General features: G+C 46.8%; 1 protein-coding gene across 1 annotated transcript; it reads right to left on the reverse strand.

Moving 5' to 3' along the window:
• Positions 1 to 8,746: 8,746 nt before the first annotated feature.
• On the reverse strand, positions 8,747 to 120,665 carry LOC144688370 (angiopoietin-1-like). The gene is made up of 9 exons (XM_078554840.1): positions 120,351 to 120,665; positions 76,482 to 76,637; positions 62,184 to 62,305; positions 53,759 to 53,991; positions 36,576 to 36,691; positions 28,618 to 28,719; positions 20,343 to 20,509; positions 16,572 to 16,702; positions 8,747 to 9,005 (listed from the first exon to the last, which is right to left on the reverse strand). Exons 1-9 carry the CDS (start codon positions 120,642 to 120,644, stop codon positions 8,845 to 8,847), a joined length of 1,482 nt encoding a protein of 493 aa, XP_078410966.1. The 5' UTR covers positions 120,645 to 120,665; the 3' UTR covers positions 8,747 to 8,844.
• Between the last annotated feature and the right edge of the window lie 23,514 nt (positions 120,666 to 144,179).

Raw genomic sequence — 144,179 nt, forward strand, 5'->3', positions numbered from 1 at the left:
TCGATGAGGGTAATGCTGTCGATGAGGGTCATGCTGTCGATGAGGGTAATGCTGCCAATGAGGGTAATGCTGTCGTTGAGGGTAATGCTGTCGATGAGGGTAATGCTGCCGATGAGGGAAATGCTGTCGATGAGGGTAATGCTGTCGATGTGGGTAATGCTGTCATGTGGGTAATGCTGTCGATGTGGGTAATGCTGTCGATGAGGGTAATGCTGTCGATGAGGGTAATGATTTACATGTGGATAATGCTGTCGATGAGGGTAATGCTGTCGATGTGGCTAATGCTGTCGATGAGGGTAATGCTGTCGATGAGGGTAATGCTGTCGATGAGGGTAATGCTGTCGATGTGGGTAATGCTGTACATGTGGGTAATGCCGTACATGTGCGTAATGCTGTCGATGTGGGTAGTCGATGTGGGTAATGCTGTCGATGTGGGTAATGCTGTCGATGTGGGTAATGCTGTCGATGAGGGTAATGCTGTCGATGTGGGTAATGCTGTCAATGTGGGTAATGCTGTCGATGTGGGTAGTTGATGTGGGTAATGCTGTTGATGTGGGTAATGCTGTCGATGAGGGTAATGCTGTCGATGTGGGTAGTCGATGTGGCTAATGCTGTCGATGTGGGTAATGCTGTCGATGAGAGTAATGCTGTCGATGTGGGTAATGCTGTCGATGTGGGTAATGCTGTCAATGTAGGTAATGCTGTACATGTGTGTAATGCTGTCGAAGTGGGTAATGCGGTCGATGAGGGTAATGCTGTCGATGGGGGTAATGCTGTCGATGTGAGTAACGCTGTCGATGTGGGTAACGCTGTCGATGTGGGTAATGCTGTCGATGTGGGTAATGCTGTCGATGAGGGTAATGCAGTCGATGTGGGTAATGCTGTCGATGTGGCTAATGCTGTCGATGAGGGTGATGCTGTCGATGAGGGTAATGCTGTCGATGTGGGTAATGCTGTCGATGAGGGTAATGCTGTCGATGAGGGTCATGCTGTCGATGAGGGTAATGCTGTCGATGAGGGTAATGCTGTCGATGTGGGTGATGCTGTCGATGTGGGTAATGCTGTCGATGAGGGTAATGCAGTCGATGAGGGTAATGCTGTCGATGTGGGTGATGCTGTCGATGAGGGTAATGCTGTTGATGTGGGTAGTTGATGTGGGTAATGCTGTCGATGTGGGTAATGCTGTCGATGAGGGTAATGCTGTCGATGTGGGTAATGCTATCGATGTGGGTAATGCTGTCGATGAGAGTAATGCTGTCGATGTGGGTAATTCTGTCAATGTGGGTAATGCTGTCGATGAGGGTGATGCTGTCGATGTGGGTGATGCTGTCGATGAGGGTAATGCTGTCGATGAGGGTAATGCTGTCGATGAGGGTAATGCTGTCGATGTGGATAATGCTGTCGATGTGGGTAATGCTGTCGATGAGGGTAATGCTGTCGATGAGGGTAATGCTGTCGATGTGGGTGATGCTGTCGATGAGGGTAATGCTGTCGATGTGGGTAGTTGATGTGGGTAATGCTGTCGATGTGGGTAATGCTGTCGATGAGGGTAATGCTGTACATGTGGGTAATGCTATCGATGAGAGTAATGCTGTCGATGTGGGTAATGCTGTCGATGTGGGTAATGCTGTCGATGTGGGTAATGCTGTCGATGAGAGTAATGCTGTCGATGTGGGTAATGCTGTCGATGTGAGTAATGCTGTCCATGAGGGTAATGCTGTCGATGAGGGTAATGCTGTCTATGTGGGTAATGCTGTCTACGTGGGTAATGCTGTCGATGTGGGTAATGCTGTCCATGAGGGTAATGCTGTCGATGAGGGTAGTGTTGTCGATGTGGGTAATGCTGTCGATGTGGGTAATGCTGTACATGTGGGTAATGCTGTCGATGTGGGTAATGCTGTCGATGTGGGTAATGCTGTCCATGAGGGTAATGCTGTCGATGAGGGTAATGCTGTCTATGTAGGTAATGCTGTCGATGTGGGTAATGCTGTCCATGAGGGTAATGCTGTCGATGAGGGTAATGCTGTCGATGTGGGTAGTGTTGTCGATGTGGGTAATGCTGTCGATGTGGGTAATGCTGTCGATGAGGGTAATGCTGTCCATGAGGGTAATCCTGCCGATGAGGGTAATGTTGTCGATGTGGGTAATGCTGTCGAAGTGGGTAATGCTGTCGATGAGGGTAATGCTGTCGATGAGGGTAATGCTGTCGATGTGAGTAACGCTGTCGATGTGGGTAACGCTGTCGATGTGGGTAATGCTGTCGATGTGGGTAATGCTGTCGATGAGGGTAATGCAGTCGATGTGGGTAATGCTGTCGATGTGGCTAATGCTGTTGATGAGGGTGATGCTGTCGATGAGGGTAATGCTGTCGATGAGGGTAATGCTGTCGTTGAGGGTAATGCTGTCGATGTGGGTGATGCTGTCGATGAGGGTAATGCTGTCGATGTGGGTAGTTGATGTGGGTAATGCTGTCGATGTGGGTAATGCTGTCGATGAGGGTAATGCTGTCGATGTGGGTAATGCTATCGATGTGGGTAATGCTGTCGATGAGAGTAATGCTGTCGATGTGGGTAATGCTGTCGATGTGGGTAATGCTGTCCATGAGGGTAATGCTGTCGATGTGGGTAATGCTGTCGATGTGGGTAATGCTGTCCATGAGGGTAATGCTGTCGATGAGGGTAATGCTGCCTATGTGGGTAATGCTGTCGATGTGGGTAATGCTGTCGATGTGGGTAATGCTGTACATGTGGGTAATGCTGTCGATGTGGGTAATGCTGTCTATGTGGGTAATGCTGTCGATGTGGGTAATGCTGTCCATGAGGGTAATGCTGTCGATGAGGGTAATGCTGTCGATGAGAGTAATGCTGTCGATGTGGGTAATGCTGTACATGAGGGTAATGCTGTCGATGTGGGTAATGCTGTCGATGTGGGTAATGCTGTACATGTTGGTAATGCTGTCGATGTGGGTAATGCTGTCGATGTGGGTAATGCTGTTGATGTGGGTAATGCTGTCGATGAGGGTAATGGTGTCGATGTGGCTAATGCTGTCGATGAGGGTAATGCTGTCGATGAGGGTAATGCTGTCGATGAGGGTAATGCTGTCGATGTGGGTAATGCTGTATATGTGGGTAATGCTGTACATGTGTGTAATGCTGTCGATGTGGGTAGTCGGTGTGGGTAATGCTATCGATGTGGGTAATGCTGTCGATGTGGGTAATGCTGTCGATGAGGGTAATGCTGTCGATGTGGGTAATGCTGTCAATGTGGGTAATGCTGTCGATGTGGGTAGTTGATGTGGGTAATGCTGTTGATGTGGGTAATGCTGTCGATGAGGGTAATGCTGTCGATGTGGGTAATGCTGTCGATGAGAGTAATGCTGTCGATGTGGGTAATGCTGTACATGTGTGTAATGCTGTCGAAGTGGGTAATGCTGTCGATGAGGGTAATGCTGTCGATGAGGGTAATGCTGTCGATGTGAGTAACGCTGTCGATGTGGGTAATGCTGTCGATGTGGGTAATGCTGTCGATGTGGGTAATGCTGTCGATGAGGGTAATGCAGTCGATGTGGGTAATGCTGTCGATGAGGGTAATGCTGTCGATGTGGATAATGCTGTCGATGTGGGTAATGCTGTCGATGAGGGTAATGCTGTCGATGAGGGTAATGCTGTCGATGTGGGTGATGCTGTCGATGAGGGTAATGCTGTCGATGTGGGTAGTTGATGTGGGTAATGCTGTCGATGTGGGTAATGCTGTCGATGAGGGTAATGCTGTCGATGTGGGTAATGCTATCGATGTGGGTAATGCTGTCCCTGAGGGTAATGCTGTCGATGAGGGTAATGCTGTTGATGTGGGTAGTGTTGTCGATGTGGGTAATGCTGTCGATGAGAGTAATGCTGTCGATGTGGGTAATGCTGTCGATGTGGGTAATGCTGTCCATGAGGGTAATGCTGTCGATGAGGGTAATGCTGTCTATGTGGGTAATGCTGTCTATGTGGGTAATGCTGTCGATGTGGGTAATGCTGTCCATGAGGGTAATGCTGTCCATGAGGGTAATGCTGTCGATGTGGGTAGTGTTGTCGATGTGGGTAATGCTGTCGATGTGGGTAATGCTGTACATGTGGGTAATGCTGTCGATGTGGGTAATGCTGTCGATGTGGGTAATGCTGTCCATGAGGGTAATGCTGTCGATGAGGGTAATGCTGTCTATGTAGGTAATGCTGTCGATGTGGGTAATGCTGTCCATGAGGGTAATGCTGTCCATGAGGGTAATGCTGTCGATGTGGGTAGTGTTGTCGATGTGGGTAATGCTGTCGATGTGGGTAATGCTGTCGATGTGGGTAATGCTGTCGATGAGGGTAATGCTGTCGATGTGGGTAGTGTTGTCGATGTGGGTAATACTGTCGATGTGGGTAATGCTGTCGATGTGGGTAATGCTGTCCATGAGGGTAATGCTGTCGATGTTGGTGATGCTGTCGATGTGGGTGATGCTGTCGATGAGGGTAATGCTGTCGATGTGGGTAATGCTGTCGATGTGGGTAATGCTGTCGATGTGGGTAGTTGATGTGGGTGATGCTGTCCATGAGGGTAATGCTGTCCATGAGGGTAATGCTGTCGATGTGGGTAGTGTTGTCGATGTGGGTAATGCTGTCGATGTGGGTAATGCTGTCCATGAGGGTAATGCTGTCGATGAGGGTAATGCTGTCTATGTGGGTAGTTGATGTGGGTAATGCTGTTGATGTGGGTAATGCTGTCGATGAGGGTAATGCTGTCCATGAGGGTAATGCTGCCGATGTGGGTAGTGTTGTCGATGTGGGTAATGCTCTCGATGTGGGTAATGCTGTCGATGAGGGTAATGCTGTCGATGTGGGTAATGCTGTCGATGTGGGTAATGCTGTCGATGTGGGTAATGCTGTTGATGTGGGTAATGCTGTCCATGAGGGTAATGCTGTCGATGAGGGTAATGCTGTCTATGTAGGTAATGCTGTCGATGTGGGTAATGCTGTCCATGAGGGTAATGCTGTCGATGAGGGTAATGCTGTTGATGTGGGTAGTGTTGTCGATGTGGGTAATGCTGTCGATGTGGGTGATGCTGTCGATGTGGGTAGTTGATGTGGGTAATGCTGTCAATGTGGGTAATGCTGTCGAAGAGGGTAATGCTGTCGATGAGACTAATGCTGTTGATGAGGGTAATGCTGTCGATGAGAGCAATGCTGTCGATGTGGGTAATGCTGTCGATGAGAGTAATGCTGTCGATGTGGGTAATGCTGTCGATGTGGGTAATGCTGTCCATGAGGGTAATGCTGTCGATGAGGGTAATGCTGTCTATGTCGGTAATGCTGTCGATGTGGGTAATGCTGTCCATGAGGGTAATGCTGTTGATGAGGGTAATGCTGTCGATGAGAGTAATGCTTTCGATGTGGGTAATGCTGTCGATGTGGGTAATGCTGTACATATGGGTAATGCTGTCGATGTGGGTAATGCTGTCTATGTGGGTAATGCTGTCGATGTGGGTAATGCTGTCCATGAGGGTAATACTGTCGATGAGGGTAATGCTGTCGATGAGAGTAATGCTGTCGATGTGGGTAATGCTGTACATGAGGGTAACGCTGTCGATGTGGGTAATGATGTCGATGTGGGTAATGCTGTACATGTGGGTAACGCTGTCGATGTGGGTAATGATGTCGATGTGGGTAATGCTGTACATGTGGGTTATGCCGTACATGTGGGTAATGCTATACATGTGGGTAATGCTTTCGATGTGGATAATGCTATCCATGTGGGTAATGCTGTCAATGAGGGTAGTGCTGTCGATGTGTGTAGTTGATGTGGGTAATGCTGTCGATGTGGGTAATGCTGTCGATGTGGGTAGTTGATGTGGGTAGTGCTGTACATGGACCTTCCAAAAGGCTTTGGAGAAAATGGACAGAAGCAACATGGATACAAAATTGGCTGAGTGACTGGAAACAAGAAGTTGTGGTTAATGGTTGCTTTTTAGACAGGAGGAATGTTTATAGTTAAGTTCCCCAGTCAGTGTTAGGACCTCTGCTCTTCCTGTGCAAGCAAGTTATATTAAATTGGTATAAAACTCTGATTTGACCTTGTCTGGTATATTGCATCTAGTTCTGGGCACCACCCTTTAGGAAATATGTGAAGGCATTAGAGAGAATGTAGAAAAGATTCACAGGAATGGTTTCAGGAATGAGGAACTTCAGTTATGAAGATAGATTGGAGAAGTTGGGACTGTTTTCCTTGGAGAAGAGAAGGTTGAGAGGAGATTTGATAGAGGTGTTCAAAATCATGAGGGGTCTGGACAGAGTGGATAGAGAGAGACACTGTTCCCAATCGTGGAAGGATCGAGAACCAGAGGGCACAGATTTAAGGTAATTCGCAAAAGAAACAACGGTGACATGAGGAGAAACATTTTCACACAGCGAGTGGTTGGGATCTGGAATGTGCTGCCTGACAATGTGGTGGAGGCAGGTTTCAACTCAGGCATTTAGGAGGGAAATGGATTATTATCTGAAGAGGAAGATGTGTCAGGCTATGGGAGAAGTCAGGGGGACGGGAACTAGGTGAATTTCTCCTTTTAAGAACCAGTACATACATGACAACTAAGTGGTCTCCTTCTGTGCTGTACCCATTCTGTGAATCTGTGAAAACTGAATAGGACACCTTACACAGAGGTTACTGCACTGGACACAGGCCATTCCACCCATCCAGTCCATCCCTGTCAGTGTTTACCCTCCACCCAAGGGAATAGTCCTAACTGAGTTTACCCAACACTTCTCCATTTCCCTTCAATCTCCATTTCCTTCAACTTCCTGTTCAATCTGAATTAAACAGAAAATAGAACCAGCTTTAATTCAGAATCATCAGTGACTGTTCAGAATATTGGTGGGGGCGGGAGGGCGGTGGGGAGGGTGGGTGGTTGTGGAGAGAGAGAGAGACCTCTTAATACTCAACATATACGTTTTACACACACACACTCTCATACACACATATGCACTCATGCACTCATTCACTCACTCACACACTCTTTTGCTCAGTCTCACACTCATTCACTCACACATTCATTGGCTCACACACTCATCCACACACACTCACTCACACACACACTCATTTACTCACACTCATTCACTCACACATTCATTGGCTCACACACTCATCCACACACACTCACTCACACACACACACATTCACTCACACTCATTCACTCACACACTCATTCACTCACACACTCATTCAATCACCTACTCCTTCATTCATTCACTCACTCACACGCTCATTCACTCACATGCTCATTCACTCACACGCTCATTCACTCACTCACTCATTCACTCACACTCATTCATTCACTCACATGCTCATTCACTCACACGCTCATTCACTCACTCACTCACACTCACTCACTTACACTCACTCAGTCACTCACTCATTCACTTGCAGACTCATTCACTTACACACTCTCACTCAGTTTTAAACAGCGGGGAACTCGCACAGTTTTTCACATATTGAGAGAAGCACAGGATCACAAACTGCACTGGGGGGTGGGGTAGGGGTGGGGGTGGGAGGGGGCAAAGAGAATCAGCATGAGGGATTGCGACAGTTCACAAAGCAGTAATTGTTTGCTGAGTAACTTTGTGCACGTTATGACAGTATCAGTGACAGATCCAGGACCTTGAGAGGTGATGCACAGTCAGGGAGAGAGAGTCCAGCTCTATGACTGCCAGAGTTTGCATTTGTGACATGTGTTGGTAGGTTTATATTCCTTCGTGTATGGAAGATTAAGGGGTGATGGAATTCAGATGTTTATTATTATTAAAGGATTTTATAGGGTAGATCAGAATGAAATTATTTCGACTGTGGGGGAGCGTCTGGAACAAGGGAACATAACTTAGAATGAAATCTTGGCCATTCAGGAGATGATATCAGGAAGCAGTTCCTCACACAGAGGGTCGTGGAAACCTGGATCTTTCTCCCCAGAAAACTGTTGAAGCCGGGGGTCGATTGGAAATTTCAAAACTGAGATTGTTAGATTGTTGTTAGATAAGGGTATTAAGGGATAAGGAGCCCAGGCAAGTTAACAGAGTTAAGGTACGCATCAGCCGTGATGATGGTGAAAAAGGCTTGAGGAGATAAATGGCCTCCTCCCGTTCCCAGAATCGGGACTAAGGTGTTGTGACCCACATTCCCTGAAAGCACAGCATTCCCTGTGTGCCCTGGGAAATCACGGAATTTAACCAGCTGCGTTCTGGAGAGAGGAGGGGAAGAGGGAGATGGTGAGAAATGGTGATCTCACAAGGGGCCGATTTACTAATCTTGACCTCTCTCAAAGGCTCCTTGTACAGGTAACTGTGGGCCAGAAGTCTGAGCCAATAGGAACTCACTGTTACTTCCAGCCATTCCACTTCACGATCTAAATTATAGTTGACATTTTAAATTAAAAAGGGATGTAACCGTTCCTAATATCTTATACACATTTACACTGCTTAAATGTATTTAAAAAGAAGCATGCCCATTAGTATTCAGAACTAGTCATTAACGATCTTTGCAGAAGTGGTTCAGAAGTTTCTGAAGTGAATTAGTTCTCAGCAGGGGATCCTCTGCAGCTGATTATCAAAACCTCTTAGCCCTCATAATTTTTTGGCCAACCTATGTAAATTCCTTACACCAAAGATTCCCCTCTCAGCCTCCTCCGCAGCACAACAATGCCAAACTCTTCGCTTGCTCAGCTTAGGCCCTGGTCTGTGCCAGTTTCCTCCCCCACCTCCCCAAAAGAAAGGGCTTGTGTCACAGCTCGTCCGAGCTCCCCAACGAGCATCGCCCTCCACCCGCTGGCTCTTGTCAGAAGTCCAAGGGCCTGATCATCATGCTGGTCGCCCGCAGGGAGTAGCTGGGGCCCCTGAAGTAATGCCACTTGATGCCGTTGAGTTTCCGTATGTTGTTGCCGGCTGTGTAGTACATCCCGTTCAGGTTGGACAGTCCGCAGGCATCAAACCACCATCCTGCAAGGAGAGAGTGGGGGGAAAAAAAAATCAGTGGCGACTGGAGCAATTCCACACTAAATAAAGACGACAGGGCCCTCTTAACAAGAGCCAAACATTTTATGAATCAGTTTCTGCACATGTTAGGAAGAATTTGCATGTTGTAGCCCCTTTACCATATTTAAATGCCCCCAAGACATGTCACAAGAGCGGTTATCAGAAAAAAAAATAGATGCCAGGCCACGTCAGGAGCTAGGACAGGTGACCAAGATCTTGGTCAAAGAGGTTTAAGGAGTGTGTTTATGCAAGAGAAAGAGGCAGAGAGGTTTAGGGAGAGAATTCCGGAGCTTAGGATTCAGGCAGCTGAAGGCACAGCGCCAATGGTAGCGTGATGAAAACCTGAGATGTGCAAGATGCCAGAATTGAAGGAGTGCAGAAACCTCAGAGGCTTGCAGGTCTCAGATGGATTTGAACTCAAGGTTGAAAATACACAAGAACACACGAAATACAAGCAGTGGAAAACCATAAGGCCTATTGAGGCTGCTCCACCACTCAACACGCTCATAAGAACATAAGAAATAGGAGAAGGTGTAGGTCATTCGGCCCCTCAAGCCATTCAATAAGATTATGGCTGATCTTCTTGTGTTTTGATTTCCACATTCCCATCCAACCCCGATAGCCTTTGATTCCCTTGCCTGATGACCGATCTTGACTGATCTTGGGATTCAATTTCACTTTCCAACCCACTCCCCTGTCGCTTGATTCCCTAAGAGACCAAAACTCTTGTCTATCCGATTCTTAAATGTATTCAACGATGGAGCATCCATGAATGTTAATGTTTTGGGGGTAAATGGGGGCATAGGTGGTAATGTTATTGGACTAGTAAAGCAGAGACCCAGGTTAACGCTCTGAAGAAGAGTCATACAGACTCAAAACGTTAACTCTGTTTCTCTCTCCACAGATGCTGTCAGACCTGCTGCGTTTCTCCTGCGTTTCCTGCCTTTGTTTCAGATTTCCAGCATCCGCAGTATTTTGCTTATACCCGGGTAAAACCCCTGGAGATATGGGTTCAAATCCCACCTTGGTAGCTGGTGGAATTTAAATTCAATTAATTAATTTAAAAAAAACCTGGAATTGAAAGCTAGTCTCAGTAATGATGCTAATGAAGCTACCATCAATTGCTGTAAAAACCCACCTGGTTCAGCAATGTCCTTTAGGGAAGGAAATCTGCCGTCCTTACCCGATCTGGCCTACATGTGACTCCAGACCCACAGCAATGGGGTCGACTCTTAACTGTGCCTCTGAAATGGCCGAGCAAAGCCACTCAGTTCAGGGGCAATTAGGGATGGGCAACAAATGCTGGCTTTGCCGGTGGCACCCACATCCCCTTAAAGAATAAAAAAAATCAAGGCATTGACGATCAGGAGCCAGTGTGGATCAGGGAGAACTTCTGGTAAACGTTTGGGCTGGCACCAGGAAAATGACCATGGAAGCTGCCTGAACTTGTACAAACCACTGGTTCAACAGTGCCCTTTAAGGGAGGGAACCCATTACCCTGACTCAGGCTGGCCTACGTGTGATATAATCTCAATCGATCTAGTGGACTCCCCATTCCCTTTCGAGTGTCTCTCTTTTATATAAATACCACTGCAGCAGCAACATTGTCATCGTGATGCAGCAGTTCGAGAAAAAGATACACCACCCCCCTGCCCCACCACCTCCCCCCTGCCCCACCACCTCCCCCACCACCTCCCCCCGCCCCACCACCTCCCCCCTCCCCCACCACCTCCCCCCTCCCCCACCACCTCCCCCCTGCCCCACCACCTCCCCCCTGCCCCACCATCTCCCCCCTGCCCCACCACCTCCCCCCTGCCCCACCACCTCCACCCTCCCCCACCACCTACCCCCTGCCCCACCACCTCCCCCCTGCCCCACCACCTCCCCCCTGCCCCACCACCTCCCCCCTCCCCCACCACCTCCCCCCTGCCCCACCACCTCCCCCCTGCCCCACCACCTCTCCCCTCCCCCACCACCTCCCCCCTGCCCCACCACCTCCCCCCTGCCCCACCATCTCCCCCCTGCCCCACCACCTCCCCCCTGCCCCACCACCTCCCCCCTGCCCCACCACCTCCCCCCTCCCCCACCACCTCCCCCTTGCCCCACCACCTCCCCCCTGCCCCACCACCTCTCCCCTCCCCCACCACCTCCCCCCTGCCCCACCACACCACACCAACACTTTTCAGGGTAATTCTGTTGCCAACATTGTCCACATATTCTGCAAGGAGAGTGAAGAGAAGCACGTCAGTGTTACCTCTAAATGCCTGTAAACACTCAGACGTGACACAACAAGGCCAAACCTGTCACCTCCACCACCTAGAAGGGTAAGGGTGGAAGGTGAATGGGAACACCGCCATCTGCAAGTTCTCCTCCTTGAGTATCGCTGAAAAAAGACAATTTGTTGAAGCTTTTTGTCTTGCACTCATCAGGACAATCGCAAGAATACCAATGTCAGGGGAAGCAACAACTTTATACTGGATGAGAAGAGAGTGCTGATTGGTTGGCAAGTGGACTCTGATTGGTAGAGGCGTTGCCATGGAGGATGCACCAGTTAATGGTGACTGACAGTTAACTGCCAAGACATTAGTATTCTTGCGATTGTCCTGATGAGTGCAAGATGAAAAGCTTGGACAAAAAGTCTTTTTTCGGCGATACTCAAGTTCTGTAGAACCAAACGACTACCTATGAATATATCGCCGCTGCTTATCATTGCACTTGGGGGTCAAAACCCTGGAACTCTCTTAATAGAGACTGTGGGAGCACCTACACCGCACAGACTGCTGTGGTTCAAAAATGTAACTCGTTTGAACGCAGAATCTAAGCAGGCACACCCAGTGACAGCAGGGAGGGGCTGCTGGACTCACAGAGGTGCCATTTCTCTGAGGAGACATTAAACTGAGGCCCCAGCTGCCCTTTCAGCTGGATGCAAAGGATCCCATGGCACTGTACCGAAGGAGAGCAGAGGAGCAAGGCGGTGTCCAGGCCAATATTTATCCTTCAGCCAACTTCACTGTAACGGATTATTCGGTCATGCATCTCATTGCTGCTTGAGGGGCCTTGCTGTGTGCTAATTGGCTGCCATGATTCCTACATTACTCCAATTGGTTGCAAAGCGCTTTGGTCTGTTCTAAGGTTGTGGGTGGCGCTATATGAATGCAAACCCTTCCTTCCTTCTTTCTCAAAGGCACCAGGGACAGGCAATAAATACCAGCCTAGTCAGAGACACTCATGCCCCAAATAAAGTAATAGGCAGCTCAGCGCAGGACCCCAGTAGGAGACACGAGGGCCAGCACACACCCCTCTGCGCCGGCAAGGGAGAGATTTGAAGCAAAGTAACAGACGGATTTGAAGTGATGACGATTTGGACACAGCTGCAATGAATATTTTACAGGGGCGAATGTTCCAAATGTTTAGCCTGTTAGTCTGGCTGGTGAAAGCTGTCAAACTGACTAACTCTGCTGTCTGCACTCATTAAACACTGCAAACACGATGAAATATTAGCTCTCCTGTGGTGAAATTTGCCACTCTATTCCCTTTACTCTTGACCTTTGCTCTCCGTTCATCCATTTTGCATGGAATCTTTCCCACATTTCAAATAAAGTTCCCTGGTGAAGTTTCCAGCCTCTCACAGCAAACCCAGCTGTACATTTACCGTGTGCAAGGAGCTGGATGGACTCCGATTGGGAAGCTGTGAGGTTGTGAGGTTGTGAGGGAAAAGGAAGAATTCTATGCATGACATGTGGGAATAGAAAACAAGAGAAGGGTTTACATAGTATTTACAGTGCAGACATTGGGTCTATCAGGCCATGTTGGACTTCCATTTATATAGCACCTTTCACATTCCCAGCTCATCCCAAAGTGCTTTGTAGCCAACAAATTACTTTTGAAGCACAGTCCTCATTGTAACTTTAGAAAAAAAATGGCATCCAATTTGCACACAGCAAGATCCCACAAACAGCAATGCGGTAATGACCGGGTGACCTGTTTTATTGATGTTAGTTGAGGAATAGACATTGGCCAGGACACCGGGAATAACTACCCTGTTCTCCTTTGAAATAATGCCAGGGAATCTTTTACGTCCACCGGAAAGGGATGACAGAGCCTCGATTTAACACCTCATCCAAAAAGGTGACCCCTCCGACCGGGCAGCCCTCCCACGGCACTAGCGCTGGAATGTCAAGCCGGGTTACGTGCTGAAGTCCAGGGAGTGGGGCTTGGCATTTTCAATGGAGGTGAGAGCGTCAACATTATGTCAAGGATGTCAAGATATGAGGAAAGTGGAACATTGAGGTGTGAGGGATCTGAAGGGTCCAAAGGATTACGTAGAATTTACAGCACAGGAATAGGTCATGCAGATCAATCAGTGAGTGCCGACATTTATACTCCGTTGGAGAAATGAGGTGGTTATTGAAGAAAACTGGGTTTATGAGATCCAGTGGAGATCTGGGTATCCGCCAAGTGATGGGGACAGCAGGATGTGAGGGATTCAGTGATCTGGGGATATGAGGGAGTTATTGGGGAAGATAAGAAGCTCATAATGATTTTAGGGTGTGTAGATTCTGGAGATTTCTGGGTATGAGATGATGCTTAGATGACGTGGGCATTATGTGGAATGTCTAGGGCAGAATTTTCTGCCTGTCAGGCGGGCGGGCCCGATCCAATCTCCGGCGGGCAGGGAGTGCCAGAGAAGTGGGCCCCACTGCCATTTTACGTGGGCGGGCCAATTAAGGCCCACCCAGCGTGACGTCCGGTGGGAGCGCTATGCACTCCCTGTGTGGGTGGAGGGGGGGGGTGAGATCCCTGAAATTGAGAGTGCGCTCTTTCACACATGCGCACAAAAGAGCGCACATCTCCCTGAGGCTAAGTGCAGCCTCAGGGAGATCGCGTCGAGTTTTAAAATTATTAAAAATAGAGAAAAGAAAATTCCCTTACATGTCCCCCTCATGTGACAATGCCACATGAGTTGAGACATGTTCATAATTTACAGAACAACTTTATTACAGTTTTTAAAACCCTGCATGAAACCTCATCCTGCCAGTGGATGAGGTTTCATGTTTTTTCTAGTTCCCGCCAGGGCTCCTGGCCGACCTGCCAGCCTTAAGGTTGGACGGGCTGGTCCTTTATTGTTTAAACGATCCTGTCAATAGCCTCAATTGGCCATTGACTGGTCGGCGGGCCCACAGCTGATTGGCTGCGTCCCCGCCTTCCTGAAAATTTAAAGGGGGCGGGATGACATCAGGGGTTCCACCCGACATCCTCCCGCGTCATTTTACACATCAGCGAGCGGACCCCACCCCCTCTGCTCACCGACGGCAAAATTCTGCCCCTAGTCACCAAAGCAGCAAAATCCGCACCTTCGAGATTGTGACATTATCGTTCAGGTATTTCCTGGATGAGCCACCTGATTGGCCAGTGTAACTTTGGCGGAATGCCCGTTTGCAAGTGGAGGCAGGATTCTGCTCCCAAGTTACAGCTGAGAAACTCCCAGTCCCGATTGCAGAGGAATCTTACAACAATAAGACCGATCAAGGGACAAACGCCTCCTAAACCTCAAGGAACGATTAATAAGGAACAGAATTTTTAAATGAATGAACCAATATCCCGATAGTCACATGGTCTCACTGCAACAAAAGCACAGAACAACAGGTAACATCGTTCAGGGTAACTGCAGGAGAATCGGGAGAGTTTTAATAACCTGGAGCATTATTTCGATTGGTTTGCAGCCTCTCGTTCTGGACATTTCTCTCCCGCTGTATATTGTTCAATCTGTCCAATTTATTTAGTGATGAATAGATATTAATAATGTCAAATAGAGTGGTCACATTCCCCTTGTTAGCCATATAAATACTGTGGTTACAAGAGCAGGTGAGAGGCTGGGAATCCTGTGGTGAGTAACTCATCTCCTGACTCCCCAAAGCCTGTCCACCACCGACAAGGCACAAGCCAGGAGTGTGATGGAATACTCCCCACTCGCCATGAGCACAGCTCCAACAACACTGGAGAAGCCATCCAGGGCAAAGCAGCCCGCTTGATTGACACCCCATTCACAAATATTCACTCCCTCCACCTCCACACAGCGGCAGTAGTGTGAAATATATACAACATAGGAAACAGGAGCAGGAGTAGGTCATTTGACTCCTTGAGCTTGCTCTGGCTGATCTTTATCCTCTTCGCCATTTTCCTTTGCTATCCCCATATCCCTTCATATCTTTAATATCTAGAAATCAATCGATCTCTGATCTTGAGCATACTCACTGACTGAGCCTCCATTATCCTCTGGGTAGAGAATTCCAAAGAATCACCCACCTTCTGAGTGAAGAAATTCCTCCTCATCTCAGTTCTAAATGGCCTACCCCTTATTCTAAGACTGTGTCCCTGGTTCTAGACCCCCCCACAGCCAGGGGCAACATCCTTCCTGCATCTACTCTGTCAAGCACTGTAGGAATTCTGTATGCTTCATTGAAATCACCCCTCATTCTTCTAAACTCTAGAGAACACAGGCCCAGTCTCCTCAATCCCTTCTCATGAGACAATCCCGCCATCCCAGGGATTAGTCTGGTGCAAGATGCACTGCAGTAACTTGCCAAGCCTCCTTCGACAGCACTTTCCAAACCTGTGATATCTACCACCTAAAAGGACAAGGACAAGGGCAGCAGATAGATGGGAACAGCACCACCTGGAAGTTCCCCTCCAAACCACTCACCATCCTGACTTGGAAATATATCGCCGTTCCTTCACTGTCGCTGGGTCAAAATCCTGGAACTCCCTCCCTAACAGCACTGTGGGTGTACCTACACCACATGGACTGCAACAGTTCAAGAAGGCAGCTCATCGCCAACTTCTCAAGGGTAATTACGGATGGGCAATAAATGCTGGCCCAGCCAGCGACACCCACAACACGTGAAAGAGTTAAAAAAGAATCCTAGGAGTTAGGGACAGGGGGAAATGGAAAAAGGACCTTACGAGGAGGGGGCATGGTGGGTACAGTGGCTGTACCTTTCAGGATGTGACTCACATGCATTAAAGGACAGAAATAAAGGTTGAGAATTTCCTTGTGACGTTGGAACTTCACTGGAAGTGGGGTGACTTGTCCTAGGATATTCATAAGAACAAGAAGAGGCCATTCAGCCCTTTCACCAGCTCATGGCCGATCTGTGCTCCACACCACCTTTACCTGCCTTTGCTCTGGATCTCTTCAGTCCTGAGGCAAAAACTTATAAAGGTAGGATAATCCAGGTGTTCCACCTGCTCAGTTGGTTGAGCCAGGAATTCTCTGGGACGGACACGGTGATGAAATTTTGGGGGAAACCCTGTTTCTGTAGTTTATCCAGGAGTTTTTCTCTGTTGTGACGGTGGACAATCTGGAGCGTGTGTCACTTTCTTCCCCCAAAGGACATTCCTGGTGCCTATGGAAGATTGAAGGGCTTCCTAAAATCTCTCAGCTCCGATCTTAAACATGCAACCTAAACGTGGAGTGTTGTCATCAATGGTAAAGGGCGCATTAGCAACAACTGCCCCCTCTCCTCATACCTCCGGTTAACATCAGCGCACACTTGCAGTGACAGTTGTCATTGTCTGCATCCCTTGTGCTGAAACTTGCTCCGTGGACAGACAGGCTGCTCTGACGTCCCGCTGTTCCGCTGTATCCTTTCAGGAAAAGCCTGTTGGAGAGAAGGCAGAATTATAAGCCGCTGTAGCCATTCTTCTTGTGCCGTTGTGCTTTGGCCATTCAGGCATGGGGAGTATTACTACGGAGGGTGCTTCTATCTCCACCGGACACAGACTCTAATCGAGCTATCTGCATCCTGACAGAAGGGCAGGCGTTTTAAAAAGACTCAAGCTATAATTCTGCAGGAGGGTTCATTCATCAAGATAACCAGAAACTTTACAAACACAATCTGTAAAAACAGTTGTTTGGTATTACAGAATATTGCTGAAAATAGAGACATGTTGCTGAAGCTTTTTTTGCCTTGCACTCATCCGGACAAATGCAAGAATGCCAAATTTCAAACGATCACAACAATTTATACTACAGGAGAAAAGAGTGCTGATTGGTTGGTAAGTAGACTCTGATTGGCCGAGGCGTTGCCACGGAGAAAACAAAGGAGAACTATAGGCTCCCAAAGCTCCTGGGTAATTTAGAAAAGGAGCAAGGCATGAAAGTATTTCTTTAGTCTGCCCAAAACTCAACCGCACTCAGCCAGTCCGCACTTGCAAAACTCAAAATATAACATCCGTGTTAATGTGATCCTGTGATTGGGCAGCACTTGCTGAACAATCCTAAGTGTGTTAATAGCTTCACTAACAACCAATGTAAGATAACCAGTCAAACTCGTTATGTGGCTCATTTATGCTTGCTAGGAGCAGCATACATTTGTACGCAGGGACCCATTCTCTGCAAGCATAAAGGATATGTTCAAGCCTTGTGCTTTTTCTGACTTACCCAGGAGCTTGGGGAGTCTATTGTTCCCTGTTGCTCTATCAATGGCAATGCCTTAGCCAATCAGATTCGACTTGCCAACCAATCAGCACCCTTTTCTCCTGTAGTATAAATTGTTGTGATTGTTTGAAATTAGGCATTCTTGTATTTGTCCTGATAAGTGTAAGGGAGAAAGCTTCAGCAACATGCCTCTCTTTTTAGCAATTATTTAAAAAAACTGGCACCAACTTTTCTAACTAACAAAAGCTGGTTTCTTTTCCAGTTCCTAGTCCCTCAGTTGTATCAATGTTGTTCTGACTCGTACTTCACCAGCAGAGGGGCAAGTAAAAATAAATCAGTTAAGGACCATCCAACCAGGCAATGAGGAGCCTCTTTGCTTTCCAATTGTTGGGGGAAGATCTTAAGCCTCAAGGTTTTAGACAACCAAAGGCAGGAGCGTGGGGGCAGGGCAGTCAGAGGGAGAAGGTCACGTGATGAAACCTTCAGGAATCCATCCAATCAGAGCTTGCAAGCTGAGCTGTCAGCTTAATGGATGGGACTAGAAGAGAGGGCGGGTGGGTGGGGGTGGGGGTTTGGACAGGGCTGGAAGAGGTTTAGTGCTGATAATGCTGCAGCCTCTAGGGCATAGGGAATAGAAGCTGGAGTAACCATTTGATCCCTTGTCCTGTTCTGCCATCCAATAAGATCATAGCCGATCTTCTACCTCAACTCCGGCTGCCTGCACTGTCCCCGTATCCCTTAATGCCCTTAGTAATGAAAAATCTATCGACCACTGTCTTAAATAAGCTGCACCCCTGAGCATCCTCAGCTCTCTGGAGTAGAGAATTCCGAAGATTGACAACTCTCTGAGTAAAGACATTTCCTCCCATCTCAGTCCTAAATGACCTTATTCTGGAGACCCTGACCCTTTGTTCTAGATTCCCCACAGGGGAAACATTTTCTCAGCATCCACCCTGTCAAAGCCCCTTGAGGAGTTTTGTAAGTTTCAATCAGATCACCTCCCATTCTCCTAAACTCCCCGGAATATAGTCTCCTCAATCTCTCCCCACGGGACAATCCCCTCATCTCAGGGCACTTGCAACACTTGATATGGTTTGTGAGATCATTGTACCCTGTGTGGTGCCCAAGTGAACATCTAGAGGGAGAGAGAGAGGGCGAGAATGTTCTGTACTTTGAGATTTTGCCAAAACTACATATGAAAAAGCGGCTGGGAAGAATCACGATGTGACAGAGCGAGTGACATGACTGAGTGTGAGCTAGTGAAAAAACTGTTATCCAGAGAGTTTTATTGCATTGGATAAACAGTCAGTTTGACAAGAGACCGATCTAGTTACATTCTTTCAGGTTAATACACTGACTGAAGTACAGAATTGTGAACAGTCTGTCCCATTAGAAACCATCTTAGAAAAACACACGACTGTTTGCATTGGCAACAAGATTTATTCCATCTCATTTGTGAAAATTCAATCTCTGATCTTATTACCATTTCAGACTTTTTGTGCTTCTGGATGGGTCTCTTGTCTGTCTCTCTTTCACACCTCTGTCTCCAGTGGGAATCTCTCTCTCTCTCTCTGTGTCCCTCTTTCTCTCAGTGTTTTTCAATTTCTATCTGTTCCTCTATCTCTCATTGTCTCTTTCTCGCTTTCTATCTGCCTCACTCTGTTTGTCCTCTCCCACTGCGGGTGGTGGGGGTGGGGGGTGCTGGCGGGGAGGGGGGTGGGTGTGTGGTAGGGGTCGATTTTATGGGGCTTCCAAAGGCGGGAAATGTGTTGGTGACTTAATTAGATGGGAGCTGAAACTTCACCCAGGGTACATTCTGTACCTGTGCCACCCAGCTGGAGTTCAGGATCAGCTGAGGGGTGGTGGTGTGGTGGGGGTTGCCGGGCAGTGGGGTGAGTGGGGGGGGTGACAATGGTACGTGGTCATCAGCAGGAGGTTTCCTTGCCCATGTTTGACTTGATGCCATGAGACTTCATGGGGTCCGGAGTCGATGTTGAGGACTCCCAGGGCAACTCCCTCCCGACTGTATACCACTGTGCTGCCACCTCTGCTGGGTCTGTCCTGCTGGTGGGACAGGACATACCCAGGGATGGTGATGGCAGTGTCTGGGACATTATCTGTAAGCTATGATTCCGTGAGGATGACTATGTTGCTTGACTAGTCTGTGAGACAGCTCTCCCAGTTGGGCACTAGCCCCCAGGTATTATGAAGGAGGACTTTGCAGGGTTGGGTGTGCCATTGTTGTCCCTGGTGTGTGGGTCAATGGTGGGAGATCTGTCCTTTTAGACTTCATAGCGGTTTGATACAAGTGAGTGGCTTGCTGAAGTCACAGGTAGGCCAGACTGGGTAAGAATGACAGATTTCCATTCCATTTACAATGATCATTTCATGGTCACTATGACTGAGACTAGCTTTTAATTCCAGCTTTATTATTTGAATTTAAATTCCAGTGAAGTCACGTCCCTCTGGAATACTTGCCCTGTGTCATTACCAGGGCACCACCACCTCCCTCGATTGTCCTTGGCAGGATTTATTTTCCAGTTTTCCCACACAGCACTCCGGGACGTTATTTGACAATGAATAGGTGCAAGTAAGTTCTGATCATTTACTAACTATCCATTTGACAGAGTTTTTGAAATTAATTATTATCAAAACAATAACTTTATCTGTGCGATCTGTCTTATACTGCACACACTTGCAATGCAATAAAATCTTGTGTGCCAAGTTCAATGACTTCATGAGCCTCGGGAGTTCTGCAAAGTTTGGAGAGTGATATTTTAGTTTGGAAATCATTCATTTTACTGTGGGTGACTTTTATTAGTCTCCCAGTGACTGTTTTCAAACAAAAATAAACCCCATACCTGTAATTCTGCTTCTCGCTGCTCAAGTGGAATTTCTCATACAAGGAATAGACCTGGTTTCCATCCCAGTCCCTCAGCTCAATCCGGAGCGAATAGACCCGTTGACTGGTCAGCAGGTAAATGGCCTCATTGCCCAGCCAGTACTCACCCGCCCCGTCTCCAAAACCCTGTCAGAGAAACGCAGAGATGGGTGAGACAGGCAGCCCCAGGGCCACACTCCACTGGAGACCAGAGGAAAGGGCAAATTTGAATTTCTATAGCACCTTTCACATCACAGAATCACAGAACCACACCGTGCAGAAGAGGCCCTTCGGCCCATCGAGTCTGCGCCGACACGTGAGAAACACCTGACCTACCTACCTAATCCCATTTACCAGCACTTGGCCCATAGCCTTGAATGTTATGAAGTGCCAAGTGCTCATCCAGGTACTTTTTAAAGGATGTGATGCAACCCGCCTCCACCACCCTCCCAGGCAGCGCATTCCAGACCGTCACCACCCTCTGGGTAAAAAAGTTTTTCCTCACATCCCCCCCTGAACCTCCTGCCCCTCACCTTTAACTTATGCCCCTTTGTGACTGACCCTTCAACTAAGGGAACAGCTGCTCCCTATCCACCCTGTCCATGCCCCTCATCATCTTGTCAGGACGCTGCGAAGCATTTCAAGAGCAATTTGTACTTTATGTAAGAAAATTGTAGAAAATTCCTTCAGACTTTCCGTGATTTGCAAACATATTTTATTTTAAAAACAGTCGGGAAGTGATTCAATGCTTAGCCTGCGTCCTGCATGTGCTATTCTTTATTTAGTTATTGTTTCAGCAGTGACCACTCCTCCCACTGCACGTTTCTCCAAGATTCACCCACACAACTGAGAAACTAACTTAACACTCAAACTCTCAGTCAGATCACAGCGCACACCATCGCCTGCCAAACGACACTGTGCAGCGCCACCAGCATCTAAACAAGGTGCCGGATAATTTCCGTAAGGTTCGGGGGCTGATCGAAGGAGAAACGGAACAGCAATCAGCTCCAGTCCTGCCCTTAAAATCATAGGGGGTGTTGACAAGAGCTAGAGGGACAGCGGAGGGAGGGAGAGGAAGCAGGTGGCGGGGGGGAAGACGAAGAGGCAGCAAGAGATGACAGGTTTGAAAATGAGCTTGAATAACACTTCAGTAAAACATGCAGGTGGTGGCAAAAATAATATTCGCACAAAATGCCAGGATGAACTGTACCATAATGACACAGTGGATGGAATGTTCTGTTGCCGTTGGCGACCGGCCTGTTTGGCGGTTCGATCGGACAATGCGGCAAGAAAGCCAAAGATTGGTTTTATGCCGTTGCGAAACCAGTTTGCAATCGTCCGCTCCTCCCATCAATGGCGAGTCACGTTCCTGCTTCCGCACATCAGGAACCTCATTTCAATACTTTAGCTCTTCATTTTAAGCCCAGCTCACCAAAACCATCCCCACACGCTGGACCAGCAAGGTCCATCGGCGTGACCGCACACAGACGTGTTTCACAACCGTACATAAGCCGCATGCACCTGGCCGGCTGCTCTTCACTCGGGACTTTGAGGTTTGTTTTGCCTCCCTTGCTTCAGGCAGCACTCACAGTCATCAGCGCCAGGATTCACAGGCAGCACCATATCACTGTTAGGGGGGTTGACGGGCAGGTCTCTATCTACCAGACCAGGTGTAAGGCGGAGGTGGCTTTCCAATGGCTGCAGGGCTAGGGCTTGCTTGGGGAAGGGGGATATCCCAGGGCGTGTGTGGGGGGCACATGTTGATCTGTGCAAGTGACCTCAAGATGGTGAGGGCTGAGGAGGCAGCCTCCAGAGGAGATGAGGCCAGATGGAGGTGTGAGGGTATGAGTGTGAGAGAGTGAGTGGTGATGTCCCTTGAGCTGGCAGTGAGTGAGGTGCCAGTGAATGTGTGATGGGTTTGTGAGTGTGAGAGTTTAGAGTGAGGAGGTGGTTGCCTTACCCTGGCAGCACGGATGAGATCATTCATCCCCTTTCTGCACTGGATAACCAGCCTCTTCTGTGCAGTGTTGGCACTGATCACCGCTGCCATCACCTCCCAAGCCAGAGTGGTGATATTGCTGGACCTCCTGCGGCCAGAGCTGGGGTGAAGGATATCACGGTGGGCCTCCCAAAGGCATTCCAGTGACAGGTCACTGAACTCCTCTCAGCTTTCAGGGCCGTGTCTTCACTGGAGCAGACCTGGGCTGCAAACATTGAGAACTGTGTGTGTGGCTGCAGTTTAGATATGGCCCCCGGGGTGAGGAAACAGTGAGGTAACGGTGTGGTGGGCGATTCAGAGACCGCCCACCAGCGATACAGCGAGTTTCCTGTGGCTGCATATTTAATGAGGTGGGAAGCAGACGATAAGGCTCGAAAACCCACCATTGTGGGCAGCGGGTAAAACATCGTTTTTCATGCCCATTACTGCAGTTAGTGCAATTCTGGGACAATTCTGCCCTTTGACTCTAATAAGAAACAAAAAAAAAACTCACGGCCAATTAACCTGCGCAGTCATTTGGAGGAACAGGACTACAGAACTGGGAGAAGGAGTTTGGAACAGGAGTGACTCATGTTGTGAAGACCATGCATACCTCACAGCTAAAAACCAACACCAAGGATATCATACCTGACAACAGGCTTGACACAAACATGACTCAGGTAGGAAGTGTGACGAACAGAAATATATTTTAGATTCAAGTCTTTTGGTATGTTATATATGTTTCTACTAATACTTCCTCTATATGTTGCTCTTGTCCACCTGCAGTAACTTTCCCATCCTCCTTGTTAACCAAAACTAGCACGGCTGAACCTTTAGGTTGACTACTTTGTACTTTCATTTATCATATCAATGGTTCAGTTGGTAGCACTTTTGTTCCTGAGTCAGAAGGCTGTAGACTCAGACTTAGGATCATTGAATGTTACAGCTCAGAGGACGGCTATTCAGAGCACCAGCGCCTGTGCCAGATCTTCAGTGAAGTTGTAAAATTAGTCCTATTCCACAACTCTTTCGAAAGTTCCCATTGAATCTGCTTCCACCATCCTTTCAGGCAGTGTGTTCCAGATCCCAACAACTCGCTGTGTTAAAAAAAAAGCTTGTTCACATTTACCTCTGGTTCTTTTGCCCATTACCTTAAATCTGTGTCCTGTGGTTTTTGCCGCCAGAAAATGTTTCTCCTTATTTACTCTATCAAAGCCAATCATGATTATGAACGCCTTAATTAAATCTCCCCTTAACCTCTTCCATGCTATGAAAAATAATCCCAGCTTGTCCAGTCTCTCCGAGTATCAGAAGCTCCACAACCCTGGCACCATTCCGGTTAATCTCCTCTGGATCCTCACCACAGCCTGGACACCCTTCCTGAAGTGTGGTGTCCAGGACTGGACTCGATACTTCAACTGAGGCCTAGCCCCCGTTGAGCACCTAATATAGGCTGACACTCCCAGTTCAGTACTGAGAGAGTGCTGCACTATTGGATGTGCCGCTGAGACATTCATTCATGAATCAGATCCCTCTCAGGTGGGGTGTAAAAAATCCCACTGCCTCATTATGCAGAAGAGCAGGCGAGTTCTTCCCGATGCCATCTTGGTACCAGGTCAATCTCCTCTGCACCCTCTCCGCAGCCAATGTTTATTCCTCAGCCAACATCATTAATACAGGTATCTGGTCATTAGCACAGTGCTGTTTGTGGGAACTTGCTGCATGTAAATTGGCTGCTGTGTTTCCTACACCACAACATTCTCTCCCCTCATCTGCCAAACCGGAAGCCCCAGCATCTGAGGGTTTAGTAGCCCACAACACAAAATGAATGATATAATTAGATAGTGAGCAAACGCAAGGGTTGTAAATATGGCTGAAAAATAGAGATGGGGGGGGTGCAGAGGGGAAGGAGGATGGGTGAGGAACATAAATAGGGGGATAAAGACAGAGAGAGAGAGGCAAGGAGTTAGAGAGTGGCTGACATGTAGAGAAACAGTTACAGGCAGATGGAGAGATTTCTTTTCCCTGCAGACACATGAAGTTGGAGCGGGAGTAGGATGTCGACTGTGATCCAGCTTGATCCAGATTGGGTCAGCTTCAGAAATGGATTGACAGGCTCCTGTAAGATGACGTTTTGCTGTGTGTAGAGGCAGTTTTCCCAGCTTGTGAGCCGTTTTTGTTTTCGGTCCATAAGGCTTTCTGCCAATTACATTTTTTTGTTTCGGAATGTTAACAATATTGGCACAATGAGCTGCCTCATGGGAAATCGCTTGTCTTTCTTTAAGGGAAGAAGATAAGGACGCTATGGTCAGCCAGGCCCTCCATACCACAGCAAGGAGATCAAAGCATCGGGGGAAAAGTTGCAAAAGGAGACTTAGAAAGACAAAACCGATTCTGAGAGGTTACAGCTACCAAGAATAACTGAACAGGCCGGGGTTCTTTTCTCTGGTAAGAAAAAGGCTGAAGGTGGCAGAATGAAGGTCTTTAAAATTATGAAAGCGTTTGAGGATATAGGCATCGTAGAGAAGATGTTTCCACTTGTGGGAGAGGAGAAAACTAGGGGCCATAAATATAAAAGAGTCACTAATAAATCCAACAGAGGATTCAGATCCAACTTCTTTACCTAAAGAGGGACATCATTTCCCTCTATGTTCAGTTACTTCCATTCCCTTAACTCACCAAGGGAGCAATTCTCAAAGGGTTACATACTTAATGTTTCGTTCTGACAGTGCTCACTGCATTCAATAAAACTCTGAGTTCAATGCTATTTTTAAACTCATTCTTGTGGGCCTTTGGCTTTGCGTGTAATCGGAGATCTTTCCCACACAATCAGCATTTTTAAAACCAGGCTGGTCACTCTAGGCCAGAAGCACAGAGGGCTCCGGGTCTAGAATGGAAAACTCCAATTTAAAGAGACATTGAACCAAGCTTTCACGTCGGTCAGCACTAGTTCTCCAGCAGCAAACCCCAGCTTTTGAGAGGCCAAAACAGTCGTCGGCTTCAAACTCCACAAAAGCAAATCCTCATCTCGTTTTATGATGGATGATCTTTGCATCTTTCCTCCCGACTTTCTCTGCTACTTTCCCGAAGGGATTGACTCCTCCAGGAGCGCAGTGTCGTGGGAGCCCATCGCTCTTCAGGCTTCGGCCTAGTGTGCTTGGACTGCAAGGGCTGAACTTTCCTCCTGAGATATTGGGTGGAATGACATCAGAAAAGGGGAAAAATCAGTCTCTTTATCTCCTCTCAGCAGCTGTCTATTGAATTCTTTGGTGGTCAAGGGTGGTAAATATGAGATAGACACGAATAAATCCAATAGGGAATTGAGGAGAAACTTCCTACCCAGGGAGTGATTAAATTGTGGAACCCGCTACCACAGGGGGTAGCTGACACGAAGAGTTCAGATACATTTAAGGGGATGTTAGATAAACACACGAGAGAGGCAGGAATAGAGGGATATTCTGATAGGGTGAGATGAAGTAGGATGGCAGGCAGTTCATGTGGGGCATGGACCAGTTGGGTTGCACCCTGTGCTGTAAACTCCAGGAAATTGGGTGGGATGATAGTTGAAAAGGGAGCAGCAGATTGGATGGGTCTCTGCCCCCTCATCTTCTCCCTCTTTCCCCTCCCCTGCTTGGAAACTTAATAGAGATTCAAAGGCTCTGAGATTGAAAAGCACTGACAATGTGTAGAGCAAAAAACTGTTTCCTTTGTTTCAGCCTCAGTGACAAGAGCTAATCAATTGAAAACTGATAGGTAGGGCTGCATTTTGTGGAGCCTGTTGGAGCGAGCAAGATGACGGGGTGGAGTCTGAGGTAAGAAGTGACTAAACCTAAAGTGTTGGTTCCGAAAGTTTAAGGGGCAGCGCAGAGCCAAGGAGCAGAGGGCCCACTCATGAAGGAGGTATTACATATCTGAGTGCCTGAGGGGAGGCACTTCAGAGGCTGCCTTGAAAGAAAGAGAGAGGGTGTTGCACAATGAGAATCATTCACCCTGTACTCCTTCATCCTCGAGTGCTGGAGGGGATCAGTGCAGCACAGGAACCAGTGCAGACAGCCCAGCAGCAGCAACAGCAGGCAGAATAAAGACCTTTCAAATTATGAAAGCATTTGAGGATAGGCATCATAGAGAAGATGTTTCCACTTGTGGGAGAGAACAAAAAGTAGGGGCCATAAGTCTAAGGCTGTCACTAATAAATCCAACAGAGGATTCAGATGCAACTTCTTTACCTAAAGAGGGACATCATTTCTCTGTATGTTCAGTTACTTCCATTCCCTTAACTCACCAAGAGGGCAATTCTCAAAGGGTTATATACAACAGGAGGCCAGGCAGCAAGGCAGAGGCCCCAGGCTCCTACAGGGCCTGGATGACGCACCTACAAACATTGGACAGAGAGTGCCTGAGGAGACTACACCTCTCTGTGGAGACCAGCACAGAGCTATGAGCCCTATTGCAGGACAACCTGTGTCCAAAGTGATACAGTGGGCACCCTGTGGCTATGGAATTGGAGGTCACTGGAGCTCTTAATTTCCATACGAGGGATTCCTTCGAGCATTCCTAAGGTGGCATCTGCGGCATCTTCCAAGCGGCTATTCACCGCTGCATCCAGGAGGTGACAAATGCACTGTACAAGAGGGCTGGAGAATTCATAATATTCTGGGAAGATGAGGACAGTCAGGCGGAGAGGGCAATGGGATTCACAGCCATGGCCGGCTTACCAGGTGTTCAATAGGCTGCACCCATGTTGCCATCAAGGTACCATCTGCCTCTGCCAGTGGATGAATCTCCAGCACTCCACCCCCGGTCTTGGATCGCTCCCTGGCAATGTGGGCCCTATTGTCCTGCAAGCACGAGGGGAGGTTTGCAGTCACGCGGAGGAGATTCCCTCACTGATGGATTTCCTCCTGGTCCCATCATCTATCAGGGTTGCCCAGCTATCCTTCCAATCCTCACATTCTCAGGGAATCTCGGAGGCAATTCATTTGCAAAAGTCCCCAGATTCTGAGAAAGCCCCATCGGATTGGAAAATAGCAAATGTGACTCCTCTACTTAAAGAAGGAGGGAGATGGAAAGCAGGAAACTACAGGCCAGTTAGTCTAACATCTGTCATAGGGAAAATGCTGGAATCTATTATTAAGGAGGTTATGGGGGGCATTTAGAAAAGTTTAAGGCAGTCAGGCAGAGGGAACATGGTTTTATGAAAGGGAAGTCGTGTTGGACAGTATGAAACTCAAGCTCACCCTTGCAGTGCAGAGGAGTTCATTCACCCTCTATCGGCACCGGACCCTTCCCCTCAGACGGAGCTCAGGGCCATTCACCTCTGAGGTGACCGACATCCACGCTGCTTTGGTCATTTCTGATGTCCTATTGCAAACATCAGCTGGAAAGGGAATATCTCTGTGTTCCCGAATGGCTCGGACGAGGTCAGGCAGACAGCTCTTGCCGAACTGGGAGCTGATGCGCTGGTGGATTGTGACACCTCCGGACACGGCTGGATCCATTGATGATGCCGAACATTTACCACGTTGGAGATTTCTTTTGCCTGGACCCCTAAAGGTTTTCTGTCGTTGTATTTATACAACTGACAGCGCTGACCAGTCCAATTGCTGTCCTCCCCCAGAAAGACTGTATGTGGAATTTCAGGGTTTAAACTGGGCTTTCTGCCCTTTCAATTCGGCACCTTCTCCTGCAAAGCGATCAGGTGACACAGGTTTCCCGACATCAGAGCCCACCCCACCATGTGACCCCACATTAAACAAATTCAGGAGCTTTCCGGCATACGATTGGGTTCAGGTGCCTGCACCACATTCCCGATTTCTTCCAGGTCCTCCGGCAGACTCAGTGATTGTCAGGCAGAATCCAGCCCGAAGGGTGTGAGAAAGGTGTCAGGAGAAACTCCCTTCACACAGAGAGTGTTGAATGCATGGCTTGGAGGGAATGCTGCATTGTTGAAGGTACCCTCTTTAAACTGACCACCCCGCCCGCCCTCTCAGGCGCATGAAGACGATCCGGAGCAGAAGGAGGGCAGGAGAGTTCTCCCCGGAATCCTGGCCCAATATGTATCCCTCAACCAACTTCTCTAAAACAGATTACCTGTAAATTTATCTCATTGCTGTTTATGGGATCTTGCTGTGTTAATCTGGCTACCTTGCTTCCTACATTACAGCAGTGACTGCACTTCACAAAAATACATTCATTGGTTGTAAGCCGCTTTGGATTGTCCTGAGGTTGTGAAAGGCGTTATATAAATGCAAATACTTTCTTTTTTCGTTTGACTCACCATTTTATATTCCCTCCAATTCCTCTGGAAGTCGGTGCTGCCATTAACTCTCCTCTGTATAACAGTCCAGCCCCCACCACTGCTCTCCATGTCACAGTAAACCTGCAGAGTAAAGGAGGCAAGACAGATGCTAACTGAAGCCATAATGGTGCAAAGTTCAACAATATTGGAATACCCGCTATCAAAATGGAGGGCTGATAAAGTTATCGACAGGTATGACCAGTTTGACAGGTATGATCAATGAATACTCGATGGTGTGGCAACAAAATGGGTTATTTTCTTTCAAACACTCCGGCACATTCTTCCATTGTGATATAATGGACGATGTAAGAGTGGACCCCACAGTGTCATTTCTGCAATGCGTTTGCGCTCCATCAGAGGACATGTGGTATTTGATTAACTGTGTCCATTGGAGCTCAGAAGAATGAGAGGTGATCTTATTGAAACATTTATGACCCCGAGGGTACTTGACCAGGTGGATGCTGAGAGGATGTTTCCCCCTGTGGGAATCTAGAACTAGGGGACAGGGTTTAAAAATAAGGGGTCACCCATTTAGGACGGAGACGAAGAAAAATTTATTCTCTCAGAGGTTCGTTCATCTGTAGAATTCATTTCCCCAAAAGAAAGTCGAGGCAGGGTGTTGTAGGGTGGCCGAGTTGTGCTATTAATGATCGAGTTGATCTGCAGACACTTCTTGGGTGGGAATAATAAGTTTATTTACAATATACTCAGCAGCAACTACACGTGTGCTTTCAACTCTAACTCTATCTCTACACTGACTGCTGAGGTAACCTGCGCTACTCTCCTATTGGTTACTACATGTGATCTTGTCTAACAAGTATTATTTTTACAGGTACATTACACATTAAATAAAACCATAATTACCACATTCCTCCCCCTTTAACTCAGCTATACATATTATATTTACAAGTGCATATTTTTCAAGACAACATAATATTTACACAGGGTAAGGAATTTAAAGGTTCAGTCTTTCAGGTGGTTTCCTGGTACGTGTGGAATGTCGCAGCTCCACAACTTCCGATTCTTTGTCAGGAACCTCCTCTTCGGGAGTTGCCTGAACATCAGGTGCTTCGGTGGGCACTTGCAGCTCTGTATCCTCAACTCTTACAGGAACATCAGACATATCAATCCTGTGCTGAGTATCCTCAACAGGAAACGCTGACCCGGTCATGATCACTGGTGGAACCAAATCTTGGTAATTTGTCCCTCTCTTCCTTAAATGGTCCACATGTTTCCAGATGATCCGGCCTTCCACCTCCATGTGGTAAGATAGAGGTCCAGTCACCGCACTTATTTCGCCCGGTAATCACCTTGGCCCTTCCCCGAAGTTCATCACATATACCGTCTCTCCCACGGTAGACTTCCTCTCATGACTATGCCAGTTGTATCTAGCTTTCTGGCTTCCCTGACTCCTTTCCACCTCCCCCTCTAAATTCGGCATTATTAACCTCAATTTCATAGAATCACAGATTCACGCAGTGCAGAAGAGGCCCTTTGACCCATTGAGTCTACACCGACACGTGAGAAACACCTGACCTACCTACCTAATCCTATTTACCAACACTTGGCCCATAGCCTTGAATGTTATGACGTGCCAAGTGCTCATCCAGGTACTTTTTTAAAGGATGTGAGGCAACTCCACCACCCTCCCAGGCAGCGCATTCCAGACCATCACCACCCTCTGGGTAAAAAAGTTTTCCCTCACATCCCCCCTAAACCTCCTGCCCCTTACCTTGAACTTGTGTCCCTCATGACTGACCTTTCAACTAAGGGGAACAGCTGCTCCCTATCCACCCTGTCCATGCCCCTCATAATCTTGTACATCTCGATCAGGTCACCCCTCAGTCTTCTCTGCTCCAACGAAAACAACCCAAGTCTATCCAGCCTCTCCTCATAACTTAAATGTTTCATCCTAGGCAACATCCTGGTGAATCTCATCCTTCCTATAATGTGGCGACCAGAACTGCACACAGTACTCCAGCTGTGGCCTCACCAAGGTTCTATACAATTCCAGCATGACCTCCCTACTTTTGTAATCTATGCCTCGATTGATAAAGGCAAGTGTCCCATATGCCTTTTTCACCACCGCACTAACATACCCCTCCACCTTCAGAGATCTATGGACACACACGCCAAGGTCCCTTTGTTCCTCAGAACTTCCTAGTGTCATGCCATTCATTGAATACTTCCTTGTCAAATTACTCCTTCCAAAGTGTCCTGAGACGGCGTTTCAACAATTACTCCGCAGGTGTGAGACTTGTTGCTGTATGAGGGGTAGTCCTGTAATGGAAACAAAAGCGTGCTAGCTTAGTTGCCAAGGAATCACCAGTTAGCTTTTTCATGCCTGCCTCCCTTTCGGCCAGTCCATTTGAGGAAGGGTGGTACGGTGCAGTTTTCAAATGAGTGATACTGTTGAGGCTGATAAACCGCTGAAACTCAGCATTCGTAAATGCTGTGCTGTTATCGGAAATGACTGCTTCTGGTAGACCATGAATAGCAAAACCCTGATGTAGTTTCTCAATTGTAGTGGCCGACGTCGGTGACTTCACCTCATATACGTCCAACCATTTTGAATGGGCATCGACAATGAGCAGAAACATTGTTCCCAGGAAAGGTCCAACGTCGTCAATGTGTAACCGCACCCAGGGTCCACCTGGCCACTCCTGTGGGTGTAATGGAGCTGTCACTGGCAACTTTTGCAATTGCTGACATTGCACATAGTGCTTTATTAAACTCTCTATTTCGCCATCCATCCCAGGCCACCATAGATAGCTGTGTGCTATGGTCTTCATTCGGGATATTCCTGGATGGGCTCTGTGTAGTTCAATTAAAAGTGGCTCCCTTCCCTTTGGAGGAACTATCACTCGTGCTCCCCTCAATAAGATGCCATCCTGACTGGTTACTTCATGTCTTCTGTTGAAATACGGTTTCATTACATCAGATAAGGGCTCCTGTAACCAACCTTGTAGCACTAGTTCTTGAACCTGAGATAGGACTGGGTCCTGACTTGTCCAGTCTCTGATCTGTCGAGCACATACCGGCAAGGAATCTAAGAAATTTAACAATAAAACAAGTTCCTGTGGAATTGGGACATGCTCATAAATTTCTTGTAAAGACAAACGACTAAGTGCATCGGCGTTTGCGATTTGACTGCTAGGCCGTTGTACAAAAGTATACTCGTGTGCTGCCAAGCTTAAAGCCCTATTATTATTTCAGTATCTTCTTTCTATGTGTCTTTGTCTTTCTCGCACAGACTTTAATCTCGGCCTCCTTTTTGACTTCACTGTTGGCCAGACTGCTCTCAGGTGTAAGCTCAACTGGTCTGAGCTCAGTGGCTGAACCTCCCAAAATTTTACCATTTGTCTGCTTCTTGGGAAATTCTGCAACTTTTGCTTCCAAAACCCTTTTGGCCTCACTTAGCTGCTTCTTCAGCTCTTCCGTCTCTTTTGTATTTGTTTGCTGCCTCCTGGAAAATTGAACATTGTTGTGTCTTCTCTGCCAACTCATCCTTCAGTTTATTCAGAGAAGTGCTGAATTCTTTCTGTTTCTTTTCATACTTTTCCAGAGGTACAAACCTTAACCTGTGGGAATCTTTTAGTGTGTGAAACTCTTTTAACAAGTTTTCTTTTTCCCTGTGAAGGTTGCTCACCTCGAATCGAACTCTGTCACCAAGCAGGGTCTCTTCGAGTTCCTTCTGCTGTTCTTCCAGGTTTGGCTTAAGACAGCCTGCGTTTCTCCAGGTTGTTGAATCTTTACACATTCCTTTCCCAAAGCAGAAACGCTTCCTGTTTCCTTTTGGAATTTCAGTGGCCACCCAAGGTTGATTTCCCTTAGCCAATTTCACCCTAACAGGCTTGGTCCTCTGCCTCTCAATACCAACACTGGTAGCTTTACCAATTGGCTTCCATAATGGACAGTTACTCTACTTATGCCTTTGACTTCAATGTCTTCACCCGTGTATGTTTTTAGTTTGGCAGCTGTTTGTTCTAAATTTAATTGATGTTTCCCCATTATTCAGATATCTGAAGGTATGTTCCCCAATTAGTGTAATGGGAGCTCCTGTGTCCACTTCCTTTCTAACAGGTTTGCCATTTACCTTCACTGTGACAAATGTTGGTTCTGTCTTTCCGACTTTCAGATTAAACAATGAGTAAATGTCAGAATTTGTTCTTTCAGGCTCTTCTACACTGTAGATTTCATTGGGCTTCTTCGTTTATTTACAAGCCTGCTCGAATCTTTCCTTGCACTGCCTCATCATATGTTCATTTCTATGACAATAGTAGCATTCGATTTTTTTAAACTGCCAATTGCTAAATTGGTTTCGCTGATTGTTTCCACCTCTATTAAAATTATTCTTCACTTTCACTGCTAAGTTATTTCTCATTATTCCTCGGCTAGCGGGGGCTGTTTCCCGCTTCTCAACAGAGCCTCACTTTTATGCACCTCTTTCAGCTGAGGTTTCCTGTCCAATGTGGAGGACGGCGCCATTTTGCACACCCTGTATTGCTTTTGAATCTCTTACTGCGCTTTCCATGGCCAGTGCTATCTGTAGTGTCTTCTTGAAATCCAGACTCACTTCGGACAATAATCTTTTCTGAATAGTGTCCTCTTTCACACCACACACTAAACCATCTCTGAGCATGTCGTTCAGAGTCATACCGAACTCACAATGTTCCATTAGCTACTTCAAATTTGCCGCGTAGCATGCACTTGTCTCACCCGGGGCTCTATTTCGCGAATTAAACCTGGAACTGCATCGTGACTGAGGGCTTGGGTTGATAGTGACCCTTCACGAGGTTCACCAACTCATTGAAATTCATCCAATCTGGGGCACTGGGTGCCATCAAACTTCGAATCAAGCTGTAGGTTTTGATCCCACAAGTACTCAAGAGGATCGCTCACCTCTTCTCTTCCCCTGTAATCTCATTCGCTTGAAAAAAGAATGTGAGGCGTTCCATGTATCGAGTCCAATCACCTGTGGCAGGTTCAAAAGGATCAATTCTCCCAAATTGAGGCATTTTGAGGTCCATTGAGATCTAACAATTCTAATGGAGCTTGCTACTTACAATCACTGGGCGAGGTACAGTGCCAATTGCTTTTTAACTTGATTTCTTCTGTTCAATCCTATCCCATCCTTGTCACCAGTTTGTTGTCGGGTGGCCGAGTTGTGCTATTAATGATAGAGTTGATCTGCAGACACCTCGTGGGTGGAAACAATAAGTTCATTTCCAATATACTCAGCAGCAACTACACGTGTGCTTTCAACTCCAACTCTATCTCTACACTGATTCCTGAGGCAACCTGTGCTACTCTCCTATTGGTTAATACAGATCATGTGATCTTGCCTAACAAGTATTATTCTTAAAGGTACATTACACACTAAATAAAACCATAATTACTACACATGGTCATTGAATATTTTTAAGGTTAGTGTTCAATTAACAGGAAGCAAGTACCAAACACATCAACTTTTGGATCTATTGTTGCCAACATTCTCTCCTTCCAGACAAACGTGAAGTAAAACATTCGGAATAGCAAGCAGGCAGGTGTAGTTGATCCAGACATTCTGAGATTGATAGAATGCTTCATCTTACAGAATAACGGAGAACCTTGCCTTCATGAGAGGGAAACACAGAAAGTTCCATTTCTTTCCTCTATTTCGCCCCATGAACCAACATTTTAAAGCCATTTCCAATGAACTGTATTTTTTATTCATTCACAGGACCTAGGTATCACTGGCAAGGCCAGCATTTATTGTCTTTGAGAAGGTGATGGTGAGCCACCTTCTTCAATAAACCTGAGAAGCTTGCTGGGCTATTTCAGGGTCAGCCAGGTTTCTGTGGATCTGAAGGCCACACATGAGCTAGACCAGGATGGATGATTTCCTTCCTAAAGGGAACCAGCTGGGTTTATAGTAGTAGTTTCATGGAGCTGGATTTAATGCTCCCCTGCCGATGTGTTTGAAGATGAAGGGGTTTGTAAAATGTAGCACAAGTCCAGCTTATTGCCTTCCCAGCCATCCTGGACCTATCTTCCATTATACAGGGGTCACTGGAGGCGTTCAACAGCCAGCTCACCCTTGGGCCTATTGATTAATTAATGGCCACTTTAAGAGCCTCTTCCTACCCATTCGCCACCATTTTACCCGCAGCAGGTGGAGGCCCAGGCTAAATGGGTAGCCCTGCAGCTTTCTGTGGGTGAGCTGGTGTCGGACAGTGGGGTTTGAGACCTCCTTTAGGGCAGTCTCCTGGTGCCTATTGGAAGCATTCCCCTACTGCCTCCACAAGGTCATGCCCCCCTATAACCCAGCCCTCTTGGCCTCTCAAAGCCAGCTCCCATCTCCCTCACTGACCCCACCCTCCACCCCCTCTCTCTGAGGCCTGGCTCTGCCCATACCCTGGGACTTGCCAACAGTTCGGCCTCCGCAACCTCCTCATCTTTGGGGACTGGCTGAAGTCGTAGCCTCTCGAATCTGGCACTGCTGGGGATACAGAGTTGCTGACCAATCAGATTGGGGCGGGAGTATCGCCCTGAGCCAATTAACAGCCCCGGTCTGAGCAGCCAGCTTTTTCCTGGGTTCCCGACCGACCTTTTAATCAGTGGGGGGGTCGGGGTGGGTGGTGGGGCAGACAACATGGGGCCCTGTAAAATCCAGCCCATGGTCACCGTTTGTGATACTGGTTTTTTATTCCAGATTTACTCAACAGGTTGAATAGCCTCCTTCTGTGCTGTAAGCAAGCCATTCTATTTATTTAATAATAACTTCGTCAGATGCCATTATGGGATTTCAACTCAAATCACTGAGATCATCAGTCCAGACCTCAGAAACATAACCACCATGCTGCTGTACCGCCAAATTAATCCCCTGGTGTACTTTTATTGACATATGTTTTACAGTCTCTTGTTGGGGTTGAAGAGAGCGTTGGTTGTAAACTTTTTGTCATTCTAGGGAACAGTCAAGTATCTGAAAGAAAATGAATCAGTTTTCTGTGTTTGATCCCAAAATGGACACATTCCAAGTACACAGATCCATGCTTGGCTCAGCAAACCCACCCAGCACTGTGAGGGGAGACTCTGCCCCATTAGTTAATATTGTTTAGAGTTGTTGCAACATCTGAACAAATGGTGAGCATTCTAATGCCCGACGTCTTCAACTTGGTAAATCTCAAAACAAGGAAAGCCCCCAGGTGCTGGAAACCAGCAAAGACTAGTGAAGAAACACTATCAGTGAACCAGGGCTTGGAGGCCAAGGGCAGATTATGGGATCTTTCCCTCCTTTTGTCAGTGTCATGTGGCGATCTCCATCTTCACCGGTTGGGAGGTAATCCAGTGGGAGTGAATCCCTCATCCGTTACAGAGCACACCTCACCTCCAGCTACACTGACCCATTAGTGTTACCAACTCTAGTTGGACACATTCCAGGAGTGTCATCACATGACCTCCTGCCTCAAACTGCAGCCCCCCCCACAAAGACTCTGACCATTGGTCACCCGACATGTCCGTCCTCATAATGCCTCACTTTCTTTCCCCCAATTGGAAAGCAACCAGACTCTTCGATATCCATTGAATGATCGTTGACTGCCAAAGAGCCATATTTCCCATATCTAGTCTTTTTTTATAACAAATAGACTAAAGTGTTTAAAGAAATTTGTTGTTATTACTTCCAAGGATGTTTCTCCACAGTATCCTGGAGATTATTCTTTAATTCCTGGAGACTCTAGAGCACTCATGCAGCCTGTGCATTTCTGACCATTAAAACGATGTAGGAGTAAGATTTACATAGGAGTGAAAGATGGGAATGTTTAAAAGGATAGAGAGTGTATAATGTGGATATTAATGACACCCATTGGTACCTGACACAAAGTAATCGGTTACTGAATGGCTTGAATTACTTTTGGCATGGAGGTTAAGCCAGAGGTACGCGAGTGGTTGATTACCTTGCGAGGGTTTGTCATGTTCTCAACATGGATTGTGTAGATCCCACTCATGTTGGCCCCAGACTCCAAGGCATCCATGCAATCCCTGAAAATCTTTTCTTCCTTCTTAACCACTGCTGTTTGACAAAAGAGGAACAGGTCAATGAACTGGCAGGACTGAACAACAAGGAAAATGACAAGCTTTAGAAACCTGGAGTTAAGTTCAGAACATAGCTGAAAATAAAACAGAAGGACATAAGAAATAGGAGCAGCAGCAGGCCATTCGGCCCCTCAAGCCTGCTCTGCCATTTGCAAGACCATGACTGATCTTCTACTTCAACTCCACCTTCTTGCACTACCCACATATGCCCTGATTCCCTTCCAGTCTGAAAATCTATCAACCTGAGTCTCGAGTGTGCTCAACAACTGAGCGTCCACAACCCTCTGGGGTAGAGAATTCCAAAGATTTAAAACCCTCTGAGTGAAGTAATTTCTCTTCATCTCAGTCCAAAATGGCTGCCTCTGCTGTGGCACAGCCGCTGGTAAATGCTGAGTTGTTCCAATCCTAAAGGGAAACGTGAAACAATTGCCACACTGTTTTGCAATTTGTATAAATTTTGAGATGTGTGCCTTGAAGTCAGCAGTGATAAGACCACCAAGTCTTATAGGTGTTTACAAACCTAAATTAAATATTTATTAACAAGCACATACATAGGTCTACAAATTATTACCATGATAACTTCTAAATCCTCTAATCAATCTGACTCCCAGTTACACTTTCGTTAAGGCAACAGTAAGACACATAGATTTTAAAAGACGCAGACAAGGTGATACGATACCCTGAACCAGTCGAATTCAAACTGAGTTTTCTTAACTTTAGTTCTTTGAAGACAGCAACTTGAGGCTTAGATACTGAAGACTTTTCACACTTGGTAGATCTTAAAATGCCTACCCTTACACACAGCCCTCACTCCTTTATACATATTTTCCCCTTTGAATGCAAATTCCCATTGGGCAGAATTTTCTGCCAGTCGGGCGGGCGCAGATCCAGTCGCCGCCAGAGAAGCAGGCCTCACCGCCATTTTATGTGGGTGGGCCAATTAAGGCCCGCCCAGCGTGACATCTGCAAGGAAGCGGTATGTGCTCCCTGTGCGGGCGGGGCGGGGTGGCGGGGGGGATGGAATTCCTTGAAATCGAGATTGTGCTCTTTTGCACATGCACATGAAAGAGCGCACATCTCCTCGAGGCTAAGTGCAGCCCCAGGGAGATCGCTTCCACTTTGAAAAATATTAAAAATAGAAAAAAAAATTCCCTTACATGTCCCCTCATGTGGCAATGTCACATGAGTTGGGACATGTTCATAACAACTTTATTACAATTTTTAAAACCGCTGGATGAGGTTTCATGTTTTCTTTATTTGCCGCTGGAGCTCCTGACTGACCTGTCAACCTTAAGGTTGGACGGGCAGGTCCTTTAATTGGTTAAATTCAATTGGCCTCAAGTGGCCATTGACAGGTCGGCGGGCCCACAGCTGATTTTGCTGCACCCCCGCCTTCCTGAAAATTTAAATGGGGCGTGGTGACGTTGGGGGTTCCACCCGAAGTCATCCTGCGTCATTTTACACGTCGGCGAGCGGGCCCCGCCCCCATTAAAATCTCTCATTGCACCAAGTTTTACCGGTAATCTTTGGGAAAAATAAACACACTGTTTCTTCACCTGGCCAGGTGACACATTTCACCCCTCCTTTGATACCAATCTAGTCGGGTTTATTTAAAAATACAAATGTTCCCTTGACACCTATGTTTACCTATTTAACATTTCAAACCTAGCTTATCTCCTACCACATCAAAGCCTTCAGACCAGCTGCCTTTAATCCAATTAAATCTCTCACACACACACACAGACACACGTAGGCACAGGTACCACTATTTTACAATAAATTCCAATAACATTATGAGAATTATTATATCTTCCTGACCACCCCTTATCCTGAGACTGTGACCCTGTGTTCTAGATTCCTCAGCCACATGAAGCATTGGTCCAGAACTTCCAATCTCCAGAGGGTCGTACCCGGGAGGCACCCTCGAAGATGCACTGGGGGCCCCCAGAATTCCCCATGCATGGGCTGCAAGGCAATTGTCCGGGAAATTCAAACTCCCAATGGGTAACTGCCCTGCACTGGGAACCATCCGATCCTCCAATTTAAATCGAAGACTTCGGATGGTTACAACTGTCTTACAGGAATAGTTAATAGGCAGAGTTAGAAGCATTAAAACCACTTCTAACTCCTGGGTAACTATAGTACTGACTCCCCCAAATCCCCACTGGACCCCCAGGCTGCACCCCCCTGACCCAACTGACTACTCACTGACTGCCCGACTAATGCCCAACCCCAACTACACTCCTAATGCCCCAACTACCCCTGGCTACTTTCCCAATCCCTGACTGCTTTCCAACTACCCCCCCCCACACTGGTACCAACCACACCCTGCAACTGCCACACGACTACCCCTCACCCCTGACCACCTTCCCGATACCCCGAGTACCCCCCACTCCCCGATTACTCTCCTGATCCCTCAGCTATTCCCCCTGACTGACCAGCCAACCCCCTTGACCCATCCTACCCTCCAGACTGACCACCTGTCAAGCCCCCATCCCACCCACCTCTTCCTCACCGCCCCCTTCCCCCCACTGCCCTAATCTTACCCACTTACCTTCTCCCTGGCTTCCCAAAGTGGCTGGGCTTTTAAACTTACCTGGCTTCACACAAAGTGTGGTTAAGAGGGTTCCTGGCTTCACTTCCTCTGACACTGCGGCCCTGCACAGAGGAGTCCCAGGAGCCGGGAGGCTGCACATTTCACAATGGGGCCTGCGCCGGAAGGTCGGGTGAGACACGTGCAGCATCGTTCTAGTGTAAGTGAAAAGGAGCTGAGCGGTAATCCGACTGGGATTGCTACTCCCCGGGAAGCCCTGGCCCCTGTCCTCACTGCCGCCTTGTCAAAGCCCTGAAGCATCATATAATCTTCAACTGGATCACCTCTCTTCTAAACCCCAGGAAGTAAAGGCCTATGCAGAAGGCCAGTATAAGGAAGGCCGCTTATTCTTCCAGATGTCGGGGCCTCCCCCTTATCAGTTCAATTCCAGTGAGCGGATACATCCCCGGAATAATAATTGGGAATTTTCCTCTGAGATGCTTCTGCTCCAGCACTATTTCTCCCACAATTCTGCCAAAAGATGGGGCTGGCACTTAGGAAACCCCGGGCGTTATAATTTGCCCCATTTCTCTTTACCAGTGCTGACAAAGGGAGCTGGATTAAGAATGGTCGAGGTCTTAGGCAAGAGTAGTTGTGTTCAGTTCTGGACACGGGTCGTCAGATGGAACATATTGGTCCTGGAGGCGGGGTGGGGGGGGAGGCCTGGGAGGGGTGGGGTGGGTGGCGGGTGGGGGGGTGGGATTGTGGGAGGCCTGGGGGGTGGGTGGGGTGGGTGGGGGGTGGGTGAGGGGACAGCGCAGATTCAGCAAAATGAAACCAGGGTTGAAAGGGTTAAATTACAGAGACAGATTACATGAACATGGTTTGTATTCCATTGAGTTTAAAATGAGAAAAGGGTTTGATAGGTTAGACTATAGGGAAAGTATTTCCTCTGGTGGGGGATCTAGAACAAGGGGCACCATCTTAGAATTAGAACAAAGAATCTAGAACGAGGGATCTAGAACAAGGAATCTTGAACAAGGGAAACCATCTTAGAATTTGAGGCTGGCTCTTCAGGAATCGAATCAGGAAGCACTTTTTTTACACAAAGGGTAGTGGGAATCCAGAACTTTCTCCCACAAAATGCTGAGGGTCAAGGTTTAGGGGTAGATTTTGGTTGGGTAAGAGTGTTGAAGGGTATGGAGCAAAAGTGAGTGGAAAAAGGGAATTGAGGTGCAGGTTTTTTTATGATCTAATCCAATAATATAATGCCCTCCTTCAGTTCCTGCTGGCCGAACTAAAAATCCTGCCCTGTTTTGGAAAGCTTGTGGCAAAAACACCCGTGCATTTGAGAAGGAACTTTATTGTACAATGGGGGAGCTGCGGTGTGCTCCAACAATGGATGAATTAATATGCTTCAAACAGGATCTATAGCTGTCATTAAATCTAATTAAAATGGAGAGAGATTGCAGAACTCAGTGATACAGAGGGATCTGGGTGTCCTGGTACATGAATCACCAAAATTTACTATGCAGATACAGCAAGTGATTCGGGAGGTAAATGGAATGTTGCTGTTTATTGCAAGAGGAATGGAATATAAATGTAGGGCAGTTTTACTGCAGCTGTACAGGGCCTTGGTGAGACCACATCTGGAATACTGTGTACAGTTTGGTCTCCTTATTTGAAAAAATATATATAATTGTGTTAGAAGCAGTTCAGAGAAGGTTTCCTTGACTCATTCCTGGGATGAGGGCCTTACCTTATGAAGAAACGTTGAGCAGGTTGGGCCTATACCCATTGGAGTTTAGAAGAATGAGAGGTGATCTTTTTGAAACGTATAAGATATTGAGGGAACTGGATAAGGTCGTTACCGGGAGAATGTTTCCACCTGTGGGGGAGGCTAGAGCTAGGGGAGACGGTTTAAGAATAAGAGGTCTACCATTTCAAATGGAGGCAGGGAGAGACTTTTTCTCTCAAAGGGTCATTAGTATGTGGAATTCTCTTCCCCAGAAAGCAGTGGAGGCTGGGTCATTGAATTTATTCAAGGCAGCGTTGGACAGATTTTTGATAGACAAGGGAGTCGAGGGTAATGGGAAAAGTGGAGGTGAGACCACAGCCAGATGAGCCATGATCATATAGAATGGCGGAGTAGGCTCGATGGGCTGAATGGCCTACTCCTGCTCCTAAATCCTCTATTCCTAATTTTATAAAAAGATTTTTTTTTCCAGGATTAATGAAGGGGAGCAGAAAGAGTAGACCCACAATCTCCTGGGAGGTTCACTCAAGAAATGATTGTTTTTTTTTTGTTGCTATTTTGGTCTCTCAGATTTTCATTTCTGGAGCAGGGGCAATGTTGTGGACTTTTGAGCCAGTCATGGAAATTTGAGACATTAATAAATCTCTGAGCGTGTATCAGAAATCTCCAAACAAGTGGTTGGAAACAAAGAGAACTCCAAGAGTCCATCGCTCTCCTACCCACCATTTGACGAACGCATTAAACTGCTTTCCCTCAGTAACACTTGCCAAGTTGGCCCATGGGAGAGCTCAAATTGGACATATTTTTATAGTGAATTTAAGCCAGGAATCCAATTTCATTGCCATTCACCCTGTGATAATGCTAAATACTTGGACACGTTTACATTAAATTCTTTCTTCTCTTTTCTGCGTCTCGAGCTCTTGTCTGACAGGAATGTGCATGAAAGACGAGGAGGTTATTTTATCGGTGTGCAATGAATTACCCAATGCTCTGTAGGTCAAGTGGTGGACCTGGAGATTATTTTTGTAGTGATCAATATAAATAACTGGAATGCTGAAATAATTTATTAAGGAATTCTCTGTTTGGATCAAGTATCAAGTGGCAAATGATATTGATAAAAACAAAATTCTAAACCACTTGGTCAATGATTCATAGAAACATAGAAAATTTACGGGTGCAGAGGGAGGCCATTCAGCCCCTCATATCTGTGCTGGCCGCAAAAGAGCTACCCAGTCTAATCCCACTTTCTGGCTCCTGGTCTGTAGCCCTGTAGGATTTACACCGCTTCAGGTTCAAATCCAAGTGTCTTTTAAATGTGATGAGGTTTTCTGCCTCAGAGTTCCAGATTTTCACCAGTCTCTGGGTGAAATAATTGCTTCTCAAATCCCTTCCGACCTTTTCACCAATTACTTTAAATCTCTGCCCCCTGGTTGTTGATCTCTTGGCTGAGTGAAATAGGCCTTTCCTATCCAGTCTCTCCAGGCCCTTCATAATTTTATAAATCTCAATTAAATCTCCCCTCAGCCTCCCTCTGTTCCAAAGAAAACAACCCCGGCCGATCCAATCTTTCCTCAAATCAATTCAATCCAGATTTCTCAGAGTCGACTCTACTGGTGTGGAAAATCACCAGGGGAAGGCAGTGACTGGCCTGACTGAGAGGTTTCAAGGTCAGTGCGAAATATAGGCATTGTTTAGATATTCCAGGCTTTGCACAGAAATAAATGTCAGGCTGCCTGTCTCACCAGCAGTTGCCCTCAGAGGTAGGTGCCGAGGGCAAGCGGGGTGGGGGGGTGGTGGTGGGGGAGGGGGGAGGGAGGAAGGGGGACAGGATGAGGGCCAGATGGGTGGCCAGAGTCTGGAGCGGGCACTGTGAAATCAGAAGGACAATTCCCACCTCAGCAATCCAGGATTGTCCTGGAGTCACACGGAATGAGTGTTTAATCTCTAAGAGACTGCTGGGAGGAAAGCTATTGGGGCATTAAAATGAATTGTGCTTTATTTTCCATGTTATTTTAACCCTCATTTGTCAGCAATAAATAAAATGGGCAAAGAAGGAAAGAACTGGAAACGGTCAGGCGCCGTCCAATCAGGTGATAAAGAGATTGGACACTTTCCGATTGGCAATGGGAAGGTGGGGCACTGTGGGGATGGACACATTGGGCCACCAATGATGTGAGTGTAGGGGCAGAGCATTGTGGGAATGGATTAGCCGAGTGACCAGTGGCTGAAGGGTGGAAGACAGGGCAGTGGGAATGCTGGAAGTGTATAAAACGCTGGTTAGGCTACAGCTGGACTTTTGTGTACCACATTTACAGGGAGGACGTGATTGCTCCGGAGAGAGAGAGCACAGGGAAGATTTACAAGAATATTGCCAGGCCTTGAAAATTGCAGCCAAGAGAATAGATCGTTTAGGCTGGGGTTGTTTTCCTTGGAACAGAGGGGGCTGAGGGGTGACCCAGTTAAGGTGTACAAGATTATGAGGCTCCTAGATAGGGTAGACAGGGAAGACATGTTTCCCCTAGATGAGGGGTCAATTGCCAGGGGGCATAGATTTAAGATGATTGGGAGAAAGGTTAGAGGGGACATGAAGAAAAACTTTTTCACCCAGAGGGTGGAGGGTGTTTGGAATTCACTGCCTAAGTTGGTGGTTGAGGCTGAAATGCTCAACTCATTCAAAAGGTACCTGGATCTGCATCTGAACTGCTGGAACCACAAGGCTATGGACCAGGGACTGGAAAGTGGGATTAAAAATGAGCGGCTAGATTCTGTTTTATCTCTTTTTTGGCCGGTGCAGACATGATGGGCTGAATGGCCTCTTTCTGCACCATAATTTTTCTATGGTTCAATACTTACCCCTCAACCAACATCACTAAGATAGCTGGAAAAACTCAGCAGGTCTGACAGCATCTGCGGAGAGGAACACAATTAACGTTTCGAGTCCGTACGACTCTTCATCAGAAGAGTGTTCCTCTCCGCAGATGCTGTCAGACCGGCTGAGTTTTTCCAGCTATTTTTGTTTTTGTTTCAGATTTCCAGCACCCGCAGTATTTTGCTTTTATCACTAAGAGCAGTATCTGGTCACTATCACATTACTGTCTGTTGGAGCTTGCTGTGTGCAAATTGGCTGCTGCATTTCCAACGTTACCATGGTGATCACACTTTAGAAGGTATTTCATTGACTGTGACGTGCTTTGGGACATACTGAGGCCGTGAAAGGCGCTATAGAAATACAGGTCTTTTTTTGAATTTCTTTTCTACAAACATGCATTTTTAGCATTAGTTCTTTGACAAAGGGCGCTAGGATGATTATGAGGCCTAGTTTTTACAGTGAGGATGGGTACAGAGGAAGTTATATGGCTTCTATAAAGGGGCAACAGTAGAGCTTCATGCATGTGCAATAAAAGTGTGTGTACGATGGATCAACAGCCTCGGAGAGCTGCAACCTTCTTAAAGAAAGACACGGGGTGATAAGCTGGTCATCTTTGCTAGAAGGTGAAAGGTCATACACATGGAACCTGGCAGTTGAAGAACATCTGACAAATTCTCAAGGAATATGTCCCACCAGAGTTGTCAACACTGTTCCCGCCCCCACTACAAACAAAGACTTGCATTTACATAGCACTTTTCATGACCACCCGACATCTCAAAGTGCTTTAAAGCCAATTAAGTACTTTTGAAGTGTAGTCACTTCTGTAAAGTAGAAAATGCAGCTGCCAATTTGCACACAGCAAGATCCCACAAGCAGCAATGTGATTAATGGCCAAATAACCTGTTTTGTGAGGTTGATTTGAGGGATAGATCTTGGCCAGGACACTGAGTATAACTCACCTGCTCTTCAAAATAGTGCCATGGGATCTTTCACGCCCAACCAAGCAGGCAAATGGAGTCCAGTTTAATGTCTCATCTGAAAGATGACATCTCTGACAGTGTAGCACTCCCTCAGTACTGCAGTGGAGCGTAGGCCTTGATATGTGTGCTCTTAGTTCCACACAATTTTTAAAAAAAATTATAACTTTTCAGTGGAGAATTGCTAGGCCCCACCCACAGCTAGAAAGCCTGGTTGGTGTAGGCCGGATGCCTTGTCCCCTCGGGGCCTCACATAGGCGGTAGGCCCTTTATCAGCAAATAAAGGGGGCCTGACACCTACTTTAGTTGTATGCTTGAAAAATCGTCCCGAGCGCCAGGGTAAAGTTTTGAAGACATTAAAGGGATGTAGATGGGGAGGAACTATTTCTCTTGGCTGGGACATCTGGGACTAGGAGACACGGTCAACAAACTCGAGCCAAACCTTTCAGGAGTGAAATTAGGAAACATTTATGCACATAAAGGATGTTTGAGTTTCGGAACTCTCTCCTCAAATGGCAATTCATGTCAGATCAATTGTTAATTTTCAATCTGATTTTTCTCATCCAAAGATATTTAACAATATTGGGCAAAGGTGCATTTATGAAGTTAGGTCACAGATCAGCCATGATCTCATTGAATGGGTGGAACAGGCACGAGGGGCTGAATGGCCTCCTATTCTTATGTTTTTCAGGCATCTTTGGGCCAGAGGCCATGGCTAGTTGGCCATTGTTGCCCCTGATCAATATTTACCTTTTAGGACACAAACATAGGGCTGGATTTTAAGGGGGTGGTTGATGCTATTGCTCAAGGCTGCCCAGCAGTGATGATACCCTGCAGGCAGCCTTAACAAGCTCAGTGTGGGACTTCTACCCCACCCCCTCACCCCACTCCTCAGGACCTGGAGGCCAATCTGATTGGCTGGCAGATCTTGCAGTCCCAGCAGCGCCAGCACTCAGTAGTGGGCACTGCTGGAACTGCAAACAGCCCCATGAAGAAGGCAACATGGACACTGGGACAAAGGTAAATCTGGGCTTTTTGGGCGGGAAGGGATCGGGCAACCTAGGGAGGGGGGTTGGGGTCAGTTTGGAGGCCGGTGGGGAGGCGCAAAGGGGGGATGTACCATTTTGGGGAGAGGAGGGGGGGTTGCCCCTGATGCACACCGGGCACCCCCAGAGGAGGTACACCCCCCCAGCTTCCTTCTTGCCTCACCTGCCAACCATGTAAGGGGGCGGAGACGGAATTAAGCGCTTAACTTAATTGGTCAGTTAAGGGCCTCAATAGGTCTAAGGACAGGCTGGTTAGTAGTGCCTCACTATGTCAGTTTTCTGGGGAATGAGTTGGGGGTGGGCGGGGAGGCAGTGGGCTAGCCCCCTGTCATATTTTACATCCGTCCCCGTGTGGTGGAGTCCGTAATTCCAAGCTTATAAAATAAAGATTTCAAGCGTTTCCGGGGCCAGGGGGCATTTCACCTCTTCCATCCCTGACCATCTCTCATGCACTCACCCACATTACACTCGTTATAGGTCGATGGCTATAAAAAGCAGCAAGTCAGTGTTACCAGATCGACACCGCACTGAAATTCCCAAAAACATTCTAGCAGCTGGGCTGGAGACAAGCAACTGACAGACACGTCAGTCACACAGCTCAGAGACAGCACTCAGAGAGACAGCAGGGAGTGTTCCTGAAGGCGAGACAGGAATGTTATTGCAACTCTTCCATTTCCAAACCTGGAGCTACCAACAGTAGCTTAAGAGTCGGCTTTCTGTCTGATTTTGACCCCCATATCTGTCCAAAGAAGAGTAGGGGAGCAGTGTCCTGGTTCAGGACTTACCCCTCAAGCAACACCACTAAAACAGATGATCTGGTCATTAATTGTTGCTTGTGGGAGCTTGCTGTGTGTAAATTGGCTGTTACTTGTCCTACATTATGACAGTGACTTCATTGGTTGCAAAGTTCTTTGGGATGTTCTGAGGTGGTAAAAGGTGTTACAGAAAAGCAAGGCTGCTGTCTTTCCTTCCTTTCTCTATCTTTCGCAGTTGTGAATCCGAGTTACTGTCATCTCATACATTTTGCACCTTTTGGAAGATGCAGTCGATAAAAAGCATATTGTCCATTACTTCCCAGGATGTCAGTCACTTCAATCATATAACAAAATGCCTAGGGCTAAATCTCTGTTGTATCATTAGAGGAGAAGGACATATTGATAAGAGTGAAAGAGTAATTTGTCAAGAAAGTTTACTCCAAGTGGTTTATTTCACTGCTGCTGACACTTATTGGATCAATAACTACCTCTAACTAGAAACTGGAACATGCACTTCTAACTTAAGTACTTGGGAGTAGCTGCAACATTTGAAACAGTGGTGTTCTCAATCATTTATAGCCCCCTACGGTCGACAAGGTGCAGCAGATGATATATGGGACCTTCTTTTAAATTTGTTCTGGAGATGTTGGCATCACCGACAGGACCATGTTTATTGGCCAGCATTATCTCCCCTGGGAGGGCAGTGGTGGACATCATTTATCGTCATTGCTGTTACACATGAATGAGCCACTTTGGAGGACATTGAGAGTCAAGCACTTGGGGTGGGACTGGAGACACGTGTAGACCAGACCAGGTAAAGAAAAGGGAAAACCTGCATTTATATAGGCTCAGGCTTTGTTTCTCTCTCAGATGCTGCCTGAATTGCTGAGTATTTCCAGCATTTTCTGTATTTATTGCACATTTCTATGTTCAGCCAATGTATGAATACACAAAAGAGATGCACAGGAAAATAAATTAGCCGGCCCATCGAGCCTGACCCACACTCATAGTGGCTGGAGCATCACGGCTAGACACTTGCTATCACTTATCACACCCCACTGCACACCCCCAACCCACCCTGACCCCCAAACACAGACATCTCCTCGGAAAGGTTAAAAAACCTGGGGCTAATACCTGAAAAAAATACATGGGAAAATTCCTTGCCGACCCCCTCAGGCAATCAGAATCAATCCAGGAGATCACGTGAGTCCAGAATTACGTGTCTCTAAGAGCGTTTTACCTTCCAAAGGGAAAATGGAAGTAAGTTCACTTTTGGCAATGAGACCACATTACCTCAACTTTCTCTAATCCCTTTGATCTTCAGGAGAATGAACCTTGACTTTTATGAAGTTCATCACCAACCTGGACCTGGGAAAAACATGTCAGCCTAACAAACAGGCTCATGGGGGTCAAACTGTGGCTGCAGCAGCTGAACTCCAGGCTGCCTTATAGCAATGATTTAGATAAGATAATGCATCATGTCAGAAACCTAGGAGTGAGCGTCAACAGGGTGAGCATGTGGTAATAAATACAAGCTGTTGCAGTTTATATGTTCTGGCTTTTTGTTATTTATCTTGCAATTGTTGCTCAGGAATTCTTTCTAATTTAATTTCTTTCTTGAGCCAAACCGTAAGACACACACTGAGTGCAAGTTGGGACTTGGCCCCCTGACTAGCTTAAACATTCTTCTTCAAAAAGAAATAACAAGAGTTTCAGCTCCATTTTCGGTAGAACATGCTCTTACAGTGTTCTGCACAACACGTCTATGATGGATTAACCTGTTGCTTCAACAGACGAGTGTTCAGCAAGTTAAAAACGCAAGATCGGTTTACAGTCTAGGTTGATGTCATGTTGTGTGACGTTAGCCCATGTCTCGATTTGCATAACCGATTGCAAACACTGCCTATGAAGTCAATGTTGGGGGGGATGGATGGAGGCAATGGCTTGACGCTGTGCTCACTTGTCCTGAAGATACTTGACTCTGTTCCCCTCAAATGTCCAAATTGCTTGATGGCAGGGACTTCTCCATTTGAGTCTGTCCAAGATTGTTTTTTTCTCATGTATTGGGATCCAGCTTGCAGGCTGGACACCCTGTGGTGTGGGTTCCTGTGTGCTCAGCCTGCTGTAGGGCACTGCCTTTGGTATGTGGGAATCCTCCATGGGACCCACATGACCGACCCAGCAAAACTCAGCTCTTGGTGAGCGTGCTCCCGATGCTGGTGTGCAGCACTTGGCAAGAACCTCGGTGTTGGGGGTTTTGTCCTGCCCCCTGATGTTGCGAATAGATCTCAGACAGTGGAGGCGGAATGTTCTAGTTGCTTCATGTGATGCCGGTAGGTTGTCCAAGTCTTCCACCCGTAAAGAAGTGATATAGGAGCCGCTGCTCGGTAAATTTTGATCTTTGTTCTGAGACAAACTCCGTGCTCTTTCCAAAGTCGGTGAGTGAACCTGTCAAACGCCGAGCTTGCTTTTGCCAGGCCATGGTGGCTTCAATGTCTGAGTGGGCACAGACTGTAATACATGGAGAGGGGCACTAGGACACCACAGGACTGGCAGAGCAAACCCCAATGGCCACCTCCTCCTCTCTGAGCGCAGTGAGTTTGACCGAACCATCACAAACACAGTCTTCCAGCAAGTGGGCAAACTGAAAACAGTACGGCTGCATCCCAGATCCAAATAGTGACACATGACGTTATTGTACGACAGAGAGATTTCCAGGGCACGTCCTTTACCTGCTCCAATAGAGATGCAGAATGCTGGTTTGACCATCGGCTTGTCAGGAATATTGTATCGTTGAAGGTAAAATCCAAGGCGCTTTGGCACAGAGTCAAGCCACAAAGGAAGCTTGATGCAACTGTTCTTAATGAAATGGCCAAGAGAACAAGAACTGGAACGCAAACTAGCCACAGGAATAGCTGATATCCCCGAGGACAGTATTACCACTGAAGATTCTTGGATAAAGTGAAAGGATGTTAGTTAGAGCACAGCATCTGAGGTCCTAGGGTGTCTTAAATGGAAGCACCAAGACTGGTTTAACAACGACTAAAACATAGGCAGGCGGAGACAAAGTGCCCGGCGCTCACAGATCTTACAAATCTGACAAGAAATCACCAGGAAAACACAGGCTGCAGGCCCGACTGAAAGAGAGAGAAAGAATAGTCATCTGGTGTTACAGAACTTCAGTATTGCTTAAAAAAAGAGACATGCTGTTGAAACTCTTCGTCTTGCACTCATCAGGATAGATCGCAAGATAAACCGACTGTAAAGGGGACAACAATTTATACTGCACGAGAAAAGAGTGTTGATTGGTTGGCAAGTGGACTCTGATGGGTAGAGGCGTTCTGCCTGTCACACAGATGAGTGACGTGGTATATGGATTTCAGTGCTGGTGTGTTGTGAGGTATGTACGCCATCCATCAATAACTGGCAGATCGTATCAAACAGCATGTCCCTTTGGCTGTCTGCAACATGAATAGTACAGACTGTACCTAACCAGCCCAGGCTTAAAAAACTCAAAACACAGTGTCCAACACTAGATGTGATTCAGTGATTGGATAACACTTATTTAACAACCCTGATTGTACCAAGAATTACACTGAAAGCCAAGTTAAGATTATCATTTAGGCTCATGCTGTGTCTCACTTACACATGCTAAAAGCCCCCACATATATTCACACACAGGGCCCTGTCCTTTGAACACAGGAAGAGCATGACCACATATTCTGAAGAAGATTCTTACGGACTCAAAACGTTAACTTTGTTTTTTTTCTCCCTGCTGAGTTTTTCCAGCGTTTTCTGTTTTTATTCCACATATTACATCTTTTCCAACTCAACATAAGCTTGGGGAACTGCCATTCCCTGGTTCATTCCCCATAGCAATGCCTCGACCAATCAGAGTCGGCCTGTCTGGTTTGAATTTGAGACAAAGGCTTGGCAGTTAACAGTTAATTGTTCTCTGCTGCATTCTCCATGGCAACAACTCTACTCATCAGAGTCCACTTGCCAACCAATTCTCTTCTCATGCAGTGCAGTATAAATTGTTGTTCCCTTTGCTGTTGCTTTTTCTTGCATAGCCGTCCTGATGAGTGCAAGAGGTGAAGAACCAACAGTGGAAAAACAAGGCCAATGAGCTTCAAGCAGCTACCGATAAAAATGACCTGAAGGCTCCACATGATCAGTCCATGACCCCAAAACCAACAGAGTGACACCCAGATCAAAGCAAAATACTGCAGATGCTGGAAATCTGAAACAAAAACAGAAAATGCTGGAAAAACTCAGCAGGTCTAACAGCATCCATGGAGAGTTAAAAAACAGAGCTAACGTTTCGAGTCCATTTGACTCTTATTTTATTATTTAAAAAAAAAATGGAAACCTGCTGTCCTGACCTGGTCTGGCCTACATGTGACTCCAGACCCTCAGCAACGTGGTTGACTCTGAAATGGCCTAGCAAGTTACTCAGAGCCATGATTAAGGATGGCCGATAGTAAAACATTTTTTAAAAATTTGCAGATCTCCAATCCTCTGGTACCTTGCCTGTATCTAGTGAGGATTGGAAAATGACCCTCAGAGCCTCCGCTATTTCCCTTCTTCAGAGCTGAAGAGATGTAAAAAATTGCTGAAATTTATAGTGTTTAAGGAGGGGGAGGAGCAAGTGAAGCTGGATAGAAGGCCAGTGATAGGTAGAGGCAAAGGAGAGGTTGACTAAAGATGTCATGAACAAAAGGACAAAGAGGTGTTAATGGCAGTGGCACAGGTTAAAGGAGGTGCTGATGGTGGCATTAAGGTCAGAGAGTAGAATGTGGTAATAGCAGGACAAGGGTAAGCACTCTGGAAAGAACAACATGCACAAGTGACAGATGGCTCTAGTGGGGGTGGGGTGGGGAGAGGGGACGGTGGTGGGTAAAAAGATTGAAAATAGGATAAAAGGTGGGGATAAAACAATGAATAAAAGTAAAAATAAGTGGATAAAAAATAAAAATGAAAAATAAAAATGAATATTGAGAAAAGGGGATAAAAAGAGGTGAGGATGGAGGAGAGAGTTCATGGTCTGAAGTTGTTGAACTCAATGTTAAGTCCGGAAGGCTGTAAAGTGCCTAGTCGGAAGATGAGGTGCTGTTCCTCCAGTTTGCGTTGAGCTTCACTGGAACATTGCAGCAGGCCAAGGATGGACATGTGGACATGAGAGCAGGGTGGGGTGTTGAAATGGCAAGCGACAGGGAGGTCTGGGTCATGCTTGCGGACAGACCGAAGGTGTTCCACAAAGCGGTCACCCAGTCTGCGTTTGGTCTCTCCAATGTAGAGGAAACCGCATTGGGAGCAGCGAATGCAGTAGACTAAATTGAAGGAGGTGCAAGTGAAGCGATGCTTCACCTGAAGAAGAGCCATACGGACCCGAAACGTTAACTCTGTCTGTCTCTCCGTGGATGCTGTCAGACCTGCTGAGTTTTCCCAGCATTTTCTGTTTTTGTGTGTGAGAGTGGCACCCATCCTCTCAGCAGATGGCAATCAGCTCCTAGCAAATAGGCATGAGGCTGTGTCTCGTTGGGTCTGTGGGATGTTCTGTACAAATGTGGCTGACCTGAAAAGACAATCAGTGTCATTCACTCGTTTCACCATATCCAGCGTGGTGCAACGTGGTGCGTCATCAGATGCCTTTCCCGTCGCCAACAGCACCATCTCTGTTTGCCATATATTTCTCGGCCATGCGCCAGTGTGCGCTCAAAGACCTTGATACGGGAGCACTCATTCAGTTCAGGACAGGCAGCAACCTCTTCAATTCACAAAGGCTGAAGGCTTGCACAAAGGTTGCTGAACAGCCACTGAGTGAACGCTTGTTGGTGCTGTGCAGAAGCTCCCCTTTGTCAGTCCTCTCACGGGGAGGCTCAGAGGGAAGGGAAAGAGTTAAGGTTTAGAAACTGACCCGAAACATTCAGAAGAAAAACAAAGGATTCCATTGTTTCCTCAATGTCAGCCTGTAGGGAAAAAAAAATCACAAAAGCTGCTGGGTCAGGGTTTCAGTCCGGGTAAATCGCAGCATTTTACTGAAATCACATTGAATTTTATCAAATATTAGGTTTTAATCAGGATATTGAATCTGAGTCTTGCCCAAGCCTTGTACTATGGTACATCTTTACTGCAGCTGACTATAAGCATTAGCCTATCCAGTCCCTCCTTGTGTTTTTTTGATGAGCACGGCTCTGTTTGGTCTTTAACATTAAACCAAGACCCAGTCAGTCTTCCCAGGTCGATGCACAAGATTCTATTGCACTACAGTCCAGGCAAGCAGGAGTGATTTCCCTGGTGTCCTAGTTATCCCTCAACCAACATTAAAAAAACAGACTATCTGGTCATTAATCTCATTCCTGTTTGTGGGATCTTGCTGTGCATAAATTGGCTGCTTCATTTCCCAACACTGCAATTGTGACGACACTTCAAGGACGTGCTTCATTGGCTGTGAAGCTCTTTAGGGCGTCCTGAGGTGCTGAAAGGTGCTATTGAAATGCAAGTTCTTTTTCTTTATTTCACCCTGTGATCGTGCTATTTGTGGGATCTTGCTGTGCACACATAGGCTGCTGCGTTTCCTACATTGCAGCAGTGGCTACACGTTGAAATATTTAATTGGATGTGAAGTAAATTTGAGATGTTCAAGAACATAAATGTTGCTACGTACACGAGAGTTCATTCTTTACGGCAATCTTATAGATCTAGAAGGTGCCCTCATAAAGTGTCTCAGTGCTATGGCCTCAGAGCGTGTGTCCAGTTAGGACTGAGATGAGGAGAAATTTCTTCAGTCAGAGGATTGTGAAACTTTGGAATTCTCTATCCCAGAGAGCTGTGGATGCTCAGTCGATGAGCATGTTCAAGACAGAGGTCGATAGATATTTGACACTAAGGGAATCAAGGGATATGCATAAAATGTGGGAAGGTAGAGTTGAAGTATATCAACCATGATCTTATTGAATGGCAGAACAGGCTAGAGTGGCCAAATGGCCTACTACAACCCCTATTTCTTACGTTCTCAAATATTTGACAGATCACAAGAGAACTCAAGGATAACTTGCAGGACAATGACACCGTGTCATGGTCTGCCTGTCTCCCGCTCCCTTACCTTTGCCCTGGGAGACCAGGTTGATGAGGCGGCGGACAGTCTCGACCAGCTGAACCTGCTGGAGCTGCAGGCCGCTGTTGTTGCTGCTGGCTATGTGCAGGCGTTTCTCCAGCTCCCTGATGGTGGTGATCTGGTGGGTCACCAGCTGCTGGAGCAGCTCCTTCTCCTTCCGGATGGATCCCAGCTCAGTCCGGTGCTTGGCCTCGATGTCGGAGATCTTCCTTTCCAAAAGACTGAAGAAGGCATTGCAATTAAAATCGCCCGTTTTAAACCGATCAGATTCCACTGCATTTGTGTATTTAATATACATTGAGCTTTAATAATGGGAAAATGTATAATAAATTTCACATTAAATATATTTTTTAGATTAAAATTGAGTATCCTTAGTAGCAACTGAGTCTCTTAATTTCTGCTTCTGGTTTGGTTGTGTTGGTGTCACAGACTAACATCTGTATTCCACCAACACCTGTATGGTTAGCACTAGCAAAACCAGGCATGACCTACTGAGATGGTAGTCCTGATAATGAAATAAGTATAATTGGAAATAATCTGAAGATGGGTCTTGAAGGTTTCAAGTGATGGGGCTGTGACTAACTCCCTTTTGCAGCTTGTTCCATTGTGGGATTGTCCTCAGGATGGAAGATTGTTAACACATTGCCTTGGATAGCATGGGTTAGTTACTGAGTAACACTCCCTCTACACTGGCCCATGAACAGGTCAGATACAGCACAAGTCAGTTGCTGAGTAAGGCTCTCGCTATATTGACCCCATCAAGAAAAGCTTGAAAGAGTTATGTTATTATAATGAACAGCCAACAGGTTTGATAGATGTTAAAGTGCGCAGTCCCATTACAAAGTCTTGAGTGGAACCCAGAACGACCTCAGTCAGATAGAAAAGCAACGTGACCACAGACATTGTTTGATTTGCTAATGGAGTTGGAGCAGAATTTTACCACAGCGGGATTTTACCTTCCCGCTGAAGACAAGGGGGTTTATAATGTCTCGCCGCATTTTACAGCCCTGTCCCCTCCGAAACGGGGCTGTGAAATTCTACCCCAGCAGGAGCTCATGGCCTCAGAGTAATGGCATAAATGCAACATTCAAGAAATCTTTCATTAAGAGGCTATGTGTTTTTTAAGGCATTCTCAGATGGCTAAGAGGAGGTTTAATTGAGGTGCTCATCGACACATAAGTTTCTTAGAGGGCTTTACAGGTTGGAAGCTGATAGGCTGGTTCCCCCTGGCTGGAGAGTCTAGAACTAGTAAGAACAGTCTCAGGATAAAGGGGCAGCCATTGTTGACTGAGATGAGGGGACATTTCTTCACTCAGAGGGTTGTGAATCTTTGGAATCCTCCACCCCAGAGGGATGTAGATGCTTAGTCGTTGAATACATTCAAGACTGAGATCAATAGATTTTTGAATTCTGAGGGATATGGGGCAGGTGGAATTGAGCTAGATCATCCATGATCATATTGAGGGGTGGAGCAGGCTCAAGGGAGCACATGGCCTATTCCTGCTGCTGTCTCTTAAGCTCAAAATGATGAGGGCTTAGATGGAGAAAGCAGGAGAAACTCTTTCCAACCAGAAGGTACAAATTTAAGATAATTGGCTAAAGAATCAGATGGGTGATGAGGAGATTTGGGTTTTATGCAGCCAGTTGTTATAACCTAAATACACAGCCTGAAAGTGCAGAGGAAGCAGATTCAAAAATAACTTTCGAAAGGCAATTGGATATATACTGGAAAGGGAAAAATGTGTAGGGCTCTGGGGAAGGAGGAGGGACAGTGGGACTAATTGGACAATTCTTTCAAAGAATTGGCACAGGCACAATGGGCCGAATGGACTCCTGTGATGTATCATTCTATGGTATGACCAACTTGATATTGTTTGTCCCATTTTACCTATTAAGCCCTCATTGTGAGCCACTGGGTCTTACCTTATACACAAATAGTAACAGATTGCACTAACTGTTAGAAATTTTGACAAAGGGATCACGTTTCAGCCTCATATCAGATCCTTGGTTCAAATCCCGACCCCATGATCTTTGGGGATGTGTAACTCCCAGGGATAACTTGGCAGCAATTCTGGTTAATTGGGTTTGACAACTTGCCCCAGAACAGTCACAGATACAGCTCCCTCATTAATCAAACTCCTTTTGCTTCCACTCCTCAGATTGATCCTTACAGCATTGGCAGCCATTTAAGGACATTAAAATGTTAAGAGGGTTCATGGATGTCGAGATGATGGATGGGTTTTCACTTTCCCTCTGGAGCAGCACTGATTGAAATCAAGAGTTTTCATTAGATCTTATCAGCTGAAGTACAAATTGAATCATTTTGACCCTCGTTTGTTATAAGTCTCATTGTATTCAGATTTTTCACACCAAACAAGGCGCAAAGGTTTCTGTCAATATGCGCGAGGCCTTACAGATGTAGAATGTAGGTCGAATTCAGAAATAAGCAGCTTGCCTGGACCACGGGCGACATGGTGAGAACAAACTGCACAATCGAGAGACGCCCTCCTCAAACACATACACACGCAAACGCACACGCAGACACACACACACACACACGCACACACATGTATGTACACGGTTAGAACAAACTGCATAATCGAGAGATACCATCCTCAAACACATACACACACAAACACACACACACACACGTGTACACACATATGTAAACACACACTTACATTCAAACATGCTAATATTTACAGACACACACATGCATATACACACATACAGGTACACAGGAACATGTGCACTCATATACACATTCACATTGACTCATCCAAACAACAATTTCACACTTCACTCTCCCCCACAAACAAAACTCAATGACCGGTCAGGTTGAGAAAAGGCATCTATACAACTCCCTAATAAAACTTCCAATAAACAGGGAGAGAATTGCATCATTTTTAATGAAAGGGACCTCAGCAAAACCTCAATCACACCAAGGCACAAGCATTTTTTTTAAAGAGTGAAGCTGCATTTAATGTGAATGTGAGAAGTTCATTTTTTCAGTGGGAAACTTGCTCGGTGTCCTATTAACATGGGGACATATTTAGGGGCCCGATTTTAACTCATTCAGAATCCACTCAGGTAGACAGAGTTAAAATAAGGCCTATTGTACGCAGATACTGGTGTAACCAAGTTGCCTAAATGCAAGAATTGGTTTGGTTTCAGGTTGAGAATTGCTGGCCTGAAGGTGTCAGCAGGAAAAGCATCGGAAACAGAAACGAGTCCAAGGTTCAGCCCTGGTTCTGGCTCTCAGCTCCTGTTTCAATCACTCTTTCCCTCCCCATTTTCCCATCTCTGCCACCTGAACACAGACACCGTGGATTTTTCTTGTGAATTCTTCCCATTTCCCACTGCAGCTTTGGCTCCGAGCTTAACATCCTCTTAACATCGTCCTCACCACTCACATTCCCACCTAGTTTTGTGTCATCAGCAAACTTGGAAATATCACATTTTGTTTCCTGATCCAAATCGTTGTTATAGATGGTAAAAAGCTGGGGCCCAGGCACTGATCCCTGCGTTACCCCACCAATCACTGTCTGTTACTCTGAAAAAGACCCATTTATTCCTACTCTCTGTTTCCATGCCAGTGTTTCAAAGCAGAGCGTAAGAGTTCTTGTCATATAAAAGATTAACAAAATGGATATGCTAATGTATGATGTAAATGATGATGTATCAGTGATATCAGTCAGTCATGTGAGAGAGTCGAGAGAGAGATAGAGAGAGAGAGAGATTGGAACACTAGGTTCAGGAGCTATGTGCCTACTCTGTAACCTGTTTAGATGTAGTATTAATAAACGAGTGTTAAGCAAGTACCAGCGTATGATTACTGTCCACCCAGTAACCAAGAACCACATCTAGAGTCCACAGATCAGAAGGACCATCACAAAACAGGGTAGCAGTGGTGGAGGCATTGAGGTAACAAATACGTTGGTACCATTGATGGAAACACAGAATGAAGAAAGGTTTGATAGCAGCTCGTACTTACAACTCGTCAAAAAGAGGAGGCAAACAGGTGAGAGGTAACGATGATCGTACCCAGTGAGTAGTCCCTGCCCCTACCCTGCCTGTTTGCCTGTTTGAAGGGCCCGGAGGGAGGCCACCAGTGGGAGTTATGGGAGCATCAGTTCCTTTGGTATTGAGCAGCATCGGCCCTTCATGCTAAAGAGCAGAAGCATCAATCAGTTCTTTTCTTTATGTTGTCAGTCCAGTAGCAGACGATGTTCTCCTGAGGCAGGGTCCACCATGACTTGGAGGTCGTTTTCAAAGCCTTTGACACATATTTTAGTCCAAAGCGAAACTTAGCCATAGAACAAACACGTTTTAACCAGAGGTCGCAATGACCTGGGGAATTGATTGAATTATTTCTCACTGACCTATATCTCCTAGCTATTTTCTGCGGATATGGGGTACTGAAGGATGATCGCGTAGTCGTGGGTATCTTGGATGAAAAACTCTCCCACTTTCTGCAGACCAAAGATGACCTTACTTTAGACAAAACCGTCCAGTATGTGAGGCAGGCCAAGCTGAGAGCGTTTAATCGAGCTATAGTTCGGCACAAGTCTCAGGCTTGGCACGACTCCATTGACTATGTAGGCTCGCGGGCAGTAGTCCCACCCACAAGAAAGCCCACCAAACTGGGCGAAATGGTGGGAAAGGCTACACCGGCAGCCATTTTGAGATGCTTGCGTTGTGGTCCGAGGAACCAACAGACATGCGAGGACCACCCAGCAGGGGGGTGTGGAGTGCTTCCTGTGTGGCTAAACTGGACATTTCAAGCAATTCTGCAAGTCCAACAACTTCAGCTAAGGTAGAAGACAAGAAGATATTTATGAAACGCGCTCCAGTCAAGAAATTGAAAATCAAGACAAAGCCAAAATGACAGAGTCCCTAGGGGAAGTTCATGGTCTTAGTCCAGACTATTGGTCAGTTACAATGCAAGTTAAAGTTTCAATACCACCTTTAAAATGGATAGTGGAGCTGGCGTTAATAGACTAGCAGATGACCTAGATTAGCTTCAGCCAATATCCCTTCATCCATCAGATGTTAAATTACAAGGTCCAGGCGGGATTATTGCTCCTCTTTGTTACAAGACGTGACAAATCATTGATTCTCTCTATGTTGTCCGTCCACAATCAACACACATCCTTTTCAGTGGAGATGTTACTGTACCAGGAATGCTGGAAAAACCGGATTATGTCCAGCATTTGAACAACTCAACATTGTTCATGGAACAATCTTCAACCTTTTATTCAGAACCAGCGGAACTTCAGCCTACAGCAGTTGAGGAGGTTTATTCATTCAGCAGTGAGCTCCTTTCTTTCACAGAGACACCATCTACTAGACCCAGGGTGGAGATTGAAGTTACGAATTTCCCAGTTCGTCCTGAAGTCAGGCCAGAGGTGGGGGATACAGACAGCACTGCAGCAGACGGTGACCATCCCCGTGAAGAGCTGCTGTGCCTGAATTAGCTCTTTCCTGAAGAAGGTGATGAGGGAGAAGCCCTTGTAGCCCTGAGTGATCTGTTGGAGGATGAGGTCCTAGAGGTTGGTCTGTCTTTCCATTCGATTGATACACCTTATGAAGTCTCTGGTGCCTTTCTGGAGGACTCAGCTGTGTTTCTAGCGGCTGAGCAACATTCAGATCTTTGTTCCACTGAACCTACCAATATATTGCCTAGTCTATCTCTCATTGTCCATGAAGAGTCTTCCAGAGAGGATGCTTTGCCTGAGTCCTGATCAGAGTCCATAGAGGATCACACTGTTAAAGAGCTGTTAGATTCCAAGGGTGAAAGTCAATTGAAGCCCATACTTCAGTCCCAGCTGAAAGTATCCCCTCCAGAGCTGGAAGTCAGCACAGAAGCTGTGGCAGAAACCTTAGCACATCTGAAGCTGCAGAATCCTGTACAGCAATCTTGCCTCCAAAGTATTCTTCTGCAGGAAATTTGTCTCCATTTTGTTGTTGTAGTTTGCCTCATTACAGAAGATGAGGTTCTCTTGTCTCCATATCCTCAGCAATTCTTCCCATTGCCCAGAGTGCAGCAGCCTCACACAGAGAAAAGCGTGTGTGGCTCTCTTACCACTGCCTACAGAAAGTTGACAGTTCTTCTGAAATATCACTGGGAAAGTGTCTCTTCTTCTTTTCCTGAAGGATTTACAGGAATTTTCCTTTTCTTCTTCATCGTCCAGATTCATTGGAATCTCAGATCTTCAGTGGCTTTTCAGTCTTCGATGCAGCAATGGATGACACGGCTGTGACAATCTTCCCTGGAGTTGAAGATCATTCGTTGTCTGAAGGTCTTACCCTGTATGCTTTGAGAGAGCAAATTGTTCCACAGAGGCCCGATTTCTTCTTTTCTAGTCCCAGAGAGTCCAAAGATCGATGCCCTTCGGTCTTGTCCCTTGATCGGTCTTCCATTGAAAAATCATCATCGTCCTCACAGTTGAGTCATTCTGAAGCCTACACTCTGCTTCCAGCAATGCTGCAAAATTGCTGTCCCATTCTGTTGATGACGATGTCCCCAGAGACAAAGAAAAAACTACTCATGTCTCCAACAAAATTCCTTAAGGGCTGAGAATACTGGGGGAGATTGAATCCCTCAGGACTGTGACTTAGGGAGCAGAAAGAGGGGGAGTTGGAGTTTGGTAGAAGCTGTGGTTGCTAAAAGGGCATTACAGAAATGCAATGTAAACGGTTAAAGATATGGTTTCATATTATTGTTAAATTGTAGATGGCATACATAGGGGAGGTGTAGTATAAAGGGTTAACAGAATTGATACGCTAATCTATGATGTAGATAATGAATTATCACTGACATCAGTCAATCATGTGCCAGACTCTCAAGGAAGAGGCTGGACCGCCGTACTCAGAAGCATCATGCCTACTCTGTAACCTCTTTAGGTGTAGAACTAATAAACAAGTGTTAAGCAAGTCCTAGTCTACAGCCTGTCCAGTAACTGAGCACGGCGCCTAGTGTCCACAGATCAGAAGGACCAACACAAAACAGCTCTCCCTGGTGTCCAGGCCAACACCACTTTAAAACCTGGTTTTTAAAATAATCTGCTCATTACCACAGTGTGGGATCTTGCTGTGCACAAATTCTCTGTTGGGAATCCAGCCCAGTGGTTCCAGTAGAGAAGGAAGGGCGAAAAATTCTGGGCAATTTCTTATGAGGGAGATTTGAGAGACTAGCTAGAACAAGTCAAAATAATCCCAGTTTATCTGTTGTGTGTGTGAACTTTGCCGTTTATATAACTGACCACACTTCAGTCTTTATTCCCTCAATAAGTAAAAGCCATCACTACCTCAATGTCTTGGTCCTGCTGCGTGCTGGTATGGTCTGGCCCCTTGCACTATATGTTTGGCTTTGTTTGTATTTGTTCACCTAATGGTTATTTTTATTCAGTGAGACCAGAATGATACTTTCACTCCCTAACTGACTAATGATTTTCAGGGCTGCTATAACAAAATAATACTGGCGTGAACTATCACCTAGTCACTGGCAGCTGGGAGCAGGGTGGGTCTAATTTTAAAGCTGTGCTAATATTTAAAATACCCTCTCTGCATACCACAGTCTAAACAGGAAATCTCACTGGCGACATGAGCTTGAGTTATCCTGTGAGAATGGACTATTGCCAACTGGTTTCCCAGGTAGTGTTAACAATGCAGTGTGTATGTGTTGTGTTGTGTTGCCAACCCTCCAGGATTGTCCTGGAGTCTCCAGGAATTGAAGATTAAACCCCAGGACCCTGCTGCGAGTAATCCCCTGACTAGTACATTTTTCTACACTATAACACAAGAAGAACAAGGGCACGAGCGCACGGGAACACCATCACCCGCAAGTTTCCCTCCAAGTCACTCACCGTCCTAGTTTGGAGCTATATCGCCGTCCCTTCACTGTCGCTGGGTCAAAATCCTGGAACCTCCTCCCTAACAGCACTGTGGGTGTACCTACACCACATGGACTGCAGCGGCTCATGAAGGCAGCTCACCACCACCTTCTCAAGGGGCAATTAGGGATGGGCAATAAATGCTGGGCCCAGCCAGCGAAGCCCACATTCCATGGATCAATAAAAAAAATCTAAAAGGTATTTCATTGGCTCTAAAGCACTTTGGGACATACTGAGGTCGAGAAAGGGGTTATAGGGGTTCTTTCTAGACAGGAGGGTGGAGACAGAACGATGGGCTTGTGAGTTATGAGCTGAATGTCAGCCTCATTGGCAAGGTCCCTTACTGACACTCTGTTTCTGTGTTGCAGAAGCTTTGGATTTAACCTGCCGATGGATTTACACATCCTCCAGCACAGCTCATCAGTTCAGGATCCCTCCTTACCAATAAAGCGTCGGATTGTCGACTTGTACCTGGTGTGACCGAGAAACAGTCCCGAGATGGGAGCAGGAGGTCTTACCGATTCCTCTCGTGTATTCTGCTGATCTCGTTGGTTTGTAACATCAGCTGTTTCTCCAGTTTGTTGGTGGAGAGGAAATTTTCCAACAGTTGAATTTCAATTCTTGATGTCTGGTTTAAAACCTGTGAATCAAATGACACAGTTTGTGATTTCGCTTCCTGAGGTAGGGGTGTTGGGAGGAACAGGCCTTGCGTTGTTTTACTTCAGCTCACAATCTGTTCACCTGTTTCCCTTCCCCGCACCCATCACGCTGATCTCCGCTATGACCCTGTCCAACCTGTTCACCTGTTTCCCTTCCCCGCCCCATCTCCGCTATGACCCTGTCCTGCACAACGGGAGGAATGATTCAGTTAGATTCACGTTTGACACTAATATTGTCCCTTAGCAAAGATTGGCCAGAATTTGGATGAACTCAAGTTTCTAGAAGGTGCAAGGAAGGATTGGGAAGGGCAGTGCTGGAACAACCTGGATCCCGTGCAGTAGCTGAGGGAGAGGTGTGGATGAGCGAGATGGAAGTTTTACTCCATTAAAGGTGCTATCTCAATACAAGTTTCTGTTCAAAAAATAATCTTTTGCTCTAATGGGTCCTCAGCAAAGTGTTTGCACGGGTCCCACTTTTCCCTGATTGAGTCCTAACTGTATCTGAATGGGGGGAGCAATGCCCCCTAACAGGAATCACTGACACGCTGCATCGGATGAGATGTGGATTGTACTCTCCCCTTGAAGCCAAAAGATTGTGGGTTCAAGTCCCACTCCAGAGACTTGAACACAAATCTAGACTGTCACCCCGGTTCAGTACTGAGAGGGGCAGGAGCACAACGCTCTCTGAAGATACTCCGAACCGTCTGGGCTCTCAGGTGGAAGTAAATGGTACTAGTTTGAAAAGAGTTAGGGGGGTTTTTGCAGGTGCCCTGGCTGATATTTATCCCACAATCAAAATTACTAAAACAGATTACCTGGTCATTGTCATGGACTGCAACGGTTCAAGAAGGCAGCTCACCACCACCTTCTCAAGGGCAATTAGGGATGGGCAATAAATGCTGGGCCCAGCCAGCAACACCCACAGCCGTGAAAATAATAAAAAAAAATCACATTGCTGTTTGTGGGAGCTTGCTGTGTGCAAATTGGCTGCTGCATTTCCTACATTACAACAGTGACTACACTGCAAAACTTCTTCATTGGCCATAAAGTACTGAAGTCATATAAAGTGCTATATAAATGCAAGTCTTTCCCTCAATAAAATGGTGGTGAATATGGTGGGGGGAGGCAGGGCTGTAGCGCTGCCAGAGCGCTGCTCCGGCACCTCCAAGCAGTGGCCGGGAGAGAGGGGGGTGTAGATGGTTCCCAAACACTGGGGTCTGGGAGGAGGGGGTGCTCTGGCTCTGTGTTTTAGACAGAGTTCTCGTCACCCACACAGAGCTTAGGCGCTGACAGGCCAGCTCTCAGGCTGAGGGTCCTGATCTTTTGTAGCTGGTCTGCCAGGTTAACTTCACTCGTTGTTGCATTGCTGCTGGGGAGTCTGGGGGGTTAGGGAGTTCAGGGAGTGGGGGGGTGTTGGAAGGAGGGGAGTGGGGAGGTTGGGGGAAGGGTGTGGAGGGGGTTGAGGGGTTTGGGGTGGAGGGGGTGGGTGGGGGTTTTGGGAGGGTTGGGGGAGTGTTGGGAGTGGGGGAGGTTGTTGGAGGGAAGGTTGAGAAAGAGGTTGTTGGCAGTGGGGACACTATTATGTGAGGTGAGAGTGACTGCCCTTGACATCAAGGTAGCATTTGACCGAGTGTGGCATCAAGGAGCCCTAGCAAAACTGGAGTCAATGGGAATCAGGAGGAAAACTCTCCGCTGGTTGGAGTCACACCTAGCACAAAGGAAGATGGTTGTGGTTGTTGGAGGTCAGTCATCTCAGCTCCAGGACATCACTGCAGGAGTTCCTCAGAGTAGTGCCCTCGGCCCAACCATCATCAGCTGCTTCATCACTGACCTTCCTTCCATCATGAGGTCAGAAATGGGGATGTTCGCTGATGATTGCACAATGTTCAGCACCATTTGTGACTCCTCCGGTACTGAAGCAGCCCATGTCCAAATGCAGCAAGACCTGGACATTATCCAGGCTTGGGCTGACAAGTGGCAAGTAACATTTGCGCCACACAAGTGTCAGGCAATGACCATCTCTAACAGGAGAGAATCAAACCATCGCCCCTTGACTTTCATTGGCATTACCATCACTGAATTCACCACTATCGACATCCAGAGAGTTACCATTGACCAGAAACTGAACTGGACTAGCCACATAAGTACAGTGGCTACAAGAGCAGGTCAGAGGCTAGGAATCCTGTGGCGTGTAACTCACCTCCTGACTCCCTAAAGCCTGTCCACCATCTACAAGGCACTAGTCAGTAGTGTGATGGAATATTCTCCATTTGCCTGGATGAATGCAGCTCCCACAACACTCAAGAAGCTCAACACCATTCAGGACAAAGCAGCCCGCTTGATTGGCACCACATCCACAAACATTCACTCCCTCCACCACTGACCACAGTAGCAGCAGTGTGTACCATCTACAAGATGCACTGCAGTGGCTCAACAAGTCTCCTCAGACAACACCTTCCAAACCCACGACCGCTATCATCTAGAAGGACAAGGGCAGCAGACACATGGGAACACCACCACCTGGAAGGGCTTCTCTGAGCCACTCACCATCCTGACTTGGGAATATATCGCTGTTCCTTCACGATCACCGGATCAAACCCTGGAACTCCCTCCCTAACAGCACTGTGGGTGTACCCACACCACATGGACTGCAGCGGTTCAAGAAGGCAGCTCACCACCACCTTCTCAAGGGCAATTAGGGATGGGCAGCCAGTGACACCCACAGCCCATGAATAAATAAAAAAAGATTCATTTAAAAAGCATAGTTTTATTGACTTTTGGAGACTCAAATGATTAAAACACAAGAAAACAATGTAATGGTAGAGATGTTATGGCCAATTCTTAGCACTTAGAGCTCTGGCACCTTGAAATTTCACCCTAGAGGCAGGAACGTGTTGTGAGAGATGTGGCGGAGCAAATCACCTGAAGCTTTGCAGCTTTGACCTGATCGACTGTCCCACTTACCAGCCTTTGCTTCCCCATGTAACTAACATTAGCCTGTATCTTCCTCCTGCTTCACACTCTACCCTGGAGGGGGAGGTGGTGGCGTAGTGGTATTGTCACTTGACCAGGGGCCCAGGGTAATGCCCTGGGGGCCTGGGTTTGAGTCCCACAGCAGATGGTGAAATTAGACTCTAGAATTAAAAATGTCTGATGATGACCACAAACCCATTGCTGATTGTTGCAAAAACCCATCTGGTTCACTAATGTCCCTTTAGGGAAGGAAATCTGGCCTACAGGTGACTCTGGACCCACAGCAATGTGGTTGACTCTTAACTATCCTCTGAACAAGGGCAGTTAGGGATGGGCAATAAATGCTGGCCCAGCCAGTGATGCCCACATCCTGTGAATGAAATAAAAAAATAATCTCTTCCCCAAAGCTGTGAATTTGAAGTCAGCAGCAGGGGACAAGCTGTTGCCCAGAGGTTCTCAGGAGCGACAGAATGTTTTCCTGCAGCTGTCGTTAGTGTTTTGTGTGAGTTTTCAAGCTGCGTGGGAGCAAGTCTGGGTCACACCAGGAAAATGGGGAGAAGGAAGCAAAGTGGAAGGCAGCATTCTACATTAGGGTTGGAATCCATTGAGTGTTTGCATAGATGCTAATCTTAGCTAGACTTCCAACTTCGAACAAATAAGCAGAGACAGTAACAGAGGTTAGCAGCCTGCAATGTGCTATGATTTTTAATTACGATAACCCTCACTCCCTGGGACCTCAGTTGTTAAAGGTTTTGTACATACAGGCAGCAATCCCACTTCATCCCAGATTGTAATGAGTTAGCTAATCTCAGCTGGGCATAAAGAACAGGAGGAGGGAGGCCATTCAGCCCCTTTGAGCCTGCACCACCATTCTGTCAGATACTTCCCATCAGCCTCTCAACTTCATTTGTCTACATGTTCCCTGATGTCCTTATCTAAGGTTTGTCTCTCTTGGTGTTGAAAGCTCCCCCAGCATCCACCAGCCTGTTGGAGTGAGAGAGTTCCAGATTTCCACTAGTCTTTGTGAAAAAGTGCATCTTGATTTCATTCCTGAATGGCCCAGCACTGGTGTTAATATTTGCACAAATGGAGAGGACAGCAGAAGCCTGAAGCTGGAAGTCCCACCCCTGAATGTGGCTCCCGCCATTATCACAGGCCCGAATGGGGGTGGGTTCTAAATTGCACATCTGTGGTTCACAGAGGCAGCTGCTCATATAAATCAGCAACGGCCTCCACTCGTGGGAGTTTGGTGAGGTAGGTGTAAAAAACCCAAAGTGTGCAGATTAGACCTGGTAGGAGCAGGTCTGAACCTCATAGATTTGCTTGGATAGTCAGAGGTAAGTTACCCCTTTGGATACGGTCCTGGGACACCTTTGGGACAGGCCAGGTGCCCTTTGGGAGAGGTCAGGTGCTCTTTGGGATTTCTAAAATTATACATGAATGTGCACAAAAAGTGGATAAACTCATTGGAACTGAGAAAGCAGCCAAAGAACTGTCGAAGCTGTCAAAGAACTGTCAAGATGGCAAAGAACTATCAAGATGTCAAAGAACTGTTAAGCTGTCAAAAACTTATCAAGGTGCCAAAAAACTGTCAAAGCTGCCAAAGAACTGTCAGGGTTTCAAAGAACTGGCAAGCAGCCAAAGAACTGTCAAAACTCACGAACTCTCAAAGCTCTGTGGAACTGTCAAAGCCGTCAAGGGATTTAACTCTGCTGGGCTTTAAATTAAAAAAATAACACATGGAGTTTAAAAACATCAGTGCTTGTTATTTCACTTTGTTGACTTAAGCCTGAGGGCTATCATTATATGTTTTGTGCTGCATTACTGATTTTACAACCTACCATTATCCTAGTGGGGTGCCTGTTAAGTGAGCAGTTTGATTTACAGCTCCAAGTGTCATAAAACAGAGGTGGTGGGTAGAGGGACATAGGGTGGCATAGGGGGTAGGAGGGGCCATAGGAGTGGGTACAGGGGAATAGGTTGGTGTAGAGGCTATGGAGGGTTATGGAGGTGGGTACAGGGGCATGAGGTGGCATGGATGGGGCGTGGGGACATATGAACAAAGAGCAGGAGCAGCCCCTTGAGCCCGCTCTGCCACCCAATAACATCATGGGTAACTTGACAGCAACCTGAAATCGGCATCCCACCTGCTTCCGATAACCTAACACCCGCTTGCTTATCAGGAATCTATCCACCCCACCCCTGCCTTAAAGATATTCAAAGGCTCTGCTTCCACCACTTTTTCAGGAAGAGCGTTCCCAAGGTTCAGGGGAGCGTGAGGGGTGAGGGCTGGAGCCATCTTTTCTGTTTCAGTATTTTTTCAATCGTTTACTCAGTGTCGGTGTCCAGGGGCTGGCCTTCTGGCCATCCTGTCTCCCCACCCAGAAGGTTCTGTGCTCATTCTGGGGGATGGGGGACCCGACTTCTAGACCAGCCTGCATCCCTGGAACGAAAACCCCAACTTCCGGGCCCCCTTTTCCCCAGTTGGAGCTGGGAAATGTCCCAACTCTGTGCACCCGGCCCAGCTCTGTGCACCGGGCCCAGCTCTGTGCACCCGGCCCAGCTCGGTGCACCGGGCCCAGCTCTGTGCACCCAGCCCAGCTCTGTGCACCCGACCCAGCTCTGTGCACCCGACCCAGCTCTGTGCACCGGGCCCAGCTCTGTGCACCCGACCCAGCTCTGTGCACCCGACCCAGCTCTGTGCACCCGACCCAGCTCTGTGCACCCAGCCCAGCTCTGTGCACCCGACCCAGCTCTGTGCACCCAGCCCAGCTCTGTGCACCCGGCCCAGCTCTGTGCACCCGGCCCAGCTCTGTGCACCCAGCCCAGCTCTGTGCACCCGACCCAGCTCTGTGCACCGGGCCCAGCTCTGTGCACCAGGCCCAGCTCTGTGCACCCGACCCAGCTCTGTGCACCGGGCCCAGCTCTGTGCACCCAACCCAGCTCTGTGCACCCAGCCCAGCTCTGTGCACCCGACCCAGCTCTGTGCACCGGGCCCAGCTCTGTGCACCCAGCCCAGCTCTGTGCACCCGACCCAGCTCTGTGCACCGGGCCCAGCTCTGTGCACCCGACCCAGCTCTGTGCACCCGACCCATGAGTGAAAGTCTGGGTCCTCGTTTTCGATTTGCCAACGAGGGAAGTAGGTCGTCTATATACATCCTATCAAATTGCTTTAACATTTTACACACTTCGGGCAGGTCACCTTTCTATCTTCTAAGCCCAAGGGAATATCCTCATCAAATAGAACCGTAAGGATGAATATTACAGGGTTGGGGGGGGGGGTGAATGGCTCCCACCCCCAACTGGAAGCAAAATCGGCGCAGAGCTGACCCACTCCACGCTTACCCGCCCCTCACCCATAAAGCACCCTGGGTGGGCTTAACAGGGCCAGTGAGGGGCTTCTGCCCCTCGTTGGTGGGGGTGGGGGGGAGCCCTGCCCTCGGGAGCTGCTGGCCAATCTGATTGGCTGGCAGCTCCATCAGTCCCGGCAGCAGCGAGAAGGTGTTTCCAGGGGCTGGCAGGGCTGCAGAGAGAGGAGGAAGATGACCCGCGGATCCTCAGAGCCGGGTAGTGTGCAGGTACAGCAGGTAATGAGGAAGGCAAAGGGAATTTTGGCATTTATTGTTAAAGGAATAGAGTATAAAAATAAGGAAGTGTTGTTGCAAATGTACAAGGCATTGGTGAAACTGCACCTGGAGTACTGTGCACAGTTTTGGTCCCTTTACTTGAGGAAGGAAGTAGTTGCATTGGAGGCGGTTCAGAGGAGCTTCACTAGATTGATTCCAGAGATGCGGGGCTTGTCTTATGAGGAGAGATTGAGCAGTTTAGGCCTTTACTCGCTAGAGTTTAGAAGGATGAGAGGAGATCTAATTGAGGTATATAAGATGCTAAAGGGGATAGATAAAGTAGACGTGAAGTGGATGTTTCCCCTTGTGGGGCATTCTAGAACGAGAGGCCATAGTTTTAGGCTAAGGGGTGATAGATTTAAATCAGAGATGAGGAGGAATTACTTTTCTCAAAGGGTCGTGAATCTGTGGATTTCACTACCTCAGAGTGCAGTAGATGCCGGGACGCTGAATAAATTTAAGGAGGAGATAGACAGATTTTTAATTGGTAAGGGGTTGAAAGATTATGGGGAGAGGGCGGGAAATTTGAGTTGAGGCTGAAATGAGATCAGCCATGATTGTACTGAATGGCGGGGCAGGCTCGAGGAGCTGAATTGCCTACTCCTGCTCCTCGGTCTTATGTTCTTATGTAAGTCCGGGGTCTTGGGCAAGGAGGGTTTGGGCCAGTCAGGGAGGGGAGCGAGGGGGTTGGGGGTGTTAGGTTTAAGGCTGTGGGTGGTTAGAAAGAAAAAGAGGGGTTCTATCTTAGGGAGGCCTGCCCCGATTGGCAAAGGGCGGCCCTAGAGTCCATCATGTTCATGCAAGAGTCGCTCAGCTCATCCCGTTCCATGGGTTGAATTTTACTGCCTCTGGCAGGCATGTTTCCCACAGTGGGCCTGTAAAATAAGGCTGTTCACGTCTTAAAATGTTTGGCATTGGTAGCTGGATGGGAGCGGGAAGTCCGATTTTTTAACTCAGATGCTTAAAGTTCGGGAATGATGTGAGGAGGTGTCGTTCTTTGGGGACTGTCCTTGGCTAATTGCGTAGTGGCCCCCCTCCCCCTTTAGGTCAAACCCCCTTCCTTCCTATCCACTCCATCCCTTAAACCCACCCCTTCCCCCCCCCCCGCACTCTCCCTAACCTACCCAAACCCCACCGGCCAAAGACTCCAAACTTACTTGCTCCAGGATCCATGGGCCTTGATCTTCCTCTTTTCCTGTAGTCCGGCAGCTGCCACTGGTGCCTTGCTGGTGCTGCTGGGACTGACTGAGCTGCTGGATTGGCCAGCAGCTCCAGAGGGTGGGACTTTCTCCTCAATGAGGGACAGAGGTCCCACTCGGCCCTCAAAGACGGACTGAGGTACCACTCGGCCCTCATTGGTCTTCCTGTCTTTCTGTCTGCGTAGCGTGTCGGTCTGGTGTATGTCAGTTCCACACCAACATGGTTTCCCCTTGCGTTTCCCCTCCACTCCACCCCGGTTTTCTTCAGCCCATATATTAAATCTCACTGGCCTGCATTAAATTGCATCCACCACATGTCCGCCCATTCCACCAGCCTGCCTGTGTCTTCTTGAAATGTATCATAGAGTCATAGAGTCATAGAGGTTTACAGCACAGAAAAAGACCCTTCGGCCCATCGAGTCTACGCCGGTCAAACAAGTACCTAACTATTCTAATCCCATTTTCCAGCACTAGGCCCATAGCCTTGTATGCCATGGTATCGCAAGTGCACATCCAAATACTTCTTAAATGTTATGAGTATCATTATCGTCCTCCTCGTGTTTCACAATCCTCCCAAGTTTTGTGTCGTCTGTAACCCTCTGTTAACCCTCTAAGTCCAGCTATCATTCTGATTCCTGCTACAGTTGTATAATGTGTCAACATTCGCAGATCAGATTCACATGTTGAGCCATGGAGGTTTACAGCAATGAAGGAGGCCATTCAACCCTTTGTGTCTGTGCCAGCTCTTTGCTGGAACAATCCAAACTATCCAGCTCTCTCCTCATAACCTTGTATCACCTTCAGCTTCAAATATTTATCACCCCCCACCCCACCATTTAAAAGGTAACAATGGTCCTGGTCCCGCAATCTCTGTCTTTCTATATAATGATCGATTGGAGAAGCTGGAACTGTCTCCTTGGAGAAGAGAAGGTTGAGAGGAGATTTGATCCAGGTATTCAAAATCAGGAGTGGTCTGGATAGAATAAATGGGGAGAAACTGTTCCCATTGGTGGAAGGATAGAGAACCAGAGGGCACAAATTTGAGATAATTGGCAAAAGGAGCAATGGTGACTTAAGAAAAACCTTTTCCCACAGCGAGTGGTCAGGATCTAAAATGCACTGCCTGAGAGTGTGGGGAAGCCAGGGGCAATCGAGGCTTTTGGGAGGGAATTGGATTATTATTTGAAAAGGACGAATGTGCAGGGCTACTAGGTGAAGGCAGGGGTGTGGCACTAGGTGAATTGCTCCTTCAGAGAGCCAGCACAAACACAATGGGCTGAATGGCCTCCTGTACTGTAATGGACTCTGTGATTCTGCAAATGTGAACTTTTTCCTTTTAAATGTACGGGACATTTGCTGAATTAAGAGATTTTACCATGTAGATAGTTGTGTTATTCATCCCCTGTACTGACTGTCAGTTGTTGCCTGTCCAGAGTCACCCGAGTTTGTGGTGATTATATTGTGACTGTTAATCCTTCGATGCAGGAACTCAGCAGCGCAACTGCCCTTGCCACAGCATTGACTGCAGCCCAGACAGTGCTGCTCCATCGCAATATACCTTCCTCCTGGATGAAGAACATTGCCAGGGGAATAAAACAGATCAAGGGAATTTGGAATGAAGTTAATAAAATATAACGCTGAGCCCGGAGTACCATCAAGGCTCTGATCTGATCCTTGGCAACAGAGCGCACTTAAAAAAATACTTTGAGCTCTGTTCCCTCATTACACTTTTAAGGTTGAGAAGGACGTAAGTAAGACAAAGAACAAAGTAATAAAATGGAAAGCAAAAGCTGATTTTAAGGGGGTGAGAGTGGAACCAGGGGAAATAAACTGGAAAAGATCACTGATGAGCAGAGAACTAGAACAACGGTGGGAACCATTTAAAACAATAATCAGGAGAGTCCTGGAGAAACCTATGCCACTAAAATACCAGAACAAACTAGCCAGTGATGACAAACCATGGATTAATAAAGAGGGGTAACACTGAAGCTAAAGAAAAGGTATACTCTAAATATAGAGACAAGGAATGACAAAATGGAATACCGAATGGTTAGAACAGAAGTAAAAAAAATGGAAGGCAAAGAGGAACTACAAAATTAAATTACTAAAGATATAAAAAGAAAGAACAAAAGAAAGTATTCTACAGGCACATTAATGACAAAAAATAATCAGGATAGTGATAGGATCACTAAAGGACACAGACAATAAACTCCCAGGTAAAGACAGAAAAATGGCAGAAATATGAAATAATTACTTTGCTTCAGTATTTACCAGGGAGGCTAACATGGTGACATTTGAACAGGAATCAGCAATGATATAAAACTATTTAAGACAGAAAGAGGAGGAGGTACCAACCAGACAATGAGTGCTGGAACAGTTTCAGGCAGCTAAACAGCCTTATCCTGTTCCTATGATCCTAGGAGAAACTCCTTTACTGCCAGGAAGATATAGTAATGTTATTGGAATCCATTGTAGAATAGTGGTATCTGTGTCCATATGTGTGTGTGTGTGTGTGAGACTTAGTTGGATTAAAAGCAGTTGGTCTGAAGGCTTTGATGTATTAGAAGATGAGCTAGGTTTGAAATGTTAAGTTGGTAAACAAGGGGGAAGTTTAGAATGTAAGGTGTAAAAGGACATTTGCATTTTTAAATAAACCCGACTAGATTGTTTTCAAAGGAGGGGTGAAATGTGTCACCTGGCTAGGTGAAGTTCAGAAAGAGTGGGCAGAATTATCCCCCCATCGTGGGGGAAGTTAATGGGCGGGCATGTGCAGGCGCTCTTCCGATCGGAGGCACGGCGCCATTTTACGTGGGGGGGACAATTAAGGCCCGCCCAGCGTGAAGTCCGCATGGAAGTACTATGCGCTCCCTGTGCGGGCAGGGGGGAATCCCAAAATCGAGAGCGCGCTCTTTCGCACATGCGCACGAAAGAACACACTCATCTCCCTGAGGCTAAGTGCAGCCTAAGGGCAGGAATTCGAAGATTTAACAAGTGTGAAACTTCTTCAGCATCTAAGCCTCAAGCTGCTGTCTACAAAGAACTGAAGTTAAGGAAACTCACTTTGAATTGGATTGTTCAGGGTATCATGTTTCTTTAGCTGCGTCTTTTAAAATCTATGTGTCGTACTGTTGCCTTAACGAAAGTGTAACTGGGAGTTAGATTAATTAGGAGATTTAGAAGTTATCATAGTAGTAATTTGTAGATCTATGTATGTATTTAAAATCATTTCTTCTATTAATAAAGGTTTAATTTAGTTTTGTAAGAAACCTATAAGACTCGGTGGTCTTATTACTACTGAATTCAAGGCACACATCTCGAAATTTATACAAATTGCAAAGCAAGTTGTGGCAGTTGTTTCAAGTTTCCCTTTGGGATTTGAGCAGCTCAGCATTTACTATCAGCTGTTCCATAGCATTTAACCAGAGAGTGGTTTGAATATGCAACTTGCTACAAGAGGTTGAGATGAATAAATCAATGCATTTAAGGGGAAACTAGATAAGCATGTGAAAGAGACAGGAATGGCAGGATATGTTGAGGGGGGTTAGATGATGAGGGGTGGGAGGAGGCTTGTGTGGTACATAAATCTGTTGGGCTAAGTGCTCTGTGTACAAACTATAAATACTTTGTAGTGCTTCATAATTACGTAGAACTTACAGCACTTAACGGACCATTGAGCCCAAATGGTTCATGCAGGTGTTTATGTTCCAAATAATCTTCCTCCAGCCCTCTTCATCTCACCTCCTCAACATTTCCTTTAATAAGAATATAAGAAATAGGAGCAGGAGTAGGCCATTCGGCCCATCAAGCCTGCTCCGCCATTCAATTAGATCGTGACTGATCTGATTGTGGGTTTAACTCCCCTTCCCTGCCTGTCCCCCCTAACCCTTTACTACTTTGTAACATCGAAACATTTGTCTAACCCACCCTTGAGTATATTGAATGACCCAGCACCCGCTTTTCTCTGGGGTAGAGAATTCCAAAGATTAAACACTCTCTGAAAGAAGAAATTCCCTCATCTCCGTCTTAATAATAATTAATAATCCCTTACTTTGAATCTATGTCTGGTCTGGATAGATTGCAGCCCTATTTTGAAAGAAATCTGGGAAAGAGAGATTTAATAATTCATTAGAACAAGGTGCATTGCCAGAGGACTGGCAGATAGCTGATGTAATCCCTATATTTAAGGTGGGGGACAGAACATGTTCAGAGAATTATAGACCAGCCAACTTAATATTGGTGTAAGGAAAAATAATGGAATCCCTACTAAAGGAGAGAATAGAAGAACATGTAGAAATGACGAATACAATAATAAATAGTCAGCATTGAATTCAAAAGGGAAAACCTTGCTTCACTAACCTTATTGATTTTTTTTGAGGAGGTAACAGAGAGCGTAGACAATGGTAATGCCCCTGATGGAATTTTTCTGGATTTTCAAAAGACCTTCAATAAGGTGTCCCATAATAGACCAGTGAAGATGATCAGAGAATGTGGAATCAGAGGATAAGTGGCAGAATGGATTTCCAGCTGACTTCAAGACAGACAGCACAGAGTGGGAGTGGAGAGTAGTTATTCGGAGTGAAAGAGGGTGGGAGGTGGTATCCCTCAGGTCAAAGAAAGGTTGAAAAGCAACTAGTAAACAAGGAAGTTCTTAAAGTATCTACATACTTTTCAGATCAAAAGACAGGTTTGGAAATGATGGATGATTGGTTTGAATCTCTATCTGAGACATCACAGAGGATGCCACATTGCCATGGATTGCTAGACAGCAGAGAGGGATAGTGGAGAGTTGTTATTCAGAGTGAAAGAGGGTGGGAAGTGGTATACCTCAGGTATTATTATTGTTTAGGCCTGAATGGGTTGCAGGGGAGGTACCCTTTTGTATTTGGTTTATCTGTATGTTTTCTCACCGACATAGACAACAGAGTGAGCGAGAAAGCTGCTAACAGTGGGTGCTTGAAAGCAGCTGAGAACAGTCATAGAGCAAGAAGGTAGTGAGGCCCAGGCTTGAGCTGAGGTGTCCACAATTGTCAGGTGCTTAAAGAGATATGGAGGGTCACATGGCCAAATGCTAATGGAAGGGTTCCAAGAAATCTCATTCTTCGGAGAATAACGGGAACACTGAGGAGAATCGAAGTGAATTCCTGAGAGCTGTGGCACACTTTGGCTTGGCCCCTGAAGAAGTGAAGGAACCCTCAAGATCCTGTAAAGTATAGGGCAATACTTGGGTGGGAATAAAAGTAGACCAGGAAATGGACTGTTGAGATTTTCAGGCCTAAACAATAAGTGTTTACAAAATTTGGTGTTAAATTAGTTGTATTTGCTTTGTTTAACTCTTGCACAGTAAAAGTTTTTGTTTCAAATGTGAACTCTAGTGGCATAATTCTTTCAGTTAATAACTGGGAGTTTGAATTCCTTTTTAAAAATGACTGGGGTCTCCATTGAGACCATAGCGCTGATCTGATTGTATTCTTAACTCCACTTTCCTGCATGTCCACTATAACCCTTGACTCCCTTGTCAATCAAAAACCTCAGCACATCCCAAAGCATTTTGCAGTCATTCCAGCTCTTTTCAACTGCGGTCATTTTGTAAAGTATGGAATCAATTATTGTCCTCATCAGAAGCAGATTCAACAGTAACTTTCAAAGAAGGAATTGCACAAATACAGAAAAGGAAACATTTACAACAGTATGAAGCCCTGAGAACAGGGGAGCGGTACGAACTGGACAGCTGTTACCAACAGCTCTTTGACTGAACCAGATTAACACTTCATGTGCATGTTATAGACAAAACCTGTCACTGAGCCACGTAAGGTTGTATTAGGGCAGGTGGAAGAAGTAGGTTTTAAGAAGTGCCTTAAATGAGAAGAGAGAGGTAGCGAGGCAGAGGGGTTTAGGGAGAGAATCCAGAGGTTAGGGCCTGGAGAGCTAACAGCTCAGCCACCAGTGGCTGAGTGATGGACCTGAGGCCCACATTGGAGAAGATCAGAGGGTTGGAGTGGTGGAGGAGGATACGGGGATAGGGAGGGTTGAAGGATTTTAGGATAAGGTTTTTAAAATCAAGCTGTTTCTGGACTTGGAGCTAATGTAGGTGACAAAGGGAAGGAGAAATCTGGGCTCTCTCCCCGACAGGCTATGGATGCTGGCTTAGTGAAATTTTCAAGACAGGGATTGATTGATAGCCTTTTGTTGGTTAAGGGCATCAAGGGAAATGTAGTTAATAACGGTCAAATGGTAAATCTGGACTGGAAGCCAATGTAGGTTGATAAGTGTGGAGCTGATGGGTGAATGGGATTGCCTGTGAATTAGAATCTGGGCAGCAGATTTCTGCAGAGAGAGGGGAGTGTGAGGAGCTAATTTACCTGTGCTTCAACATCGGTGAGTTTGCGAGTCTGTTCGGCTGACTGGCTCAGGAGGTTAGTGCCAATCTCCAGCATGGTCACCGTGTGGTTCTGCACAGCATTCTGCTGTATCTGAGCCATCTCCGATTTGATGTTATCCTGGATGTAATTTTCAAGCTGCCAGGGAATAAAAAAAGGAAAACTGGAGTAAGCATTTAAGGAGCTTGTAGAAAATGCTGCGGTTGTGTTTCAGTGGATAGCACTCGCACCTCTTGAGTTCAAGCCCCACTCCAGCAACTTGAGCATGTAATCTAGGCTGACGCTTTAGCATGGGACTGAGGGAGCGCTGCACTGCCAGCAGTGCTGTCTTTTGGAGGAGATATTAAACCAAGGCTCCATTTGCCCCTCAGATGCACAGCAACATTTGTTTATATCACATCTTTAACAAAATAAAACATCCCAAGGCCCTTCACAAGTACACAATAAGGCAAAACTTGAAACTGAGCTGCATAAGGAGGTATTAGGGACAGATGACCCAAAGCCTGGTCAACGAGATAGTTTTTAAGGAATGTTTTAAAGGAGGGAGAGAGGTCGAGAGGTTTAGAGAGGGAATTCTGGGATATAAATGATCCCATATACTTTTCGAAGGAAAGTATGAGAGCCCTTCTCAGTGTCCTGGGCAATGTCTATCCTTCAACAAACATCAGTAAAACAGATCACCGGGCCATTATCTCATTGCTGTTTGTGGGAGTTTGCTGTGAGCAAATTGGCTGCACATTTCCAATGTTACAACAGTGACGACACTTCAAAAGTACTTTGTTGGCTGCAATGCATTTTAGGACATCCTGGAATCATGAAAGGCACTATATAAATGCAAGTTCTTTCTTTATTATGTGGATCAGTTACCTCATTGCCATTTGTGGGATCTTGCTGTGCACAAATTAGCTTCTGTGTCTCCTACAGTGCAACAGTGAGTATGTTTTGAAAATACTTGGTTCGCAGTGAAGCACTTTAGCATGTCCTGTAAACTTAAAAGACTGTGTATACCGGGCAGTTTATTTTTTTAAGACCCTTTCATCGATTTGGGGGTGATCTCTTAAAAGCGGCTCTGTGCTGTTTTGGCCTTGGCGTATGTGTCTAAACTTTTGATAGCTCACAAGGGAGCTCAGGGGTAGCTTGTGTCTTTGTTGAGTGAGGTTGGCTGAGTGTTAAGAGATACAGCACTGCAGGGACAGGAAGTCATAGGATTAGGACTCATGAGGAAAGCAGCCAGTGTTCCACAGAGTGGGAATAGGAGAGAATATAATAATAGATTAACATCGCTTTTAAAATAGCAAAGGAAAAAAAAACACATAAAGTACACATGACAACCTTACGTTACTAGGCTGCATTCTGCAGAATCATCTACATTAAAAATGTTTCTTTCAAATGGAAACACTTTTCAGAACAGGAAATAAATATTTTCCAACTACCACAGCTTCTTTCCGATGGGAAGAAATAACTTTCATTTGTAGAAGGGAGGACGGAAGGAAGAATTTCCTTGATAAACTCAACAAAAGCACTCACAGTGATCCTTTTCAAACACCTCGATCTCGACCTAGAGGAGTGAGGGTCGCTGTTTTGAGCAAGGACTTTAGGTGGTTCAGTGACTCTCCCACTCTGTAGCCAGTAACCAATTCAGTATCCAGTAATCTAATCCATCCTGAGCTACTCCCAAAGGGCATCAAGAGTCAGCCATGTTGTCTGGAACTGGAGTCATACATGGATCAGATGAATAGGATGGCAGGTTCCCTTCTCTGAAGGACAAAAGTGAATGATAGGAACATAGGAAGATAAGACTTAGGAGCAGGAGTAGGCCATTCAGCCCTCTGAGCCTGTTCCACCATTCAATAAGATCATGGCTGATCTGGTTGTGTTCTCAACTCCACTTTGCCATGTTCCCCCCCCAACCCCCCTGCTCCCCCATAACCCTTGACTCCCTTGTTCATCAAAAATCTGCCTAACTATGCCTTCAATAAATTCAATGACCCAGGCCCCCACTGCTTCCTGGGGAGGGGAACTTCTAACAACCCTTTGAGAGAAAAGATCTCTCCTCACCTCCATCTTAAACGCTGGAGCCCTTATTCTTAAACTGTGTCCCCTGGTTCTAGTCTCTCCCACAAGTGGAAACAACCTCCCAGTGTGCACCCTATCAAATCCCCTCAGGGTCTTGATGTTGGCTAGATTTGATGAATTGACTTCCCCAACTTGTATCTGCTAGAGTTTGAACTCAGAAGGCAGGGAGGTCAGAGGTGAGGCAGCTGAGTCTTTTGGTTTGCTGACACCATCTTCCTCCAGCCCCTGAGGCCATTTCCAGGAGGCCAGAGTGGGGCAGAATGACTACCTGCCCACAGGTGACAAGTAACGATTTGAGGCCAAGAGGCCAGCTGGAATTTTCCAGTCAGCCTGCAAGTTCCCGGTGTGCGGAGACGCAACAGTTGCCTGGAGGCAGCCACCCTGTGGCAAACCAGGGGATTGAGTGGAGGGGTGGGGGGGGTGTGGGCTAGTGCTTCAGAGAGATTTTGAGGCGTTCCCTGCCTGCCTGGCTACAGGTGCAGACACGGAGATCCAGAGGTTTCCCCTCCACAATGGTGGCCTGGCAGCCATGTTTATTTCAGATTGTTTAAGTTGCTGAGAGGACACCTCAAGATGGAAGCCTCTTTTTGGCGCTGCAGGGCCTTCGAGGGCCTACTCGCCGCCCTTAGTTGGACAGTGAATGCACCATCTGGACACTAATTGGCCAATCAAGGCAAAAATCATTGTCAGGTGACTGTCCCCGAAACAAGGTGAGTCGGGACCCAAATTTGACCCTGACACAAAACTCAGGACCCTGCCCAGAATCTCTCAATTAGCTTGAGCAGTTACATAACATCCAGGCCACCATACCCTGGCTTTAGGCTTAAAACCCCTTGGATTTTTCCGCAGATCTCGTGACAATTTATACTTCTAGATTTTATAACGAGTGAACTATAAGCGATGAAGTTGTTTCAAAAACCACCAAAGAAAGTTCAACAGTTGTTCCCAAAAATAACAAATTTCTGGAGATTGAATGATAGCACTCACGGCTTCATTTACAGATTGGGTGGGTGTTTGGGGGTGGGCAAGGCAGTGACTTGCTCTGAGATCTGATCACTTATTTAGCACCAGAAATCTTTTGATGAAAACATAGAAAAGCTTTCATCGCTACTGCAATTACTTTGACAACTCAGGTCAACATAAAAGTGGTCCGGAATGGTGTGTACATCTCCCAACGTAATTATTTCAGGATAACTCAACTTCAACTCCTGGTTACAATGGAATAGCCAGCAGGAGTTGGGGAAATGCTGTATTTGTTCTCCTGAGAGCCACATTAACCTCCACCAGGATGATGTTGGATAGCGACATTACATCCAGTTAGAAGCACTAGGAACCGGAGAAGTCAATTTAGCCCTTTTATCCTGCTCCACCTTTGAATTAAACCAGGGCTGATCTGCACCTCTGATTTGCCTACCTCACCCCCATATCCATTGTGGCTTGATTGGCATCTCACTCACCACCTCAAAACATTCACTCCCTCCACCACTGGCACACCCTGGCTACCATTGGTACCACCTTCAAGATGCAACGCAGGAACTTACCAAGGCTCCTTCAACAGCACCTTCCAAACTGGCAACCTCTCCACCATCCAGAAGGACAAGGGCAGCAGACACATGGGAACACCACCACCCGGAAGTTCCCCTCCAAGCCACTCACCATCCGGACTTGGAAATACATCGGCCGTTCCTTCACTGTCGCTGGGTCAAAATCCTGGAACTCCCTCCCTAACAGCACGGTGGGTGTACCTACACCACATGGGCTGCAGCGATTCAAGAAGGCAGCTCACCATCACCTGGTAATGACAGAGTTTACTGATAGAATGGAGGTGGACTGCAGGTTTGTGGCTGTGATACAGATCCTCCCTGTATGCCCAGGAGGCTCTTCCACAGCCCACCCATCCCTGCCGCATTGCCAGCTGATAGTGGGTACCACCAATGAATACCTGCCCCTGCCACATAATCGCAAGTCTCTCTGCCGGCCCTTTAAATTTTAATTGTAATTGCGTGTGCTCTGGCTCCCTGCAGACAAGCGAAAGCGGGGTCCATTTCTGATTCTGCTGCCAAGACCTGTGATCCACTTATTAAATTCTGCCCAGTTTCTCTGTCCACTCTTTTGAATACTTGTAGCGTTTTAAACAGTTCAACGATATCACATCACAATCTTCATTACCATGTTAAAGAATAAACTATTACTGCTGACCGGATGCAATTCCATCTCGTGTTTTGATAACCCCAAGTTTTGCTTTTAAAGAGCGTGAAATTTGAAGAAACACTTGCAGATTGATATTCTTATTCTAACTGGATCCAGATGGTCGGCTGGTCTCAAATCAAATCTGACCATTTCTGCGTTCTCCTAAATTAATTTGAATGACTCATTTCAAGCCGGGTTTGTGTAATAACAGAACAAAAAGCAATCAAGGAACAATCTAGCAAACTAACAAATGGAGAGAGCTGACAGGAAAGCCCACAAGTTGCCAAATTGATAAATGTTCCGAATTTCTTTGTACGTTGCGAGGGGGAAGCCATGTGAAACAACACACATTGCAGAATGAGGTGCAATCCACAGGATAGAAACAGGCCATTCAGCCCAGTTAGACTATGCCTGTGTTTATTCTCTACACGAACCTCCTCCCACCCCCCCCTCTTCATCTCACCCCATCAGCGTATCCTTCTACTCCTTTCTCCCTCATGTGTTTATCCAGGTTTCCCTTAAATGCGTCAATATGATTCACCACTGAAACAGTCCGTGTCCACATGCAGCAAGACCTGGACAATATTCAGACTTGGGCTGATAAGTTGCAAATTACATTTGCGCCACACAAGTACCAGGCAATGACCATCTCCGACAAGAGAGAATCTAACTCAAAACAAAAACAAAAATACCTGGAAAAACTCAGCAGGTCTGACAGCATCTGCGGAGAGGAACACAGTTAACGTTTCGAGTCCGTATGACTCTTCAACAGAACTGAGGAAAAATAGAAAAGAGGTGAAATATAAGCTGGTTTAAGGGGGGGTGGGACAGGTAGAGCTGGATAGAGGGCCAGTGATAGGTGGAGATAACCAAAAGGTGTCATAGACAAAAGGGCAAAGAGGTGTTGAAGGTGGTGATATTATCTAAGGAATGTGCTAATTAAGGGTAGAAAGCAGGACGAGCAAGGTACAGATAGCCCTAGTGGGGGTGGGGTGGGGAGAAGGGATTGAAATAGGCTAAAAGGTAGAGATAAAACAATGGATGGAAATACATTTAAAAATAATGGAAATAGGTGGGAAAAGAAAAATCTATATAAATAATTGGAAAAAAGGGGGATCGGAAAGGGGGTGGGGATGGAGGAGAGAGTTCGTGATCTAAAATTGTTGAACTCAATATTCACTCCGGAAGGCTGTAAAGTGCCCAGTTGGAAGATGAGGTGCTGTTCCTCCCCGAGAATCTAACCATCGCCCCTTGACATTCAATGGCTGAATCCCCTACTATCCACATCCTGAGGGTGAACACTGACCAGAATCTGAACTGGACTAGCCATACAAATACTGTGGCTACAAGAGCAGGTCAGAGGCTCGGAATTCTGCAGAGAGTAACTCACTTCTTAATTCCTCAAAGTCTTCGAGGCACAAATCAGGAGTGTGATGGAATACTCTCCACTTGCCTGGATGAGTGCATCTTCAACAATACTCAGGAAACTCAACACCTTCCAGGACAAAGCAGCCACTTGATTGGCACCACATCCACAAACTTTCACTCCCTCCACCACCGACACACAGTGGCAACAGTGTGTACCATCTACAAGATGCACTGCAGGAACTCACCAAAGCTCCTTAGACAACACCTTCCAAACCAGCAACCACTATCATCTAGAAGGACAAGGGCAGCAGATAGATGGGAACACCACCACCTGCAAGTTCCCCTCCAAGTCACTCACCATCCTGACTTGGAAATATATCGCCGTTCCTTCACTGTTGCTGGGTCAAAATCCTGGAACTCCTTCCCTAACAGCACTGTGGGTGTACCTACACCCATAGGAGGTGATTGTGCAGTGGTATTGTCACTAGACCAGAAACCCAGGGTAATTCTCCGGGGACCCGGGTTGGAATCTCACCACTGCAAATGGTAGAATTTGAGTTGAATAAAAGCTGAATGATGGCCATTGTTGTAAAAACCCACCTGGTTCACTAATGTCCTTTAGGGAAGGAAATCTGCCGTCCTTACCTGGCCTGGTCTACATGTGACTCCAGACCCACAGCAATGTGGCTGACTCTTAAATGCCTTCTGAGCAAGGGCAAATAGGGGTGGGCAATAAATGCCCACATCTCATGAAAGAATATAAAATAAATCACTCCCTGTTCCACATGCTCACTACTTCTGAACTTTTATTTATCTTGAATAAGCTAAAAAATACCCCAACATAGAGATTTGCTGTTAGTTGTGAATCGCCGCAAGGAGCTGGATGATTTTCATATATCACAGAATCTTTACAATGCAGAAGGGGGCCCATCCAGTCTGCACTGGCTCTCTGAACGAGCATTCCACCTAGTCACACTCCCCTGCCTTATCCCCGTCACCTGGCACATTCTCTCTTTTCCGGTAGCAATCCGATTCCCTTTTGAATACCTCGATCGAATCTGCCTCCACCACCCTTTCAGGAAGTTTGTTCCAGACTCCAACCACCCTCTGGATGAAACAGTTTTTCCTCACATCACATTTACTCCTTTTGCCAATTATTTTGAATCTGTGCCCTCTAGTTTTTGATGTTCTCGAGTGGGAACAGTTTCTCACTATTTACCTTGTCCATACCCCTCAGGATCTTGAATACCTCTATCAAGTCTCCTCTCAGCCTTCTTTTCTCCAAGGAAAACAGTCCCAAACTCTCCAATCTATCCTCACAGCCACAGCTCTTTATCCCGGGAATGATTCTTGTGAATCTCCTCTGTACTCTCCCCAATGCCTTCACATCCTTCCTCAAGTATGGCACCCAGAACTGGATGCAGTATTCCAGATGAGGCCTAACTAGTGTTTTATAAGTTCAACATGACCTCCTTACTCTTATACTCAATGTCCCTATTAATAAAGTCTAAGATACTATATGCTTTATTAACTGCTCTCTCAACATGCCCTGCCATCTTCAATGATCTATGTACATATAAACTGTCACAAAAGTATAATAATTCTCATAATATTATTGTGATTTATTGTAAAAGTAGGTTAATAGTGGGGTTTGGATAGTTTCTGTGCATGTGTGTGAGGGCGAGTTAACTGAATTGGAGACAGCTGGTCTGGAGGCTTTGACTCATCAAAAGAAGCTAGGTTTGAAATGCTAAATACATAAACATGGCTGAAGTTTTAGAATGTGAGGTGAGGAGAATTTGCATTTTTAGATAAATCAGGGTAGTTTGAATTTCAAAGAGATGGTAGGATGTTACACCTAGCCAGAGAAGCTAGGACAAGCAGTGTGTTTATTTTTCCCAAAGGTTACTGGCAATATTAGAACCGTGAATAGATTTATATAATGAGAAAGGCAAAGTTCCAAAAACACATGGGGACAATAGAATTTGCATTAAAAGGGAGAAACGTATGTAAAGGAGAAGAGACTATGTGTCAGGGAAGGCATTGTAAAATCTACCAGAAGTATGAAAAACCCCCTGTATTTGTGCATTAAGCTGCTGTCTACAGAAACCAAAGCTGGGAAAAGCCACTTTGAATTCTACTCTCCAGGGTGTTGTGGTGATTTGCCTGGATCTATCTAATCTTTTATTTTACTGTTGCCTTAACAGGGGTGTAACTAGAAGCCAGATTAATTAGGGGTTTTAAGACTTATTATGGTAGTAATTTGTAGACCTATGCATGTGCTTGAGATGTTTTTGTTCGTTAATAAATGTTTAATTTAGTTTTCTAAAAAAAATCTCTAAGATCTTGGTGGACTTGTTACTATTGAATTCAGGGCGTGCATCTCAAAATAAATACAAATTGCAAAATCGTTGTAACAGCGGGATCGAGTTTCCCTTTTGGGTTCGATCTGCCTGGGCACACATCATCTGCTGCATCATAAAAGCACCAAGGTCCCTCTGTTCCTGCCCCTCCTTTAGAGACTCTCCCTTTATTTTATACCGTCTCACCATATCCTTCCTGCTAAATCTCCGCTGTTAGCCTTGCAAAAGTAGCAGCTCACCCTCAACCTCCCAGTGAGTTTTCAGGAATTGGTGGATTTGCTTTGTGAATATGAATTAAACTCACTGCAGAAACTTAGGGCTAGGATTTCATTCCTGAGGTCTCTGTTAATGAGGTGATTAATATTCTTGAAAAGCCACACAACAGGCAGGGCTTTTTTTTACACAACGTCCGGGTTCCCCAGCTCCTAGCGAAAATGCCGACAGTGAACCCACCCTGCTCCAGTGGACGGGAGGGGAGGGGAAGCCAATGGTCGGGGGACAACCTTTGAGGGAGCCTTGGATGGGCCATAAAGGAGGAATTGCCCTCTCCCTCCCCATCAGTAACCCGAGGAGTGGGACCTGGAAGGCTTCAAAGTAGGCTTCCTCCAATGCCCACCGTGGGAAAATAGCGGAGGGCTGAGAATCAGCCCAAAATCGAGCAGGCCTTCCCCCACCCCATTGCTAACCCCACCCCTAGAGGGCTGTAAAGTTCTGCCCAACCTCTCCGTCACAGAAAGGCCAAGTTCATTCGGCTTTACCCGACATCTCCAAAGTGCTTTACAGCCATTGAAGTACTTTTGAAATGTAGTCACTGTTGTAATGTAGGAAACGTAGCAGCCAATTTCGTCACAGCAAGATCCCACAAACAGCAATGTCATAATAGAAACATAGGGGGGAATTTTCTCCCTGTGTGGGCGGGCTGGGTGGGAGAGGGCGTGGACCCAATCGCTGCCCGCGATCGGCTGCGTGTGTGCCACCATTTTACCTAGGGGGGCCAATTAAGGACTGCCCCGCGTGACTTGCACCCGGAAGCGCTCCCTGTGCGGGCGGGGGGAGGGGGGAGAATCGGGGCCTGCGCTCTTTCGCGCATGCGCTGCCTCAGGGAGATCACTTTGCTCATGAAGAATTGAAATAAAGATTTTTAAAAATTCAGACATATCCCCTCATGTGACAGTGTCACACGAGCTGGGACATGTCAATGAATTTTAATAAAAATTTTTATTACATTTATAAACACTTCATGAAACCTTATCCCGCCCGTGGATGAGGGTCCATGATAAATGCGAAGGCCGCCTGGGCTCTTCGCCTGCCCCCCTGACAACCTTAAGGTTGGACAGGCAGCCCTGTTAATTATTTCAATCGCTATTTAACTGGCCTTAACAGGCCTTTGACAGTGCGGCCCACTCCGGTGTGTGCTCACCGAACTGAAGGTCAGAATGACACATGGTGACATCAGGACACACGCCCAACATCACCGCGCATCACTTTATGCGTCGGCGAGCTGGCCCCGCCCCCACACAGAGACCAGAAGGTTCAGGCCAAAGGAACATGGAAAATAGGGACTAGGTCATTCAGCCCTTGGAGCCTGCTCCGCCATTCAACATGATCATACCTGATCCTTTATTTCAACCCCGTACCCCTGCACTCTCCCCATACCCCTTGACACCTTTAAAGTCTAGAAATCTATCTATTTCCTTCTTAAATATGTTCAGTAACTTGGCCTCCACAGCCTCTGAGATAGAGAATTCCACAGGTTCACCACCCTCTGAGTGAAGAAGTTTCTCCTCATCTCAGTCCTAAATGGTCTACCCTGTATCCTGAGACTGTGACGCCTTGTTCTAGACCCCCCCAGCCAGAGGAAACATCTTCCCTGCATCCAGTCTGTCCAGCCCTGTCAGAATTTTATATGTTTCGATGAGACCTCCTCACATTCTTCTGAACTCCAGTGAATACAGGGCCTAGTCAGCCCAATCTCTCCTCATACAACAATCCTGCCATCCCAGGAATCAGTCTGGTGAACATTCACTGCACTCCCTCTATGGCAAGTATATCCTTTCTTAGGTAAGGAGACCAAAACTACACACAATACTCCAGATGTGGTCTCACCAAGGCCCTGTACAGCTGCAGTAAGACATCCTGGCTCCTGTACTCAAGTCCTCTCACAATGAAGGCCAACATACCATTTACCTTCTTAACTGCTTGCTGCACCTGCATGCTTGCTTTCAGTGATTGGTGTACAAGGACACCCAGGTCCCTTTGTACATCAACATTTCCCAATCTATCACCATTTAAATAATACTCTGCCATTCTGTTTTTCCTACCAAACTGGATAACTTCACACTTATCCACGTTATACTGCATCTGCCATATATTTGCCCACTCACTCAACCTGCCTAACTTGCCTTGAAGCCTCTTATCATCCTCATCACCATTCACATTCCCACCAAGTTTCATGTCCTCAGCAAACTTGGAAATATTACATTTAGCTCCCTCATCCAAATCATTGATATATATTGTAAATAACTGGGGCCCAAGCACTGATCCCACTGGTCACTGCCTGCCACTCCGAAAAGGACCCACTTATTCCAACTCTCTGTTTCCTGCCTGCTAACCAATTCTCAATCCATGCTAATATATTACCCCCAACCCCATGTGCTTTAATTTTACACACAAACCTCTTCCGTGGGACTTTATCAAAAGCTTTCTGAAAATCCAAGTAATGACCAGATAATCTGTTTTGGTAATGTAGATAAGTATTGGCCAGGATAGTGGGGAAAACTTTTGTCTTATTAATTTATGGAATGTGGGCTTCACTGGCTGGGTCAGCATTTATTGCCCATCCCTAACTGCCCTTGAGAAGGCAGTGGTGAGCTGTCTTTTTGAACCGCTGCAGTCCAAGTGCTGTAATAGTGTCACGGGTTATTTTATGCCCACCAGACGATTTTCACACCTCATCTGAAAGATGATACCATTTGGGAGTGCAGAACTTCCTCAGCATCAGATTCACAGGATCTTTACAGTGCAGAAGGAGGCCATTCGGCCCATTGAGTCTGCACTGGCTCTCTGAAAGAGCGTTCCACCACGTGCCACTCCCCTGCCTTAGATTATGTTGCTTCTGGACAGGGAACAATTTGGGTGTAGGAATTGACAGTAAATGTACCCAGTAATTGTGCCTTCTCAAGGGCAATTAGGGATGGGCAACACACAGTGACACACACAGCCCATGAACAAATGAAAAAAAGTTGAAAATGGTCTGCCTGGCATTGCTATATCTCTTGCCTTGAGCTATTTCAGCTGTGGAGGATCAGGACTGTATCACAGAAACCTGGAAACAAACTGTATCCTAAAATAGACAGCTTTATGTATTGAGCCTGTCTGTGTGGTACAGATTCCCCCTGTTAAGCAGAGACAGTCCAATGCAAATTGAGATGAATGGTGACAGCTCGCAGGCTGTGTTTTCCTCGCCCTCCCCCCCTCCAACAGAACAGCCACTTAGACAGCAGGACAGGCTAGACACTGAGAGGTTGTTTCCCCGGCCGGAGAGTCTAGAACTAGAGGCCACAGTCTCGGGATAAAGAGTTGGCCATTTAGGGCTGAGATGAGGAGACATTTCATCAAACAGAAAGTTGTGAATCTTGCAAATTCTCGACCCAGAGGGTGTTGGATGTTCAGTCGTTGAGTATATTCAAGACTGGGATCGATAGATTTTCGGACATGAAGCGAATCAAGAGATATGGGCATGGGGCGGGAAAGTGGAGGGGAGGTAGAAATTCAACCATGATAGTATTGAAGGGAGAAGCAGGCTCCCATTTCTTATGTTCTTATAGTCCAAGCTATCTTTCAACACCAAAATAGGATTCAATTAAGCACGACAAGAGAGTCAAGGGTTATGGGGGATAGGCAGCAAAGTGGAGTTAAGGCTACAATCAGATCAGCCATGATCTTATTTAATGGCACAGCAGACTCGATGGGCTGAATGGTCTTCTCCTGCTACTATTTCTTACGATCACGGCGTGACCAATGTTATATTAAATAAATCCTAAGCTTCCTAATCATATCCATCTGCACCATGAAAACCCCCTCGAGAAACATGAGATTCCTGACATTGGCAGGGAGCCAAGAAACAATGTCAATTATTGCCAACATTATGTCTGCTTTTCTTCCATATCCATCTATATGTGGGGCAGAATGCGAAAGAACTTATTCCTTCACTCATGTTGCAGGGAATTGCTCCTTTGTAAAATTACATTTAATGCAACTGATGAATTCTAAGGTTAAAAGACAGAAAGTATCAAGGGCCTGGTTCATGAAGATCTTTGAGCACAACAGTTAATTTCTGTTATCAACAACAATTCTATTTATATAGAACCTTTAACATAGTTATATTGTCTCAAGGGGCTTCACTGGAGAGTTATTAAATAAAATTTGACTGAGTCACATGAGGAACTACTAGGACAGGTGACCAAGAGTTTGGCCAAAGATATAAGTTTTAGGGAGCATCTTAAAGGACATAGAGAAGCGGAGGAGGTTAGTGAGGCAATCCCAGAGTTTGAGATCTAGACATTTGAAAGAAAACACGCTAATCAATGGTGGGATGATTAAAATTGGAGATCTGTTAGAAGCCAGAATTAGATAAGCGCAGAGATCTCGAAAAGTTGTGAAGTTGAAGGAGGTTACAGAGATCCTGAGGGGTTAAGGGCCTGAAGGAGGTTACAGAGACCCTGGGGGGTTAAGGGCCTGAAGGAGGTTACAGAGATCCTGGGGGGTAAGGGTCTGAAGGAGGTTACAGAGATCCTGGGGGGTTAAGGGTCTGAAGGAGGTTACAGAGATCCTGGGGAGTTAAGGGCCTGAAAGAGGTTACAGAGATCCTGGGGGTTAAGGGCCTGAAGGAGGTTACCGAGATCCTGGGGGGTTAAGGGCCTGAAGGAGGTTACAGAGATCCTGGGGAGTTAAGGGTCTGAAAGAGGTTACAGAGATCCTGGGGAGTTAAGGGCCTGAAAGAGGTTACAGAGATCCTGGGGGTTAAGGGCCTGAAGGAGGTTACAGAGATCCTGGGGAGTTAAGGGCCTTGAGGAGGTTACAGAGATCCTGGGGGATAAGGGTCTGAAGGAGGTTACAGAGATCCTGGGGAGTTAAGGGCCTTGAGGAGGTTACAGAGATCCTGGGGGGTTAAGGGCCTGAAGGAGGTTACCGAGATCCTGGGGAGTTAAGGGCCTGAAAGAGGTTACAGAGATCCTGGGGGTTAAGGGCCTGAAGGAGGTTACAGAGATCCTGGGGAGTTAAGGGCCTTGAGGAGGTTACAGAGATCCTGGGGGGTTAAGGGCCTTGAGGAGGTTACCGAGATCCTGGGGAGTTAAGGGCCTTGAGGAGGTTACAGAGATCCTGGGGGGTTAAGGGCCTGAAGGAGGTTACAGAGATCCTGGGGGTTAAGGGCCTGAAGGAGGTTACAGAGATCCTGGGGGGTTAAGGGCCTTGAGGAGGTTACAGAGATCCTGGGAGGTTAAGGGCCTGAAGGAGGTTACAGAGATCCTGGGGGGTTAAGAGCCTGAAGGAGGTTACAGAGATCCTGGGGAGTTAAGGGCCTGAAGGAGGTTACAGAGATCCTGGGGAGTTAAGGGCCTGAAGGAGGTTACAGAGATCCTGGGGGGTTAAGGGCCTGAAGGAGGTTACCGAGATCCTGGGGAGTTAAGGGCCTGAAGGAGGTTACAGAGATCCTGGGGAGTTAAGGGCCTTGAGGAGGTTACAGAGATCCTGGGGGGTTAAGGGCCTGAAAGAGGTTACAGAGATCCTGGGGGTTAAGGGCCTGAAGGAGGTTACAGAGATCCTGGGGGGTTAAGGGCCTGAAGGAGGTTACAGAGATCCTGGGGGGTTAAGGGCCTGAAGGAGGTTACAGAGATCCTGGGGGGGGGGGTTAAGGGCCTGAAGGAGGTTACAGAGATCCTGGGGAGTTAAGGGCCTGAAAGAGGGAAAGCGATAGGAAGGGGTGATGCCTTAGCAGGATTTGAAAACAAGATGAAGAATTCTAAAATTAAGATGCGAATGTATTGGGAGCCAAAGTAAGTCAGGGGTCACAGGGGTGATAGACGAACGGGACTTGGTGTGATACAAGCAGGAGAGTTTAGGAAGAGTTCAGGTTTCTGGAAGGTGGACGATGAGGGGCTGGCTGGAAAATCATTGGGATTGTCAAGTCCAGAGGTAACAAAGGCAGAGAAGATATTGCATGGATGGAGGCCATTCAGCACCAGCAGGTCTGAAGGAGCTGTTTAATTAACATTACTTCCTGTTACAAATTTAAATTTTGGGATATATTGTGAATTGGCACCAGAGGTTTTGTGGTGCAGTGAGTGGTGTCCAGGCCACTGAGCCAGAAGTTCTGGGTTCAAGTCCCACTCCAGGACTTGGTGGCCAAGGAATGTGTGTTTATGACGTGGCCAAACAGGTTGAGGATCAATCTGCAAACCCTTCCAACACACGCCAATGGCAGGCGGGAAGAGTGGGAGAGATCCCTGGTCGGCCGTGTGATGGAAAGCGATTGGAGTCTCTACCATCATTATCCATAGCTTCAGGATACAACATGAATGTAAAGTGTGTATTGCCACAACAGCTTGGACTCCCTGGGGCTGCCAACTGGCTCATGGTTGGTATGGATCAGGTTGGTGCCAACAGCACGGGGTTCGATCCCCGCTCCCGCTGGAGTGGATTCAGGAACTGCTTCCTTGTCTTACCCATGGTGGAGATCACTGTGCTGTGGGTCAGACCTGCCTTCAGGCAGAGAACTCGAGAAGAAGATTGTGAATTGGATGGGGATTCTAGATGGCTGCTTAAAGGTGTGGGAAAATGTTTCCAGCAATTTGATTGGGTGAATTTGCAGTGGATGGTGGATGTTCATTGGCTGCATTACAATGAATGGGAAACTAAAGGCAAAACCACTAACTATTTTCTTACTAAGAGACCTGGGAATGATCGAACTCTGTAGTCGAACATTTTCTCGTGCTATGCTGATGTTCTTTGGCCCATAGTCATGTGGGGTCTAAGACTACAGCCAATTGATGGACAGGGAAGTTTGGGATGTAAGATGATGATGGAGTTGGGACATCGACTCTACAGAGCCACCGAGTGGCCAGAGGCAGCAACTACATTGTGGCAGAAAATAGAAAATGCTGGAAAAACTCAGCAGGTCCGGCAGCCTCTGTGGAGAGAGAGAAAGGGTGTTAATTCTCTGAAGAGCCGAACCGAGTCCAAGCGGTAACTCTGTTTCTCTCCCCACAGATACTGCCAGGGCCTGCTGAGTTTTTCCAGCATTTTTTGTTTTGGTTTCAGATTTCCCGAATTTGCAGCTTTGCGGCATTTAAACATAACAAAATTCAGGGGGAAACTTCGGCAGTAAAAGTGTCTCTAAAAACAGGGACCAAGAATTGTGGACAGAAAGTGCAGATTCTGTGCAATGCATTTTAATAACATATAAATAAACATAAGCATCATAGCCAGTTTGTTATTACGCTCCCCATCGTGTAGAATCACCCTGTTGAAAACAGCCAACATTGCTTATTTGCATTAAGGATTAGTTGTTCGGTTGTGGTTATATTGTCTTTGCTGCTCTGTTGTTGGCAGAACCAGACATTCCTACCCACTGGCTTGTATCTAGTTAGGGTGCACGGAATGGAGGGACAAAGATAAGTAAATAATCTCTTGTTAAAGCTCAGTTACATTTTGTTTAGTTAAATCCTTCTAATCCCTGCTAAATGGTTTGACCGCAGTTTAAGTAAAGCTCCAGGTCAGAGTGGGGCAGGAAAGAACTGGGTAAAAAGGTCACTGGACTAAAATCATGCTCTTGTGATTTAGTAGAATCCGGCAACTGTATTGACCTATTATACAATACCCCGTGCAACGGGCCAATCACCTTCCCACATGCCCGACGAGCGATGGAGATTGTACCCACAGAGCGTTGTACCCAGTGAAAGACACCGGGGTTCCCAGGCATTCTTACGGGTGACGCGGGAGGTATGGTCCTTGGACACCCAGACTACAAGTGCTCTGCTAGTCCTAGCTTAATGCAGAGAGTTGGCATTGCCCGCACACCCCTATCGGCGCTGGAGGAAGTTGCTGAGGGGAGATATTGGCGCTAAGCTGTGCAATAAATGAGTTCCATATGGAGCGAGTCTTGCACACACGCAAAGCAGGGAAGTAATGATCCGATGAATAGACAGAGTCAAAGCAAACTCTCGGAGTGGAAATTCCTTGAAACTTCCTGGAGAAACCTAACTTGGTTTGCGATTTGAGTTTGAGCGAGGGAGGCAGGAGTTTGTGGGGGAATTAAATTCAAACGCACCATTTTGTTGCATGATATATAAACAGAGATGAAAGTTTATTAAAGGCCAGAGTACCCCTAGATAAATGTGGACAGCATTTCAGCCAGGCAGCTTTTGACACCATTTATTTTTCTGCTACCTCTGCTTGACAATTTCTACTGGGGAAGGGGGGGTGTTCATTTTGCGCACAGCAAGATCCCACAAACTGAGACAAATGACTGTTTCGTTTCATCCCCTTTTCTCAGTGGTATCAGTTGTGGGGGTGGGTGGGTGGGGAGATGTTAGCTGGCGTATTAAGGGAGCAACAAGGGATCTTTGATAAACCTGAACCGATAGCAGAATCACTTTGGCCCTTTGCTTTAAATGTCATGCACAGGATTGTCAGTAAATGGTTAATGCTAAGCTGTGCAGTTTGTTGGGCTGCGCACACTGGTGATGCAAAGCTGTAGGAAATGGTGTTTGCAATTGTGTGTTGGGTTAATATGGCTGGGGACCATTACCCCCTCCTGCATCGCTGACACTCTCTAAGTTTGTTATTAGTTTCTTTCATGAATGGTACAGCTCTTATTGGCGGCAGCTGAACCGATTGCTCCTTCTGGTGGGATTTTACTGGCTCCAAGATTTCATTTTTCTCAATCTTGTATTGCACAAACACGCAGAGGATTGGCAAGGGGGGGGCGGTGAAAGGTCAGGGCACAATGGGAAGACCCAGATGTCTTGGCTCAAGTCTTACTCTGACAGATGTAGTCGACATCGCAGCTTCAGCCTTCCTAGTTGACTATTTGTGATTAATGGGCAGCCGTGCAGAATTCTGCCCCACGCTGCCAAACAGGGGGAGAAATATCGTTCAAAAGCAGACGGAATTTCCCAGCTAGCTCAGTCCCAGAATGGAACCAAATCCAAGGAACCATTTATCCGCTTTAACCAGGTTTATCTCCCACACAAAAGCGAAATACTGCAGATGCTGGAAATCTGAAATAAAAAAAAACAGAAAATGCTGGAAATACTCAGTGGGTCTGACGGCGTCAGTGGAGAGAGAGAGAGACAGAGTTAGCATTCCAGGTCGAAGGTCACCTTCCGTCTCTTCCTGAAGGTGGTGATATACTGGGATACAGTTCCAAGCCAGAGTTGCCAACTTGGGGAAATATTCCGGGATTTTCATCATGTGGTCTCCTGCCTCCAAGCACCCCACACTCCCGCCATTGGTTGTCCAACATGTGCATCATCACTTTGCCCCACCTTCCCACAGCCAATTGAAACTCGGGTAGGCTCTTCGCTGCCCGATTGGATGGCTTTTGACTCTTAGTCAAAAACATTTCTCCAATTTTACAACAGTGTTGAAAGGCTGTTTTCAAAAACAGTTTTTATTACCTCTATGATGTTTCTTCAGGGATATTGCTCACAGCTGTGACTTGGAGATTAATGCAACTCCTGGAGAGTTGGCAACTCTTCTCAAAGATGCTATACAAATGCAACTTGTTGTTAACATCCCTCCTGAGCACCATTGGGAGGGGATGTGATTTATACAAACATTGGGACATTTATTGTCTGATTTCCTTTCATGTGTGGAACCTTTTTTTCTAATGAAATAACAGAAAAAAAATGCACACAGACCATAGTAACTGAGGAGACAGTGCCCTCTCATATTGACCCTCCTGCATCCCCATCAGACTATTTTAACACCCAAGGGCCAAAGAATATTTTAGCCTCACCGTCAGCCTAGGATCCTGAGCGGCCTTGGGTGGATATTTAGCGCAGGGCGTCCTTAGTCAGACTAACAGTAATGAAATCAATTTGCATCATGGACACGTGCCTTACCCCTGCTCAGAGTGACTTAACTGTAAAAGGAAGGATGCTTCGTAAAGGGCATCCCGGGGCTCTTAATACTGAGCTACCCTGACAACCTGGAGTCCCAAAGGAAGAGAAGTAAATATTGAGTGCAATCAGATCAGCACAGGGAGACTCCGAAAGGATCGGAGAGATGTAATGGACTCCTCGTTACGCTGAGGCAATGTGGAGAAGCAATTAGAAAAGAAAGATGAACTCTACGTAGAGTTGAGCACAGGCCCACAGAGACGATGTTAAAATTTGATGAATTGCAGTTGGTACTAATTTCAGAGTATTGAATTCATCAAAGGATTAAAAATACTGAGCACACTCATGTAAGTCAAACTCTAGGCGAATAGTCCAGTGCAGTACTGAAGGAGTGCCACACTGTCAGATGTTTTTTTCATTCATTCACAGGATGTGGTCGCCACTGACTAGGCCAGCATTCGTTGCCCATCCCTAATTGCCCTCAAGAAGGTGGTGGTGAGCTGCCTTCTTGAACCACTGTGGTGTAGGTACACCCACAGTGCTGTTAGGGAGGTGGTTCCAGGATTTTGACCCAGCGACAGTGAAGGAACGGCGATATATTTCCAAGTCAGGATGGTGAGTGGCTTGGAGGGGAACTTCCAGGTGGTGGTGTTCCCATCTATCTGCCGCCCTTATCCTTCCTGGTGGCAGAGTTCACAGGTTTGGGAGATGCTGACGAAGGAGCCTTGGGGAGTTGCTGCAGTGCATCTTGTGGATGGTACACACTGTCGGTGGTGAAGGGAGTGAATGTTGAATATGGTGGATGTGGTGCCAATTAAGCGGGCTGCTTTGTCCTGGATGGTGTTGAGCTTCAGTGTTGTTGGAGCTGCTCTCTTCCAGGCAAGTGGGGAGTATTCCATCACACTCCTGACTTGTGCCTTGTAGATGGTGGACAGAGGTGATGTCTTTCATTTAAGATGTAAAACCAAGGCCTCGTTTGCTCCCTCAGGTGGACATAAAAGATCCCATGGCAATATTTTGAAGAGGAGGGGAGCACTGAGTGTTCTGGTCAGTATTATTCCCACAGCCACACGACTAAAAGTGATTATCTAATTGTTTATCCCAGTGCTGTTTGTGGGAGCTTGCTGTGCACAAAAATTGGCTGCTACATTTCCTATATTATAACAGTGACTACACTTCAAAAAGCACCTCATTGGCCGCAGAGCATTTTGAGATGCCTGAGGTTGTGAAAGATGCTGTAGAAATGCAAGTCTTTCTTTCCTTCCTAAAGAACATGAGTGAATCACAGGGTTTCTACCAGGAAACAAAGCAATGTGGTGTAGGTACACCCACCGTGCTGTTAGGAAGGGAGTTCCAGGATTTTGACCCAGCAACACTGAAGGAACGACGATATATTTCCAAGTCAGGATGGTGAGTGATTGGAGGGGAACTTCCAGGTGGTGATGTTCCCATGTATCTGCTGCCCTTGTCCTTCCAGGTGGCAGGGTTTGCAGGTTTAGTGTAGTGCACCCGTGCCCCTAGCCAAGCTGTTCCAGTATAGCTACAACACTGGCATCTACTTGGCTATGTGTAAAATTGCTCAGGTATGTCCTATAAACAAAAAGCTGGACAGCTAAGGCAATGGTGTAGTGGTATTGTTGCTGGAGTGGTAATTCAGAGAACCAGGTTAATTCTCTGGGTACTTGGGTTTGAATCCCACCACAGCAGATGGTGGAGTTTGAATTCAATAAAAAAAATCTGGATTTAAAATTCTAATAATGACCAATTCAATTCTTAGTGATAATATGATAGAATTTACCCTGCAATTTGAGAGGTAAAAGCTGGAATCAGATGTAACAGTATTAGAGTGAATAAAGGCAACTACAGAGGCATGAGGGAGGAATTGGCCAGAATTGACTGGGAGATGAGCCTAGCAGGAAAGACAGTGGAACAGCAATGGCAGGAGTTTCTGGGAGTAATTTGGGAGACACAGCAAAAATTTATCCCTACGAAGAAGAAGCATACTAAAGGGAGGACGAGGCAACCATGGCTGACAAGGGAAGTCAGGGGCAGCATAAAAGCTAAAGAGAAAGCATACAATGTGGTGGAAACTAGGGGACTGGGAAGCTGACAAAGACCAACAGAGGACAACTAAAAAAGAAATAAGGAGGGAGAAGATTAAATATGAGGGTAAACTAGCCAGTAATATAAGATTGCAAGAGTTTTTTAAGATATAATAAGGGTAAGAGAGAGGTAAAAGTTGACATTGGGCTGAGCCGCTGGAAAATGACGCTGGAGAAGTAGTAGTGGGGAACAAAGAAATGGCGTAGGAACTGAATATGTACTTTGCGTCAGTCTTCACAGTGGAAGACAAGAGTTCAAGAGAGTCGGGGGGCAGAGGTGAGTATGGTGGCCATTACCAAGGAGAAAATGCTAGGAAAACTAAAAGGTCTGAAGATGGATAAATCACCTGGACCAGATGGATTACACCCCAGAGTTCTGAAGGAGATAGCTGAAGAGATAGTGGAGGCGTTAGTGGTGATCTTTCAGGAATCACTGGAGTCAGTGAGGGTCCCAGAGGACTGGAAAATCACTAATGTAACCCCCCCTGTTTAAGAAGGGAGTGAGGCAAAAGACGGGAAGTTACAGGCCGATTAGCCTGACCTCGGTCGTTGGTAAGATTTTAGAGTCCATTATTAAGTATGAGATTTCAGAATACTTGGAACTGCATGGTAAAATAGGGCAAAATCAGCATGGTTTCATCAAGGAGAGGTCATGCCTGACAAATCTGTTAGAATTCTTTGAGGAGGTAACGAGTAGGTTAGACAAAGGAGAGCCAATGGATGTTATCTACTTGGACTTCCAGAAGGCCTTTGACAAGGTGCCGCACAGGAGGCTGCTCAGTAAGATAAGAGCCCATGGTGTTAGAGGCAAGGTATTAGCATGGATAGAAGACTGGCTGTCTGGCAGGAGGCAGAGAGTGGGGATAAGGGAGTCCTTCTCACGATGGCAGCTGGTGACTAGTGGAGTTCCGCAGGGGTCAGTGTTGGGGCCACAACTTTTCACTTTATACATTAATGATCTAGATGAAGGAACTGAGGACATCCTGGCTAAGTTTTCAGATGATACAAAGATAGGTGGAGGGACAGGTAGTATTGAGGAGGCGGGGAGGCTGCAGAAGGATTTGGACAGGTTAGGAGAATGGGCAAAGAAGTGGCAGATGGAATACAACGTGGGCAAATGTGAGATCATGCACTTTGGTAGGAAGAATAGAGGCATAGACTATTTTCTAAATGGGGAGAGAATTCAGAAATCTGGAGTGCAAAGGGACTTGGGAGTCCTAGTCCAGGATTCTCTTAAGGTTAACTTGCAGGTTGAGTCGGTAGTTAGGAAGGCAAATGCAATGTTGGCATTTATTTCGAGAGGACTAGAATATAAAAGCAGGGATGTGCTGCTGAGGCTTTATAAGGCTCTGGTCAGACCACATTTAGAATATTGTGAGCAATTTTGGGCCCCGTATCTCAGGAAGGATGTTCTGGCCCTGGAGAGGGTCCAGAGGAGGTTCACAAGAATGATCCCAGGAATAAAAGGCTTAACATATGAGGAACGTTTGAGGACTCTGGGTCTATACTCGATGGAGTTTAGAAGGATGAGGGGGGATTTGATTGAAACTTACAGAATACTGAAAGGCCTGGATAGAGTGGACGTGGGGAAGATGTTTCCATTAGTAGGAGAGACTAGGACCCGAGGGCACAGCCTCAGAGTAAAGGGAACAGAGATGAGGAGAAACTTCTTTAGTCAGAGAGTGGTGAATCTATGAAATTCATTGCCACAGAAGGCTGTGGAGGCCAGGTCATTGAGTGTATTTAAGAACGAGATAGATAGGTTTTTGATTGGTAAGGGGATCAAATGTTATGGGGAGAAGGCAGGAGAATGGGGTTGAGAAACTTATCAGCCATGATTGAATGGCAGAACAGACTCGATGGGCCGAATGGTCTAATTTCTGCTCCTATGTCTTATGGTCTTATGGTCTAAATCCAACCTGCCCCATCAGTCTACTCTCGATCATTAGTAAAGTAATGGAAGGGGTCATCAACAGTGCTATCAAGCGGCACCTGCTTAGCAATAACCTGCTCACTGATGCCCAGTTTGAGTTCCGCTAGGGCCACTCAGCTCCTGACCTCATTACAGCCTTAGTTCAAAAATGGACAAAAGAGCTGAACTCCCGAGGTGAGGTGAGAGTGACTGCCCTTGACATCAAGGCAGCATTTGACCAAGTGTGGCATCAAGGAGCCCTAGCAAAACTGGAGTGACTGGGAATCGGGGGGATGACTCTCCACTGGTTGGAGTCATACCTAGCACAAAGGAAGGTGGTTGTAGTTGTTAGAGGTCAGTCATCTCAGCTCCAGGACATCACTGCAGGAGTTCCTCAGGGTAGTGTCCTAGGCCCAACCATCTTCAGCTACTTCACCCATGACCTTCCTTCCGTCATAAGGTCAGAAGTGGGGATGTTCGCTGATGATTGCACAATGTTCAGCACCATTTGCGACTCCTCAGATACTGAAGCAGTCCATGTCTAAATGCAGCAAGACCTGGACAATATCCAGGCTTGGGCTGACAAGTGGCAAGTAACATTCACACCACACAAGTGTCAGGCAATGACCATCTCCAACAAGAGAGAATTCAACCATTGCCCCTTGATGTTCAATGGCATTACCATCACTGAATCCCCCACTATCAACATCCTGGGGGTTACCATTGACCAGAAACTGAACTGGACCAGCCATATAAATACTGTGGCTACAAGAGCAGATCAGAGGCTAGGAATCCTATGGTGAGTAACTCACCTCCTGACTTCCCAAAGTCTGTCCACCATCGACAAGGCATAAGTCAGGAGTGTGATGGAATACTCCCCACTTGTCTGGATGAGTGCAGCTCCCACAACACTCAAGAAGCTCAGTACCATTCAGGACAAAGCAGCCCGCTTGATTGGCACCACATCCACAAACATTCACTCCCTCCACCACCAACGCACAGTAGCAGCAGTGTGTACCATCTACAAGATGCACTGCAGGAATTCACCAAGGCTCCTTAGACAGCACCTTCCAAACCCACGACCACTACCATCTAGAAGGACAAGGGCAGCAGATACATGGGAACATCACCAGCTGGAAGTTCCCCTCCAAGTCACTCACCATCATGACTTAGAAATATATCGCTGTTCCTTCACTGTCGCTGGGTTAAAATCCTGGAACTCCCTCCCTAACAGCACTGTGGATGTACCTACACCACATGGACTGCAGTGGTTCAAGAAGGCAGCTCACCACCACCTTCTCAAGGGCAATTAGGGATGGGCAATAAATGCTGGGCCCAGCCAGTGACACCCACATCCCATAAATGAATTTTAAAAATCTTCCATGACTTCTGTTTCCCTGGTCTCTGGTTCACTAACCACCATTGTGAAACTTCAGCTCTTGACATTTAGAGTAGCCCAGTGTTTCCAACTCCCCAACAAGTGGAAACAAATGGTCCAATATTCTTGGGTGCCTTTTAGGCTTTGGAATGCTAGACTTCTGCATGATTTCAGAGTTAGTTATAAATTGTGGCTTGAATATGAATGGGGTCCAGTGCCTCACATTTGACTGAAGGTTCCATTCAAATTTTATCCCAGATCCCACTGTTGATAAATTCTTGCTTACTTCAGGAATGTCTGAGTTGGAAATGATGACCCCTTTATATCCTGTTTCTGTTACTTTGGGCCATGATAGGTCAATGGGGTAACTGACCTCAGGTCGTTGGTGACCAGAGATGCTAGTCGCCAGGGATTAGAACCAGTAACTAATGACTGATGACCTTTATCTAAAATTAAACAAACAGAGCAAGTTGTAAATACTGTAGGAACTTAGCAACTCGTTCAAAGCGGAAATCTAATGAAGCATCAAAAAATATTATGGAACATGTAAGGAACACTCTCTTCACTCAGTTAATAAAGCATATCGTATCCTGGGCTTTATTAATAGGACAGGGAGGTTATGCTGAATTTATATAAGACACTGGTTAGACCTCGGCTGGAGTTTGTGTACAGTTCTGGGTGCCACATTATAGGAAGGATATGAACACATTGGAGAGAGATCAGAAGAGGTTTACAAGAATGGCTCCAGGGATGAGAAATTTCAGCTATGAGGGTAGATTGGAGAGGTTGGGACTGTTCTCCTCGGAGAGAAGGAGGCTGAGAGGAGATTTGATAGAGATGTTCAAAATTATGCGAGGGCTGGACAGAGTAGATAGGGAGAAGCTGTTCCCGCTCGTAAAAGGATCAAGAGCAAGAGGGCACAGATTTAAAGTGATTTGCAAAAGAAGCAAATGTGACGTGAGGGAAAACGTTTTCATCCAGCGAGTGGTTCGGGTCTGGAATGCGCTGTCTGGAAGTGTGGTGGAGGCAGGTTCAATCGAGGCATTCAAGAGGGCATTGGATGGTTATTTGAATAGAAACAATGTGCAGGGGTATGGGGAAAAGGCAGGGCAATGGCACTAGGTCATAATGCTCTTTTGGATAGCTAGTGCAAACATGATGGACCGAATGGCCTCCTTCTGTGCTGTTAAAATTCTGTGATTCTGTGAACTAACCACCAACACCACCGCCCGGTCACCCTTAAACTCAAACCCTAAACTCCAAACCCAACCACTCCTCCAAAAATAATCCTACCAAACATCACTGAAAACCTGCTGGAAACTTACAAGAAATAACATTAACCACCCAGTGCCCAAGGTGTTCAGATACCGGGTACCTGATCAAAATATCAATGGACGCATTAAGGCTAAAAAGGATAACAAAACGTTAACAGCTCCATTAAAATAGTGAGAAAATCTTGACATCACCAACTCCCAGGTCTAAGTCATTTCTGTTATGAGTAACAGGATCCCAACACTAACCTCTACGGTATGACACACCACTCTAACAATCAGTATACTCCAACCAGGAGATGGGTGATGGAAATGCTGAATGCAACTGTATAGTGTTTCCAAAATTAATAAAATAATTCCTACTTTGTTCAGTGGTATGTTTTAATAAAACCTTGGGGTCCTTCCCTCTGTGTTTGTCCCTCTGACCCTCTGGGCCTTTCCTCTAGGTCTGCTGCTCAAAGTCTGTCTCTCTGCATCCATCCCTCTCGATCTGTCCCTCTGAGTTTGTTTCTCTCTCTCTTTCTCTCCCTCTCTCTCTCTGTGTCTCATTGGGTGTGTGTATGTGTGTGTATGTGTGTCTCCCTCTCTCTCCCTGTGCGGCCCTCTGTATCTAGCCCTCTGGGTTTCTCTCTCATACTCTCTCTCTCTCTCTCCCACTCTGTTGTCCCTTTATGCCTGTCTGTCTGGATCTCTCGCTCTGATTTCCAGCTCTGTTTCAATAAAGATGTTTATGTTTTGGGGGTCTGATGCTTTAAACCCATCTCGATTCGGTCTGAAGATTAAATATAATCTCCATGAAGCAGCCAGACATCGCCAGAACATTATTTTTATCGCTGGATTTTATTGAAATTGAATTTGACTATTATATCTGGAGTTTTGGATCATGTTTTTGAGTTTATTGCAATGGCCACATTTAATTTTAATATTAATATTAAAACTGATATTAAAGCTGATATTAAAACTTAGCCAGCGTGTGTATAAAATGGAGAAAAAGAAATGGGAATACAGTAAAAGGTAATGTCGGAACATTAATTCCCCTAGTTTAAACCAGCTGTTCCATGTTTGCAAAAGATCATTAAACCCCCTGCCCAGTCTTAAAACCTCCCGAGCTGGCTCATATCAAACTGCACAATCTACTTTGTTGAGTTCATTATATTGGTGCAATAGTTCCAAAACAGTGTAATAGGACTTGCTAGGAAAAGAAATAATGAAGAATTAAGTGGCTTTAATTTACGAGAAGTGTGATTTCAACCAGCAGCTTGTTAAACTGCTGGAGCCCAGGTTGTGGTTAGCTGAGACCAGTCCCAGCAGATGAGAGGAAAATGCTTACAGAGACTGCTCTGTATGTGTGTGAGGGAGAGAGCGGGAGAGAGAGAGAGAGCGAGCGAGCGAGTGAGTGAGTGAGAGGGATTGTGAGAGAGTGAGTGACAGACAGACAGAGGGTGTGTGTGTGAGTGAGAGGGATTGTGAGGGTGTGTGATTGGGAGAATGTGTGTGAGACATTGAGAAAGCGAAGATGATTGAGAGAATTTAGTGAGACATTGAGACAGTGAAGGTGAGTGAGAGAATATGAGGGAGCAAAATTGTGAGATCTGAGAATTGTGGAGTGAGTCAGAAAATATGAGAGAGTGCACATGAGTATGAGAATACAGGGGTGTGAATGTGGGTGTGTGTGTGTGTGGGCGGGGGAGTGTGTGAGCGATGAAGTGTGTGGGTGGGGGGAGTGTGTGGATGGGGGTGAGTGTGTGGGTGGGGGTGAGTGTGTGGGTGGGGGGGAGTGTGTGGGTGGGGGGGAGTGTGTGGGAGCAGGAGGGGGGGTGAGTGTGTGGGTGGGGGTGAGCGTGTGGGTGGGGGTGAGCGTGTGGGTGGGGGTGAGCGTGTGGGTGGGGGGGGAGTGTGTGGGTGGGGGTGAGCGTGTGGGTGGGGGGGAGTGTGTGGGTTCAGGTGGAGGGGGGAGTGTGTGGGTGGGGGTGAGCGTGTGGGTGGGGGGGAGTGTGTGGGTTCAGGTGGAGGGGGGAGTGTGTGGGAGCAGGTGGGGGGGGTGAGCGTGTGGGTGGGGGTGAGCGTGTGGGTGGGGGGGGAGTGTGTGGGTGGGGGTGAGCGTGTGGGTGGGGGTGAGCATGTGGGTGGGGGGGAGTGTGTGGGTTCAGGTGGAGGGGGGAGTGTGTGGGAGCAGGTGGGGGGGGTGAGCGTGTGGGTGGGGGTGAGCGTGTGGGTGGGGGTGAGCGTGTGGGTGGGGGGGAGTGTGTGGGTTCAGGTGGAGGGGGGTGAGCGTGTGGGTGGGGGTGAGCGTGTGGGTTGGGGTGAGCGTGTGGGTGGGGGGGAGTGTGTGGGTTCAGGTGGAGGGGGGAGTGTGTGGGAGCAGGTGGGGGGTTGAGCGTGTGGGTGGGGGTGAGCATGTGGGTGGGGGTGAGTGTGTGGGTGGGGGTGAGCGTGTGGGTGAGGGGGAGTGTGTGGGTTCAGGTGGAGGGGGGAGTGTGTGGGAGCAGGTGGGGGGGGTGAGTGTGTGAGTGGGGGTGAGCGTGTGGGTGGGGGTGAGCGTGTGGGTGGGGGTGAGCATGTGGGTGGGGGGGAGCACGTGGGTGGGGGTGAGCGTGTGTGTGGGGGTGAGCGTGTGGGTGGGGGTGAGCGTGTGGGTGGGGGGGAGCGTGTGGGTGGGGGGGAGCGGGTGGGGGAGCGGGCGGGGGAGCGTGTGGGTGAGCGTGTGGGTGAGCGTGTGGGTGACTGGGTGGGTGAGCGGGTGGGGGAGCGGGTGGGTGAGCGTGTGGGGGGAATTTGTGGGTGGGGGGAGTTTGTGGGTGAGCGGGGGTGGGGGGGAGAGTGTGAGTGCGGGGGTGGGGGGAGAGTGTGAGTGTGTGGGTGGGGGGAGTGTGTGGGTGGGGGGAGTGTGTGGGTGTGGGGAGTGTGTGGGTGTGGGTGGGTGGGGGGAGTGTGTGGGTGGGGGGAGTGTGTGGGTGTGGGGAGTGTGTGGGGAGTGTGTGGGTGTGGGGAGTGTGTGGGTGTGGGGAGTGTGTGGGTGTGGGTGGGTGGGGGGAGTGTGTGGGTGGGGGGAGTGTGTGGGTGTGGGGAGTGTGTGGGGAGTGTGTGGGTGTGGGGAGTGTGTGGGTGTGGGGAGTGTGTGGGAGTGGGGAGTGTGTGGGTGTGGGTGGGTGGGGGGAGTGTGTGGGTGTGGGGAGTGTGTGGGGAGTGTGTGGGTGTGGGTGGGTGGGGGGAGTGTGTGGGTGTGGGGAGTGTGTGGGGAGTGTGTGGGTGTGGGGAGTGTGTGGGTGTGGGGAGTGTGTGGGTGTGGGTGGGTGGGGGGAGTGTGTGGGTGTGGGGAGTGTGTGGGGAGTGTGTGGGTGTGGGGAGTGTGTGGGTGTGGGGAGTGTGTGGGCGTGGGGAGTGTGTGGGTGGGAGGAGTATGTGGGTGTGGGTGGGGAGAGTGTGTGGGTGTGGGTGGGGAGAGTGTGTGGGTGTGGGTGGGGAGAGTGTGTGGGTTGGGAGAGTGTGTGTGTTGGGTGTGGGTGGGGAGAATGTGTGGGTTGGGTGTGGGTGGGGAGAGTGTGAGTGTGTGGGTGGGGAGAGTGTGTGGGTGGGGGAGTGTGTGGGTGAGCGGGTGAGTGTGTGGGTGAGCGGGTGGGGGTGTGGATGAGGGGACACTGAGCTATCTTTTCTCAATCTGCTCAGCTCAACTAATGTAAATGAGTTGATTTCCTCTCCCCACCCATCACCAACCCCTTGCCTGGGCACAGGTCTGGCAGAGGTGCCTAAGTGCAGTCTCAGCAGGCTGGGCTCAACATTTCCCTGACAAACATCCCACCCAAGGCTCTGAAGCCGGGGAGGCAATTTGTCCACCACTTCAGGGAATGGCTGCTGCCTCTGGGGCCTGTCTGTGTTTCTGCTGAGGTCAGACAGGACACTTACTGTCCGCCCCTCTCAGCCCCTCTCAGCCCCCCTCAGCCCCTCTCAGCCCCCCTCAGCCCCCCTCAGCCCCTCTGAGGTTTGTTTGTCCTGGACATTAGGTGTTTGGGGCAGGGCAGGGGGCGGGGAAGTTGGTTGAGGAGAATCGGCCTCCTGTATTATGCCTCGTCCAATAGGAATGTAAACCAAAGAGGCAGCCAATCCGCCAACATCATAGCTAAACCAGCAACTAATGTGTATATTCGTATGTACGTTTGTGTCTGTCTCCTGTCACCACCGCCAGTGAAACTCAGCCTCAGTCATTCAATCTGCGATTGGGGTTCCCCAGAATAACATTTCAATACAAAGGGGACTACAACCCCACAAGGGACCTCCGCCCTTGTCCAATTCTGGCCTTTGAAGCATCCACAATTTTTATTGCCTTGCGTTGGTGACCATGTATCCAGCTGTCTGGGCCCTAAGCTTTAGAATTCTCCCCCTCTGCCTCTATACCTCTCATTCCTCCTTCAAAACATTCTTTTAAATCTATCTCTTTTAGCAACCTTTTGGTCCACCAGGGGCTCGGTTTTTATTCGTTCTGGCAATGTAAGCGATGTTGGCAAGGCCAGCATGTGTTGCCCATTCCTAGTTGGCCTTCAGGAGGTGGTGGTTAGCTGCCTTCTTGATCTGCTAGAGTTTATGTGGTGTAGGTACACCCACAGTGCTGTTAGGGAGGGAGTTCCAGGATTTTGACCCAGCGACAGTGAAGGAACGGCGATATATTTCCAAGTCAGGATGGTGAGTGACTTGGAGGGGAACTTCCAATGTGATGAACACCCCAATCACAGAAAATGGTTCATCTTCAAGGGCTAAGAACGTTCTGGAAGAATTTGTGTTTTAAAAAACACTGTTTCTTAAAGGGTTAATGCAAAAACTCCGATTGCTTTTCTTGGAAGAGTCATCCATTTACAGGAAAAGGTAGTTAAGATGTTTTAAAGAAGTTGGAAACCTCTTGATCCTAGTGGACTGTTTACAAAAGGGGGCACATGGTAGTTTATGGCTTAAGAAAGGAAAAAAACAATGCCTGGAAGTGTGTTTAAAAGTTGGTTTCAGTTTTGCTTTGAGAAGAAGGACCAACTGCTTGTGAAGGAAGACAGCAGCCTTTTTGCAGTCCAGAGCTGGTCCACAGTCGGAAGTGAATATAAGCTGCTCCTAAGTTGCACTACGTGCTGGAATAGAGTATGTACAGGTGTTCCTCGAGTCCACCTGAAAAGAAGTGCGAGAGCCATCGAATATTTCGCAGATCAGCATTGAGACACCAACCATATAACCCGGATGCCATTTCAAGGACTCCACCATCTTTCCTTTTCCCTTGAACCATTGACTTTTAACCTTTGGCAGAGCTCCTGTACTTTTATTGTGTGTGTACGTGTGTCCTATGATATGTCAAAAGTGTAATTGGTATAATTTCATATTCCACACTATAGTAATAAGCTTTGACTTTCTGTTTGGCAAGACTGGTTTTATAATAAACTAATAAGTTTGGTGTTTATTGAAAGAAGCCTGGTTAAAGCCTCTCTCATTCTGGGTAACAGTAGAGAAGGTAAACAATTGGCCATTTTGGTGAGTCAATCAAACTGTTAAACTAATGGTACGACCTGTGGAGCAGTTGGGCTAGTCTGACTGCGCACTCCTCCCCTCCCAGTAGTAACATTATTCCAAAACATCTGCTGCCCCTGTCCTTCTAGGTGGTAGAGGTCACGGGTTTGGAAGGTATCTGTGGAAGGAGCCTAGATGAGTTCTTGAAGTGCATCTTGTCGATGGTACATACTGCTGCTACTGTGCGTCAGTGGTGGAGGGAGTGCATATTTACAGTGGTGGATGGGGTGCTAATCAAGCAGGGCTGCTTTGTCCTGGAAGTGTTGAGCTTCTTGAGTGTTGTGGGAGCTGCACTCATCCAGGCAAGTGGAGAGTATTCCATCCCACTCCTGACTTGTGCCTTGTAGATGGTGGACAGGCTTTGAGGAGTCAGGAGGTGAGTTACTCGTTGAAGAATTTCCAGCTCCTGACCTCAGTATTTATATGGCTGGCCCAGTTCTTGTCAATGGTAACCCCCAGGTTGTTGATAGTGGGGGATTCAGTGATGGTAATGTCATTGAACATCAAGGGGAGAAGGTTAGGTTTCCTCTTGTTGAAGATGGTTATTGCCTGACACTTGTTACTGTTAATTTTTCTTGGATAACTGCTCCTGTGAAGAACCATGGCAAGTTTTTATTTCTAAAAAGGCTGTAAAAAAGGAGACTTGCTATTGAAGCTTTTCATCTGGCACTCATCAGGACAGATGCAAGAATACCAAATCTCAAAAGGAGCAACAATTTATACTGCATGAGAAAAGGGTGCTGATTGGTTGGCAAGTTGATTCTGGTTAAGGTGTTGCCATGGAGATGCACAGGGAGCTGTTGTCTGCCATGCTGATGCTCCAGATGTAAATAAGGAAGGCAAGTGTTGTGCTAAATTTTGTTACAAAGAGATTGAGTAAAAGAGTAAAGAAGTCTTATTGCAATAATACAGGGCATGGGGAGACCACGCGTTGGAGTACTGTGTACAATTTAATTCTCTTTACCTAAGGAAGGACATACTTAGCTTAGAGGGAGTATAACAAAGGTTGACTAAACCTATTCCTGGGAGGAGGGGATTGTCCTATGAGGAGAGAGAGAGTATATACAAGGTTGAGGTTAACAGAATGAGATGTGATCTAACTGATGTAAAATTCTTAGGGGGCTTTGACAGGTTAGATGCTGGGAGATGTTTCACCTTGCTGGAAAATCTAAGGTTCAATCTCAGGATAAAGGTTTGGCCATTTAAGAATGAGATGGGGAGAAATGTCTTCTCTCAGAGAGTTGTGAGTCTTTGGAATCCTCTACTCCAGAGAGCTGTGGATGCTCAGTCGTTGGGCATATTCAAGAGAGAGACCGATTAGATTTATAGATTATTAAGGGAATCAAGGGATAGGGGGTGGAGTGGGAAATTGGAGTTTAGGTAGAAGATCAACCATGACTTTGTTGAAAGGTGGAGCAGGCTCGAAGGGCCGAATGGCCTACTCCTGCTCCTATTCCTTATGTTCTCGTGAATTATCCCGGAACTAGTGGGATAACTGAAGCCATTCTCCATCACGTTGCACTATTGCGCATGCTTAGCAAATCAACTGGTAATGGCAGATTCCTGATACACAATTCACCAGGAAATAACCCTGCTTCTATTTAGTCTGTGGGATTGGAGCAGACCAGCTGTCTTCCCACCAATCAAACTGATTTGCGCTGTCTGGGTTTCACCTCTGAAGCCGCTTGATTGGACGCAGTGCAGGAAGCAGAGCAAACAGCGAGGAACATTAAATACAAACAGGGACGGGAACCAGCGCCTGAAATATGTCTTCCCAAACATGTTCTCCTTTCAAACAGAGTAGGACCCCTTTCCCAGGAATAAGTTTAGAGGATTACCATCCGACTGAGGTCTGGGTGAGAGCCTTTTATCTGATGTTCAACTTAAGGGTGCCATTTAACTGAAAGATTAGATTTAAATTATAATCAGCAAACTTTAACAATCCACGGTTAAAACAAGCAGTGGCTTAAATTGGCAAGAAGTCAATAACCATTAAACATTTGCATTAACAATGTGGGTTATGGCATTTTAAGGCCTCGGTATATTTTGGGGAGAAGTTGGGGAGCGAAGCTTACGTGAAAGTATATTTATAAATTTTCTCCATTATTTTTTTTATGTATACTTTAAATAAACCAGTCAAGGAACTACACAGAGGGTAAACACTGTACTCCCTATAATCACTGCACCTGATTTATAATATAGAATCATAGAATGAAACAGCACAGAAAGAGGCCATTCGGCCCATCGTGCCTGTGCCAACTATTTGAAACAGCCATCCGATTAGTCCCTCTCTCCTGCTCTCTCTCCACAGGCCTGCATTTATTTTTTATTTTTCAAGCAATCTCTTTTGAAAGTTATTATTGAATCTGCTTCCACCATCATTTGAGACAGAGCATTCCAGATCATTAGAATTTTTAAAAAAAATCTGTTTCCTCATGTCATTTCTGACTCTTTTGCCAAAAACATTAAATCTGCATCTCCCAGTTACCGGCCCTTCTGTCACTGGAGACAATTCCTTCTGATTAACTCTACCAAAAATGTTCAAGATTTTGAACACGATGAAATTCAACCCCTTCACCTTCTTTATTGTAAGGGGAGCAACTCCTGTTTCTCTGTTCCCTCTGTGTAACTGAGATTATTCACCCCTGGAAGCGATCTAGTAATAGTAATTAAATCGTTCAAAGGAACACTGAAAACCTCTCTCTAGTGTCCAATCTGTTGCCATGCCCACTGATGATGTAATTCTGTTTCTCCGCTCTGGGGAAAGATGTGTTACTATTCATACAAGAGGGAAGAAAAGATTTGCTTTTCCAGAGCACCTTTCAGGACCTCAGGAAGCCCCAAAGCATTTCACAGCCAATGAAATACTTTTGAAGTGTAGTCACTGGTGTAATGTTGGAAATGTAGCAGCCAATTTGTGCGCAGCAAGCTCCTACAAATAGTTTTGGTGATGAAAGCTCTGATGCCTAGTGCCATGGGGTCTCTTTTGTTTACATCCATTTGAGAGGTTTAACACCTCACCTGAAAGACCCTCACCTGAAAGACCCTCACCTGAAAGACCCTCACCTGAAAGACCCTCACCTGAAAGACCCTCAGAGTGAAGCAGAACATCAGCCCAGTTGAGGAGCTCCAGACTGTGGCGATGTTAAACGTACAGCTCTCTGACTTGGAGGCTCTTGTACGACTAACCAAGCAGTGAAACCCAAGGAGCTTCAAAGGACTTTTAACAAACAAATTTGATACTGAGCAACGTAGGGAGGCATTAGGACAAAAACCGAAAGTTTAGCCAGAGAGGTTGATGTAATGGAGTGTCTTAAAGGATGAAAAAGAGGGGGGAGAGGCTTAGGGAGGGAGTTTGAAAGCTTAGGCCCAGATAGCTGAGCGCATGGCTGCCAATAATGGAGGGAAAGTAATCGGGGATACGCTAGAGGTTAGTACTGGAAGAACACACAGATCTCAGGTTTATTAATGATTATCATATTCATGAGCTCTAGTTTTAGCCTCCCCTGCAAGTCAAAGAAATGTGACTGATCAGCACGATTTCACTGAGGAAGCAGGGCCCCTCGGCAATGCCTGGATGGATTCTGTTTGTCACATAGAATTACATTGAGTTTATAGCTCAGAAACAGACCATTCAGCCCAACTGGCTCGTGTTGTGCATATGCTCCCCCCATGAACCTCCTCCCACCCTGCTTCGTCTCACTCCATCGACAGATCTTCTATTCCTTTCTCCCTCATGTGTTCATCTCACTTCTCCTTTAATAGTATCTATGCTCTTCACCTTAGCCACTCCCTGTGCTAGCAAGTTCCACATTCTAACCGATCCCTGAGTAAAGAAGTTCCTCCTGAATTCCCTTTTGGATTTATTAGCGACTACTTTATATTTATGAGCCCTAGTTTCAGTCTCCGTCACAAGTGGAAACAAGTGGCAATGTTTGGTTTTAATATTTCTGCTGCTCATTAAAGGGTTAAGTGTCAGTGTCAATTGGTTGAATCTGAGCAGTAGGAAATCCTAACACCTGTCTCACATCAGGCCTGGTGAATACCATGTGTTATTATCTAGCTTCCCTATAAATGTGTCGAAGTATGTTTGTTATCTACATGGGGCAATCTTGATGGTGTCAGCGCCAAAAGACAATGGTCTGAGCGCCAAAGCAGGTCAGTTATTTGTTGTAACAGGTTCAATTCACCACTGACAGCTCTTATCACAGACAGGACAAAGCAGCCCGCTTGATTGGCACCCCATCCACAGACATTCACTCCCTCCACCACCGACGCACAGTAGCAGCAGTGTGTACCATCTACAAGATGCACTGCAGGAATTCACCAAGACTCCTTAGTCAGCATCTTCCAAATATATGACCACTACCATCTAGGAGGACAAGGGCAGCAGATAGATGGGAACACCACCACCTGGAAGTTCCTCTCCAAGTCACTCACCATCCTGACTTGGAAATATATCACTGTTCCTTCACTTTCGCTGGGTCAAAATCCTGGAACTCCCTCCCTAACAGCACTGTGGGTGTACCTACACCACATGGACTGCAGCGGTTCAAGAAGGCAGCTCACCACCAAGGGCAATTGGGGATGGGCAATAAATGCTGGCCTAGCCAGCAATGCCCACACCCCGTGAACGAACGAAACAAATTGATGCAGGAACAGATCCCAGGGCCAGATGCTGCATTATTCCCTGTCAGAGTCTGATCCACTTGCTTCTATTTTTCTTTTTCCTCCCTTCTCTATCCTCTTCTGTTTCCTCTTCTTTCTTACCTCTTTCATTCCTTCTCTTCTCTTTCCCTCTGCTTAGAATATCAAAGGTTAAGTGATGATTTGATTGAGGTTTTTAAGATCTTAAAAGCAATTGACAACATAGATAGAAAGAAACATTTCCCTTTGGTTGGGGGAGTCCGGGACAAAAGGCCATTACGTTAAAATCACAGCCCAGCCATTCCGGAGAGAATTTTGGAAACATGTTCTTCACACAAAGAGTGGTAAAAATATGAAACTGTGTCTCTCAAGAATCAGTAAATGCCAGCGCTCAGTTAATAATTTTAAACCTGAGATTGATACTTTTGCCAGACTCGGGTAAGAAAGAATATGGGGATAACGCAGGTGAATGGAGTTAAGATACAGATCAGCCGTATCATTGAATGGTGTTACAGACTCGAGGGGTTCAATGGTCTCCCCATGTTCCCATTCTCCATGACCTTGCACACACAGTTGCTCATTACACCTTTCCAGTTTGCAGTGTCAGAATTGAAAGTTTCACGAGCGACTTGCAAACCATTTTTAAAAACTGAGCCTATGTCAGTCTGGATATTACACACATCATGAGCGGAATACAAAACACAGGCTCTTGGAGCTGTTTAACACTCTGGTTAAACCCTCAGATTGGGCGTTGAGCTTGTTTTGGATCAATCAGTATCGCAAAGTGAAGCTCACAGAGTGTGACACCACACCAATCAGGTTGCTTAACCCACTCGCATCTCACAGTGCAAAGCCTCTCCATGTAACTGCCCTCTCACTCTCCGATGTGATGTACCTCCCTCATCACAAACCTGCCTGAAAACCCGAGCTGGTCAAAAATGTTCCTTTCATTAGAAGGCAACTAATAAACAGGCCAGACAAAGCACTGAGTGGACCTCTTCCTGATCACATGTGGGGCCTGGGAAGAAAGTTTCCCCACCCATTACCTGCAATTGCATATGACAACCACACGTCAAAACTCATTCATCTTTTACTGAGGTTAAGATAAGGAGGGTTAGGAACCAATTGAGTTTAGACCCAGATCAGCCACGATCTAATCGAATTGCAGAGCAGGCTCGAGGGGCTGAATGGCCTCCTCCCGTTCCTTTGTTCATTCACTGTGAAATGCTGAGCATGTGAAAGGTCTTAACAGAAATGCAAGATCTTTCCATCTTCGAGTGACGCACTGGAGGATTGGGTAAAGTACAGCAACTAAATGCAGTGCCTTCAGGCAATGGAGAGAGCAACTGGGGAGAAGAAAGGACCCGAACAGACCTGAACCAACCAGAAGAGACCCATCGCCTCCTCGACTTTTACCCCCCTGCACTTGGTTATGAGTGGCCTCGGAGGGCATCTCTGAAAGGTCAATTAATCTGCCTTTGGCTTCTTGCCTAAGACTAAGACTTCAGTCGCTTCCTATTTTCAAGTGTTATGTTGCACTTGTGTCAGCTGTGACTCCGTTGGTGGTGGTGTCACCTCTGAGTCAGAAAGCTTAGAGTTAGCTGAGGCTCCCCGTGCAGGATGAGGGAGTGCAGCACTGCCAGAGGTGCCATTTTTGAGATGAGAATAGTAAACCCGGGTCCTGCCTGCCCCCTCAGGTGGATATTAAAGATCCTCTGCACTACTAGAAGAGCAGAGGAGTTCTCCCTCCTGTCTACACCAATATTTATCACTAAAACAGGTTGTCTGGTCGTTTATCTCACTGCTGTTTGTGGGACCCGTCTGTGTGCAAATTGGCTGCCACACTTCCTACATTACTCAGTGACTAGTTTCACCATTTCATTAGTTGTAAAGTGGCTTGGGATGTTGTGAGGTCAGGAGTGGTGCTATAGAAATGTAAATTCTTTCCTGACATATTGGTTCCCCTCTCTCACAGACTGATGGCTTGTTTCTTATTTTCATCAGTGCTTTTTAACAAAAAAACTACTCTCGAGGTGAATGTGACGCTGTCCTTCCCAACCTAAACCCCCAACCCCAATCCCTGCCACCCTTTCCGCATCCCACCCCCCCAACCCCCGGCACCCTCCCCCACCCCCGCCACCCTCCCCCACCCCCCGCCACCCTCCCCCACCCCCCGGCACCCTCCCCCACCCCCGCCACCCTCCCCCACCCCCCGCCACCCTCCCCCACCCCCCGGCACCCTCCCCCACCCCCCGGCACCCTCTCCCCCACCCCCTGGCACCCTCTCCCCGCACCCCACACATTCCTTTTGCTGTTTTCCCAGTGGAACCTCATGAGAGACAGACTACGAGGATCAGGTAGTTTGATGACTGGCTGGAGGAGTTCCTGTATTCAGAAATCCCTCTAAATCTCCAGTTTGATGATCCTTACTGTAATTTTCTTTCCTTCTTTGTGTGTGTGCTAACAGTTGAAGGATTTTACTGTTCTTAAAAACGTCTCCATTTATATTTAGAATTGGCAAGGCATTTTATGAAGATTTCAGGTCAGTACTTTTGACACTGCTCTATATCCCAGTGTGGAGCTGTCTCTGGTTCCCATTAAGCAGCACATCTGACCCTTCAGCAGGCCAACTCTTTTCCCCATTAATTTAGATCAGTGCAATTTCTCAAACTACCACACACTGCTTAACCTAGAGCTAAAGGCAGGCCTGTGTGATGTTCCCAGGGACCCTGAGCTGGTTTGAGAAGTGTAACAGACACTCCCGTCCAGCGCCCTTCAATGTGAGAGGTGATTCCTGACTGAGAGGAGTCACCATCCTGAATTTCAGCTCCCCTTGAGCAGGCTTCTGGGTTTCCACAGGGCAGGATAATTACAATTGAAAGTCAGTGCCTGCATTCACACTGTCACATATTCCCTCACATTCTACAAATACTTAGTATGAGAATTCTGCAACTCCTGAACCCAGATCAAAGACTGTCAGCAGGAGTTTTCTGTGTCTAAAGATGGGCGTTCATACAAATACAAACACACCTCTGGTTACACATTTGGCCCGGCAATTTTAAAAGTTTTAAATTATCATCCTTGTTTTCAAATCCCGCTATGCCATGGCCTTGGTCCTCTCTATCTCTGTAATCTCTCTATCCCTGTAATCTCCTATCTCTGTAATCTCTCTATCCCTGTAATCTCCTATCTCTGTAATCTCTATCTCTGTAATCTCTCTATCTCTGTAATCTCTCTATCTCTGTAATCTCTCTATCTCTGTAATCTCTTAGCTCTGTAATCTCTATCTCTGTAATCTCTCTATCTCTGTAATCTCCTATCTCTGTAATCTCTATCTCTGTAATCTCTCTATCTCTGTAATCTCTATCTCTGTAATCTCCTATCTCTGTAATCTCTATCTCTGTAATCTCTATCTCTGTAATCTCTATCTCTGTAAACTCTCTATCTCTGTAATCTCTCTATCTCTGTAATCTCCTATCTCTGTAATCTCTATCTCTGTAATCTCTCTATCTCTGTAATCTCTATCTCTGTAATCTCCTATCTCTGTAATCTCTATCTCTGTAATCTCTATCTCTGTAAACTCTCTATCTCTGTAATCTCTCTATCTCTGTAATCTCTATCTCTGTAATCTCTCTATCTCTGTAATCTCCTATCTCTGTAATCTCTATCTCTGTAATCTCTCTATCTCTGTAATCTCTATCTCTGTAATCTCTATCTCTGTAAACTCTCTATCTCTGTAATCTCTATCTCTGTAATCTCTCTATCTCTGTAATCTCTCTATCTCTGTAAGATCTCTATCTCTGTAATCTCCTCCAGCCCTTTAACCCTCTGACATTTCTGAGCTCATCTATTTCTGACCTCTTGAGCATCCCTGATTTTAATCACTCCACCATTGCTTTAGGCTATTTGGACCCTAAGCTCTGGAATTCCCTCCCTATACCTCTCTAATAGCTCCTCGTGTGGCCCAGTGGTCAAATTCTTTTTGATAATACTCCTGCGAATCTCCATGGGACATTTTACTGCATTAAAGGTGCTAGATAAACATAAGTTGTTGTTGTTATGTTGGTGTTCAAGTCTCAATCAGGGTCAGTATTTAATCAATTCCACTATCGGTTGTGGAATTAAGCATCTCCCCCACCCACTCCGCCCATTCCCAATCCTTCAGATGGTCCATTCCTACACTTCTGTCTGCCCCTCAATCTTCAGCTGTTAGGCTATCTCCATCCATCTGCAACCCACCCACCCTTCATTCACCGCCCCCCATGCCTGAGGCACAGCGGCCGTCTTTCTGTCCCTGGCACACTCTGCACAGGGGGTGACTGTGGAATAGTGGGTGGGGGTGTGATTCAGGAAGGTGTGTTTAAAGTGGATGTTGGATCTGACACACCATTAGGAAGGATGCAACCTGCAGAGAGTAAGTAACATCCACACGGACAGTCGAGAAGTCGGGGAGCTTCAGCTAAGTTTAGGCCCAAAGGTGAGGAATGTGTCGATTTGCACCACTTGTTTTTATCTCAACAGCCCATAAAAAATATATTCTCCCAACGCTTCTCACCCCCATCCTCTCTGGTGACCAATTTACTGGTGGACTAAGGCAGCTTCTTCCTCCTTGCACCGTTAGCAAAGGGTCACCTAGGCTGAGGGGCTGATTGTGGGTGACAGCCAGTGATCACCCTCTGCCTAAACCTCCTATTGCCAGGCCCCAGGCCCCTGGTACAGACTTAGGCCAGAAAGATTGGGTGATACCTCCGGGTGGAGGAGGGAAAATTGGCCTTTTGCCACCGAGGTTTTTCTGTGAATATTTTTCAGACAGAACCCTGAGGCCAAACTGAGCAGACTAGGTTCACGCGCCAGGGCTTAGGAGAATGAGAGATGACCTCACTGAAACATTCCTCAAGGGTTTGACAGGGGTAAACACAGAGATGGTCCCCCTTTGGGTGGGAGATCTAGGATACGGGTGTACATCTCATTTAGGACTGAGATGAGAAATTTCTCCCCTCAAAATGCTCTGAATCTTTGGGCTGAATTTTCTGGCTGACGTGCGGGTGGTGGAGCCCACACATCAGCGCTTAAAATGTCACACGTGCGTCCCGATGTCAGCGCGCGGCATCGCGATGTTTAGGTCGGTGCACTTGCTATGCAGCCATTAATTAAAGGCCTTGTTAAGGCCATTAAGTCAGCAATTGACGACAATTTGGAGGGGCCCGTGCGAACTCCGGGTCGGCACACGGGCCCAACGGGCAGGCGGGTAGATGATTTTTTAACAAACCTCATCCACGGGTGGGACGAGGTTTGATTTCGGATTTTAAAAAGTTTAATAAAGTTTCTGTGTACTTTATTAACATGTCCCATCTCGTGTGACATTTTCACATGAGGGGGACGTGTAAATGATTTTTTTATTTTTCTAGTTTTGAACTTTCACAGCCTTTCAGCGATCTCCCTGAGGCAGCGCTTAGCCTCAGCGAGATGCGCGCTCTTTTGTGTGCATGTGTGAAAGAGCGCACTCTCGCAGTTGGGGAATCCCCCCCTGCCCGCACAGGGAGTGCATAGCGCGTTGGGCCGGGTGTCACGCTGGGTGGGCCTTAATTGGCCCGCCCACTTAAAATGGCGGCGGGGCCCGTTTTGGCAGCGGTGATTGGCTGTCCGCTCACCGCTGAGTTGGTCGGGCCCGCCCACTGCCTGTCAAGGGCAAAATTCAGCCCTTTGGAATTCTCTTCCCCCAGAGAAGATGTGGATGCTCCATTGCAGGTCAGAGACTGATAGATTTTTGGGAATTAAGGGATTCGAGGGATGTGAGGATAATGCAGGAAGATGGAGTTGTGGCAGAAGATCAGACATGATGGTATCGCATGGTGGAGTAGGCTCGAGGGGGTCGAGGGATCTAAACCAGGAGGAATCAAACGAGAAAGATTGGGTTTATCCAGGGAAGCGGGGATTTAACCGTAGGGTAATGTCACAACAGGCGGGGCATTTAATCGGGACGGCATTAAGCAGAGGGGCATTAAACCAGGAGGGCATTAGGCAGAGCGATAATTAACCAGAAGGGCAAGAAAAAACAGCAAAAAGAGAAACCTCTTCATGATCTGAACTGGTGTTCTGCAACCTCCCTTTTCAGTGACATTGGTTATTGGATAAATGGCAGCTGAGGGAACCAGGGAGATCTCCCCCGCAATTCTCCCACATAGTGCCATGGGATCTTTTCCATCCACCCGAGAGGGCAGATGGGACCTTGTTTTCACATCTTTTCTGAGGGACGGCACCTCTGACAATGCAGCACCCCCTCAGCTCTGCACACGGGAGTGTCAGCCCCAGGTTTTGGTGTGAAAGTCTCTTGAGTGGGATTGGTGACTGGGAGGCAAGTTGCTATTGGAGTTCCTGGGACACTGGGGACAAGGAGCTCGGAATGTGCTCCCAATAAGCCGTGTGACGAGGCTTATGCCCCACATCAGAAAGACAGGCATCGCGGTTTGGGGCACAGGGTCGATTTTAACTCCCCGTGTGGTGTTGAAGACTGAAGACTTCACCTTGAGAAAACTCGGCTTCTGGTTCTGTGCTGAGCTGTGAGATTTACAATTTCCCAACTTAAAGATTTTATCCGTTTAAAAATATTAACTCCCTACTGGAAAAATCAAACCGAAACGTATTTGGCTGTAGATGCTACAGATTGGCAATCACAGCTGGATTGTCACTCCGCTCCCAGTTACTTACCTCGAAATACAGCTGCACCTTTCACACCCAACCTCCCGGCTTGGACCAGTGAGAGAGATGCCCTGCAGCAGACCCTTTATCGAGCAGAGTCGGAGTATGGAAGCTGCACGCCTTTATTTTAATGGACTAGCTGCTGTAAAGCAGGTAGGTTTAAAACTCCAGCCGCTATGAGAAGCCAGGGAGAAGGTAAGTGTATTGGGTAAGTGGGCAGGATTTGGGGGGGGTCAGGGTGGTCCGGCAGTCGGGGGCTGGTCACTGGGGGTCGGGGGGGGTGGTGGGGGGGGGTGCTCAGCGGGTAGGGGAGGACCGAGTGGTTAGTGGGGGGGGCTCAGGTGCTCATTGGGTGCGCTGGTCAGTTCGGGGTGGTTGGGTGGTCAGTGGGGCAGGTGGTCAGTTGGTGGGGGGGCTTGGGTGGTCAATGAGGGGGTTGGGTGGTCAGTGGGGGGGGTTGGGGAGGGTAGTCGGGGGTGGTGGGGTAGTCGGGGGGGGGTGGGGGATAGTCAGGGGGAGAGTGTTATGGGGGGAGGTGGGGGAGTAGTCGGTGGTGGGGGGGGTTGCATGGAGGAGTAGTCAGGGGTCCTGTGAGGGGTCAAGGGTGTGGGGGACAGTCAGTCAGGGGTCCCATGGGGTATTGGGGGGGTAGTTGGGGAGTCTGGGAGGGTAGTGTTGGGGGGGGGTGGGGGTTTGGGGGTGAGGGGATTCCAGTAGGGGGTTGGGGGGTTGGGTGGGTCAGTACTAGAGTTACCCGGAAGTTAGAAGTGGTTTTAATTCTCCTGGTTGGTTTCAGTGTAAAACAGACAGAACCACCCACAGTCTGTGATTGAAATCGGAGATTCGGACGGTTCCCAGTTCAGGGCAACTGCCCAGTGGAAGTTTGATCTTCCCGGGCAATTGCTGTGCTGTCCTCACTTGGGGACCTCCGTTGGGGGAGTGGGGGGTGAGGGGGAGCAGTGCATCTTTGGAGCATCACCACCTCCCACCCCCCACCAGCCCACCAACCCCTCCCCCACCCCCCCACCCTCTCCCCGGGTACCCCCCGGAATGGATGTTATGGGCCATAAACAGGCTTCAGAGAGAGACAGGGACTGACTAATCTCCCCTGCAACTGTCGCCTTAAATAGGTTCAACAGGAAAAGCAGCCCGGGAAACCCCTGGGAGCAGAGTTATGGTGCTACCTAGACTCAGGGTGGAGCTGAAACACCTCTCCCTCCCTGGGGTGAGCTGGGAGTGACACACTGACACATATTCTCCACCAAACCCCCACATCTAGAGACACCCTCCACCAAATAAAGCATCAATTTCCCTCCTCAAACTCACCCCGAGGACCTCCCTGTCTGCACCGTCTCCTGCCTTCACCAGGCACCAGGCGCCTTAACATTCCATTCGGACAGTCACTGGCTGGTCTCACAGCCCCTGGGTTTTTCGGTTATGTCACGGGGCTAATAATCCATCACAAATTCAATCCCAGCGCAACAGGTTTGACAATTTGAATTTAGTTTCTTTTAAAAAAAATCTTGTCAGTAAAAGTGATTCAAGCTGATTCAAAAGCCCAAAGGATTCACTAAAGAAAGACTTGCATTTACGTAGCACCTTTCACGACCACCAGACCGCCCAAAGTGTTTTACCGACAATGAAATAATTTTAAAGCGTTGTCGCTGTTGGGGTGTAGGGAACGCAGCAGCCATTTTTTGCACAGCAAGATCCCACAAACAACACCCTGGGAATGAGCAGAAAGTCCTTTACCGATGTTGATCGGAGGGATAAATATTGGCCAGGGCACTGGGGAGAACTCCTCGAAACTCTCCCTAATAACACCATGGGATCTTTCACACCTGAGAGGTCAGACGGGGCCTCAGGTAAACATCTTACCTGACAGTGCAGCACTCCGTCAGTACCGCAGTGCAGTGCACCATCCTTACCCAGTCTGAGTTTATATGTGACTCCAGTCCCACACCAACATGTTTAACTCTTAACTGTCCAGCAAACCACTTGGATATACCAAATCTCCACAAAGGGTATCGAGACCATCGCCACACAGACAGCAGCAGGTTCAAGGAGAAAACCAACCACCACCTTCTCCGGGCAGTTAGGGATGAATGATAAATGGAGACCTTGCCAGTGGTACACACGTGTCAGGAAAGAATGAAACAAGAAATGGTGGATGTGGTTCTTACCTTCTGGAGCCACTGGGTGTTGTTCTCTGTGGCTGTCTCCAGATGGCGGAGTTTCTGGAGGGAGGTATTGGGCTCACTGGGTGGGGCATCCCGCTGGAGGGCATTGGTGTCGCGCTGCTCCACACTGTCTCTGCAATGCCCCGGGTCTGGAAGTACAAAGGTGTAGCTGCACTGCCCATGCTGGACACGGTGGTAGTGCCCACGTGGGCTGTCTGCTCCTCTCCGCTGGCTGCTGGAGCTCATCAGGCCGACTGGAGCCCACAGTAAATTCAGAGTGAGAGCTAGCATCCACATTCTGCCCACTCGTCCACCCACCCGTCCACCCACTCACCCACCCACCCACTCACCCACCCACCCACTCACCCACACACTCACTCACCTACCACTCCCCCACCCACTCCCCCACCCACTCGTCCACCCACTCGTCCACCCACCCGTCCACCCACTCACCTACCCACTCGTCCACCCACTCATCCACCCACCCGTCCACCCACTCACCCACTCACTCGTCCACCCACTCGTCCACCCACTCGTCCACCCACTCACCCACCCACCCACTCGTCCACCCACTCGTCCACCCACTCGTCCACCCACTCACCCACCCACCCACTCACCCACCCACCCGTCCACCCACTCACCCACCCACTCACTTACCTACCACTCACCCACCCACTCGTCCGCCCACCCACTCATCCACCCACTCACCTAGCACTCCCCCACCCACTCCCCCACCCACCCTCTCACCCACTCCCCCACCCACTCCCCCACCCACTCGTCCACCCACTCGTCCGCCCACTTGCCTACCCGCTTGCCCAATCACTCCCCAGCCTGTCTGTCCTCTCGCCCCTGCACAAGGACCCTATTTGAATGCTGTGTCTATCTCTGGTCTACCTCCACCTGTGCTCTCCCAAACACCTTCACATGGGACCCTGAGCTGGTCCTGGACTCCGAGGCTCCCTCCCTGGTATTGCAGCAACTGGTCCTGTCAGACGATCGTCAAACCCCTTTTAATCCAGTTTGCATTGCATTTAATCTCTCTCTCCCTCGCTGCTTCCCTCTGTCTGTCTCTGTGTCACTCTCTCTGTCACTGTCTCTCCTTCTCAGCCTTTGGCTCTTTGTCTCCGTTTCACTTATCCTTTATCTGTCTGTCTCTCACTCTGTCTCTCTTTGCCTCTCTTATTACCACCACCACCACCCCACCCACCTCTCTCTGTCTCTCTCTCTCTGACTCTCTCTCTTATTCTGGCTCTCTCTTTCCCTTTTCTGTTTCTATTACTCCCCCTTGCCTGTCTCTCACTCTCTACCTACCTCTCACTCTCACTGTCTCTCTCACTCACTCTTACATTTTCCCTGTCTCTCTCTCTCACTCTCACGCTCCTTCTGTTTATCTATCTTTCTCTCTCTGTCTCTCTGTCCCTCTGTCTGTGCCTGTCTCTCTCTCTCTCTGTAACAGTCACAGCCAATCCTCAAGTGAAACTGTGAAAAGCCAGTCCGTGAGCAACAGAAAAAGCTCCCCTATGATTTTTCAAAGTTTCCTCCTGCAGCCAGTGAAGTGGGAGTCGAGTTACAAGATTGATTGGACGCATGAACGAAAGAATGCACAATCCCCTATTACATCCCAACCCACAAACAAGCCAAAGTGCACAGGGGACAGGGATAACATCACAAGCTGCTGCTTATTTGTCAATCAAAAGTTCAACAAGAGAGGAGAAAGTTACATCACACAGACTCCTGAAGCTCAGCACAGAGAGAGGGTTTTCCCAAAGATAACTCATCCCTGATAAACCACCGACGCAGGGAGCAGTGATTAGGAAAGTGAAATTAATGGCTGTTTGACTTCTCTTGTATAGTTCAATCCTTTTCAACTGACATTTAACTCCAGATTTTTAGTTTTACACATTAATGGCCTGCCAACTATACAACATTGGCGATTTTCTCTTAAACGTTTACGTGTTGTTCAGGATGAAAGACTCTACTTGTGGTCAAAGACCAGCTCCTATCCCATCGGACTGTGTGAGGGAATTGGGTTGTGGGACTGAGAGTGAAGGTCTGCACAGTCACATCAGCTCAGTTGCTTCCAGTCATTAGCTGGCCATTTCAGGTGAAGTTGTAAAGAAACGTATGCATTTATATAGCGCCGTTCATGATCTCAGGACATCCCAAAGCGCTTTACAGGCAATGAAATAATTTTGCAATGCATAAAATGAGGCAGCAAATTTGCACACAGCAAGACCTCACAAACAGCAACGTGATAGTGTCCAGGTGATCTGTTTTAGTGATGTTGGTCGCGCAATAAATATTGGCCAGGACACGGGGATAACTCCCGTGCTCTTCTTCAAAATACTCCAAGGGATCTTTTAAGCCCGAATGAGAGGGTAGATGGGCCTTGGTTCAATGTCTCATTCCAAAAGACAGCACTTCTGACATTGCCGCACTCCCTCAGTACTGACCCTCCCACCGAGCAGTGCTCCCTCAGTACTGAACCTCCGACAGTGCAGCACTCCCTCAATACTGACCCTCTGACAGTGCAGCACTCCCTCAGTACTGACCCTCTGACAGTGCAGCACTCCCTCAGTACTGAACCTCCGACAGTACAGCACTCCCTCAATACTGACCCTCTGACAGTGCAGCACTCCCTCAGTACTGACCCTCTGACTGTGCAGCACACCCTCAGTACTGAACCTCTGACTGTGCAGCACACCCTCAGTACTGACCCTCTGACAGTGCAGCACTCCCTCAGTACTGACCCTCTGACAGTGCAGCACTCCTTCAGTACTGACCCTCTGACAGTGCAGCACTCCCTCAGTACTGACCCTCTGACAGTGCAGCATCCCCTCAGTATTAACCCTCTGGAATGTCAGCCTAGATTTTGTGTTCATTTGCCTGTATTTCATTTTCTACAAAGGGATTCTAACTTTTGGATGTGATGTTAAACTGAGGCCCTGAAGGGCTTCCATTTATCTTCTTCATTCTCTTTTTCAGATGCTCCCTTTTATCTTCAGTTTGAAATGACCATAGAATCATCAAAGTTTACAGCACTGAAGGAGGCCATTCAGCCTCAGCAACAGAGAGGGCCAGTATCTCGGAGAGAGTGGTGCCAACTGATCTACTCAAAAATTTTGCAGTAGGGTAGTTAGGAGCTGAGGGAAGTGTTGAAGATAAAGTCAATGTGCGCTGGTATGTGAGAGACACAGAGCAACCAAACTGGAAAGAACAGGGTAAAGATTTATCCAATCCCATGTTATGTAGTGTTGTGACCTTTCAAAAGAGAAAGAATCTGCATTTATATAGCGCCTTTCACGTTCTGCAAGGAAAGCGTTTTACAGGGAATGAAGTATCCTTGAAGTGCAGGAACCGAGGTGATGTAGAAAACACGGCAGTCAATTTGCACACAGCAAGATCCCACCAAAACAGAAAACGACATAAAGGACTAGTTAGTCTAGTTTGATGGCCTATGATTGAGTTCAACATGTTATCCAAGAGATTGGATGAACTGCCTTGGTCTTCTTCAATTAGTGATATGGGATTTTTAACAAGAATCTGATGATGATCAGATAATCTGTTGATCGAGGGTTAGAATTTGAATGAGCGCCTCGAAGCTGGGCTTGGGAGAGGATGCTGCCTTTGGACCATCTTGGATTTGGAGGATCTTGCAAAGGCACCGCTGGTAATGCTTCTCCGGTGCTTTGAGGTGAGGCTGTAGATTGTCCAAGGCTGGGACCAGACCATCTCAGTGTCGAGTGGGGCCAGGAAACCCTGCCCCAAGTCTATGAAGTGTATCGGAGTGCAGGGGTCACTGCTGCTAGGTAAACCATGGCCTTCGTGTGGGGAGGGTTGTGGGGGGTGGTGGGGAGGGGGGTTGGTCTCAGGGATGCTGTCAAGAAGGGGGAGAAGCCTGATTGCAGTATCTACAGAGGAGCCGTCCTACTGCCTGTCACAGGGCAGATCATTGCAAGGATCCTCCCCCAAAGCCTCCTCCCAATGGCCAAGGAACTCCTGAGAGAGTCACAGGGCATCAAGAAGCATCACAGCACAATCGTCACTGCAGGGCAAACTCAAGAAAAGTGCCATGCTCAGCACCAGCCACTGTGGCCTGGCCTTTTATAACCTCGCGAAAGCCTTTGGAATGTGCAAACTCTGAGGGTGCTCAGCAGGGTGGATGCTGATAGGCTGCTTTCCATGGCTGGTGTGTCTAGAACTAGGGGCTGTAGTCTCAGGATTTTTTTCCATTCATTCATGGTGAGGGTAAAGGGTCAGCCATTTAGGACTGAGGTGAGGAGAAACTTCTTCACTCAGAGGGTTGTGAACCTTTGGAAATCTTTATCCTAGAGGATTGTGTCCTTGTGTATATTCACGACTGAGATCACTCAATGTTTGAGCACCTTGGGAAATGAGGGGATGAAGGAATGTGGGGTTAGGACAGGAAAGTGGAGTTGCTGTGGATGATCATCCATGATCTTATTGAATGGCAGAACAGGCTCGAGGGACTGAATGGCCTCCTCCTACTGATTATTTCTCAGTAAGGGTGGCAGTGACCCTGATCAAGGCTGAAATAGCTGAGCTAAGGCCACCCTGTTTTAAGGTTTCTGTTTGTATTTGAATGTGAGGGTCCTGTTAAATCAAACCAAGTTGGATTCCTACCCCTTATAAATACAGTGGATTCCTACCCCTTATAAATCCTGTCCTCTGTTGTCCTGAGGTCACTGGGGGACTCCCTCCACATCAATGTTCAGGGTTGTTAGTTTGCAAAGCACCCCATCACCCCCGCCCCACCCACACACAACCACCCACCCAATTTTACCTCTGCCTTGAGCAGTGAGTGATGGAGGCAATCTGCAACGGTTTGAAGTCACCTCCTTAGGGGTACTGCTGTGTTTCTCTTTATTTTGTTCAGTAATATAAATAAAATAACAGCAAGGAACATAAAGAACAGATAAGCAGGTAGGGTCAAATCCCTAAACCTTTGCTCGAATAGCGTCTGTTCTGATACCCAGTGAGGTTCCACCTTGGTTCAGTTGTTGGCACTCCCCTCTCTCTCTGTCTGTGTGGATAGGTTGTCTGAGTCAGATCAGAGAGACCACGGAACCTATAAGAAGTATAGGAACAGGAGGAGGCCATTCAGCCCATCAAACCGGTCGTGCCATTCAGTTAGATCGCGACTGGTCTATTCAACTCCATTTACCTACCATGTCTCCCCGTCCCCTTATCCACTAAAAATCAGTCTTCAAAGCTCCAACTGACCCCCGGCATCAACAGCCTTTTTGAGGGAGAGAGTTCCAGATTTCCACCACCCCTAGTGTGAAGGAGTGTTTCCTGAGTTCGCTCTCAGGTGGCCTGGATCTGATTTTAAGATTCTGTCCCCTTGTCCTGAATTGCTCCTACCTGAGCAAATAGTTCCCCCGTATCTGTCAACTCCTTTAACCAGCTGGGTGGGATGTCTATATGGGTGGGATGTCTGCCTGGAGTCCGCCTCTTCCCAGAGGGTCGTCAAACTTTGGACTGAGTTGCTTGCTGGCGCGGACTCTGGGAGTTGCTGAAAGGCATTGAGACAAGTCACTGGCAGAGGCTGGTATCACCTCGAATGAAGGGTAGGTGGAACAGGATGTCAGGTAACATTCCCAGTGGTCTGGAACTCATTGTAACCACCTTTGAAGGTCCAAGAGGAATTTCCCAGAATTCTTTCTCCCCTGACCCCCCCCAAGTTGACCCGAGGTTTACCTTTATCTGTTGTTGCCTCTGCCAGGAGACTGCCTAGCTTCAGATGGAAGGCTGGAGGAACTGTGGAGTCATGAAGATTGATTCTGTCTCCATGGGGCCAGACTCAGTGACCAAATGGGCCATCCCCGCCCATCAGATTCCGATGTTCGCATGTTTGAATCAGATGGCCCCCCGTGTGCTCAACAACAACAACAATTTGCATTTATATAGTGCCTGTAATGTAATAAAACATCCAAAGGTGCTCCTCAGGAGCATTATAAAATACAAGGAGATGTTAGGCCAGAGGAACAAAGGCTTGGTCAATGAGGTAGGTCTTAAGGAGTGTCTTAAGGAAAGAAAGTGAGGGAGAGAGGTGGAGTGATTTAGGGAGGGAATCGCAGAGCTAGGGGCCCAAGCAAGTGAAGGTGCAGCCAACAATGGTGGAGCGATTAAAATGAGGGATTCTCAAGAGGCCAGAATTAGACCAGTACAAATATTTCAGAAGGTTGTTGATTTAGAGGAGGGTTACAGAGATACGAAGAGTCTAGGCTATGGGGGGATTTAGAGGAGGGTTACAGAGATATGAAGAGTCTAGGCTATGGGGGGATTTAGAGGAGGTTACAGAGATATGAAGATTCTAGGCTATGGGGGTAGGGATTTAGAGGAGGTTACAGAGATACGAAGAGTCTAGGCTATGGCGGGGTTTAGAGGAGGTCACAGAGATATGAAGATTCTAGGCTATGGGGGGATTTAGAGGAGGTTACAGAGATATGAAGAGTCTAGGCTATGGGGGGATTTAGAGGAGGGTTACAGAGATATGAAGAGTCTAGGCTATGGGGGGATTTAGAGGAGGTTACAGAGATACGAAGAGTCTAGGCTATGGGGGGATTTGGAGGAGGGTTACAGAGATACGAAGAGTCTAGGCTATGGGGGTAGGGATTTAGAGGAGGGATACAGAGATACGAAGAGTCTAGGCTATGGGGGGATTTAGAGGAGGTTACAGAGATATGAAGAGTCTAGGCTATGGGGGGGGTTTAGAGGAGGTTACAGAGATATGAAGAGTCTAGGCTATGGGGGGATTTAGAGGAGGGTTACAGAGATATGAAGAGTCTAGGCTATGGGGGGGGTTTAGAGGAGGTTACAGAGATATGAAGAGTCTAGGCTATGGGGGGATTTAGAGGAGGGTTACAGAGATACGAAGAGTCTAGGCTATGGGGGGGATTTGGAGGAGGTTACAGAGTTATGAAGAGTCTAGGCTATGGGGGGATTTAGAAGAGGTTACAGAGTTTTGAAGAGTCTAGGCTATGGGGGGATTTAGAGGACGGATACAGGGATACGAAGAGTCTAGGCTATGGGGGGTTTCACAAAAAAGATGAAAATTTAAAAACCAAGACAATGCTGGGAGGTAACGCAGGTCAGTGAGAACAGGAGGCGATAGGTGAATGGGACATGATGTGAGTTAAGACCCAGGCAGCGGAGTTTTGGATGACCCCAAGTTTAGGGAGGGTAGAATGAGGAAGATCAGCCAGGAGTGCATTGCAGTAGACAAGTCTAGGGTAAAGAATGGCATGACTGAGGGTTTCAGCAGCAGATGAGCTGAAGTTGGGTGATGTTGTGGAGGTGGAAATAGGTGGTCTCAGTGATGGCCTGAATCTGTGGTCAGAAGCCAAATACGACTCTGAGGTTCCAGCCCTATTCCAGAGACTTGAGCACAACAACCTCGGCTTACACTCCATTGCAGTACTGAGGGAGTGCGACACTGTTGTTTTACAGATGAGACATTAAACTGAGGACCCCTGTGCCCACTCGGGTGGATGTAAAAGATCCCACAGTCACAATTATGCAGAAGAGCAGGAGGGTCCTGGGCAATAATTATCACTTAACCAACATCACTGAAGTGTACTAGCTGGTTTTATTTTTGATTTCCGATCTCCAGCCTCTGTAAGTATTTCGCTTTGCGATTATCTGGTCAGTCGTTCACTTGCTGCTTGTGGGATTTTGCTTTCATTAACACAACATTGTCTCCATTTGAGAAGTAGCTCTCTGGTTATAACTGACTTTAGGATGTTCCAATGATCAGATCAGGTGCTTGTTAGAGTTCCCTTTTTTCTTAATATTGTTTCTTGAATCCCTAAATGGATTGGCTCCCTTATTGGAACATATCCCCTGTGTTAAAGTTTTTCAATAAATGCTGCATCTTTTTTTTATTCATTCACAGGATGTGGGCATCGGTGGCATTTATTGCCCTTCCCTAACTGCCCTTGAGAAGGTGGTGGTGAGCTGCCTTCTTGAACCGCTGCAGTCCCTGTGGTGTAGGTACACCCACAGTGCTGTTAGGGAGGGGGTTGCCCCAGCGACAGTGAAGTAACTTGGAGGGGGACTTCCAGATGGTGCCGTTCTCATCTATCTGCTGCCCTTGTCCTTGGGTAGTGGTCATGGGTTTGGAAGGAGGTGCGGTGAGTTGTTGCAGTGTATCTTGTAGATGGTACACACGCTGCTACTGCTACTGCTGCTGCTACTGCTGCTGCTGCTATTGCTACTGTGCCTTCATTCCAGATTTTTACTGAATTCAAATTCCACCATCTGTCATGGTGGGTTTCAAACCCAGGCCCCCGGAGCATTCCCCTGGTTTTCTGAATTACTAGTCCAGCCACAATACCACCAGGCCACCGCCCCCCACCCCCTGAACCCTAAAGGCCCACATCTGGGTCACTCCCCTTGACTCTCTGCAGCTGGGTATGACCAGGACAGGATTAGAATCTTGCGTCGATGTTATATTTGATATTTTGATGACTGAGTCACTTCTGTTCATATTTGATATTTTCACAATCTGGAGCCAGATATTACTTAAGCTTATTTTCACTGAATAAATGAACATCCAAAGTAATTAATGCCAGATCTCAGCTTGTAGCCCCTCTCAGTATCAATTTAACAATATTGGAAAGATTAATAGACAGTTATAATAGACCAGAAATGAAATATCAAAATCCTCCACTTACTGAGCTGCCCATATTAAACGCATCAGCTAACAAAAAAAATGTTTAAATTTATTTTTGCCATGAATATTGCTTAATATTGTTTGTATAATTTATTTATTAAAATCCATCTTATACATTAAATATATTTACTATCCTGTTCAGGGTGCGCCGTGCCTTTGGAGTGTACAATATTCTGAGAATGAATGTTATAATTTAAGATTCTCCATCCTTGTTTTGTGCATGCGTGCGTGTGCGTGTGCGCAAGTGCGTGTGCGTGTGTGTATGTGTGCGTGTGTGTGTGTGTGCGTGTGTGTGTGTGTGTGCGTGTGTGTATGTGTGCGCGTGTGTGCGTGTGTGTGTGTGTGCGTGTGTATGTGCGCGTGTGTGTGTGCGTGTGTGTGTGTGCGTGTGTGCGTGTGTGTGTGTGTGTGTGCATGTGTGTGTGTGCGTGTGTATGTGCGTGTGTGCGTGTGTGTGTGTGTGTGTGCATGTGTGTGTGCGTGTGTGTGCGTGTGTGTGTGTGCGTGTGTGTGCGTGTGTGTGCGTGTGTGTGTGTGCGTGTGTGTGAGCATGTGTGTGTGCGTGTGTGTGTGTGTGTGTGCATGTGTGTGTGTGTGCGTGTGTGTGTGTGCGTGTGTGTGTGTGCATGTGTGTGTGTGTGCGTGTATGTGCGTGTGTGTGCGCGTGTGTGTGTTTCACAAGTGTTCCGGGCTCACTCCATGGTCTGACAATCAGAAAATGATAGGCCTGCAACTGTGATTTTCCCATCCATCCGCTTGATCGGCACCAAATCCACAAACATTCACTCCCTCCACCACCGACGCACAGTAGCAGCAGTGTGTACCATCTACAAGATGCACTGCAGAAATTCACCAAGGCTCCTTCGACAGCACCTTCCAAACCCACAACCACTAGCATCTGGAAGGACAAGGACAGCAGATAGATGGGAACACCACCACCTGGAAGTTCCCCTCCAAGCCACTCACCATCCTGACTTGGAAATATATCACTGTTCCTTCACTGTCACTGGGTCAAGATCCTGTATCTCCCTCCCTAACAGCATGGTGGATGTACCTACACCACATGGGCTACAGCGGTTCAAGAAGGCAGCTCACCACCACCTTCTCAAGGGGCAATTAGGGATGGGCAATAAATGCTGCCGTAGTCAGTGATGCTCACATCCCGTGAATGAATAATAAGAAATATTCGGACCTCTGTTGGGTAAAGTCTTGCTGGGATGGAGTGCAGCTGTGACTGAGTGAAAGTGCAGTGTCTGGATTTCAGATGGGGTAACACTGCCACTAGGTGGGCAACACTGGGAAATGATGTGATGTATACATTGTACAAACTGGTGCCGGAGAGAGTCGGCGAGAGGGAGAGTAGGCAGTGCTGTCAGTATAAAAAAGGAGGTAAAAGAACAAGGCAAAGTCAGAAAAATAGAAAGAGAAAGAGAATTGGATAGAATCATGAAACCTTATAACACAGAAGGAGGCTATTTGCCTATTGCATTGTTGGTAGCTGGTTAGTCCCACTTCCCTACTCAATCCTCATGGCCCTGTAAAATTTGTACTTGTCACATATTAATACAATTGCCTTTCAGGCAGCACATTCCAGATCACAACAACTTGCTGTGCAACACATTTCTCCTCAGCTCGCCTCTAATACTTCTTCCAACGACCTTCAACCTGTGTCCTCTGCCCACTGACCCTCCCACTAGTGGAAACAGTCTCTCCTTCACTCATAAATCCAATCGGGAATTCAGGAGGAGCCCCTTTACCCAGAGAGTGGTGACAATGCGGAACCCGCTATCACATGGAGTGGTTGAGCTGAATACTATAGAGGCATTCAGGAGGCAACTAGATAAACACACGAGGGAGAAGGGAATAGAAGGATATGTTGTTAGGGTGAGAGGAAGAGAGGCCGGGTGGCATTTTTGGGAATACTTTGTAAAGGTATAGAAACAAAAAAAATATTTTCATTCATTCGTGTTGGATTCATTCCACGGTTCTTGATGGGAAAGATCGAATATGATCACAGCGAGACCTTCCACAATGTGACCATGTTGGGTTTCATTCATATTTCACAGGAACAATTATCTCCTCTCACTCACCCTCAGAGGCCCAGATCCCCGGTGACATTGAGTTAAAAACGTTCCCATCACCTGGCATTACACCTCCAGTCCCAAGCGGCTGCAGTATTCAATGAATATTGAATATTGACCTGACTACTGAAGAGTATGTGACATTTAGGAAGGACAGGAAGCTAGGAAAAGGAGGAGGGGTCACTGTTAATTAATGATGGTATTAGTGCATTAGAGAGGGATGACCTAAATTCAGGAAATTTAGGGTGTAGAAGCGGTTTGAGTAGAGATGAGAAATGATAAAGGCAAGAAATCACTTGCGGGAGTAGTGTACAGGCTCCCTAACAGTAACCACATAGTAGGGCAAAGTATGAAGGAAGAAATAAGCTTATTAGTAAGGTTTGCGATAATCATGGGGGAATTTAATCTACATATGGACTGGGAAAATCAGAGTGAAAAGGTAGCCTAGATGAGGAGTGCACAGAGAGTTTTAGGAATAGTTTCTTAGAACAGCACGTTCTGGTGCCGAGGGCAGGCAATGCTAGACCTGGTATTGTGGAGCGAGACAGGATTAATTAATGATCTCACAGTGAAGCTGCCCCCTAGGTAGCAGCGACCATAATATGATTGAATTTTACATTCGGTTTGAGGGAGAGGAGAATGGTTCCAATTCTAGTATTTTAAACTTAAATAAGGGCAATTATGATATGAAGGGATAGGTCCATAGAGATACAGTGGCAGACATTTGAGGGGATACTTCAGAATACTCAGAATAGGTAAATTCCGATGAGAAAGAAAAATTCCAAGGGGTGGATCCATGGTTAATTAGAAAGTTAAAGATAGTATCAAACTTCAAGAAAAAGCATATAATTACGCAAGGATTAGCAGGTCAGAGACTGGACAGAGTAATTTTTCCCTCCTGTAGCCTTTGCTGTTCTTTATAGAGTACGAGAGAAAGCTAGCTAGTAATATAAAAACAGACAGTAAGGGTTTCTTTAGATATTTTTAAAAAACAGTTAACAGAGTGAGCATTGGTCCTATAGAAAGTGAGTCTGGGGAATTAATAATGGCAAATAAGGAGATGGCAGATGAATTGAATGGGTATTTTACATTGGCCTTCACTGTGGGGGATACAAGTAACATCCCAGAAATAGCTGTAAATCAGGAATTGGAAGGGAAGGACTCAGGGAAATTACAATCACCAGGGAAGTGGTACTTAGCAAATTGTTGGAGCTGTGGGCTGACAAACCCCCCGGGTCCTGATGGACCTCATCCTAGAGTCTTAAAAGAAGTGACTAGTGAGAGAGTTGATGTGTTAGTTTTAATTTTCCAAAATACCCTAGATTTGGGGAAGGCACCATTAGATTGGAAAATAGTGTATGTAACTCCTTTATTCAAAAAGAGGGAGATACAGGAAGCAGGAAACTACAGGCCAGTTAGCTTAACGTCTGTCATAGGATAAATATTTGAAACTATCATTATAGATGTTATGGCAGGGCATTCAGAAGAATTCAAGGCAATGAGGCAGAGCCAACATGGTTTTGTGGAAGGGAAATCATGTTTAACCAATTTATTGGACTTCTTTGAAGGAGTCACATGTGTTGTGGATGAAGGGGAACTGGTGGATGTACTGTACTTAGATTTCAAGAAGGCATTTGATTAGGTGCCACATTAAAAGTTATTGCAGAAAATAAAAGCTCATGGAGTAGGGGGTAATATATTGTCCTGGATAGAAGATTGGCTAGCTAACAGGAAGCAAAGAGTATGCATAAACGGGTCTTTTTCTGGTTGGCAGGATGTGATGAGTGGTGTGCCACAGGGATCAGTGCTGGGACCTCAACGTTTTACAATTTATATAAATGACTCATAGAGTCATAGAGTCACAGAGGTCTGCAGCACAGAAAAAGGCCCTTCGGCCCATTGAGTCTGCACCGGTCAGACAAGTACCTAACTATTCTAATCCCATTTTCCAGCACTAGGCCCATAGCCTTGTATGCCATGGCATCGCAAGTGCACATCCAAATACTTCTTAAATGTTATGAGGGTTTCTGCCTCTACCACCCTTTCAGGCAGCGAGTTCCAGATCCCCACCACCCTCTGGGTGAAAAAATTCTTCCTCACATCCCCTCTAAACCTCCTGCCCCTTACCTTAAATCTATGCCCCCTGGTTATTGGTCCCTCCACCAAGGGGAAAAGTTTCTTCCTGTCTACCCTATCTATGCCCCTCTTAATTTTATACACCTCAATCATGTCCCCCCTCAATCTCCTCTGCTCCAGGGAAAATAACCCCAGTCTATCCAATCTCTCCCCATAACTAAAACTCTTCAGCCCAGGCAACATCCTGGTAAATCTCCTCTGCACTCTCTCTAGTGCAATGATATCCTTCCTATAATGCGGATTCCAGAACTGCACACAATACTCTAGCTGTGGCCTAACCAGCGTTTTATACAGTTCCAGCATAACCTCCCTGCTCTTATATTCTATGCCTCAGCTAATAAAGGCAAGTATCCCATATGCCTTCTTAACCACCTTATCTACCTGTCCCACTACCTTAAGGGACCGGTGGACATGCACACCAAGGTCCCTCTGATCCTCGGTACTTCCCAGGGTCCTACCGTTCATCGTGTATTCCCATGCCTTGTTTGTCCTGCCCAAGTGCATCATCTCACACTTATCTGGATTAAATTCCATTTGCCACTGTTCAGCCCATCTGATCAGCCCATCTATATCCTCCTGTAATCTAAGGCTATCCTCCTCACTATTTACCACCCCACCAATTTTTGTGTCATCTGCGAAATTACTGATCGACCCTCCTACATTCAAGTCTAAATCGTTTATATATACCACAAACAGCAAGGGACCCAACACCGATCCCTGTGGAACCCCACTGGACACAGGCATCCGGTCACAAAAACACCCCTCGACCATCACCCTCTGCTTCCTGCCACTCAGCCAATTCTGGATCCATTTTGCTAAACTGCCTTGGATCCCATGGGCTCTTACCTTCGTTATCAGTCTCCCATGTGGGACCTTATCAAAAGCCTTGCTGAAGTTCAAGCAGACTACATCAGATGCATTGCCCTCATCTACACACCTGGTCACCTCTTCGAAAAATTCAATCAAATTGGTCAGACATGACCTTCCCTTAACAAAACCATGCCGACTGTCCTTGATTAATCCCTGCCTCTCCAAGTCTAGATTAATTCTGTCCCTCAGAATTGCTTCCAATAGTTTTGGATGAAGGGACTGAAGGTATGGTTGCTAAATTTGCTGATAGCACAAAGATAAGTAGGAAAGTAAGTTGTGAATAGGACATAAGGAGGCTACAAAGTGATATAGGTAGGTTAAGTGAGTGGGCAAAGATCTGACAAATGGAGTATAATGTGGGCAAATGTGAAATTGTCTATTTTGGCAGGAAGGATAAAAAAGCAGTATATTAACTAAATGGTGAGAGATTGCAGAGCTCTGAGATTCAGAGGGATCTGGGTGTCCTAGTTCATGAATCACAAAAGGTTAGTGTGCAGGTACAGCAGGTAATTAGGAAAGCTAATCGAATGTTACCAGGTGGAATTGTCCCAGAATTGCACTAAGTGCAGTAATGGGTGTGAAAAACGATGTTTTACCCGCTGCCCACAATGGCGGGTTTTCACAACATATCGTCCGCTCCCCACCTCATTAATTATGCAGCCACAGGAAACACACCATCTCGCTGGTGGACAGCATCTGAATCAGCCACTACATCATTACCTCACTGTTTCCTCACCCTGGGTGCCACATCTAAGCACAGTTCTCAATGTTTTCAGCCCAGGACTGCTCCAGTGAAGACATGGCCCTGAAATCCAAGTCACCGGAATGTCTTTGGGAGGCCCGCTGTGATGTCCACCACCCTCTGGTCTGGCCGCAGGAGGTCCAGCAATCCCACCACTCTGGCTCGAGAGGTGATGGCAGTGGTGTTTAGGCCAATGCTGCACAGAAGATGTTGGCCATCCAGTGCAGAAAGAGGATGAATGATCTCATCCGTGCTGATAAGGTAAGGCAGCCATCTCATGAATCTAAATTCACAAGCCCATCACACACTCACTGGCATCTCACTCACTGCCAGCTCAAGGGACATCACCACTCACTCTCTCACACACACACTCACATCTCCATCTGGTCTCATCTCCTCTGGAGGCTGCCTCCTCAGCCCTCACCACCTTGAGGCTCCTTGCACAGATCAACATGTGCCCCACACACACCCTGGGTTACCCTCCTTCCCCAGTACAGCCCTCACCCTGCAGCCTCTTCCCTTGTCTGAGGTCACTTCTCCCCCTTCCCCAAGCAAGACCTAGCCCTGCAGCCATTGGAAAGCCACCCCCGCCTTACGCCTGGTCTGGTAGGTAGAGACCTGCCTGTGAGCCCCCCTAACAGTGATGTGGTGCTGCCTGTGAGGCCTGGCGCTGAGACTGTGAGTGCTGCCCGAAGCAAGGGAGGCAAACAAACCTCAAAGTCCCGAGTGAAGTGCAGCCGGCCAGGTGCACATCGCTTATGTACAGATGTGAAACACGTCGGCGTTGTGCCTGGACAATCCAGCATTGGGGGGGGGAGATTCCGGCGAGCAGGGTTTATAATGAGATGCTAAAGTATTGACATTAGGTTCCTGATGTGTGGCGATGGGAAACGTGGCCCTGCCATTGACGGGTGCAATGGACAATCGCAAACTGGTTTTACAATGACCTGAAACTGAATTTTGCGATATCCCAATATTTTCACTCCCACCCACTATGACACCCACTGCGAGCGGGAGTGACAATTTCACCCATCGTTTATTGTGAGGGGAATTGAATACAGAAGTAGGGAGATTATGCTTCAGTTGTACAGGGCACTGGTGAGACCACATCTGGAGTATTGTGTACAGTATTGGTCTCCTTATTTAAGGAGGGATGTAATTGATTTAGGAGCAGTTCAGAGAAGGTTTACTAGATTAATGCCTGGAATGGGCGGGTTGTCTGATGAGGAAAGGCTGGACAGGTTAGGTTTGTATCCACTGGAGTTTAGGAGAGTAAGAGGTGACTTTTTTGAAACCTTTAAGATCCTGAGGGGTCTTGACAGGGTGGGTGTGGTTTCCTCTTGTGGGAGAATCTAGAACTAGGGGTCACCGTTTTAAAATAAAAAGTCATCTATTTAAGATAGAGATGAGGAAAACATTTTTCTCTCAGAAGGTCGTGAGTTTTTAGAACTGTCTTCCTCAAAAGGCGATGGATGCAGAGACTTTGAATATTTTTAAGGCAGAGCTAGATAGATTCTTGATAAACGGGGGGTGAAAGGTTATCGGGGGTAGGGCGAGAGGTTACATTCAGGTCAACCATGTTCTTATTGAATGGCAAAGCAGGCTCGAGGGGCCGAATGGCCTCCTCCTGCTCCTAATTCATATGTTCATATGTAATGAACCATAGACCTATTGGAGCCTCAAAATTCCTCTTCAAAAATTAAAATATCAAAATTCGAATTGGCAGCCTGTGTGGAGAGAGTCATATTCAACATGAAACTGGTTTTCTCTCTCCACAGAGGCTTCCTGACTTGCTGAGTATTTCCAGCACTTTCTGTTCTTATTTCAGATTTCCAGCATCTGCAGTATTTGGCTTTTATCACAGAATCACAACATTGTTACAGAACAAGAGGCCATTCAGCCCCTCATCTCTGCACAAACTCTCTGAATGAGTAATTCACCTCGTGCCATTCCCCCACCTTCTCCCTGTAAACCTGCACATTCTTCCTTGTCAGACAAGAGTCTAATTCCCTCTTGAATGCCTCGACTGAACCGCTCCCCCACACTCTCAGGCAGTGCATTCCAGATCCTAACCACGCACTGCGTGAAATAGTTTCTCCTCATGTCTCCATTGCTTCTTTTGCCAATTACTCTAAATCTGTGCCCTCTCGTTCTCAATCCTTCCACCAATGGGAACAGTTTCTCCAAATCCACTCTGTCCAGACCTCTCATGACTTTATCTACCCCTATCAAATCTCCTCTTAACCTTCTTTTCTCAAAAGAAAATGGTCCCAACTTTTCCAATGCAGCTTCATAACTGAAGTTCCTTACCTCTGGAACCATTCTCGTGAATCTTTTCTGCACCCTCTCTAATGCCTTCACACTTTTCATAAAATGCATCACCTCCAGAATTGGATGCAACACTCCAGCTGAGGCCGAACCAGTGTTGTACACAAGTTAAACATAACCTCCTTACCCTTGGACTCTATGGCCCTATTAATAAAGCCCAGGATACTGTACACTTTATTAACCACGCTCTCAACTTGCCCTGCCTCCATCAATGGTTTATATACATGTACACCCAGGTCCCTCTGCTCCTGCACACACTATAGAATTGTACTTGATGTTGCCTCTCCATGTTCTTCCAGTCAAAATGTAGCAGGGAGGGGAGGCAGTGCTGTAGTGGTATTGTCACTAGACTAGTACTCCGGATACCTAGGGGAATGCTCTGCAGATGGTGATATTTGAATTCAATAAAAATCTGGAATTAAAAGTCTAACGAAGACCACAAAACCATTGCCGATTGTTGTAAAAACCTAGATAAAGGCAAAATACTGCGGATGCTGGAAATCTGAAACAAAAACAAAAATGCTGGAAAAGCTCAGCAGGTCTGACAGCATCTGTGGAGAGGAAGACAGAGATAATGTTTCGACTCCGTATGACTCTTCTTCAGAGCTAAAGGGAAGTAGAGATGTGGTGAAATATATACTGTTTCGGGGGGTGGGACAGGTGGAGCTGGATAGAAGGCCAATGATAGGTGGAGGTGAAGGAGAGATTGCGAAAGATGTCATAAACAAAAGTTCGAAGGGGTGTTGATGGTGGTGATACTGGCTAAGCGGACACCCAGTCTGTGTCCACAAGCATGACCCAGACCTCCCTGTCGCTTGCCATTTCAACACTCCACCCTGCTCTCATGCCCGCATGTCCATCCTTGGCCTGCTGCAATGTTCCAGGGAAGCTCAACGCAAACTGGAGGAACAGCACCTCATCTTCCGACTAGGCACTTTACAGCCTTCCGAACTGAATATTGAGTTCAACAATTTTAGATCATGAACATGGCCAAGGATGGACATGTGGGCATGAGACAGGGTGGTGTGTTGAAATGGCAAGCGACAGGGAGGTCTGGGTCATGCTTGCGGACAGACCGAAGGTGTTCCGCAAAGCGGTCACCCAGTCTGCGTTTGGTCTCTCCAGTGTAGAGGAAACCGCATTGGGAGCAACGAATGCAGTCGGCCAAATTGAAGGAAGTGCAAATGAAATGCTGCTTCACCTGAAAGGAGTGTTTGGGCCCTTGGATAGTGAGGAGGGATGAGGTAAAGGGGCAGGTGTTGCACCTTCTGCGATTGCATGGGAAGGTGCCATGGGAAGAGGATGAGGTGTTGGCGTTGATGGAGGAGTGGACCAGGGTGTCCTGGAAGGAACAGTCCTTATGGAATTATTACCTTCATCAACCCTCTCTGTTACCTCTTCAAAAAACTCCAGCAAGTTAAACATGATTTGCCCTTAACAAATCGGTGCTGGCTTCCCCTAAGTAACCCACATTTGTCCAGGTGACTATTAATCTTGTCCCGAATTATTGTTTCTAGAAGTTTCCCCACCACCAAGGTTAAACTGACTGGCCTGTTGATTTCCTGGGATGACTGAGATGCAAGGGAAGGAAGGGGGCAATGCAGGGGTGGGTAGAATTTGGGGGGATTGGGAGGGATTGGTGAATGGAGAGGGAATTGGAAAACTGGATGAGTGGCCTCTTAATGCGTTGTGCGAATTTCATAACTCTTGCACTGGAATCCAGTGTTGCTCAGTAGTGAGGAAAGGGTTAACCCAAGAGGGTGACTTTCCCCCCTGGATCCACTAAAGGGCATCTTCCAAGATATCGGTTTAAGGTTTGCCTTCTTGTGTTTTAGGATGGGGAATCTTACACTCCGGGTGTCGGGACTTTTAACAATTCAGCAAATCTGAAATCTGTGAATTGCAATGAGTTGGAATCATCCAATCAGAATTTTCTAATGTCCTCAGTCGCTGTCCCTAGATTGGTCCATCTCCTTGTGAAACAATCGGGTTCGAAATTGCTTCCTTCAGCTCGGCCAACCAGCTTCATTCTATTAGAACAGTCAGAAAGCAGTTGGGAAGGAGAGAGAGAGAGAGAGAGTGAGAGAACGAGGTAAAAGACGGAGAAAGGAATATAGCCCCATTAAAGTATAAACTGTACATGTGCTTTAATCCAGTGTTTCCATCTGAATCTGCGCACCCAAATTCAGATATTTACAGTTCTCTCCGTGCTCTGATTCATTGTTCACAGCTTTGTCTGTGTGCCCTACATCAATGTGAACAAAAGCAGACTCAATAGTTCATTGTTTAGAGAGATCTTTATTGTCTTATAACTATTGGTTAAATATAAAATATCGGAACGTTCGGTCTCAGTGCACAAGCCCAGAGAAGCATATTTTACATTAAATTTTAGCAAACGTCAGATGAGAATTAGCCCAAAGCTCCAAAAGTTGCAAACATTGTTTTATTTAAAAGAACAGGAGGAGGCCATTCTGCCCCTCGAGCCTGTTCTGCTGTTCAATTCCATCATTAGGGTAATTTCGTTTCCCTGGCTGTGCTCCATATTCCTTGATATCCTGACCGAACACCTGAGTCCCGATCTGAACCTTGAAATGTTCAATTGTCCCTCCGCACCCACATTAGTGACCTGACAACTCTTACTCTGCACTCACTGGGATGGGCTGAATTGATGTTAGTTCCTGCCTGGGGTGGGGAGAGGCAGCTGAGAGCCCGGGCTGCCTGTGCACACCTCCTCTGGGCTAATCAGTTTAGCTGGGGGCAGAGCCCTGTCTCCTGCAAGTCCCTCTCGAATGCAACACATTGAACAACCTCAGCACCACAAGGCACAGCGTGTCACACTACGGGGAAAGCTGTTGTGTCTTTGATTGTCGACAGAAGGTCAGGAGGTCAGTATTACTGGGCAGACATAAATGACAAGATTCATCATTGCCTCCAGTGTACCAGCTCAACCTTCGGCTGTTTGAGGAAAAGAGTATTTGGGGAGCAGGATCTCAAACACAAGACTGAGGCCATGGTTTACTGGGCAGCAGTGATCCCCGTGCTCCAATGTGCTTCGGAGACTTGGAAAACCCCAAGCAGGCACCTCAAAGCACTGGAGAAGTGTCATCTTTGGTGCCTTTGCAAGATCCTCCAAATATGGTGCAGGAAAGACGGTCCAACAGCAGCACCTTCTTCCAGGCCAACTTGCCCACCATTGAAACGATAATGACTCAAAACCAGCTTGGCTGGTTGTTCATGTGCTTGACACCAGCATCCCAAACCATTGTTCCACCCGGAGCTTGGTGGCCGCAGGAGACTACCAGGAGGACAGTGGAAATGCTTTAGTGATGTTCTCAAAGCATCCCTGAAGAGGGCAGACATACCCAACCCTTCAAGCAGGACCTGCCTCACATGTGGCAGAGTCTGCAGATTGCGCAGTGGACTTATCAGCCACCTCAGAACCCATTGGACCCGTGTGGAAGTGAGTTCATCCTCGATTCAAGGGACTGTTTCAGGATTACTGCAGCACAACTTTAAACTAGAAGTTTCAAATATGCCCGGACACAGAAACTGGAAAATCAACTCTTGACAGTTTATAAATACATTGCTTAAAATTTCATATTACATCCTATCACATTATACATGAGAAAGATGGACCATCACTAAAAAGGGATTATATCTACATCATAAACAAACTTTAAGGGAAAAATATTTGCACAGAGATATATAAAGCTAAGCAATACATTAGTTGCACCAGGAATAACAACTTGTACATAACTTTAGCTGAAAAATGTTTTTCTCTCATATGGAATCTCTTATTCTACAGGTTGGGGAGTTAGGGGTCTGCCTGTCACTAAGTATTAAAACTACTCACTGTGCAAAATAGTTTGCTTTTCAAATCGATTTACAATTGCAGATGTGAAGGCTGATCACTTAAGTGAAAATGACAGCATTGGCTACTGGACATGTTCCGTTCCAATGGGATTCATTTGCACAGAGCAAATTTGGACACAGTGCCTGAATTATTTATGAAGAAACAAGCCACATGGGGAATAGTTGCTACCTGATAGGGAATAGGGAATCCAGAAGAAATTTCTTTACCCAAAGAGTGGTGAGAATGTGGGACGTGCCACTACATGGAATATTTGAGACAAGTGGTATAGATGCAGTTAAGGGGAAACTAGACAAACATTTGAGGCAGAAGGGAATAGAGGGTTACCATGGTAGACTTAGATGAGATAAGATGGGAAGAGGCTTAAGTGGAGCATAAACATGGGCTGGTTGGGCCAAATGGCCTGTTTCTGTGCCATAAACCCAATGACAGCATCTCCCAAAAGAAATTGAACTTGGCACTTGCCCTTGAAATAGGTGCATCAACGTGCTGTAACTGGTGTCCATTATCTTTAATTTTACTGTCCTATGAAGTGCTTTGCCTGGATGTTCCCATCAGCAAGGAAGGAGCGGCACTCACTGTTCATCTCGCTGGCAGCAGACCCCAGAGTTTTCACCACCTTCTGACCAGAGACTTACACTAGTTGGGCATCTGATCCAGTGTGGCACCCTCTCCAGAGGCTCTGGGGTGTCTGTGAGCAGGGCAAACAGCAGCCGGGCTATTCAACTAATCAGATTGAAGAATCTTCACCGAGCCTCGCAGAGTGCATACCAGCAAACTTAAAGCAGGAAGTATAAATTAGATTTAAATTATGTACAGGGAAAGAAATAAAGATCGGGAAATTCAGGAGGGGTTAAACGAGAAGCGAAAGAGACAGAAAGAAAAAGTAAAACAAAACAGCTTTTTTAAATTGTCAACAATAATTAACTTCTGAATGAATGAGACTACACACTTCTAAAATTGAACTTTCGGAGCAGAGAGTCTATTTGGGAGCACCGTTAAAAATGTTTCTTTTTCTGAATGCACCACGTTAATTTTTCCTGGTCTGTTTAGTGGAAATTAATGGGTAAATACCCCAACTTCATGGCGTTGCATTGATTTCAGTGCCAAAGACTGTTCCAACACAGACGTGGAGGAGCAGGGCTGCTCTGGATTTTAGCATTTAACTGCGCATGTGCGGGCACCGGAAGTTACTATCTGATTTATTTAACAGCAGGGAGCGATGTTAGCTTCTACTTTGCTCCCATCCCAAAGCCAGGCCATTGTATGATTGACAGCTGCTTTAAGGAGATAGATGAGCAATAAAATAACACAGCAATCCAAACTCTGGAGTATTTTCTAGTTTGTTACCAGCAACCAATGCCCCCTCTAAGCTGTGCAATATTAGGCAGAAATCAGGAACGTGCCACACTGGGAACAGGCTGCGCACAGGATATGTTCCCTTCGAGATATATGCATGCATGTGTAAGTCAATCATAAAAGGACCGCGCAGTGCAGCAAGCACTGAAAAACAAAAGCTAGAGGGAAATTTTTAGCAAGATCACCAACTTGCAATTATATAGCACTTTTAGTGCAATTAAGTGTCCCAAGATGCTTCAAAGGACTGTATTCAGGCAAAAAAAGAGCTCCACCAAGTCAAAAAAGGAGATATTAGGACAGATGAACAAAGGCTTGGTCAAAACAGTTGGGCTTTGAGAAGGATCTTCTCGGAGGAGAGAGAGGTGGAGGAGTTTAGGGAGGGAACTCCGAAGCTTAGGACCTTGCCACCTGAAAGCACGGCTGCCAAGGGTGGAGCGGTGGAAGTGAGGATTGTTATTGATTGAGGCTGGTAAACGTTACTTACCGATGTTTCAATGTCCTAATCTCTGCCAAATGTTACTTACCAATGTTTCAATGTCCTAAACTCTGCCAAACGTTACTTACCGATGTTTCAATGTCCTAATCTCTGCCAAATGTTACTTACCGATGTTTCAATGTCCTAATCTCTGCCAAATGTTACTTACCGATGTTTCAATGTCCTAATCTCTGCCAAATGTTACTTACCGATGTTTCAATGTCCTAATCTCTGCCAAACGTTACTTACCGATGTTTCAATGTCCTAATCTCTGCCAAACGTTACTTACCAATGGTTCAATATCCTAATCTCTGCCAAACATCCCTGAATGGATGTTACTTATGAAGTGGGACCAGAAAATCACTCGTTTATCAGGCATTCCCTGTCCCTCCGCAAAAATCATTACCTTCCACTGCATTTTAAATCATTGTTTTTTTAATAAACTAAAAAATTACTGCAGAATGATGGAGATTGAAGAAGTTCCAAAATGACTACCCTCCTACGTTTGCAAGATATCAGGAGAATAAGGTTAACATTTTTGTTCTAATTAAAGAATTACTATATTAGAAATAATACTCATCAGTTAACAGATTTCGGATATAAAGTGAGTAAAGATTTTAATGATATTGTATAGACTCAATAAAAGAGACAATTATTTTGAGAAGAAATCTCTTAAAGTGAGGTGGCACATTACAGTGTAGAACAAAAATTCTAGGGCAGAATTATCTATTGAGCAACTTACACACAATCAGCTCACCCAACTTTGTTAAATAAAGAATAATAGGCGATAAATATATCAGATAAAAAGGAGGAAGGAAGAAAGGAAGGAAAAAAAAAGTGAGGATAGACAGCTAAATAGAAAGATAGAAAATAAAGAAGGTGCATTTATGTAGTGCTGTTCCCTACCTTAGGATGTCTCAAAGTTCTTTTGTGTTAGAATGGAATCTCAATGATTGGCCTATTGTAAGGGACGGTGGGGTTGTAAGGGAGACAAAGCAAGAAGGGAGTTAAACCCAACCACAATTAAAATCGTGCCCAGTCTTGAGCGCAAGGGTCAGTAAGATGTTTGACCACGAGGGGCATCACAACAGAGTCTGATCCTGTCCTCGCTGAATGCCCAAAGCATGTGTACTTTACAGCAGAAGTTACTGTACAGTGATGGCTGTAATCCAGCCCTTCCCCTCCACTAACCCTCACACCCAGTGCAGAGATGGTGAAGCCAATTGCAACTTTGCTGAACCATTGAGAATGTCCAATTCAGGACACAGCCCG

Source organism: Cetorhinus maximus, chromosome 13, assembly GCF_964194155.1.
Source record: "Cetorhinus maximus chromosome 13, sCetMax3.hap1.1, whole genome shotgun sequence".
In the NCBI taxonomy this organism is placed as follows: Eukaryota; Metazoa; Chordata; class Chondrichthyes; order Lamniformes; family Cetorhinidae; genus Cetorhinus; species Cetorhinus maximus.

Coding starts and splice junctions, on each gene's coding strand:
- LOC144688370 (XM_078554840.1), bottom strand. CDS start 120,644: ATGTGGATGCTAGCTCTCACTCTGAATTTACTGTGGGCTCCAGTCGGC. Junction 36,692..53,758: donor CCTGGTCTCCCAGGGCAAAG/GTAAGGGAGCGG, acceptor TTTGTCAAACAG/CAGTGGTTAAGAAGGAAGAA. Junction 28,720..36,575: donor ACATGACAAACCCTCGCAAG/GTAATCAACCAC, acceptor TTTACTCTGCAG/GTTTACTGTGACATGGAGAG.